Source organism: Bombyx mori, chromosome 14, assembly GCF_030269925.1.
Source record: "Bombyx mori chromosome 14, ASM3026992v2".
Classification (NCBI taxonomy): domain Eukaryota; kingdom Metazoa; phylum Arthropoda; class Insecta; order Lepidoptera; family Bombycidae; genus Bombyx; species Bombyx mori.
Window position 1 is genome coordinate 298,460 of NC_085120.1, and position 110,889 is coordinate 409,348.

General features: G+C 40.4%; 6 protein-coding genes and 1 non-coding gene across 11 annotated transcripts; 4 read left to right on the forward strand and 3 right to left on the reverse strand.

Moving 5' to 3' along the window:
- Window positions 1–5,830: 5,830 nt before the first annotated feature.
- Window positions 5,831–40,926, reverse strand: LOC101736666 (protein cramped). 4 transcript variants are annotated; one of them, XM_038015309.2, is made up of 25 exons: window positions 40,087–40,926; window positions 35,764–35,867; window positions 22,006–22,189; window positions 20,939–21,226; window positions 17,637–17,840; window positions 16,962–17,140; window positions 16,453–16,627; window positions 16,202–16,369; window positions 15,461–15,819; window positions 14,953–15,183; window positions 13,617–13,869; window positions 13,382–13,505; window positions 12,610–12,694; window positions 11,497–11,683; window positions 10,939–11,029; window positions 9,894–9,997; window positions 8,979–9,122; window positions 8,579–8,721; window positions 8,302–8,361; window positions 7,632–7,752; window positions 7,293–7,380; window positions 7,098–7,204; window positions 6,876–7,013; window positions 6,272–6,414; window positions 5,831–6,163 (listed from the first exon to the last, which is right to left on the reverse strand). In XM_038015309.2, the coding sequence occupies exons 1-25, from the start codon at window positions 40,106–40,108 to the stop codon at window positions 6,023–6,025; spliced, it is 3,843 nt and encodes a 1,280-aa protein (XP_037871237.1). In that variant the 5' UTR covers window positions 40,109–40,926; the 3' UTR covers window positions 5,831–6,022. The 4 variants fall into 4 exon arrangements, with proteins under 4 accessions (XP_037871237.1, XP_062527974.1, XP_062527973.1 ...); XM_062671990.1 differs by lacking the exon at window positions 40,087–40,926 and adding an exon at window positions 36,297–36,321; XM_062671989.1 differs by lacking the exon at window positions 40,087–40,926 and adding an exon at window positions 36,244–36,271.
- On the forward strand, window positions 26,795–35,405 carry LOC101735748 (lipase 3). The gene is made up of 8 exons (XM_004927261.5): window positions 26,795–27,213; window positions 29,718–29,934; window positions 31,344–31,455; window positions 31,813–32,053; window positions 32,463–32,618; window positions 33,880–33,961; window positions 34,261–34,379; window positions 35,226–35,405. Exons 1-8 carry the CDS (start codon window positions 27,109–27,111, stop codon window positions 35,400–35,402), a joined length of 1,209 nt encoding a protein of 402 aa, XP_004927318.1. The 5' UTR covers window positions 26,795–27,108; the 3' UTR covers window positions 35,403–35,405.
- Window positions 40,927–42,627: 1,701 nt separating the features above from the next.
- On the forward strand, window positions 42,628–49,967 carry LOC101735881 (E3 ubiquitin ligase Rnf121). Its single transcript, XM_004927262.5, has 8 exons — window positions 42,628–42,824; window positions 42,895–42,929; window positions 43,400–43,541; window positions 44,585–44,739; window positions 45,821–46,049; window positions 46,911–47,013; window positions 47,624–47,756; window positions 48,106–49,967. The coding sequence occupies exons 1-8, from the start codon at window positions 42,792–42,794 to the stop codon at window positions 48,224–48,226; spliced, it is 951 nt and encodes a 316-aa protein (XP_004927319.1). The 5' UTR covers window positions 42,628–42,791; the 3' UTR covers window positions 48,227–49,967.
- A 259-nt stretch (window positions 49,968–50,226) lies between these two features.
- Window positions 50,227–64,238, forward strand: aif (apoptosis-inducing factor). 2 transcript variants are annotated; one of them, XM_038015182.2, is made up of 16 exons: window positions 50,227–50,511; window positions 51,143–51,354; window positions 53,406–53,549; window positions 53,990–54,050; window positions 54,666–54,802; window positions 55,320–55,447; window positions 55,546–55,733; window positions 56,205–56,390; window positions 57,053–57,205; window positions 58,336–58,418; window positions 60,028–60,153; window positions 61,121–61,297; window positions 61,653–61,774; window positions 61,987–62,110; window positions 62,394–62,518; window positions 64,128–64,238. In XM_038015182.2, exons 1-16 carry the CDS (start codon window positions 50,406–50,408, stop codon window positions 64,141–64,143), a joined length of 2,088 nt encoding a protein of 695 aa, XP_037871110.1. In that variant the 5' UTR covers window positions 50,227–50,405; the 3' UTR covers window positions 64,144–64,238.
- A 16,270-nt stretch (window positions 64,239–80,508) lies between these two features.
- LOC134200064 (uncharacterized) lies at window positions 80,509–100,482 on the reverse strand. Its single transcript, XM_062671992.1, has 2 exons — window positions 83,536–100,482; window positions 80,509–82,399 (listed from the first exon to the last, which is right to left on the reverse strand). Exon 1 carries the CDS (start codon window positions 100,480–100,482, stop codon window positions 99,466–99,468), a length of 1,017 nt encoding a protein of 338 aa, XP_062527976.1. The 3' UTR covers window positions 80,509–82,399; window positions 83,536–99,465.
- Mir3339 (microRNA mir-3339) lies at window positions 83,802–83,888 on the forward strand. Its single transcript, NR_107618.1, has one exon. It is a non-coding gene; the product is annotated as a microRNA mir-3339 (primary transcript).
- Window positions 90,315–95,054, reverse strand: LOC105842629 (uncharacterized). The gene is made up of 3 exons (XM_012696738.1): window positions 94,913–95,054; window positions 92,719–93,849; window positions 90,315–90,460 (listed from the first exon to the last, which is right to left on the reverse strand). The coding sequence occupies exons 1-3, from the start codon at window positions 95,052–95,054 to the stop codon at window positions 90,315–90,317; spliced, it is 1,419 nt and encodes a 472-aa protein (XP_012552192.1).
- Window positions 100,483–110,889: the final 10,407 nt, after the last annotated feature.

A 110,889-nucleotide genomic window follows, 5' to 3' on the forward strand; every position in this document is an offset into this window, starting at 1 on the left:
CTCTCGCGCGGTTTAGCTTATGAGTGTGAAGGGGACAGTTAAGGTTTTGCCTTTAATAAGGTTTAATATAGCGTGGTCTTGTTTTATTATTGTTTTAATATTAAATTATCATTGTCTAATTATAATGTCATAAGTTGATAAAAAATGCTATGCAATAGCTTTACCGCCGCAGTTCCCGAGAGCCACACTTTTTTTTTTGTCAGGTGGAAATCGCCGGACTTCCGTCCTTCACTGGGGATGGAGGGCGGGGCATGTCGGAATCGTACCGACTAAAACCTCCTGTCGCTCAACAACCAGCGTCCAAACCTCGCATGAGACAGCTCATGAAAAGGCAAAGGGGGGAAAGTGAAGTGCTTAGTCCGGAGCACATCTCTCCCATCACCCTCCCCCTCGGGATGCCGGACTGCCGGTCGTCGGCGCCACGACCACCAGCCCTCTCGGCCGGCAGGCTGTCCGAAGCCCGCCTAGATGGCGCGGGTTCAAATGGTCTATCCTACGGAATACCCCGCTGGGTCAGAACCAGGGTGGGTCGGGGATAGCCGGCCTTCCATCACCCGGATGCTCATACGTAAAACGTATGCACAGCAGCTTGCACGTCGTTTTCTTAGGCCCCCTTCGCCGGTCCCCAGGCCGACATGTGAGGGAGACCCGAAACACTTAGAGGGCCAGGGCTTGGGCGAGATCCGCCTCCCTGGACCCCGCTCGACGGGGGCGGGCCTGTGCATCTCTCACGCGCCCCACCGCCTCCTTCTGCGAGATGGTGCACTCGCAGAAGTCGAGCATCGCCTTCTCGCGAGCACAATGGTGGCAATCTGCCGTCGGCTCGGCTCCGATCCGGTGTAGGAACTCACCGAAGAAACCATGCCCAGTGAGTACCTGCGTGAGCCGGAAAGTGAGGCGTCCTCTGTCACGATTCACCCAATTCACAAGAACCGCGCGAATCGCCTCGACGGTCCTACCATGACTCCAGCACGGACTGCCGAGATTGGGCCCTCCGCGCTCTGACTACACTGGGGCTGAGAAGTGCTACGCCCCGGGCACGAACGTTAGCCCGCTACTGATAGTCAGCGGCGAGCGCCTCTGCCTCCAGGACCCAAGGCGGCGTCCCAGCCAGTACACACGCCGCCTCGAAAGAGATGGTGCGATAAACACAGATGATCCTGACCGCGATGGTGCGTTGCGGCCGTTGCAGCAACTTCGCTACCCCCACGGCCAGTGACTGACCCCATGCGGGCGCCTCGTATAAGGCCATTGACCGCACCACCCCCGTATAGAGACGGCGTGTCACCTGGTCAGGCCCCCCGATGTTGGGAAGATGCCGGCTTAACGCGCCGGCCACCCCCAACAAACGAGGGACCAGGTTCTGAAAGTAAACGCGGAAGGTCCAACGACTGTCCAGAATGAGGCCGAGGTACTTCAACTACACCCCGACCCGATACGGACGCCTCCAACCACGATATGGGCATCGACAGGTAGCACTCTCCGGGGCCTGTGGAACCACATGGCCTCGGATTTACTGAGTGTCACGTCGAGGACCAATCTCCTGATTTTGCCGACGACCACCACCAACGGTGGCAAGATGAGCAAACTCAGCAAAACCCCCCCCGGGACATGACCAGCGTGTCGTTTGCGTAACAGATTACGCTTAGGCCCGGGAGGAGGGCACCTCTCAGTACCCAGTCATACCCGATATTCCACAAAAGGGGGCCGAGCACCGACCCCTGTGGAACATCGCGCACGACCGGGAGCCTGTGTACGATCCCACCGTGTCCACCGGCGAAGGTAGGGGGCACTCCGTGTCTTACCAGGGGCATTTTTATAAATAAAAGAACACTTATTGCGGCATAACTATAATAGTTAGACATATGCTGTCGCGACACTTTTTGTAAATAATAATGTTTTCTACAAAGTCGTAGTACATTATTTTATTCTATCATCAATAGTTTTCGTAGGTACGCGACGTAAAGAATATTTTAGGAAATTTTTTTTACACCTTGTGTTAAATTATTGGGATTGTAGTAAGGATACCTAATTTTTTTCAAAAAAGATTGTAGCCTGATGAGATTGTAGCATGTCACTCAGGAATAGTGAAGCTTCCAAACAGTGAAAGAATTTTTCAAATCGGCTTAGTAGTTTCGGAGCCTATTGAATACAAACAAACAAACAAATCTTTCTTCTTTATAATATTAGTATAGATATTAATTATTACAAATAATAAAAACGTTGACTTAGGCGGCGGTTTTTATTTGAACCAGTTCTAAATTATAAACTAAAATTCTATGAAAAATTACCCATATTTGTCTATAATACGAAATGATATTAATTTATTTTTCGTAGTTTCCTTCCTTCTTCCTTATAGGAAGGATTTGTCTATAATACGAAATGATATTAATTTATTTTTCGTAGTTTCCTTCCTTCGATAATCCTCAGTGCATCATCTTGCGCCATTCCTGCCTGTCCTCGGCTGTGTGGATAGCAACGTGGACTGAGATATTGAGAGTGGAGCGTATTTGGTCCGACCAGCGCATTGGATTTCTGCTTCTGTGCCTTCTCCCGCATACCTTGCCTGTTACCAGCAGCTTTTCCAGATTGTCACCTCTCTTTCTGGCAATATCTCCAAAGATCTCGAAACTTCTCCGTGCGCATGTACTGCTGAGGCGCATTGGAATCTTGAGCTCGGTAAGAATGGATTCGTTGGTTCTGTGTTCTGTCCAACGAATCCCGAGCATTTTCCTCCAGCACCACATGTCAAACGCGTCGATGCGTTGGCGATCGGCTTTCTTGAGGGTCCAAGTCTCTGCGCCGTAGAGAAAAATGGAAAAGACGAGGGAGGTGACGAGCTGCTTTTTGGTATTCCTCGAGATGTTTCTGTCCGCCCAAACACGGTCCATTTGGGACATAGTTCTCTTTGCCATACTGATTCGCCTTCTGAGGTCCTTTTCGGAGGATCCATTTCTAGCCAATAAATTTTTAATTATCTTATGATGAGAATCTTATATTAATGAGAAAGATATTCAACAAAAATAGTGTCGTTCTAATAATTAGCATAGTAATAGTACAGTGAACTAGCAATTTATTTTGGTGATTCTGAATTTAAACAAACATATTGATGAGAAGAATTCATTTTTACTTTGCAAATTTGTAAATACACGCTCTGTAGCAATGTATGGACATATAATAATATGAAGAAACAATAATAGCATCTACAAATACATAATAATGTACTACGTGGTACTACATTTACTAAAATCAATACAACATTTATTAATTAAATTAATGAAATTGTGGTTTTAAAGTTTTAGGGGTGTATAAAAAATGGGGGGCGCTGAAAAATAATTGATTTTCAAAGGGGGCGGTAGAAGAAATAAGTTTGATAATCACTGATCTAGGGTAATATTGTACGCATACTTTTGAGTAATAAAGTCATATAACTATCAAAGGAACGACTACACTTGCCAATAAATATAAATTGAATAACTTTCCATTCAGAGGATCTAAGTCTATGCGGAGGATTTCGTTAGTAATAATATATCAGATAACAGCTAGAAAAAAAACATTTATTATTGGACACATACAACTATTACAAATCATGGAACTTAAGCATCAACTACTGTATTTATTTTCACTGTCGAATTTCGGTCTCCAGTCTGCTCCGACTGTCTCGTGAGGAATACCACGTGCTACACATGTGCTAGATACCTTCACTGGAGTGTCTACGATAACTGTACCAAGTTTCATCACAATTGGACGAACGGCCTGGAAATCCATAGAGAACAAACAAACACACATTCTTGAGGGTAGTGAGTTTATTTCTATACACACATTGAAGTATATATAATAAAAGAACAATTTAAGATGATTATTCCATCCGTAGTACAGTCGGTGATCTAGTGCCGCCGTGGGTACTTGATGGCGGCGCGTGGCGCGGGGGGCGTCGGCGGTCGGACTTGTTGTGCGTTCTGCGCATTACTCTCTTCTGGTTTTTATTGTCTACTTAACTATTGTCTTCGCGAAGCACAGCCTGAGAGGATTTGCTAACGCTTTCCCTAACAAGAGCACAAGGTCCGGTGAGATACTTAGTGGGTTAAGTTGCACGTCGAACGCACTCGGAGTGCCTAATAGCGCCGAGATCGAGTCGAGAGGATCCGAAATGTCGTGTTTAGGGCGACGGCGCCGCGGTCCCGGCCACGATAAGGCAGCTAGCGCCGTGTCGTGCCGCCTTCTTGATAAAACATCCTGGCGCTGTCTTCAGATACTTAAAGTAACGTACGGATAGCGCGTACATTAGGCACGCGTAGTCAGTTACGGCGGTTACGTGTGTCCTGGAACATCATGTCCATACTTGCAGCTGCGCGCACACGCGAACCGCCGTCACTCGGTATTTAGTCGCGCGTCAAAGAGGAAGCGCACGACCGGGTCCGCCACATTGGGACCGCTAAATGGACAAACACGCGTTTTCATCGAGTTTTAATAATGAAAATATTATAAAGTTGACTGGTATAATATATATTGATTGCACGCAACCGCTATGTTTCTCGGAGTCATGGCGAATGACTGGAGCTCGCGTAGTAGTTCTCTGGATCGATTGGCTTCGCGTTCAGGTTCGCGGCGATCCGCACAGGAGCTGTACCTGTATCCAATGTACGCGTGGACTGCGTAACCCAACTACGTGTGAAACAGGAACGCGCTGTCCGTACGCAGCTTAACGGTTCTAATTGAGGCCCAGCGTGAAGATCTACGTCGGTCTCGGATCGCGACGCCCACCGGTTGTCCCCCAGGACGGGTCCCGGGAGGTGTCGGGGGCACGCTGCACCTGCATGGGTCACGATCGTACGTGCAAGTATGGTTGGTAGTTTCTTCTCGTGCTCCAATTATGTGTTCCAGTTTTTACAATTATAAGGGATAACAGAATGTGGCAAGGAATCATAGCCAGTGTTTCTTGAATTAGATTCTCACACCACTGAGTACATCTGGTGCTGGGGGCGTCGTGGTTGTCGGCACATTTTTAGTAGCCTCTAACCATCTTACGAAAAAAGTTTTTTTTTTTACTAATATATGACCCAACTGCCTTTTTTTCGGGCCGGGTCCGAGCCTCCTGCGGGGTCATCGCGTCTAGGAGGTGCGCGGGGTGCATGGGACTGGTCCGCGACTGCAGACCGCGTGTCCAAAGACATTTCTAGGGCCCTACTGCATTAAATGGCTCTCCTACACTCTCACTCCCGGAGACCGATCTCGGTCCCGGGTCAGGACCCGGTCAGAGTAACGGGGAAATGGCCCACCAGATAGTTTCAGATTGAGGGCTTTTCTACAAAAAATTTTTTGTTGTTGCTTAGATTTGTGGATGAACTCACGACCCACCTGGTTTTAAGTGGTTACCGGAGCCCATAGACATTTACAACGTAAATGCTCCATCCACCTTGAGATATAAGTTCTAAGGTCTCAAGTAGTTACAAAGGCTACCCCATCATTCAAACCGAAACGCATTACTGCTTCACGGCAGAAATAGGCAGGGTGGTGATACCTACCCGTGCGGATTCACAAGAGGTCCTACCACCAGTAATTACGCAAATTATAATTTTGCGGGTTTGATTTTTATTACACGATGTTATTCCTTCACCGTGGAAGTCAATCGTGAACATTTGTTGAGTACGTATTTCATTAGAACAGTTGGTACCCGCCTGCGGGATTCGAACACCGGTGCATCGCTCGATGTACTTACTGTATGCAGTTGTAAGAGGGTCTTTCACCCCGAGCGTCCGGTCCCCGCGCAGCGCCGGCCTGTCGTTACTAGGGGGAGTCGTCGGAATTAATTATTTCTTTCAACTTGTGCTCTTTGTTGTTTGATATTTAATTAAAATTGCGCACCTCAGAGTTACGTACACAATTAAAATATTTGTTGCGATTTAATACATCAATATTTACACTATTTCAAAAGTCATTTTAAAATTAAATTCTTGTTTCTCGTCCCTGCAGCGGCGAGCGGGGGACCCATGTGAGGTCCGGGGCGCCGAACGGGGGGGCCTCACTTGAGGTCGGCGGGGCGCGGCGCGTCGCGGCCGTCGAGTCCAGGGGCGAGAGCGTTGACCTCTGCGGCGAGATCGGCGAACTTGGCCACGTAGTCCACGCTGGACTCCGCCATCAGGGAGTGCAGCTGGGAGTCCACCTGCGCACAGAGAGAACAGCGTACAGGCGCTCAGGGACCCCACTGGACCCCGAGGGACGTGCCCTAGTGGACGTGACATTCATTGTAAAATAGTGTCTGCGCACAAACCGCTAGTTCCGGTGGTCTGTTCCCGTCGAGGTGCCCGAGGAAGCTGCTGAGTGAGAAGTCGTGGACGGAGCCCTCCAGCCAGCCCTCCGCCTCCCGCAGCAGCCGGGACGGGGAGAGGGACATCGACTCCGACGGAAGGAAGCCTGCGTCCATATTGTTCACAATAAGTCAGTGATTTGGTGAACTTCGAAATTTTTTATTGTATTACAAGAGTAGATAAACTGTTGTTGTGGTTAATTGTTTTTTTCTCCACCCTGAGTGCGCGGTGTCCGGGGGTCTACGCGAATAGCGACTCAAAAAACCTTGTCCGGGAGGCGAACAAGTTTGGGTGACCATACTATGATAACCAGCCTCCACACTTGGACCGCTAGCTGGCCCTCAGTGGTCTCAACTATTTCGGCCAAATGGTGATGTTTTCTCATTAGTTAAACTGATGTTTTTAAACAAGAACAAAAGGTTGTCGGGCGAGTGCAGCACTATGGTCGGGACGTTTGTGGAGCTGGACGGCGGCAGCTGTGATGATGGAAACTTTGTTCAATCTGTAATGAAGGAACTGCACAAAACTGAGCAGTTGCGCCCCGAGCACGTGACGTCAGCAACTCACTTCCGAGGTCGGCGTCACGCTTCTGGTCGGCGCCGGCGGGCTGCCCCTCGTCCTCGCCAGGGGACTGCTCCGGGGGGCAGGTCGAGGGTTCACTGACGCTTTCAGTTTCCTCTTTCTTCACGTTAACTTCGTCAGATTCTGAAAGTAAAAATTGTAAAAAAAAATAGCATTTGAAAAATCGATCAGCCATCAGATGCGGCGACGTGCAATGAGCAGCAGTACCGTCCCTGCGCTCGGCGGAGGTGGTGGTGGTGAGGGGGATCCTGCGGCCGCCGTCGTGCACGTAGAACTGCCCCTCCAACTCGCTCAGCACGTAGAACTGCGGCCCGCTGCAACAGAGCTCGCAGTTACAATACGATCTGCCCTCTATCAACCCTCAAACTTCTACTAATGAATGTCAAATTGAAGAACACGTACTCCCGCGCGGTGTCGGCGGCGGGGGGCCGCGGGAGCAGCTTGGGGGGCGCCGGGGCCGGGCTCGGGGACACTTTCGCCGGGTTCAGATCTGTGTACAAAATAGTTTCCGCGTGAGAATGATACCACGACGCGCCGGCCACCCTGCCGAGCGCTGCTGGCGTGGCGGCGACCGTGACGTCACGTGCGTGTAGCACCCTTGTGTCAATGGGTTCGCAGAGAACATAAAATTTATTATTTATTAGAAGGAGCCTGTGTAAAGAAATGGTTCAGGTCACTTCAAGCACGGTGGTAGTCGCGCGGTGCTAGTCACACAGTGGCCCAGTGCAGAGCAGTACTTACCTGTGTGCGACGGCAGCTTCGGCAGCAACGGTAGGAGCCGCTGCACCACGACCCGCTTGTTGGGGGCAGGAGTGCGGCGCCGCCAGGGGGGCAGGCCCTCCAGTGACAACGGAGGAGGAGCCTACATTTAATATTATACTTGTAAATTTTGTCCCGTACACAGCTTGGTCTGTGTTTGCAAAACTGGACGGCGTTCGTCTCGTGGTGGCGTGACACTCGAGGGGAAGCACCCCCCTGTTCGCCTCGGGGCACCCACGATTGTTAGGGGTGAGCGCCAGCCTACGTTCCCGGTGCTGGCATTTACGCATTAGAGGCACATAGGGATAGACCAGGTCGATTCAGTAGGTTTAATAACGATTACGTAACAAACAAATAGTTACTACTTTTGTTTTATAGCGTGAGATAATTAAATGAAATAATGAGAAGGTGATGTACAGAGCAGTCCCGGGCTGCGAGGCGCTCCCTCCCCGCCCGGGGACGCACCCAGGGTCCGCCTCGAGCGTCGCCCACACATCGACAGCCGCGCGCCGCTCGTGTTTATTTCAAAATAAATATAACGTCACTTTTGTCGCGAACATCGGACAGCAGCTAGTGAATGTGATGAAGTGTTTATTGGACAGCTCCAGCAGCGCGGGGGGGCGGTGGAAGGGTGTAGTGAAGGGACAGTTACCTCGGAGTCCGGCCGCGGCGCGATGGGCACGGGGCGGCGCGGGCTCGCGGGGGGGGCCGGCTGAAACAGCAGCGGGCACGCGTTACTGCACGCACTCGCGGGTACTCGGCGCCCGGTCCCGCGGGTGATGCGAGTTACGCTAAGCTGATTCTTTCACGGACATATCAGTATAAAAAAAAAATATCTATTGAGAATTTAAGATAACAATAAATTTGAAAGGTTTGCGTGGGGGGTCGCTCTCGGGACGGAGCCGTGGACCTGGTGAGAGACTACAAACCGCTAATTCCGGTGGTCTATTCCCTTCGAGGTGCCCGAGGAAGCTGCTGAGCGAGAAGTCGTGGACGGAACCCTCCAGCCAGCCCTCCGCCTCCCGCAGCAGCCGGGACGGGGAGAGGGACATCGACTCCGACGGGAGCAAACCTGCATCACATCACAGTTCAGTCCGGAGCGGGGCGGCGCGTGCTAAGTCGCTAGAACATATGTATCTAATTACATACAAATAGGTACATATTTCCATATCTTAAAACACTAATAGGTTATCTTAGATGTTCAACAATCAAGCGTCTAGTTGTGACGGACCTTCGTACTCTCTACATATCTACAAAACAATATCCAAGAATCCTATTCCAAGAGTCTCTGTGTCCGGGCGGCGTGCTGCGGTCCGTTAGTCCACTCACTCTCCATACTGGCTTCAAGTTTCTGGTCCCCGGCGCCGGGGTCCCGTTCGTCTTCAGCGGCGCTCTTCTCCTGAGGGCACGCAGAAGGCTCCGTAGCTTCCTCAGAATTTATTGACTCAGTGCTTAAGCCATTTTCATCATATTCTGAAAATTAAAACACATGTCTGATTGGACAGACCCGCTAGAGACAGAGGAAGGGCGGTGCTTATTGCTTGAGAATGCGAGTTGTTGGCCCTCGCGGACCGTTACTCTGGTCCTCGTTGTTGCACCAAGGTAAGGTTAGGTATAAGTCGTCGTGGCCTAATGGATAAGACGTCCGGTGCATTCGTGTTGAAGCGATGCACCGATGTTCGAATCTCAGGCGGGTACCAATTTTTCTAATGAAATACGTACTCAACAAATGTTCACGATAGATTTCCACGGTGAAGGAATAACATCGTGTAATAAAAATCAAACCCGCAAAAATTATAATTTGCGTAATTACTGGTGGTAGGACCTCTTGTGAGTCCGCGCGGGTGGGTACCACCACCCCGCCTATTTCTGCCGTGAAGCAGTAATGCGTTTCGGTTTGAAGGGTGGGGCAGCTGCTGTAACTTACTTGAGACCTTAGAACTTATATCTCAAGGTGGGTGGCGCATTTACGTTGTAGATGTCTATGGGCTCCAGTAACCACTTAACACCCGGTGGGCTGTGAGCTCGTCCACCCATCAAAGCAACAAAAAAAAAAAAAAACCAAGGTAAGGAAGCCGTCATCTCGGTGCTAATGAAACTTCAGCCTCAAGTTGCCTTTTCAAGCTCCTCGTTAGAAGGGAAGTACCCAGTGTGAAGCAAAGAACTCCAAGGCTGGACATTATTCGGTGAGTTGCCGCGCGACCGGGGGCACTCATCCGGCTACCACAGGGGAGTCGTATCTACCATCTTTGTTGTTGCAGTCGGCGGCGGTGAGGGGGATCCTGCGGCCGCCGTCGTGCACGTAGAACTGTCCCTCCGACTCGCTCAGCACGTAGAACTGCGGCCCGCTGCAACAGAAGGACTGGGCTACTCTCTGGGAGGCTGCAGTTGGACGTACTAAAGACAGAGGGGGGGCGGTCCCTGATAATGCTGGAGGCGTGTCGAAAACAGGGCAGGGCGGCAGAAATAACGTGAGGGAGAGAGACCGCGTGGCGTGCTACCTGTGCTCTAGTGCGCTGCATAGTAGCAGTTCCACGGAACTGTTGTGTGTGGGAGCAACCGGTCGGCGGTGTATCGCGTTCCGACCTGGCAGGCTGGTTCTAGTCCAGCGGGGTATTCCGGAACATCAGCGGCACCGCCTGGGGCGGCCTGTCGGGCTGCCGTACCGAGAAAATCGACGTAGAGTCCTCGACTATCGCCTCGACGACCCGTCGGTCGGGCGTCCTCGGGGTGGCGCCGCGAGTCCGGTTGCAGTGTTGACCGCGGGAACCTCCCTACTCTGACTGGGTTCTGACCCCAGGTGGAGATCGGACGTCGGGTGAGAGAGTGCAAGGGGAGTCGTTTGGTGGGTAGGACCTTTAAACATTCTTGGACCCGCGGTCTGTTCTGAACATCTGCAAACCGTCAAGTCCTACATAACCCGCGCGCCCCCTAGGCGCGGAAGCCTCACATGAGGTTCGGCGCCCTACCGTGTTAAAAAAAGGGTGGCGGAAATGATAACTCGAGATTAAATTGTAACAGTAGTTTTGTGTGTTCACTCGGCCCCTGGCTCGTGCCGCTGAACCTTCAGAAAATGACTTGCTGTAGCCCAGCCACCAGCACGCCGCGACGGGTACCGATCGTTCAGGTATAATACATACTTAGCTCATGCTCACGAATGATATCGTGTTTTAAAGATCGAATCCGCAAAAAATATGTATTTACGTAACAACCGGCAATAAGCCGTGTTGTGGGTCTCCTGGTCTGATCCCCCCGCGCACACACATATGCACCTACAAGTAATTCTTACTTAGTTTTTTGTTCGGTGAGGACGGGAGGCTTCGGCAGGATCTTGGGGGCCGCCGCGGCGGGGCCCGGCACCATCTCCACCGGGATCAGATCTGTGCGCAAAGCGTGTTTGTACTTAGAGGGAAGGGCCTTTACATTTACTTACTATAATCAATCAATTACTCCATCCGACTGACAGGCGGGAGGTCGCTCGGCAGTGCGGGCAGTATAAGTGCTGCTGCTCACAAATCCACTGTTCATAGTTTAACGAAATATAGTCCAATAATTCACTCTGGTGCTCATGTAACAAATAGAGGAACAAGGAACATGCGCGTCTCCACATCCTCTCGACGTATGAGAAGTGTGGGCGAAAGACTCCAAAGTTCGCCTGGTTGGTGTCGGATGGCCGGGAACAGCCGGGGACCGCAGGGTTCCGCGGGGTCCCGAGGCTACAGAAACTCCAGTCAGATCATATTTCACTTAAAACACCACAATATTCTTCGTCAATAGTCCTTCCCGCTTTCGTTTAACCCTTGTGGTTTGATGTTGGATGCTAAAATAAAAGTATTTCGGTAGTTACCGGTATGCTGCGGCAGTTTAGGCAGTAGTGGCAGGAGCCGCTGCACCACGACCCGCTTGTTGGCGGCAGGGGGGCGGCGCCGCCACAGGGGCACGCCCTCCTGCGACGCGGGGCGGGCGGGGGGCGGGACGGGAGAGGGAGCGGGGGGGCGGAACACGGGGCCGGGGGGCGCGCGGGGTGGAGGTTTCTGTAATTACAACGCAACACTTCACATCATTAGTCCAGGGGACTTTGAGAACAAAAACAAACGTTTGTCTTAGCTTTAACTGTAGCTTTAGGAAATATGAATACTGTTATTTAATTAAATCATGAATTCAATGTTCAGTTTTTTTCAATCAAACGATCACGTCTACTGGCAGAGCAGTCGACGGCCCCCTGCACGAGGGGATACAAAGCGCTCAAATCTGACGGGCCGTGAGTGCGGCTGCTCACACGACATACCAGAAGGCTAACTCCTCACAACAAATGACAATAAACAATCATATCAATAATATGGATTTTTTTTGTCTTATGAAATAATATGTACAGAATAGTAGGGCATGAAGTATATCCACATTTGATATAGTTTAATTACCGTAGATTGGGGAGAATCGGGACCCTTCTCAAATCCAACACAAATTCTCAATGGTTTTTCTTAGGGTAATATTAATACCAATAAAATTGAGATTAAAATTGTTCCGGAGGCTTAAATTTTTATATACGATGCGCTATTATATATTGTTTATTACAAAATATGCACAAAAACTGAGAAAACTAGGTTGGCCTGATTCACCTTGGCTTTGAGGTGAATCAGGTTACATATGGGGACAATTGAATTTTTCGATAGGGCTGGCACTGTTTAGTTTTTAGGTAGGTATTTAACTTTAGGGGATAAACTTTTTAATAACTAACGAGTTACAAAACTTTGATGACTAAATTAAACTATTTAATATTCTTAAACACTAAATAAAAGTTATTTTCAGTTCGACAAAGTTAAATCTAACAACTCAACAAAAGTATTGTGACATCCCTGATTTGTCCCTATTCTAACTCTAGTCTCTATTCCCCCCAATCCGCTGTAATGTGTTTACAGAATGAAGTAGTTGTAAGCGACAGAGCAAGCGGCGGCAGTACCGGCGCGGGGGGGCGGCAGCGGCAGGCGGCGGCGGGCGGGGGCGGCACGGCGGGATTGCCGGCCATCGACAGCAGACGCTTCAGCCTGCGCACAACAACACCCAGCGTGAACAGCACGCTCGGCGGTACTACACTCTACTAGACCATACATGTTGTCAAACATGTCTTTTTAAAATATCATAATTTTATTTAGTTAAACAAACTATATTAATAGTCTACGAACTTAAAACACGTCAAGATGGTGACTTTTTGGCGCGAACGCGAGTTGTGAAGTTGTGTGATTTGTTTTATTTTGTCTACTTAGTGTTTCTTCAGATTTAAATGTGTAACAAGGGTGGTTTATTAACTGTTTAGTATCTGTGAAAGTGCACAAATGTGGGAAAATGAAACAAAGCCACTGAACGTAACTTTTCGGGATCCTCCAAAAATTCCACTGAAAAAGTCTCAGTAAATGACCACCATTGTACTGAGATTATACTTCATCTCATATCATCTCATCTCATTTCATTTTGTTTTCATTTCACTTCATACCATGTTTCATATTCAACAATCAACTTCATTTCATTTCATAATATCATTTTCATATAAAAAAGTTACGTATCTTTAAAATTAAAATAAGACTTGACCTAAAGGTCTTAGTTACCTGGTCATAAAATGCCTTAAAAAAACCTCAAGGTGGAAAAGCTTAGTCTGTGTAAAGAGGATATGAGAGCTAACGTAAAGGTCTAGCGCCTCAGTCCCAAGGAGGATGAGGAGGAGGATGGATGCAAACCTCTCGCTGAGCAGCGCAAACCCATTCTGAGAAACGGAGGCGGCCGGCGTCGGGCGGTTGAGAAGCTTGGAGACCAGTTTCAAAGATCCGCTCCACTTGTGCTCCGGGGATAAGGTCTGCTCACCTGGGGAGTGAACACTCCCTTCAATATTCTTAACACTAATTTAATTTTTTTTTTGCTAGAGGAGCACACAGCACAGCAGCACGGCACCTGGCTCTCTGCGCCCGAACGTACCTTTTCTCTCGTCTCCAGAAGCGCCGTCGTTGCTGTCTTGACTATACGTGTTCTTTGGTGAAAATATATCATTGTCACTCTCTCTTTTCCCTTCATCTTCCACAGAGCTGTCGCCTTTGTCCGGTGTCCTGTCCTTCCTGTCCGCGCACGGCGCTTCAGGCTTGTCTTTCTTCTCTATGCTGGGGGGCCCGGGCAGGGGCGGAGTGGGCACCGCCCACCAGTAGTCCAGCTCTATTTTCGATCGGGAACCGAACTGGAAGTTGTTAATTAATATTAATGGCCAGACATTGCTCACTCTACTTAACGGGAACATGTCGATTCCACCACCACATTTCGTACGCTTAGGATACTATACCAGAAGCCTTCCTCTCGCAGCGTTAACAACAGCGGTATTGACTCGATCAGACAAATGACTTGCGAACAAATAGAAGATCAAACAAATTATTTCATTTGATCTTAAGTGATATTGCATATTATATTAAATTACTAATACAGAAGTTAGTGTGTCACGAGAGCGCGGTCGTGCTCCTCGGGTGTCGGGGGGCGGCGGATGGTAGCTCGGTTACATTAGAGATATACTGATTGTTGACGAACATACTGTCTAGCACAGTGGCAGTGCGTCGGTACACTGCACCCTGCGTATTGCCGTAGCTAACTAATCCGTTATAGGTCGAGCTTTGGCCTCGGCGGGGTGCTGTCCGGGGGCCCCGCTGAGCAGAGGACAGCGGCTGCTAGTGAGGTTACCGGCCCTTGTGATCGATTTTTAATAACGGTACTCAATCAATCGACTATTTTTGGCCCCTTATGATTATCAAATGTCCTACAGGTACATTGTGCTTTAATTATTAAATCTACTCTATTGTGACCAAGATGGCTGCCGAGCTGGCCGGTGAGCACATCGTGCTGGAGTCCGCCCCGCAAGCGCAGCATGTTTTGACCACTGTAGTGACGTGATGAGTGGCGATGATTGCTTTTTTTTTTCTTTTTTTATTCCTTAGATGGGTGGACGAGCTCACAGCCCACTTGGTGTTAAGTGGTTACTGGAGCCCATAGACATATACAACATAAATGCGCCACCCACCTTGAGATATAAGTTCTAAGGTCTCAGTATTGTTACAAAGGCTGCTCCACCCTTCAAACCGAAACGCATTACTGCTTCACGGCAGAAATAGGTAGGGCGGACTCTCTAGAGGTCCTACCACCAGCTTAGGTCTGTTTCAAGTTATAAATCAATGAACTGTGGCGGCTGGGACATGGACTGCACTAAGGATAACTTACGACGTTTCTGTAGGATAATAAAAGGGCCTTTCAGGAGTCTTTGTTAAACTCAACTTACCATTAAATAAAGATCCCCTATGGTCAAATCTCCGGCGTCGTGGATGCTCCAGCCCCTCCGGATCTGCTTGAGGGCTGTGTCCACGTCTATCTGGGGCTTGATCTCTTCGTCTACCTTCATACCGTCGTCTACCTTCAAAGTATCGTCCTTGAGTCCGGGGTCGTCATCCTTATCCATGACCAGCGTGTATATCGAGCCGCCTCGTTTCTTTTGTCTTATGCGGAATTTTACCTACATTTATTTTGAAACATATTTAGTCTAGAATAATTTGAATTAGTTCACTAGCAAACCTTCTACCGTGAGCACCCGTGAACTCAATTCATGTTAAGTACATACAACTTTCACAAAACAAGGCAGTACTCGGTCGCTCTGGCTCTGGACTGGACCAGACCAGTCCAGGGTGACCTTTTAACGAGATCTGAGAAGTCTACAGCTGAAGTCAGTGACCTGACGCCAACCCTGAGACTGCTGACATCCAGGGCCGGCGTGGAGGGCGCTGAGGGCTCACCTTGAGGTTGTTCAGCTTCTGCTCCTTCCTGTCGGCTCTCCCCGGGTCGCTGTCGTTGTCCGTGTCGCTCTTGTTGTACTTGTCGTCGTCCTCCAGCTCGGACAGGCTGTCCTTCTCCCTCTCGGACATGTCCTTCTCCCGGTCGGCGTACTCCTCCGGCGCCTCTTTCTCGTCCTCGGTGCTGGGTTTCTCCTCGTCGTCGAGGTGGTGCCTGTAGGAGGCCATGAGCTCCACGCCGTCGATGGCGGTCTCGTCGATGTTGATCAGCTTCTCGTTGTCGTCCGTTTTGTATTTCTTGGTGTCGAGCTCCCTCTCCGTGGCGCTGTCCTTGCGCAGCCGCTTCGGCGTGCGGATCTTCGCTGTTAAACGTCAGCCAGGCTTTGCTAATTGTCTTACAGGTACGACACATGTACACACGGATATCGGTTGTCCTAAATAAATGAACGAGTAGTGTATGTAGTAGTTAGATGCAAAGTTGTTGACTCAAACCTAATGATGCCCTGGTGAGTGCAACGACCGTGGTTAGTGACGTCACGGGTCATCAGGTTTGAGCCCCGTGAGCTCACCTACAAAAGTTAGGGTTACGCTGAAATAGCCCCTAAGGCTATCGTGACGTCACGGGGCGCGTACTGATGTAAATGATTACGTAACCTATTTCTTTTGTGTGTTCATTGAATTCTATAATAATATATTCCCTGAAAATAAAATAATACGAATCTCTAAGGAGTCGTTCGCACAGACCTCCGACCCCGTCCTTGTCCCGACGGAGTTTCCCCATCCTCTCCAGGTACGAAGAGAAGCAGATCTTCTGGCTGGACAGCTGTTCGCTGGGACTGACCACCGGGATGTGGATCTCCGCGTCAGGCCTGGGGCCCAGGTGCAGAGCCAGTTTTTTGACTTGTCGCTGTTCTGTAGTAAAGAGTGATTTATTTGAATGAACAGACCAGTGAGAAATCGTGTTTTGAGCGCAGCTGATGAGTACAACATCTCACCGTGAACTATGACCCGATCCGTTTCCAAGCCGAGGTGGTGTCCGTCCTCCTCCTTCTCGTCGTCTTTGTCCTCGGGGCAGCCCTGTGTCAGGGCGGGGTACTCGTCTGTATCTCTGCACAGCTCCTCTGAACCTTTCGTGTCCGCGCTCTCGGAGACCCTGTGTTTGTAGCTGGTCTATCGGTCGCGTCAAGGATACGGAGGAATTATTTGAGGTGTCTTTGATTTGATCATCTCGCCGATCTCGTGGTTACTGACCCTCAACATTGCACCCCGGATGAGAGTTTAATGTCCTGTCATAATAGTTGTTTAGACAGTTAGGGCGGGATGAAAACTCGTCTAATATATTACCAGTTCTCTAGTCTGTACAAAAACTAAAGTAATAAAGGTAGGTACGAGTATTAGTCCGTCTACTATTAATAGTACATCAATGAGGCCACGGACCCATGCGTGTGCTTCTGGTCCGACAACTGTAGAGTTGAGTGTACGTGTAGGTTCGGTTAAAGGATACGGTTCCCTTCCAGCGCGCGTGCAGGGCCCGCAGCAGCGCGCGCAGGGAGACGCGCGGCGGCAGTGCCAGCGCCAGGCGCGGGTTGTGCGCGGCGGCCTGCACGCGCCCCCACGCGCCCGCGTCGCGCGCCCGCAGCGACACGCACGCGCGGCTGCACACGCGCGAACTGCACGAGCGCTCTGCACACGGGCTCAGGGCTCACACGTCGCACACATCGCTCCAACCAACTCGCACGTGTTCACGTATGTATGTATGTATGTATGGATGTACATAATATGTATATACACAAGAGGTGAATTTCGATTTTCGATGTCCGCTGACTTAAGCGGTTACTGAGGCTCGTAGGTGCCAAAAGCGAGTGCTTTTTTCCCCCCATTAAACATTGGTAGCCTGAAGGCCTATTCTAACTTCGCGCGGACCGGTAGGTGTGCTCACGGGCTCAACCTGAGAGAATTGCTAACACTAGCCCTAGCAAAGAGCAGTGATTCGCTAAATTTACTACCGGATCGAAATCGTGACCCACTGAGAAGATCCGGCAAGAAACTTAGTGAGTAGGCGAGTGCCAAGATGGGACATGAAGTCGAAGGCTCGGTTGCATCAGAGTCGCAAGGTTTGCCGACCTTGAAGTCGCTGCGCACAAATATGACTTGTTCTGCCAGGTTCCTCGTGGCTCACCGGTGATGTGATTGAGCGCGCGCAGTGCTGGGCACATGGGCGTGCGCACGCGCAGGGTGCGTCCGCGCGCGCGCACCGCCAGCCCGCCGCGCCGCACCAGCTCGTCCAGCCGCCCGCACGTCTTCTCGCTCACCGACACCAGCTTCTTGCGGAGCTCGCCGTAGTTGATCAACGCGTATAGCTCTTGCGCTACCTTCTTTACGTCTGAAAATTGTACGAGCACAACCTAAATGCCGATGTCCTGAAACTTAACTTTTTTTATTTATCGCTTAGGTGGGTGGACGAGCTCACAGCCCACCTAGTGTTAAGTGGTTACTGGAGCCCATAGACATCTACAACGTAAATGCACCACCCACCTTGAGATATAAGTTCTAAGATCTCAGTATAGTTACAACGGCTGCACTACCCTTCAATAATAATAAGTAAGACGTAAGAAATAAGTAAGGCGGTACCTACCCGCGTGGACTAACAAGAGGTCCTACCACCAGTGATTACGCAAATTATAATTTTGCAGGTTTGATTTTTATGACACGATGTTATTCCTTCACCGTGGAAGTCAATCGTGAACATTTGTGGAGATTTCATTAGAAAAATTGGTACCCGCCTGGGATTAGAACACCGGTGCATCGCTCAACGCGAATGCACTGGACGTCTTATCCTTTAGGCCACGACGACTTGTGAAGAATCAATTGTAAACTGTGAAGAATCAATTGCATCGGTAGTAAGTCGCCCTCCCCTCGACTCTGCAACGGGTTCTACAGCAAAAACACTTAAGACGCCGGTGCCCATCTTAGTAATTTTCAAGAGCATATTATGTACATAAACAAGGAAATCAGAAAAGAGAATAGCTATTGCTTATTTAATTAATTGATGTAAATAAATTCGGCCCGGGGCGTCCGTTGTTGTGTTGTTTCGTTTATCTTAATCTGCACCCGGACAAATATAAAGTATCGACGTAAGAATGAAATAAACCGTGAGACATGGCCGTCAGAATGTTTAGAGCATTAAATAAAATGACACACCAGCATGACTGTTTCAAAGTTAATTGTTATAATAAGTTGTTATTAATTTATTATAGCAATCAAAACGGACATTATAATAAATATTATGAATTTATTTATATTCCTACGTTATAGTGTCCTTCGGAACGACGCGACGTAGCACACGGCCGGTTTATGCGCAGCTTACTAACTTCCGCACGTTTGGTGTTATTTTCATATTTAATGACCGAGAAGCGGACCACCCACCAAAGGGTAAGCAACGATTACTGATGCCCAGCTGCAAACTACCGCAATCTGCTCCTGATCAATTTTTTATTTATTGCATAGATGGCCGAGCTTACGGCCCACCTGATGTTAAGTGGTTACCTAAACCAATAAAACACGCCGTGAATTTCGCCGCCCACCTTAAAATCAAGATCAAAGTCTCCGTTTTTTTTTATTGCTCTTGTAGGCAGACGAACATACGGCCCACATGATGGTGAGTGGTTACCGTTGCCCATGGACTTCAGCAATGCCAGGGGCAGTGTCAAGCCGTTGCCTACCAAACAGTTATATTAAACGATGGTATCGAACTAAATTTGAACCCTAAATTCCGCGTAAACAGCTAGGTTAGAATAATCTAAATACATACATATATTATATACTCGTATGTATACGCAGTGTTGCTCTAATATGTACATTTTCGATATTTACAACTACCGTTTTTGTATTCTGTTAAGTTTCTACATGCAACTGACTAGTCTATCACTTATTATTATATAATAGATGGGTTTTTTTTACAGGAGAAAATCGCCGGATCTCCACCCGCGCGGCAGGTGGGGTATGTGGGAGTTGAACCTCACTAAAAACTCCTGCCGCTCACAACCGGCGCCCTACCCCGGACCGGGCCGGAGTCCAATCGGGGCCGGTGAGACGGCAGAGCATATTACATCCATGCCGTCGGACCCATATAAGTTTTTTTTATTGCTTAGATTGGTGGACAAGCTCACAGCCCACCTGGTGTTAAGTGGTTACTGGAGCCTATAGACATCTACCACGTAAATGCGCCACCCTCCTTGAGATATAAGTTCTAAGGTCTCAGTATAGTTTCAACGACTGCCCCACCTTTCAAACCGAAACGCATTACTGCTTCACGGCAAAAATAGGCAGGGCGGTGGTACCTACCCGCGTGGACTCACAAGAGGTCCTACCACCAGTAATATGTAGATGTATGCTGTGTTTGTGCCGTTGGACCTAAACTAGCTCGACTCCCGGCGGTCATGACAACGCGGGACGACACCATCAGTTGACGCACGATGATCGATCACCGACCGACTAACACGCTCCCACCTCAACTCAGCATGACCCTAACTACTGACTTCCTCTTGAATTTAAAAGTTTTTTGCCTAATGGTGCCTAACATACCCAAGCATGAGCGGATAAGTCCCAACCAGCGGCTCTGGTAAGCACGGAGGCGGCAGGTGCCACGATCAAGTGACGTGCGTCAACTCGACTCGAGGTCAGGCTCTGACTCCTGCTGACAGGCGTCGCGTCATCGGCACAGGCGTTACGCCATTACATTAATTACATTGTCCACTTAATTCAATGTAATCGGAGTGTTTTCCGTCTTACACGTTTTATATCTTGGATGCGTAGTTTTAGCGAGATAGTTGCAATATAACGTGTTTTACTAAGTTTATAATTGTTTTGCCGCTAAAATAGATTAAGCCGTCGTGCTGATCTGTAAATATCTGCCGCAGACGGTTGTCAAAGATATTTTAGATAATTAAAAAAGAATAGTATCAGTATACAGTATTTTCTATTAAATTACGCACAATTAGTTTTACGGTCAAAGTAAGAGTCGAAAGTAAAAGTCAACATATTTTTTATAGAAAATTAGAGTAGTAAATTAGGTAATTGTCGTAATATTCAAATGTCGATGTATAGCAACAGTCGTCCGCGACCGAGGGACTTGTGTAGTATCCGAAACGTCAGGAATAATAACAAGAAAATATTAAAAACTAGATTAAACTATAAAGGCATATAGTTGTATGAACATCAGTGTATCATCCACATAGTAGCGGACAGAAGCGGGTTGCCAACGGTACGGATTAATAGTTTTTACTGTGGAAGATTAAAACCATAACAAAATACACAATACACACATTATGTTAACAGAGCCGCCGCTTTGCATCATGACAGCTAATGGCCAGTCCGAGGAAAATCCACAATGTTGCTGTTTAAATTAGAATTTCGATTGGTGTTCAAAAAAAAAATTTCAGTAAAAACCTGAAATATAGAAAATTGCTCATAAAAACTTACTTTCATCAAAACGTACGTGCTTAGATAGTTTATGCCAGGTCCTGTAGTAGAAATGGCTGACTTGGGTCTTCGTCTTCATATTGGCTTCAGGCATTCCTTTCTTCTTTATTTTACCGCGGATGTACGCCGTGATCGCATCGAAGTCCTTCCCGTACTCATTGAGGGCCTCGAAGAATAGATTCTTTTCGTCCGTGGACCACAGAGCCTTGGGCATGCGCTGTTTGACCGTCGGGAACTTTAAAGCGTCCTTATCGTCAATTTTGTTTGGAGTCTCGCATTCTGTTATGTCTGTGAGAAAAACAACAAAACAAACAAAAATATGAAAGAAGTAAAGAAGAAAATAAATAAAAACAAATTTTCTAATGAAATATGTACTCGACAATTGTTCACGGTTGACTTCCACGGTGAAGGAATAACATCGTGTAATAAAAATCAAACCCGCAAAATTATAATTTGCGTAATCACTGGTGGTAGGGCCTCTTGTGAGTCCGCACGGATTGGTACTACCACCCTGCCGTGAAGTAGTAATGCGTTTCGGTTTAAAGAGTGGAGTAGCCGTTGTAACTATACTTGAGACCTTAGAACTTTATTACTCAAGGTGGGTGGAGCATTTACGATGTAGATGTCTATGGGCTCCAGTAACCACTTAACGCCAGTTGGGCTGTGATCTCGTCCACCCATCTAAGCAATAAAAATAAATAAATGAAAAGTACATACAAAGTAACTTTGTGAGTTGGTACAGACCAATGTAATTGTGCAGAGCAGAGGGCAGTGACCGGGTTCCTCCGGACTCATATATTAATATATACCTAATCACAGAAATCGTTTGGAATAGCTTTCAACTTTCTTGGCTGTCTAATTTATTAAATACTGAAATACTATTATTTAACGTCCTTACCGCCGAATTGTCGGAAACTCAATATTACTGTATTATAATGGTATCATAGTAGTTATTGATCAAGTTTCTTTGTTATTTATTTGTAACAGCCCTTAGGACAGTAAATAAAAATCACAGGCAGCGATAATACTAGGAGTGGTGGCTATAGTTATTTAGCAATGGCACATACCATCGGAAGCGCCTTCCGATCTCTTGGCGACCCTCTTGTCTCCTTGGGGCTCGAGTTTTAGCTTCTTGATGACCCTTGCGCTGGTCCTCTGCTGCTGCTGTGTGGTCAACGACCCCAGCAGCTCCGTGCGCTCCGTGTCGGCTGGGCTCATCGACGGCGGAGACATGGGTGTCTCTTTCATCGCCTGCGACAACGTTATTTGATAATATGATTTTTAGATTATCTCATCAATGTCTTATCTATACTAATATATAAATCTACAGTGGTTTTTACGGATGTTCCATTATAACTACTAAACCATGCATCCGATTGACTTGAAACTTGGTATCCATGTAGAAAATACATGTACTTAATGGATAGGCTAATATTTATATGAGTGTTGGACTCCCTACACCAGTTGCGGGGGCGTTAATGATGAGAATCTTTGTGGGGGTGAGAAATAATAATGTTCATTTTAAATGCCCAGCGAAGCAGACGGGTACAGCTAGTGTGATTCTAATAATCATTGTTGTTCTCGCGACTTAGGAACATGACCGAAAACCCACTGAACATCAATTGGAGCTGAGTTTCAATAGCAGTAGCTCTCGGTATTAGTATTCCTGGCTGTCTATAAGGATTTAATACCTCCTACTAGAAGCGATTTCATTTAGATCACTGTTTTATCAACATAGGTAGTAGTTAAATGAGCAAACGGTCCAGCTGATGATAAGCAACCACCAGCCAGCAAGCAATGTCAAGGGTACAACCAAGCCCCTATATAATTGCGAAAAAAACACCACAAGTAAACTTTCAGATACTGTGCACTATAAAGATCTAATCACTAGACCGAGTGCATAGTTACTGTGTAATTTACTTGTACAATTTTAATAGTGTCGTGTAAAATAAGTAAATGTAGTAAGCTGAACTAAAATTAAAATAATTATTTTTTATACAAGTGCTTCTGGTCAGAAGTGTATGTTAGCGCGAAGTAATCAAGTTTATTGTATTGCCATTGTATATACATATGTACACACGTCGGTCTTGTCGCGTGCACATTTTCAAGTTAATCGGATATCTTGGAATCGGTGAAAATTACGATTAAAGTTTCGGTCGCATAGATGAATACAAGTCAAGTTAATAAAATCATATTCATATTTATTTAATGAAGACGTTATATTGGATTTAGAGCAATTATGCGTATTCATTTTCATATAAAGTATATCATTAGGAGCATTATTTTAATGAAATACTTCTGTTTCTCTCTGTGCTGGATTGATTTTCGTCTTATCAACTGCACTTGTTCAGAGTTGGGTTACGTAGATTTTAACCCATAGACACAGCCCAGTGAGTTTCTCACCGGATCTTCTCAGTGGGTCGCGATTCCGATCCGGTGGTAGATTCTGTGAAGCACTGCTCTTGCTAGGGCTAATGTTAGGAAATTCTCTCTGTTTGAACCCGTGAGCTCACCTACCCGTCCGCATGTAGCGAAAGATAGGGTCGAGAATTATCAAGAGACAATTCCTACACAATCGACATCTAAACGTGACTCCAGTGTGCTTAGTGCGAGTTTTTTAACGTTCTCGATAGCGTAAAAGTTAACCCGATTTTGTATGCAGTTGGAACAGCGCCCCTAACGGCAAACGATCCCATTCCATACAAATATAAGCTAACTTTTACGCTGTCGAGAATGTAAAAAAACTCGCACTAAGCACACTGATCACTAGAGCATTTAAACCTTAACGTTTTCTGAACAAGTGTTAGATTATAATTCATGCCCATTTAATATACTCGTAAACATAACTAAGTTGTATAATAAAATCTGAGTTTCGATATTTAGTTGCATTGTTACCGCTCAGTAAGATTATCGTTATAACTAGTAATGAGCCTTATTGCTTAATACACAGAATGTTCAAATATCTTGATAAGAACGCGATGATGCCACTCGATTCTTCGGAAACGATCAAAATACAATTAATTAGTGATTAATAATTTAAAGGATAATTGAGTTTAGGAAAAATACTCGTACATAAATCATTCTAGAACATCAACAGCGATCTTTGTATTAGCCATGAGATATCTTCGGAAGAGCATTGCCAACGAAAGCAGCAGTTCCAAAGATGACTTTGTCTGCGAGCTCCGATAATCATTTAACATCAGATGGAGTTTGAGCTCATTTGTTCAGCTTAGTCAGTAAAAAAAGTACTGAACATTATCCAGACGACAAAATGCATATCAAGTATCAAACCCGCGACACGTTCATATCAAGTCGCACGTAATCCGACTTTATTACGAGCGCATTAATAAAATCCTATTTATTGTTATTCACCGATGTGTCTGTTAGCAATAAGCCACAACTGGCCCGCCACTGCAAGCGAAACTATGGCTTAACAGCAAGAGCGAGGTGTCGAACTACTGTAAATAAGAATTATGCAAGCTGTATCTGAACCGTTGCGAAAAACATTACTTGAGTTTTTTTTATTTATTGCTTAGATGGGTGGACGAGCTCACAGCCGACCTGATGTTAAGTGGTTACTGGAGCCCATGGACATCTACAATGTAAATGCGCCACCCACCTTGAGATATAAGTTCTAAGGTCTCAAGTATAGTTACAACGGCTGCCCCACCCTTCAAACCGAAACGCATTACTGCTTCACGGCAGAAATAGGCAGGGCGGTCGTACCTACCCGCGTGGACTCACAAGAGGTCCTACCACCAGTAAAGAGGTCCTACCACCAGTAAAAAGTTACTAGTGATTCTTTATATTCCGAGAGATGAGTGAGCTAGCACATAGAGTTAACGGTTAAGCTACTATCGAAGCCCATAGATATCACGCCGAGAATGCCGCCACCCACCATGAAACACGTATACCCCACTCTTCACGAAAGAGCACGTGTTTGCTTCATATGTAAGCATAGCAACAAAAAATTCGTGACTATTACGACACACATAATAATATACACGCAATGACAATAAGAATTTTTAACAAATTAGAATTTATTAGGAAAAAAATACATTTTACTTGCAAGTCTGGAAAAAAATAGTAATACCTCATTACAATATTAAAGAATCTCTTCTTTTTTTGTTATGCGCACTTTGTAAAATTCAAATTGCATTTAATCTTTTGCTCTTTTGCCTCTCTCTATCTTTTTTGTTGCAATTTTTCTGTTGCTTTAGTTCCTGCACCGCTTTCGGAAATGATCTATCGGAGGGTACAAATGTGCCCATCACAGTCATAATCAATATATGGTACAATGTCACCACTGATTTTCATCCACTTAAAGGCAACTTAAAGGCTTCAAATCATATGCATTTTCGGAAGTTTAATTTTTATATAAACTCTGAGTCTCTGAAAGACTGCAAGTGGATCGCTAGCTTTTTGGATGGGCGGAGCATCACTGTAGTTGAAGACGGTTGCTGCTCCGATATCATGACCATTAACGCTTGCGTTCTACCAGGTTCGGTGCTCTCCCCCACGATCCTCATCCGGTATATCAATGGTATGCTACCTGTTGATGGCATGCATTGCTATGGGGATGACAACACGGGGGATGCATGATATATCGGTCGTCAAAGTCATTCTCGGAGCGTGGTGCAGGAGAGACGATCTAAACTTGTGTCTGAAGTGGAGAGCTCTCTGGGGCGAGTCTCCGAGTGGGGTGAATCGAACTAAGTTCAATTCACTGCGAAGAAGGACCCCTTTGTCATGGTGGCGCAATTCCAAGGAGTATCCTGCAACCTTCCAAGAGTATTAGGATACTTGAGATCGATATTTCGAGCGGTGTCCTATTTCGGAGTCATTTGACGGGTAAAGCCAAGCTGTCGTCAAAAATGCTGGGAGTCCTCAACAGAGCGAAGCGGTACTTCACGCCTGGACAAAGATTTTTGCTTTATAAAGCACGGGTCCAGCCTCGCGTGGAGTACTGCTCCCATCTCTGCGCTGGGGCTTCCAAATACCAGCTACTTCCACTCCATTTAACTCCATGCAAAAGAGAGCCGTTGGGATTTTCGATAATTCCATTCTCTCGGGTCGTTCGGAACCTCTGGGTCTACGGAGGGACTTCAATTCCTTCTGTATTTTGTACCGTGTGTTCCATAGGGAGTACTCTGAGGAATTGTTTGAGATGATACCATCATCTCGTTTTTACCATCGCACCGCCCGGAGTAGAGTTCATCCATACTACCTGTAGCCACTGCGTTCATCCAGTGTGTTTCCAGAGATCTTTTTTGCCACGTACATCTGGCTTTGGAATGAAATACCCTCCAGGGCGTTTCCCGAGCGCCATGACATGCCCTTCTTCAAACGAGGCTTGTGGAGAGTATTAAACAGTAAGCAGCGGCTTGGCTCTGCCCCTGGCATTGCTGACGTCCATGAGCGACGGTAACCACTTACCATCAGGTGGGCTGTATGTTCGTCTGCCTACAGGGGCAATAAATAAAATCGTACATTTTTTATAGGTCTCCGTTTTATCTTCCTACTGGCACTCCGAGATTAACAGAATGGTCACGCAAACTGTCTTAACATTCATTTCCAGTTCCGATCGACTAATCTGTGGCAGTCCCTCCAAAATTAATAATAACTTTATTCATTTTTATCAGCGTTATCATTTTTTTATTAGCTATTTAATATATTAAATTTATTAACATTATTATTTAATTTATTATATTATATATCCTCCATCCCCAACTTTAGGAACTATGAGAGAACAAGGAACAGCTACACATAAAACTATACACACAAAAGATAAAAATATATACCTTATATAGGCTAGGTTCCAAAAAACAAGCTATCAAAATCGATCAAGTACTTTTAGCATGATATTCGTACCAAACAATTTGTATTCATTTTTAAATACATTCCATGCATAAAATTTATTGCAAAAAATAGAAGACTCGAGTATATAAAGCTAATATATAAACAGCAGTATATAAAGCAATGCACTGGAGCGATATCTTTATTAACCCGTATCGTTCGCAAGAGGGACGACACTAACGCCGTAGACAATCAACACGATCCTTCCAAGAGTATTAACAACTTGACATTGAGCACACGCGATCACATAAATCATTAAACCGATATCCAAAATTTCTTGATTTTACACGTTTTATGAAAAAGTACCGAGATTCATGACAATAATGTGTAATAAAATATTATCAGTGTCGTTAGTATTATTGTTTATCGTGATGAGAAGTGAATCTCAGATCAGCAAAAATGAAATGTTCATGTCCACGGTAAGTCTTTTTTATTGTTTCTGATACAGAGACCGTGGGGGTGGTAGGCCGCACTGTGACCCTGAACGGAAGGTGCCACCGTCTTGTCTAATTTCTGCCGCAATGGCACTCATACCATCTGAAGGGTGAGCCATTGTTCAATACAATGGATACTGGGACCTCATTCTCAGGAAGGTTAATGGCGTTCACGTTGTGATGTCTAGATGTACACACACAGCACCAGGGGGTCGTAAGTTCGTGCATCCATTGCCGGAATTAAATAAAAACCGGTACATACAACTATTTTGGAAATAAAATAGATCAATAAAAAAAGAATACATTATTAAGTGACGACATAAGAATACTAATTAAATGTATGGTATACAAGTTTACTATGTGTTCGGAATGACGGAAGCCTTTTTTATTATTTTCTATTTTAAGCCTTAATTCATTTATTATTTTGAATATATTTAAAAATGAATTACTGTTCGTCAGTCTCGCTAAAACTCGAGAACGGCTGGACCGATTGGGCTAATTTTGGTCTTGAATTATTTGTGGAAATCCAGGAAAGGTTTAAAAGGTAGATAAATATGAAAATGCTCGGAATTAAACAAAAATAACAATTTCGGTTTTCCTTTGGATGTATTGGACGGATTCCTTTTGTTTGTTTTAAGTTTATTTTATACAAAAGTTTAGGTCTTTTAGTTTTCGATTGAGGCACTACGAAGTCTGCCAGGTCAGCTAGTTTTGAATATAAAAAAGGCGCAACATAGCCCGCGTTCGTAACTATGGTTGTATGGTATGGTATCGAAACACGCACGAGTTGAAGGTATTTCTGGATTCGCGATCACCGGAACCCAGAGCCTATATGACCACCCTGAGAAATGAGATGTTTCAGTACTTAGGTAATACGATGGCCCAATCGGGTGGGACAGTTAAGATACGTTCTTTTACCAGTAAACAGACTAACATAGTAGTTATAGTGGGAGCTTCAGAAAATGGTAACCGTTTTCCTTAAAACATTTTTCGTAAAATAATTGCTTCGTACTACCACCAAGAATGAAGTCGCAGGCACAAGATACTGAAGTTCTCTACTAAGTTATTTAATGGCACAGAGCAAACTGACAAACAAACAAACAGCATTCTTCTGTTTACGTGTATTTCGATTGTCACGAAGCAATGCCCCAATCTCGTTCATCTCGACAAAGAAGAAGGAAGCATCACAAAGGCATGCGAATATACGTGACACACGTAAGACGTGAGCCACATTCATATATTCCCCAATTCGTTAGCGGCCCGTGGCACCTGACGATCAGACGTGTCTCGACTCGAACGTCAAAATAATAGGTGACCCTGACGAGTTTTGTAAATATTATAGGTTGTTGTATAACAGAAAAAGAAACACGATTTTATTTTTGCACAAGTCTATGACGTATACTAGAAAAACTAGTAGACAACGTGATGTGTGGAGGTTACCAGAACCAGTACACATCATAGCCGGAGTGCCGCCGTCTGTATTCGGACGTAAAATCCAAATACCTGCATCAAAGCACCTAAAGAGTTAATTAGAATAATAACTACCCCGCCCTTCAGACTAGGACTTTGACAGCTTTATGGCGAGAACATAATGATCGGGGAATTTATCTCTCGCTCGGGACGTATTTCGAAGGGGGGGAATTTGATACGCTCATAGCTCAAGGCATCCGCCATGCGGCGTTCAAAACGGGGTGTCTGTGCGATCCGAAACCACTTAACACCAAACGGGCTTTGAGTTCATCTACCCAAAGAGAGCAATACATCGCGTGCCGTGTAAGGTTTGGTTTAAAAACGATGGTCGTTAATCTGACTCGTGACCTGTGATAAACATTAAACTGTTTCTTTGTTGTTTTCATAATGAACCTGAATTTAATGAGGGGTCTAGCGTTCAAAGGTCTGTACGTGTTCATATCTCGAATGTATTCCGGCACACAGGACAAAGAAAAGTAAAACTAAAGGCAGCGAACATACATACATTTCACACTACGTCCATGTAACTGATGGAAATACTAAAACTGATGTTACGTGCCGAAACTCGATCCTGAACCATCCCAATCGAAATGCATGCGCGATACGACCACGAGCACGATATGAATGTCGAATTACCATTTACATAACAGAATTATTTAATTTTCAATTAAGATATAATCTAAGGAAACTCGTTTGGTTTTAGGAAGCCTTGGCGAACAGAACTAGTAGTCGTACGCGGAATGCGTGTTTGTTTATATTTTATATGCCGTTAAGTCAAAAAAGCTTTCAAAACTATATTGAAATGAATTTCCTTTTTGATTTGACTAATTTCGAAGAAAAAAACAAGTTGAACTGGACGGCAGTATCAGATTAATTCATTGAGTTATATCATCACTAATTACACAAGCCTAATGGCTATCAGTATACGACACTATTTTATTACGAGTTATTCCTCCATCGAATGTGTCCCTTATGACAATTTGAAGCCAAATTCTAATCATAACAATTCCTTTCCGCAGCCAAAACTGATAGCATCCAACGACTATCCGGTCGAGCGACACCAGGTGACGACTCGTGACGACTATATTCTACAGATGCACAGGATCCCGGCCGGTAGACGGTCGCCTAGAAAAACTGCTGATCAGCAAAGTAAAGGCAAAAATGCATTGTTATTAATCCATGGACTTTTTGGTAGCAGTGGAGATTTCATTACGATGGGTAGAAAAAAAAGTTTAGGTTCGTATTCAGTACAAAGCATACGGACTTCCTTTTTATTTTATTTTATTTTATGTGTGACAATCGGACACCTAGTGGATTTGCTCATAACTACTGGAGCAAAAAGAAAAAGAAAAATCTCAATATTTTTATGAAATTACAAAAATAGCTTGAGATCCTTTGAAAATGGACACCTCTTAAGCTATTTTAAACTATCATGGATCACAGTTTTTCAAATATTTCTATCTTTTTTTTTATTAGTAACTTAAGCAACTCTGCTATCCACCAAAATACTTACCAACTTACTTAAATTCACGCTACTATCCAAGATTCCAAAATGGAATAATACTTTAGGAAAACTAACCACAAAAAATAATACGTACTATTTCTAAACAAGAATCAAATGTTATAACTTGTTTTGTGTAAATATTAATCACTTTTATTATGTGCCCAAAACAGATTATTTATTCTTGAAGACTGTTGAATGAATGAAAGCAAATGACACAATTTTAAAATCATTTTATTAATTTATTGCATCATTAAGATTATAGTAATTATTAAAAAAAATTGTCACCGAATTATAATGATACAGGCGTGTGTGTCAATATTCGAGGCATCTCAAGTTTTTTTTGTAACAAAAAAAATTGAGATATGTATATTTCTTTTTTTCTTGAGTAATTATAATTTGGCCCGTCCTCTGATGCCCACTTTTTGTTGAGCTCTGTATGTGTGATGCTTAGATGCGTGAACGAGTTCAATTTCATTGTGCAACGTCTGTGCTATCCGGAACGCATGACTGCTTCGCAGCAACAACAGTCCGGATAGTGACACCCACCCATGCGGTCTGACAATACGCCGTTCCTTCAGTAAATGCCTGAGGATGAGTACCTACTCTGGTAAAATGCTCAGACAACGCTGTTGATCATTCTTCGGTCAATCTCTTAATCACCCGTGGTAATTACTGTACACTGTACTGTACTGTACTGTACACGGTCGAAATATGACTGAGTGGCAGCATTTCTTTTTGTTTTGGGCTGTTGGTTGAACCTTATTCGAGGTGACCGCGCCTCGGCGACGCGCGGAGTATGTGGGACGACGGTCTATAGACTTTGGGAGCAGAACGCAGGCCCAAAGTGTTTTAGGACCCTACCCGATTCCCCTTGCACTCTCTCACCCTATGTCCGATCTCTGCGCGAGATCAGAATCTGGTAAAGAGTAAATAGGCTCTCGTGGTCCACATTACAACCAAACTCGCGCCACCACCCCTAGGACGCCCGAAACACGTCTCCTCTTCGTACTCCTCGTCCCAACGCGCTAGAATGTCTATGCGTACGGCGCAGCGTCAACCATCCCAGGTCGCCTCCCTAACCCATTGTACTTTTTACACGCAAATTTAAATCCTAAAAGTGTTACATTAACTTTATTTACAGGTTATATGTTGGCTGATGCCGGTTTCGACGTGTGGCTGGGTAATCTGAGAGGGAACTACTACACAGGTCACAGAACACTGAATAGAAGCGATCCAAGATTTTGGGAATTTAGGTAAGCTTTCAAGATTTACTTCTGGCGAAGAAAGCATCAAAGCAAATTAGTCAATTTTCGATATCTATCCACAGATTGTGAAAATAACTATTATGCCTTCGGAAATTCGTATGTCTCGGGGTAAAATGCGAATTTTACATCGTGCGCGTAGGCTACGACATTCGTTACGTGTGACTTACCTTTGTCTAATGAATTATAGAAATACTTCACAGTTCACTTAGTATTATGTGGGTACTGGAGACCACAGACCATAGCGTTGAGAGCTCCAACTTTTACAAAGAATGAGAGTTAAGACTGTGAATAAAAACTATTGCATTTCGGACTATAACATGACTATATTACATAACGATATTTTAGCTTCGAAGAGCATGGTAAATACGACGCACCAGCCATGATAGACAAAGTCCTCAACGTGACAGGCCACCAGAAGATAATATACATAGGATATTCTATGGGAACAACCACCTTCTTCACGTTCATGTCCTCACATCCAGAATACAAAAGCAAAATCGTATCTTTCATTGCTCTGGCCCCTGCCGTATATCTGGACAACGTCAAACCACTGGCGACTATGTTTTTGAAGAATATGAACATACCCGTAAGTATTCTATCATAATTAATTTAAAAAGATATTAAGGAAAGCACCGATATCCGGTAGCGGATCCATGGAGTAAACAATTGGTATTCTGCCGTGCCTTCGGGACGTTCTCAAGAGCGATCGAGTGCCCCTGGACTGCTGTAACGGCCAACACTGAAAAGCCCCTTAAAATTTTCACAGCACGCTTTTTAGTAACTAAGATTTCTTCCAAACACGGAAACTCTATTGCACATCGCATATTGTTTGTTTTTTTCCCAGTAAGAGAATGCATCTTTAACGAATTTTCCTCAAGTGAACATTCTGATTAAATTCAACCCCGTCCATTCCTTTATTAAAATATACTCAACTATACAATATTAATAGATAACATATAGCTAGTTTTTAGTGTAATAGCGTTTTCAAATTCCAGGACATAATGCGATCGAGAGGATTTATATCAGCAACATTCGAACCAGAATTCAAAAAGTTCTTAGGAACTTTATGCAACTTTAGGAACCCAAAGACTGATGTATGCTCGTCCCTTATAAACCTTGTAGTCGGAGAAGACAATGAACAGACCGATCCGGTGAGTTTTTTTTATTCTTTACAAAATTAGACTTACGATCTACTGAATGATGTGATGATCTGCGGTTCCTCGTGGAACCTTCGAAGTGATCACTGCAGTCTTAAAGTCAGCGCCGCTGTTTGTTCGAAGTTACGGAAATCTTATATCTTGAGTATGTCACAGTTAGATTAAGAGACATTTACTTGGTAAGACCGTCGTCATCATTCATCACAGCTATTGAAGTACATGTAATCTGTAGTCTTTTTTTGCTAGTTTACTGCTAGTAACCTCATGGAGTCTAGATAGCTTCTTCGAATGTATAGGCTAGGATGTATAGGATAGGAATATAGAGGGTCAATCTGAGAGACTTGCGTGCTAACATCTGCCCTAGCAAGCCCTAGCTCGCATTATCTATCCGATCTAATTCACGATCTACTGGGAAGATCCGGCCAGAAACTGAGTGGGCTGCGTGTGTAGATTAAGTTGTACGTTGAAACCTTTCGCGAGATCCGTCGCATTCGACGAGTTCGACGATGACAGTGAGGGGTTCTTGGAATGCTTAAAAGCATCGAGAGTGGATGGGGAGGATTCGAAATGACGTGTTTAGAGCGACGGCGACTGTGTGTCGTTCGTTCGTTCGTTCGTCTGAATCGTGTATGTAATTTGCGGCGGCCACGATACGAGACTTCGACTGTCGCGCCGCTTTTTTGAAGAAAGAAAGAAATCATTTATTCGCCAAGCATAATGAAAATGAGTTATTACGTAAGTTAAAAACAGCGTGTATGCTTTGTCATGCGAATTTTAGTGCAGTGCAAGATATTATAATATTATATAATTTACCATTCATTCATTCATAATTCAACAAATGATTAAAAAAATCAATTTATTTTCAATGTCGTCCCTAAGAAAATCATTTATGTGATAATAATTTTCACTAATAAGATTATCTTTTAGCTTTTTCTTAAAATGAAAATCGTCTAGGTCTCTTTAAATTCATTGGTATTTATTAAATTAATATCCTAACGCTCATACCTAGTCTTGTCTCATACGAGTCTTGTCTACCAAAGAATCGGTAGACAAGACTCATACATAAATAAATATGCATGCATAAATAAAACAAAACCGAAAATAAAGAACGGAATGTTGTATAGGGCGGTGTATTGTTTTATCCGTAGTTTGTCAATCGAATAAGTAATAAAGTAATCTTAAAGATTTTGAAAGTTATTGGCCCTTTAATGTCTAAGCTTGTCGATTATGTTATAAATATTCAATATCTTGACAGGACGTAAGGTATATGTTGGTGGCAAGAATGGAGCCGGCCTCTTGGAGACAGATCGAGCATTATGGGAAAATAGCTTTGACAGGTAAGTCAAAATGAAAATTAATGTTCTGAGTTTAAATTTGAAATTGATATCATTGTTTAGTTGAACATTTTTCTCAATTTATTTATTTTAATAAGCCCTAATAAACTTTTGTTTAACATTGTGTAGGCCACACACAATTAAGCCTTATTTTTATTTGCATAGGTTGACACTAGCGTACAGCCCATCTGATGGCGAGTGGTCACTTTCGCGCAAGGACGCCATAGACGCCACGGGCGCAGCTTCACTCTGTATATGCTAATTTAAATATGTATGAGTAGTAATAAAAAAAATTTTTATAGGAGAATTTACGTCATGGGAAGATGGTCTGTGGGGAGCGGTGAAGCCATACAATCTATCAAACGTGCAAGTACCAGTAACACTAATATTAGGTGAAAATGATCAGCTAACTGAACGAGCTGTAAGTACTTGTTTTTTTACATAGCTTGTAAGATGCATCCACAGACCAGGTGCTGAAAAATAATATTACCCACACACAGTTGATCACTACTGAAGTGAGACATGCTGTATGAGGTCTCTGTGCCATTGGAATTAGAACTATTCGATCCTTCAAATCGTAGCTCAAGCTATAATTTAAATGTCAGGTTGTTATAAATAAGACACAAGACAAACAAAATATAGCAATTGCTACTATTTCCCACACCCTTGATGGCCACAACTGTGGCGATATGACTATGAACACATCATACAAGCCCACTGAGTTTGTAGCTGAATCTTCTCAGTAGGTCGCGACTCTGCGACTAGTGGTAGATTCTGCGAAGCATTGCTCTTGCTAGAACTAATGTTTTTTTTTATTGCTTAGATGGGTGGACGAGCTCACAGCACACCTGGTGTTAAGTGGTTACTGGAGCCTCTACAACGTAAATGCGCCACCCACCTTGAGATATAAGTTCTAAGGTGTCAGTATAGTTACAAGGGCTGCCCCACCCTTCAAACCAAAATGCATTACTGCTTCACAGCAGAAATAGGCAGGGTGGTGGTAACCCCTGCAGACTCACAAGAGGTCCTACCACCAGTAGAATGTTGGCAAATTCTCTCAGGTTGAGCCCGTGAACTCACCCACCTATCCAGGCGTAGCTGGAATAGCCTCTTAGGCTAGGTACTAGCAAATAGGTAGAAAAAAGAAATACACAATCTTATAGTGTCTTAGGTTTGGATCTAGAAAGCATCATGCACAGGAAGCATGAGGGAGGAAATTTGTTTGTGAACTTAATGTATTTGTAATTAAAATTTGTATTGTTTACAGCAAATAATGCGTTTGGCTGAGAAACTCAACAGAACAACATCAGTACATCTTAAAAGCTGTATATGGCCTAAATTTAATCACCTCGATTTTAACTTTGCCATTGATGTTGATAAACTAGTCAACAAGCCATTAATAAAACATATCAATGTCTTATTTAATAAATATGCTTATAATTAATAATGTGACTTTTACTGTGCTCTTTGAATGACTCATTAACTGAATCTTTATATTATTAACAAATAAAAAATAATCTTAGCTTATTATTTACCGATTTGCATTATAAATCTAATATAATCTAATAAATCAAGGTGCGTTCTGCTGCACACTCCCATTAAATTTTATCTATTAATGGTTTCACTAAATTACTACAAGAGCTTTAGGATATGTTAAACCTCATTTTTCTAATGCAGGCAGCTAACAGTCATTATTGTGAATCTTAACAGAGACATAAATTCAGCAGTGGACATATGTGGATTCATAATGAACTGTCATTCCCTTGAATAGCTTCTGATAAACTAAAGTAACAACTAATACTGACCTTAGGTACAACTTTGATTGGTACCATTGTACTTTTAGCTGTTACTACTTGTAGCACTGGATTGATTGAAGGTTTAACCTCAGTTGTTGGTGTACGGATATTATCTGAAATTAAATTACTAATATTGATTTTTAATTTTTTTTAAATTAATCAATGTTATTTATGTCCCAACTAGAAATTACAGTGAGAGTCTTATCAAGAGATGATCATTTTTGTTTTACTGCATAGTTTTCCAGCTTATCAAAACTGTTGTTAGAGGATTCTAAAATTTATCACAGAACAGAAAAACTTAAGCAACCTGATATATATCTTAACTTTAGTAAAAAAACACAGTAGCAAAGCAGCAGTAGTAAAACGCACAACCATATTATTATATATTATTTTTAATATTAAAAAAGATACTGATATTTAATATTAAAAATAATATATATGTCAATTTAAGTCAATACCTGTAGGACTAATTTGTAAATCAAAACTAACCATTATCAAAATCTAACAAGTCTTAGTCATACCAAAAACTCTCATACACTTACTTCAAAATGTTACAAACACAAAAATAAAATATACTATAGTAATCGGCAAACTTCTTGAGCAAATGACCTTGACTGCGCAGAATGCGCAGAATGCGAATTTTAGATCACTTTGGTGGTGAGGGTGAGGCGCGACGGCAGGGGAAATCGTATCGAGCGCGTTATTGGTAGATCAGTGGAACCTTGCGTCCCGCACCGCGCCTTCATTCCGCTTGCTCCCAAAAGTACGCTTGCGTACAGTGGAAAGTCTATCGTTATTAATCGTTAAGTTATTTGTTATAATTGCTTGTGGACTTTGTTGCCATTGCTATTTGTTGAGTGTTTGTTGATTTTTTATAAAACATACACTATGCCGTGACAAACTGGTGTAGTACTTAAAAGAAAGGGTAGAAAATTTGTGTACGACGTATATTGCTTCATTATAAAACAGGGGAAGAATGATATGGAAAAATTAAAACAGACTTCGGAAGCAACAAAAACATCAGTGAGCACTGTTAGGTGCATTATTAACGAAGCTAAAGGCTCTGGCTTGCTCGCCGTGTTTCGGACTCCGGGTAAGAAAAGATCAGGGAAGAAGAAAGTTACCGGAATGGATAGTTTCGTTCAATCTGTAATAAAAAGATGTAATCATAATAACTACATAACAAGCAGCGAAACTCCGTACCGTAGAAAGGCTTCGAAAAATTTAAAGAAGATATAAATTTTAATGGCTCGGAATGAAGCTTACGACGAATTATGAAAGAGCTAGGCTTCAGATGGAAAAAAAGAACAGAAAATAATCGGAAGCTGGTAAATGAAAAAAGTAACATTCGATTACTACGAATCGAATATCTTCAAAAAATAATTAATTATAGACAAAAAAGAAGACCGAATCGACCGAGTTGTAAACTACGCCGATGAGCCCTATGTCGACTCATCACGATGATAGCGACTCGGGTGATGAAAACAGTGATGATGATGATGGTCAAGATTATGATAACGAAAAAAAAATTACAAATACCAGCTTCGCTTTAACTGAACCAAGACCTGGCAACAGCTCTAGTTTTGACTTAATAGAAGGAATATCTATTTTACCCCAAGATTAAATTATTACAATTATTAACCTATATGTTTTGTTGATGTTCTAATAAATATATAAATAAATACATATGTTGATTTTAATAATTTAATAGCATTATGACGCAGAGTAAGTAATGTTTTTGCACGTGAGTGTACCATGCGCAAACTTACCCCCACTACGTCAACAAATGCTCAAGAAGTTTGCCGGTTATTATACAATCAAACAACAAGCGTCATTTCTCGAAGGTCCTGGCCACTACAGCACATGCATGAAAATGTAATGCACAGTTTTGTTTAAAATATGATACTTGAGTACATATACATTACCAAAAATACTATACAAATATTTTAACAATTTCGATATATTTATTTACACCTCAACCGATTGTACTTACAGTTGTAATAAAAATCATACAAGTTCATCGATTACAACACAAGACCGAGGTCTACGACTAGGGTCTTATGGCCATTTTCACCGACATTTAGGGATCCCTTAACTGTATTTAAGGAGCCCCTTATTAAAAATTCGTTTTCACCAACCTTTAGGTATCTCCTAAGTTCTTAAAAGGCTCCCTAAATTTAGGAACCCGATTTTTCGTTCCTTAACTGTCTCCTAACACTAGAAGACAGTTTTATGTCTACTGTCATCTATTTCAATACATAACATTCAAAAGGTTTGAAAACCATTTTTACAATGGATGATGATTTAACTCTATTTTTAGAAAATTTGGAAGCAGTTGAGTCTTTACAGTTAGTTTCTAGTCATTCTGTACTTAAAAGGCCACGCTTGTATCGTCAGAGAACTGAAGATTTCGGAAAATACGATGACAAAGACTTTGTCTTTAGGTATAGGCTATCAAAAGAAACTGTGCTATTTTTATTAGAAAAATATTTTTTTACCCTAAAAATGAAAAGTAAGGTTTTTGGAGTGAACGAGTGTTTGAGTAAATTTTAATTATAGCTCTATGGGTATAAAATAAAAACTAATAAATAGCCAATTCCAAATTAATGTTCATTATAGCTCTTGCTACTATTTTAATACCAACTGAAAGAAAAGAAAGTTAATATTTGCAGTCAGGTTTTTTTTTATTACTCATTTACCTGTAATCTTTAGTTAAGTAAAAATAAATTATTATTTTAAATTACATTTTAATTATTGATGTAAGACTTCATTCTTAATTTCGACTTCCTTTGCTGCTGCCTCTAATGAGTACTTGTAAAACTTTCTTTTTTAATCTAATTCTTCCTGAAGAAGTTGTCTTTTTATGTCTTCTATATCCTCTTTCTTTTTGTTCACATTTTGAAAACTTGTACAAAGCGAGGACATAGCCCCTGTCCTCTCATTACTGAGTGATAATCGTGGTCGTCTCCTTGACCATAGTGGTGTATTATTTGTACTATAATTCTGGAACAATAATAGTAGGTCTTACTATTATTCATACTTAGAATTTTACAGAACATTTGGTGATGAAGGCACAAAAAAATTATTAATGATTCATACTTCAACTGGAATTTGATTTTCTTTTCTGCAACAAACTCCTCTACTGTCGCAGTATTTTCTGTGCACATCTCTCTTTTATTGGTGATTCATTTTCAACCACATTCAAAACATTAGCAGTACAGTCATGTACACCTATTATGCCTGTGCAAACTCGGCCGAGAAGTGTACTGTAGACTTGCTCCAGAATAGGATCAATTTTCACTTCTCCAGGACCACCACCAGTTTTAGTTACGCTCAGCTTAGCGGATTGATAGTATAATTTGCTCTCAGTTTTTAGTTTATCCCACACTTTCATCAATGATTCCTTAGTCCTGAAATTATTTTTATTATTTCAACTTTTATATTCGTAGTTATTAATACGATACGGTTTTTTTAGTATTCTGATTATAGCGTTATATCATTAAATACAAAAACTTTGTTGAAAATTTTTATTTATTTACCTGTAAACAGTCGTAGACGCATTAAATTCGTCGGTCACATTTAACCAGGCCCTATTTTTGGCCTCATTGGTACAGCCATCTGTTTTTTTTTATTTAATATAATTTCTTTGTTGGAAGCCAATAACTTCACAAGTTTATCTTTTTCTTCGGCCGTAAAGTTTTGGCCACGTTTTCTTTTCTCCGCCATAATTTGGTTTCAAAATGATAATAAAGAATAACGAATTTATTATTATTATTTGCCAGATATGCCGGCAATCTGCCGATACTTTCAGCAATTTCAATGAATTAAATTCACAAATTTATTTTGGTCACTTTTGTTTGAAGTTTTTAGTTTGACATTAACTTTTTAATTTAAACTGAAAATTGAATTATTGACATTCACGACTAAAGTGCGTTATTCAATTTCATATTTATATAACAGATTGGGTTTTTTTTAAATAAATTATATACCAGAGACGTATAATTATGATTTATTGTCATTAATATTTATTATTCTTTTATTTGATGGATATTTTAAAGGTAAACGCGGATCACATATTTTTATCGATAAAACAGCACTCAAATCAAAACATTAAAACGTCACCTAACTAAGAAACTCCTTAAAACTTGGCACAAAGCATGGTGAAAATGAATTTAGGTAGGTGGTTGATTTAGGTAATCTCCTGTCTAAAGTGTTTCCTACGTAGGACCACTTTGGGAACTTGTCGGTGAAAACGGGCATAAGACTAGGGATATTAAATAAATAAGTGTATCATACAGAATGCGAAGCTGCTTAGATTTTTTGAATACAAACCTTTATTCGGCATTGTTGACATTGGAGGCGTTTTAAAGGCAATAATTTATTTAAAGCTTTGAATGAAAGCAAGTCAATATCGTGCGATAAATAACATATTTTCACTTCTTAAAGAATGTTGAATATCTTAGAAAAAACATTATGCATTAATTTTAAAAAGGCAGTTTTATCTTCTGCGAATTTATCACTGCGAGTTTGACATGGTTGAATCTTGACTTTGACATATGACATAGTGAGTTTTCCAATGCCAGGAACTATTATACCAAACGGCCCAAAAAATTTTTGTTGCCTTTGTAGGCAGACGAGCGTACGGCCCACCTAATGGTAAGTGGTTACTGTCGCCCATGGACTTCAGCAATGCCAGGAGCAGAGCCAAGCCGCTGCCTACCGCTAAGCAAATAGCTCGAGCTCCGAGCGACCGCAGTTGCTATAAAGAAAATAAGGCATACTTTTTTAAAGGGATTTTACGACCTGGTAACTGATACCTTTAAGTCATGTCTTATTTTAATTTATATTCATATTTTTATGAAAAATGATATTATGGAGTGAAATGAAATGAAGATAATTAATTTAAAACATTAATCAACTGGGATGAAATTAAATGAAATGAAATGGGATGAAATATAATCTCAGTAAAATGGTGGTCGTTTACTAAGATTTTTTCAGTGGACTTTTTGGAGGAGCCCGAGAAGCTACGTCCAGCGATATTGTTTCATTTTCCCACATTTGTGCACTTTCACAGATATTAAACAGTTAATAAACCACCATTATTACACATTTAAGCCCGAAGAAACACTAAATAGACCAAATAAAACAAATCACACAACTTCACTCCTCGCGTTCCCGCCAAAAAGTCGAATATGGCATACAGTCATTTAATAGCATAGATAATACTCTATTAAATAAACGTATGAATCCTACATATATGTACTATACATATGATTTACCGTACAATGGGGTAAATAGGGACAAAATCGACCTTCAGATTGAATTTTAAAATAGTTCCAATTAAATAGTCACTGCTCAACCAAAGAAATAAGTTGAGTCTTGAACGTACCTAGGTGATAAAAACCGTTACATTATTTTAATTATTCATTTTAAAGAAATAATCGGTAAAATAATGGCCGTCCCAATTTACCCAGCGTCCGGGGTAAATTGACACGGTTAAGGGTTAAATTGGGATATTTGTAAGGGTTGTCGGCTCGCAGTACTGCGATATATAGGTAGGTGCCATATAATTATTGATATGGACCGAAATGATGAATACAATCCATAATTTAAGCACAATACACAACATAGTGTAAATTAAGCTGGTTTCTATTCCGAAGCGATGTGACGTGAATGATAATCAACAATACAATGATCAAAAAAAGTATGTGCAAGTTGTATTTTAGAAAATTATTATTTAATTTCCTTAAAAATCACAACTCTGAAACAAAATCATAAAATAGAATAAAAAATAGAAAACAAAAGGACTGGAAATGCATTAATACAATTTTATTTAATCAACATTTTCAAAATGATCTTTGAGCAAGAGTAAGATATCAGGTGAATAAGATAAAAAAACAGCTTTATCTGATTACTGCCAATAATAACAAAAATAAAAGAAATTCTTTCTAAGCTAAATAACTAAACTCAATTAATTCACTCACTCATAATTGGATATCTCGGATATTTAATTAATGTTACATTTAAAATCTGAGGCCTGTTTTTATTTGTGTGTGTTCGTTGTGAATGTTAACAAAATCATGATTCGACGCGTGAATAGATTATGAAACCACAAAAGTTTTGATTCGCTTGAGTTCTTTTAACTTTTAATTTTTTTTATTGCTATAAAGAACATACGACCGGGCAGATATTACAAGGTAAATGTCGCAAAAAAAAGTAATTATATATATACTTTTCTTTTACCTATAATACTTACATAAACTAACTGATAAACACATTAACCTTCTTTACATCACGCAATTAAGTGATAGTATAGGCTAAAAAATCTATTATAAGATATCAGTGACAACCCTAACAAGCCATCCCTATTTTGTCTTTTGGCGTTCCAATTTTGTGTTTTCTCGTCCCTAATTTTTCCAGTCTCGTTCCAAATTATCCTACAAACGTCCCAATTTTCCCCAAAAAGAAAGGAAAAAATATAAATTTTTTATTTTGTCGAAATATTGTATTTAAAATAAGAATATTGCAACTTACCGTTTGTTGTGGTATTTCCAGGTGTATTAAAAACTTATATAAACTGTGATCTTATTGAAAAAACAACGATAATATTACTTTTTTTAAAAGTTTTTTAAGCTGTTTTAAAATGCACTTTTCGACCACTATTTTCAATTTAATTTGACGAATTTTTGGGACCAACTTAACTCATATGTAGTACTTCCATAGTTAACTTGGTTTTTCTTCTATACATTGATAAATATTAACATAAACAAAATTAGATAGATTCCGTGCTACAGGTACTTTGAGAATCTTCCGCAGGTTTGTCCCAATTTACCCCAGGATCCCAATTTACCCCATGTCATGGTATGTCATAGATTATACACTTAATATATTTATGTATTCTATTCGTCTAGTATAGACATATATTTTGTAATATTTAGTATTTGTCGTGTTGGATTTTAATCTAAATATTAATTAAATTAATGTAATTGTACAACCTAAGTTCATTTAGTGTTAAGAATCATATTTAAGTAACAAACATGGACCTTCACCGACCGGTGGATCCTAACAAGGTAACATATTTAATTTTTGGTTATCAATTCCTTTTTTATTTTCGAATTAAAGCAAAATTTTCTTGTTCAGACATACCAGGAGCTGACGTCTGAGGAGAGATTGAGGTAAGCAAAGTGTTTATAGATTAAGCACTAAGCACCCAATAAAAGGAACTGCTATAACTATGCAAATGAATGGAAATAAAATATTTAACTTTAATTATTTCCTTACTTACACCAAGATACATACAAGTGTCAATATATATACAACAATGAATCAAACATCATAGCAATCTATATAAATTGAATTATCACACAACTTTAATTAAAAATTCAGTATGTATGTATTACATTTAAAAATAGTATACATTTTTTTTATGGATTATAGCACAGTTAAAATTTATTGTTAGTAATTATCAAATTATAGAATTCATTATTTATGATCTACATCTTTTTTATATATATTTACTTATTTCTACAAAAGTATTGGACAGTAAAACTGTTGTAGATGTTCATAAATTTTGCTTGTATCTTCCATTGCTGACTTTAAAAACAATTTTCAATAAAAGGGCTTAAACTTAACATTTGATCCACAGATATGATCACCAGAAATTGCATGAACTCCACAAAGGCCATGAATCAATGCATACAACTATGGTCTTAATATTAATAGGAGCACTTGTAATTTCACAAGTTGTCATTGTCCAATGGAAGAAACGACATTATAGGTCATATGCTGTGAGTGTTTGTACCAAATCTTTTAAAAAACCTGTATTTATAGTTTATTTTTAAAACACATAAACCCATTCTTCTCAGTACATTAGGATTGTGATTGGTAGAATTCCTGCCCTTCAAGGCTGAGAATCCTCAATAAATACATAGATAATATGCTAGCAAGAAACCTTGCAGACTCAAAACACACCGAATTGAGTAGTGTTTGGTAGAGAACATAGGAGTACTGTAAAGCCTAGAATGGAGCATGTGGAGGTAATAGTTTTATCTGGATATACCTTTCTATCAATGACTAGCTTTTTCCCTACTGATTTGTCAGCACAAACCTCTCTTCATATACTGAGTGTGTAGACTGGTGCACAGCAGTGAAATGAAAGGTACTATATATTATTCCCAGGGTTTAAACTATTTCCATACTGAATTTCATAAAAATCAATTAAATTTAGTAGATTTGAGTGTGAAAACTTAACAGACAGAAATGTTTAACTTTCTATTATTAACAATCTAAATCACTATTTAATTACTTATGTCTTACAGTATGTTCTAAAAAACTTTCAATTATGATAACTACAAATTTTCATTCTAAAAGTCATTTTAAAAAAACCTGCTCACAACACGAACTGAGTTAAATTTTAACTCACTAAATTTTTTTTATTTTTTTATTGCTTAGATGGGTGGACGAGCTCACAGCCCACCTGGTGTTAAGTGGTTACTGGAGCCCATAGACATCCACAACGTAAATGCGCCACCCACCTTGAGATATGAGTTCTAAAGTCTAGTATAGTTACAACGGCTGCCCCACCCTTCAAACCGAAACGCATTACTGCTTTGCAGCAGAAATAGGCAGGGCGGTGGTACCCGCCCGCGCGGACTCACAAGAGGTCCTACCACCAGTAAAATATACCATTGAAACATTAAAGTTTTGTTAAAACATAATATTTTTAAGGGTAAAAGAAATAATTATAATATGTGAACAAGCAAGTCCTAAAAGATGACAAAAAGTGTATGTTTCATTCAGTCTTCATTTATTCTCCTTTTCCCTGTTACAGTTCTTCACAATGATCGCCATGTGGTCCATCCCAGTCATGATAAGCTTTAAAAACGGTTGGTGGAGATTTGTTTCAATTTGGAGTGTATTCACACTCCTTACAGCTCTAGTCATTAGAAAAAGTTCAATTAAGCCAATGTCTGCTACTACGCCTAGGTGAGTTTTGTTTGGTGGGTACCCAAAGTAGTAGCTTGAGTGCCTCAGAAGTTTCCAAGTATATTTGCTCTTCAATAAAAATGTAATTTTCTGTTTCATATTTGTTATAATACCAGCTATTACCTGCAGCTTCTCCCACTTGGTCAAGGAAAAGTGTCTGTGATTTCTCATGAGAATGAGAGGTTTTATCCAGATAAAAAGTAGTCCATATCCTCACTTCCCTGATCTAAAACAATAACTCTAAAAAAATAACACCAACTAATTGGTTTGTTTCAAAGCATACAGACAAACTTCTCAATTTATAATATCACAGGTAGGTACCACCGCCCTGCCTATTTCTGCTGCAAAGCAGTAATGCGTTTCGGTTTGAAGGGTGGGGCAGCCGTTGTAACTATACTAGACTTTAGAACTCATATCTCGAGGTGCGGGGTGGCATTAACTTATAGATACCTATGGGCTCAGGTAACCACTTAACACCATGCGGGCTGTGAGCTTGTCCACCCATTTATGCAATAAAAAAACGCTACGGCAATCGTTACCATTTTTTTAAATTACTTTTGAAGAATTGTGATCAAGGCATCTGGGGTATTGTGAAAAATATTCATAAGGGTATGCACAATGTCCGTTGACATGTCAATCAATAATAGATTTTGTGGGACTCTGTTTCTAAGTCTTTTGTTGGTCACTTGGTTGTGGTCCATTAGATGTTTAGCAAGGCTATTTGGAGGATTCCAATCACTCATAGTAGGTTATCATTATATAAATGAATCTTTAACCTTATCCCTCTAATTTTCTTATAATGGCTCTTCTGAATATTTGGTGAAGGCTTGTCATAGTCATTTTGAAAATCTTAGCCTTTCATTTTTTTACACAGTGATGCACTGACAAACTACAAATTCGCAATACCTTTAAAAATTACCTACGCAAAAATTTCGATAGTGGAAATGATGGTAGACGTATGTAAGCTTATTAAATCATTAAATGTAGTTGGCACAGTCACATCTAATGAGCAGTTGCATATCTGCCCCATATGTATGCAGAGATGCAAATCCCTTGGAAATAACAGCATACTTCTTTTCAGATTAGTGTACAAATGGTTTTATTTAATATATAAAGTTTGCTGTTTTGTTGGTGTGTTTGGTTACATACTGATGATGCTTACAATGCTCGGCGTCAACTTGATGTTCGGACAGAAGCCCCAAGTCTGGATGGACATAGCTATATTATTTTTGTTTAACGGCTTGTACTTCGGAGTACTAGGGAGGGATGTTGCTGAATATTGCACCGATCAAATGGCAGCATCCATCGGGGTGAGTGATTGATATTTATATTATTTTTGATGTTTGATGATTGCAATTGACCTGGTGCTTGAGTGAAGGTCTCTGCTATGTACGAATGATCAGTATTCTACCCATAACAATAAAATTGAGTTTTTGTGCTTGGTCAAGGGCAGTTTTATATATCTTGTGATATCAATAAACTCCAAGTGGTAATTTCAATATCTATAAAACAACATGAGGACTGTGATCCCATGATTCCAAATACTGTAATATTTAAAATACACATATACACATTGCTTCACAGCACACGAAGGGTTACCAGTTAAATAATTTATTGTTTAACAAGATACAGCTTAAGAAGCTTTAGTGCAGATAACTGATAATATTAATTTGTTACTGATATCTGAATATTTCAAAGATCTGCTTATCATCTTTTGTAACTATAATCGTCCTTTAGCCTGTCAAGACTTGGCCACACGCTCATTTGCGATAAGGAAAAAATAATATTATACATTAAGTCTATTCTTGAAAAAAATACTAAATCTTGAAACTTTGATCATCATCATCATTATCCTGCCCTTCTCCCAGTCACCTGCGGTCGGCGCAACATGTTTTCTTCTTCCATACTCTTTTATCATATACCATTTCTTCGCTCACTCCCCTCTTACCCATATCGGCTTTCACGCAATCCATCCATATCTTCTTAGGTCTACCTCTTCCTCTATACCCTTCCACATTTATAGTTAACATTCTCTTACCATCCTTATTCATTTCGTCTCATCACACATCGATACCATCCCAAACGCGCACTTCTCAGCTTCTCTCTCAGCTCTTCTCTTAGCTCGTTCTTGAAACTTTGATATGTGTATTAAATGAATAATAATATTTTAGTACTACACGAAGGAGGGCATACCGACTCGGCAGCTGGAGAGCGACGTGTGCGCCGTGTGCGGGGCCGCGCTGTTGGTGCCGGTGCACGAGGAGGGCGTGCTGGGTACACACAATGTTTATGTGACACACTAACTCCGTCTAGGAGTCTATCGCTGACAGAATACGAGAACGTTAAGTCTATAAAAAAAAGGATTGTGTGGTTTTATGAAACCACGGTAAAAGTGAAACTTTTTTTTCACATTATAGACATTTAACTCTGACAAACAACATTTACATTAAACACTGATAAAGAACAAACAAAATAGCGTGGAGCACTGGCACAAATGATCTGTACTGATACTGATGAACTGGTCTATACACTACGCGGTCAGCTGCTGCGAACTATAGGCGCCGCCATATTGGCCTGGGCTGCTCTGACGGGCGCCTTTCATTTTATCCCTACTCCGCGGCCGACCGTCACGCGACATGCAACACACAGACAAATTTATTGCGTGAACGGTAGCTTTCAAACTATCAACATAGTTAAAGGTTAGTCATGAAGCCGGTCGGACACCTCGCTTTTTCGAAATCATCTCACGGTTCGTCTAATATATTTTATATAGGTATATTCTTGGTAATAAATGCTCAAAATGCCACCACCCACCATCAGGACGCGGCGGCTGTATTGGCGAAATCAAGCACATTAAACGTTTCCGTCTTGTCTGAACTCGCAGAAAACACATACAAGCTGCCGTGCGGACATGTCTTCCACGAGTTCTGCATCCGGGGCTGGTGCATAGTCGGCAAGAAGCAGACGTGTCCGTATTGCAAAGAGAAGGTGGACCTCAAGCTGATGTTCACGAACCCGTATCCTTTGTACAAATATCAGACGCTCAGCGACGTCTATTTGTTGTAATGGAAACCAACGTTATGACTTCACCGGACCCAGTGGCGGGGCGTCGTGAGGCCGGTAACCACTTGTATCAGTGATCAGTGATCGCCGCCGCCTGACAGACAAACCGGGCGGAACCTCAGGACTCCAAGCACTTTTTTCAAACCTAGTTTGAAGAAGAACGTGTTCAAAGCTCGGGACAGTGTGGCCCTCCAGGTACCCTCGCTCAACGGCGTCGCACGCGGCCAAGGTGATCGCTGGCAATGTGACGTAATAATAATTCGAAGACTGATGCTAACTCACAATATCCTTAACGAAGTCCAGTTGGGACCGTCCGCACATCATGTACGGCCAGCTGCTGGACTGGATCCGCTGGCTGGTGGCGTGGCAGCCGCTCGTCATGTTCCTCGTGCAGGGAGTCAACTGGTTGTTTGGACTTGAATGAAATCGATGAGAAATGTTTAATACTGATCGATACGATTTGTCGTTGAATTAAAAAAAAAAATTTTCTTTATCCAGGGTATGCAAAACTAAAACAAAAATAGATGGCAATGCTGGAGAGTCCTAACGTGATTACACGAAAAAAAAACATAACTGCAGATTACAATAATAATTTCGTAGTGTGTTATTTCATAATAAACAAATACATAACAAATAAATAAATAAGTGGCACCCAAGATTTGATAGGAGCATCCGCGAGCCGCCTGCTCAAAGCGCGTGCGGACAATGTAAATTCATGAAATGGATTTTTTTAAAAAGAATATCAAGTTTTTATGAATGAAATGAAATGCGTTTATTTCAGGCAACTTAATCCCATAAATTTTCACATACAATGACATAAATATACAATAAAATTAAAATTTATCAGAATGACCAAAAACAAAAAAAAAACAAAAATGAAACCGAATCAAAATTAATAAATTAAAATTAATTAATAATTAATAAGCAATGCATTTTATGCTTTGCTGAACAAATGTTGTGTACCGCCACGTCAGGGTAGTGGTGGTCTGCCCTTTCGACACTGGGGGCAGACCATAACCTCCTGCATATTGCTCATCTGCTAGTCATCATTTAACGACGTCGAAGATTCGATTGACGTTTGCTAAACAAATACAATTCGTTCTATTAGCTCTTTATTTGTTGAAATAGAATAGTTCGACAATTCATTCGGTAGGAAATGCTTATCGCTTCAAATGTGTGGTCCGTGAATGTTCTTGATTAGTTCGGTGCGACCGCCGCCTCTAGAGTGTAGGTGTGTGTCGACTGCGTGATGTTGGCGCATCAGTTAGCTTAGTGCGAGTTTTGTAACGTTTTCGATAGTGTAAAAGGAACAGCGCCCCTAGCGGCAAACGTAAGCAAACGTTCCAACTCCATGCAAATTTGAGTTAACTTTTACGCAATCGAGAACGTTAAAATACTCGCACTGAGCACAGACTACGTGGCGAGCCAACTTACTCGAGATCACCTTGTAGACCTCGGGAACTGTAACCGACAAATCGTATCGTGTGTACATCATGCGGACTGGTTTATTGTTAAGTTAAGAAATCGTTTTTTTTTAAATGTTGTTTCAATTTCAGTACAATTAATTATTCGACGGGAGAAATCAGTATTTTTTGCAATAAAATCTTTATTACTTATTTATAATATAATTTGATATAATTTAAACATTTATAGCTCGTAGGCTAAATTCAAATTCTGTTGTACTCTATGGGCTGTGACGTCACTAGACTGACAGCGGTGCGGCCGTCACTGTCAGTCGACGCACTGCAATACAGGCTTCCGTTCCGTTAACCCGCCTCAACCCTGTCTACTGGCGTTTAGAAACTTACGCTTATGTCTGGTATTTGCGTAGACAGACCAGCCTAGACCTACCTGACGTTAAGCACTTACCGGTACCAGTAGACATCCAGCCATCGATAGCCGGACCCGTCAGCATAACAACCCTCTCGCCCAGCGCAAAGGTCCACCGCCACCTCTCGAAGCACAGCCTGTTGTCCGCAAGTGACCACTTAGTGGGAGGGCGAGACCGGTGCGCGACTTAACCCATTCCTTTGTAAAACCAGTAGTTCATTCTGTTCATTCTGTATGAACATTAAAACATTAGTTAAGAAATATTATTTTTATATAAAATCGTGTTGTCGGTTTGATACTGTTGATATTACATACGAATAAATCAAATCTGAACATTTGTTTTGTTTTATTGGGCAACACGAGGTCTGGGCGTTTCGATGGTGAGGGCTTCACGGCAGTACGTCAGCCGCTATTAGGATTTTCCGAAACAAAGCCGCCGCCCTCCTCCATCGGCTACTCCCGTTAAACTATAGAACTCAACCAGATAGGGTTTTAACTAATATAAAAAAAATATTGAAGGGAAAGGTTTGAGTAGTCACGCCGGAGGTTACCTAAAATATAGTAAATTACTATCAGATTGTGATCTCTTTGGCTATTCTTTAAATTGTTTTCAATAACACAATGAATAGTGTGAATTAAATCGTTCCAATTTCTAACACACGTCTAATTTCATTTATTCTATCAAAAACAAACTGTCATCAACATGCCAAGAATAATGTAGCATTCAAAACAGGAAAAAATATGTGATAAATTTATAGTGTTTTATAGAAAAAATGTTTGTTAACTCTTTAAAATTATGTTCGCCATTGAAAATCGTGAACGGCGGATTTTTAGCTGCTGGAAATAACGCAGCCGTGGGTCATGGAGCTTTACGTGTTGGTAAGTGTGCTCAATGAAAACCGGCTGTCGCCAGTTACCTATCTGAGATGATGACCAGACCAAATGACTGAGCAACGCAAAGCTGCCCTCACCCGAAACATGTCTTTCGGATCCTTCAGCTCCACCGTCGGTGCTTTTAGGCTCCTCAAGCACCGGTCAACGTTTTCGTCGACTTCGACGAGCGAACTAAGCCATAGAAACAGCCCACTTAGTTTCTCGCCGGATCTTCTCAGTTGCTCGGCTTTCCGATCCGGTGGTAGATTCTACGAGTCACTGCTTTTGCTAAGGCTGGTCTTAGCAAATTCTGTCAGATAGAGCCCGTGAGCTTCCCTACCCGTTCGCGTGAAGTTGAATAGCCCCTTAGGCTACCAGCGAATAGGGGAAAAAACCTGATCACTGACTGATCATTCTCTTGGCTTTGTCAATTGTTAGCAGAACCCTTACCAGCTCCTTCAAACCGGTATATAAATCCAGTTACTTAAAAAGCCACAATGCAAGACCAAATGATTTTAAATTTGTGTATATATCTATATAACGAAGTCTCTTAATCAAATTCATCAAAACCATAATTGACACCTGACATCTTTACTAAAGCACAGCACACTTATTACTCATATTTATTGTGTTGTAGGTCAGAACAACTATTCTAAAGTTAAAGGCTCCTGCTGCAAAGAAGTTGCGCAAACTGAAGGCAAAAAAGTGGAGGTCTGGCCGAGACCTGACCCTCCTCCTCCGGCCTGGCGTGCGGAATGTCCCTGCGAACCCCAACCACCCAACTACGACCCCTACAAAATAAAGGTTCCGGATATAGTCGTACCTCCAATGCCTCCGAGCAACGCTAAGGTAAGAACCAACGTGTTTGAGCACAAGCGAGTATGGTTATGTAGAAAGGGAACAAAGTCGGGGATATTTGACTGTCAGGTCTGGCTACGGGTCAGGTTAATGTGTCTCCGGGACGCCAGCATCGGCAGAGACACAACCAAACGACAACTCACCGACATGAACTCATCACGCTACACTAAACATTATTCTGTTAAAATTCGACTGTTTTATTGTAATAGCTTGATTGCTATTATGTAATCAAGTATTTGCAAAAAAGGGGCTAGGCAACATAACGATCATTTTTATATCAAAGTGCGTTTGACGAAACTGGTTTTCTTTTAAATCAATCGCGAAACCGAATGAAATCCAGCTTGTGCTTTCTTCGTCAGTTCGCCGGGCTCGTCCTAGTTACGGAGTCTTCAGATCAAAATCAAAGCAATCAAGAACAGGACAGTTCTCTTCAAGAGAAGCAGTCATTGAATGAGGAATCAAAGGATGAAGGTTTAATGGGCGTGTTGAAGGGATTCTTTGACAAAATCCGAGGGAAAGGGAAGGGGGCTGATGATACGACCAACTTTAACCAAGCACCGGTCTGGAGGTAGCGGTAAGGAGACAGAGGGCCACACGCAGATTTATAAATTTATAACTGATTTTCGTCCAACGCACTGGCTCGCTTTACCTACCCTCTGTGTGTTCTCACAACTATCCTATTCAACAGGAAATATCAAATGAAGACGGCAGAGAATTGTTTACCAATCCCGAGATCAATCATAACCACACCGCGACTCCAAACATACAAGACCTGTTCCGAAACTCTGCCATAGTTCACCCTGACTACTGGAGAGGAAAGCCCGAGAGAATGTTGCCAAACATCGAATCAAGTAAAGAAGCTTTACCAAAACTTGGGTACCACGGGAGAATTAAGTACAAGTTTGCCTTCCACGAACCCTGGAAGCCATTGGATAGGATGTTGCTGTTGGAGAAAGCTGAAAAACTTGAGGCGGAATCTAGTAGTGGTGCGATCTTAAATAAACCGGATTTAATGTCGTGATTTAGGATTTTCTTTACAAATACGATGAATCGATTCATTTTTAATAAAATCTTTTCATAATGAAGTTGAAATTCTTGTTTTGTATTTAACACCCACAAAGTAATTGTCGCTCAATTGTGGCAGATTGCTATTTCCTACTTTAAGTATAGTGTACCTACAGCCATTAGGAAGCCTGCGCAGCCGGCTAGACTAAACAGAACTGGCTCTTTTTGACGCTCGGTAATAATGCGTTAAGCGACGTATCAATATGTCATCAGTATCAGTTTTTAGAAAATTTTGTAAATACGGTGTCTGAAGGTTTCAATAGCTGCTTGACGTTGAGAGCGCCAGGAAATTCGTCTGTAGACCTTGCCTCTTAAATTTAAATGTTGAAGAAAAAATGTTATCAGTCAGCAACTGCTTACTTATGCGTTTTATAATGTTTGCTTAATTTATGAGACTTGACGAACTTTTGTATGTTTTAAAAATTGATATTCGCTCGTAACCTATTTCTGCCGTGAAGCAGTAATGCGTTTCGGTTTGAATGGTGGGGCAGCCGTTGTACCTATACGGCTGCCCCACCTTAGACCTTAGAACTTATATCTCAAGGTGGGAGGCGCATTTACGTTGTGGATGTCTATGGGCTCCAGTAACCACTTAACACCAGGTGGGCTGTGAGCTCGTCCACCCATCTAAGCAATAAAAAAAAAAACTTCCATGGATGATCAAATTGAGTTTATAATTTGCACGAAACTTTGATCGAAGCTTGACTAAGTTGTGTAAAGTGTGAGAGTTAATGTGCACGTGCAGGCCATTCCCGAGGTTGCCCGATTTCAGTAACTGACATCAATTTGTCACGCGGACTGCCTCCAACTTGAAGCTCGCAAGTCTCGTGAATATTGTGGTCTACACTATGCTCTATACTTTCTGCTACCAATCCGGGTTCCGTTTTTCTTGCACTATTTCTGAGCGTTTGTAGACAAATTACACGTGCTTAATTGGTTGATATATAAACTGTATGGTATTGCATTACGTCGTGCAGCCGATGTTGGATTGCAGCCTCACCCGGGGCCCGTGCTCGGCAAAGCCGGCTCCCTCTCCTCCCGAGTGCCCACCGCCGCCACCTAAACCCTTCCCCTGGATATACGTGTGGACGGTCGCCGGCTTCTTCGGTACCATGGGTGTTGTAAGTTGACATCTACGTATATTTTATGTAGTAACACCTTGTGATCTTTAAATATTGATATATTTTTTATTATTTACTCGGGCTTACTTTAGCAAAAATATTGTGTTTAAAAAAGCTTTTAATCAGAAGAGATACTTACATGTAACCGTCGAGATAACTTGCATTAGCATCGTCGTGGCATCAGAGCATCTCACACTAGACTGTTTTGGTGTTCATTTATTCTGAAGGGTACGATACCTAGATCACCTACCTCCTATACCTCTTGAGACGGCAGCATCCAGTTTATGATGTCTATAAGCTCGTAACCATTTACCACTATATATGCGTTTAGAAATGCCCTGCCTATCAAAAGAAATATTAAACACCGGATAAGTTCGAGACTGGTCGGTGGAGACTAGACTGTCAAGTCAGTGTTGGAAGTGCTTTGTATTACTTTTCAGATTTACAAACTGTACTTGTGGAAAGAACAACAAGAAAGATTAGGAGAAAACAAACCTATATGTAAGACTCCACTAATGTTGTTTCTCTATTCTTCCGAATGTACTTCTTTCTTTCAATTTAATTGAAAAATGAGTGTGCAATGTGCTGATACAATGACACAGGCTTATTGCGGCAAGCGCAAACATAAAACAGCCCATAAATACTTGATAACGGATATGAGAACGACAAAGCATGATGTTACATTATACATATTATAAGCAATGGTAGCCACTTAACAGTAGAGTGATACCGAAACCTGCAAGTTAAATGTAACATCACTACATAGTATAAAACAAAGTCGCTTTCTCTGTCCCTATTTCCCTATGTATGCTATCTTTAAAACTACGCAACGGATTTTGATGCGGTTTTTTTTTAATAGATAGTGATTGAAGAGGAAGGTTTATATGTATAATAACATCCATTAAATAGTGGAGAAATCAATAATAAATTACAGCTTCCGAAACGAAACGAGGGCGGGTCGCTAGTCAATAATAATCTCATTTATTGATTAGCAATCATTGGCTTGACTTCTATTTGGGCCTCAAATGACGTCCATTCCTGCTATTCCTAAACGAGTATTAAGTACTTTTACGTGCGCAATGAAAAGGTACTTAAAAATTGATACATAATGCTTAGGGCGGCCGCGGCCGAGGCTCAAAAGTCCATACCACGACCGAGACCTGCCCGCCTGTGTGCAGTACCTGATTGTGGGCGCCGGGGCGGCCGGCTGGGCGGCTTACAGGGCCATTATGGAACACGATAAGAAAGCAAAGGTTAAAGAGTAGAATTTGATCAGTTTTTTTTTATTGCTTAGATGAGGGGTTGAGCTCGCAGCCCACCTAGTGTTAAGTGGTTACTGGAGCCCATAGACATTACGACGTAAATGCGCCACCCACCTTGAGATATAAGCTCTAAGGTCTCAGGTATAGTTACAACGGCTGCCGCACCCTTCAAACCGAAACGCGTTATTGCTTCACGGCAGAAATAAGATAAACCTACCCGCGCGGACTCACAAGAGGTCCTACCACCAGTCAAAAGTTTTAATATAAACCACAGCACGAGAGTGTTAATCCACACTCCGGAGATAAGAGGAAACGTTATATAGGAATAAGAATAATTAAACAAACAAATAGATTTTATGATTGTGCATCCCATTTGTACATATGCATTTCGTAATCTTTCTTTGTGCAATCTTCAATAAGGCGACACTGTGGCCACACTACCTGTTTCACTTGTCCTTGTGTGCCAAACAGCCTTCTATAGTCAAATGATTGAAGTTCTCCGGTCCAGGTGTTCTTCATAAGCAAGGAAGACTGTCTACCGTACATTAGACTTCCAATGTCGAAGCAAATGTGGTGGAACCCCGATCCGCCTGACATCAAATCCCTCAACTATTTAGAAGACGGAAAGAGACGCACGTATGTTATGTGAAATAGTTCTCAACTAATCATTATCCAGGACGGTAGATTAACTACGAGGTTTATAATAAAATATAAAACTCTAAAATCGCTCACAGCATGTACCTAGCGGATTGTTCGAAGTTCATGGATCCGGTGAAGTTTTACCGGACTAAGACCGGACCGGCCGTGTCCGTGGCGACCGGATGGTGCGTGCTGAGGGTGGACGCAGACGAGCACGTTGTCTACGTGAAGACAATGTGCGGCGAGCAGCCTATATACTACGAGAGGTGCTTACTGGCTCCTGGTTCGTATAGTCTTATAACTTACAACGGACAGCGTCTTTAAGAATAGCTATTATTCCTACTGGCAATGAAACTTCAGTATCACTTAACCCACAGAAACAGCCCACTGAGTTTCTCGCCGGATCTTCTCAGTGGGTCGCGTTTCCGATCCGGTGGTAGATTCTGCGAAGCACTGCTCTTGCTAGGGTCAGTGTTAGCATCACTTCGATTTGAGCCCCGTGAGCTCACCTAGTTAAGGTTACGCTGAAATAGCCTCTTAAGGCTGTCAGCTTAGGTAGGAGAAAAAAAAGTATCACTGTAATCTCCGAAATGCCTCATACTGATTTTGTGGTGGCGGGGTGTAATGTGTGCCAACCAAGAGTTTATTTCTGCAAGGCAGTCATCCATTATTAATCAATAATATGGCATTGTCCACGAAGCTTTAATTTTCCTATCAGCTTAAAATGATTAGTTGGTGTATTTAAAAATTCGAGGTTCCAAACCGAAGAGTTTGAGCGTGTTCAAGTCGGCGCCCAAAGCGGTCCGGCAGAAGGTGTGCGCGCTGCGGACCGTGCGCGACCTGGAGCTGGCGCAGCGCGGGGTGCGGCGCGCGCGACACGTGGTCGTGCTGGGCGGCGGCTGTCTGGGCACCGAGCTGGCCTGGCATCTGGGGAGGATGAGTGAGTGCCCTCCTTGACAACGCCATCAATATTACTTGTTCTTTTGGGACGTGGTCTGCAAGCTCGTCGTCTTGGCTAAAGGATAAGACCTCCGGTGTATTCGCGTTGAGCGATGCACCGATGTTCGAATCCCGCAGGCGGGTACCAATTGTTCTAATGAAATACGTACATAACAAATGTTCACGATTGACTTCCACGGTGAAGGAATAACATCGTGTAATAAAAAAGACACCCGCAAAATTATAATTTGAGTAATTAGTGGTGGTATGACCTCTTGTGCGTCCGCGTGGGTAGGTACCACCACCCTGCCTATTTCTGCCGTGAAGCAGTAATGCGTTTCGGTTTGAAGGGTGGGCCAGCCGTCGTAACTATATTTGAGACCTTAGAACTTATATCTCAAGATGAGTGGCGCATTTACGTTGTAGATGTCTGTGGGCTCCAGTAACCACTTAACACCAGGTAGGCTGTGGGCTCGTCCACTCATCTAAGCAATAAAAAAAGCTCCTCGTATTCATTTATAACATCCAATATCTAATATTAGAATCGAAGTTGGTGCGACCACGCCTGGATACGCTCTAGTTGTGCGCCGGAACTGCAAAACCCTTTGTTTCATTGGCGAGGTTAGAGCGATAGAATAATTGAGTTCTCCACGCGCCCTGCAGATCAGCTCATCGAACGTAAGCCCGATGAGGAGCCGCTGCAGATAGTCCACGTCTTCAAAGACAAAGGCATCATGGCTGGAGTCATACCAGACTATCTCGGCGAGTGGGCCACTGAGAAGATCAAATGCGAAGGCGTCACCGTAATGCCTAAAAGTAAGTTTTATTTTCTCGAAGCTAATCAAGCCTGCTTGGAGGAGTTCTCCCTCGCCCATGGACATCAGCAGAGCCAGGAGTGTTGCCGAGCGACACATATCTATATATAAACGTATCTGAAGTAAATAAACTAGTATGTATTGATTATATTATCAGTGCGTAAAGTACTTTAATTGGACGTAGACTAGGTATGCAGTATTAAAATTAGTTGCTATAATAAATTGTGGCATCGGTTTGCTATGAATGAAATTTAATCACGTTTATATAGTTTTTAATAATTCTTCGTCAAATTCCTGACCAGAATAGCTATTCAGACGATTTTCGTAACGACATTGGCGAAAGATCCTTTCTAGCCAGAACACAATATATAGATAATGCGCTCGGCCACTTTTCGATGTTACTACCCTACCGTACAAGCACGCACGCGATTCTGATCCGATAGTAGATTCATTCGCGAAGCAGTTACTCTTGAGTTGTTAGGTCTCCTTCGGAGGCGCTCGGGCAGCTGTTAGCAAATCCCACCCCTCCTAGCTGAGCCCTTGCTCGCCCACCTGCCCTGGTAAAACTGAAAAGGCCTCCGCCACCAGTAATCTCTCAAACATAAAAAAACAAGCACCCAGTGTAATAAATTAAAATGTCTAACGCTCGGGTCAGCCTTGAGGTTTCATCTACATTAATATTATAAAGCTGAAGAGTTTGTTTGTTTGAACGCACTAATCTCAGGAACTACTGGTCCGATTTGAATTGAATTCTTTCAGTGTTAGATAGCCCATTTATCGAGGAAGGCTATAGGCTATATAACATCACGCTAAGACCAATGCAAGCGGAGCACCAATAAAGCATGTTTAAAAATCGAGGTTTTAATCCCTTTTGAGAGCTTCCTCTGCGTGCGCTGCGGAAACAATAAAAGTTTCGCTAAAATAATGTGTGGCAGAATTGTTCCCCTATAAAAGATCTAAAAAAAAGTCCGCCACAGCATATGTCTATATGTTAAGGTTGGCTCACTATAACGTTTTTTATGTTAAACAAATTTGTTCTAAAATAAGCGGGCAAAAGCTAGTGTTTGTATAAGATCGAAGTATCAGTACGCGCCACTGTGCGGCGGCGCGTGACGTCACGTTCCGTTGCAGCGCAAGTGTACGACGCGTTCGAGACGCCCGACGGGAGGGTCCAGTTGACGCTGTCTAACGGAACTTCCCTGGTCACGGACTACGTGAGTATATACCCTGTACCTACTTGATTACACTCGTTAGTGAAGTCGAATTGTGTAGTCAGCTGCCTCTACAACCTAAACGTTTGTCGAAATGCAACATGAGAGCCAAGATATATTTAGGTTCGTCTCAGCTGTAGGAGTGACATAGAGTATACTATTATAATATTACTGTGGTGTTCAGGACAAGAAAAGAAAAAAAAATCATTAATTTTATCATTTAATTAAGTTGTCATAAAGTATTAATTTTTGATTTATTGCTTAGATGGGTGGAAGAGCTCACAGCCCACCTAGTGTTAAGTGGTTACTAGAGCAAATAGACATCTACGACATAAATGCGCCACCCATCTTGAGATATAAGTTTTAAGGTCTCAAGTCGTCGTGACATAAAGGATAAAACGTCCGGTGCGTTCGTGTTGAGCGATGCACCGGTGTACGAATCTCGCAGGCGGGTACCAATTTTTGTAATGAAATATGTACTTAACAAATGTTCACGATTGACTTCCACGGTGAAGGAATAACATCGTGTAGTAAAAATCAAACCCGCATAATTATAATTTGCGTAATTACTGGTGGTAGGACCTCTTGTGAGTCCGCACGGGTAGGTACCACCGCCCTGCCTATTTCTGCCGTGAAGCAATAATGCGTTTCGGTTTGAAGGGTGGGGCAGCCGTTATAACTATACTTTTTTTTTTATTGCTTAGATGGGTGGACGTGCTCACAGTCCACCTGGTGTTAAGTGGTTACTCGAGCCCATAGACATCTACAACGTAAATGCGCCACCCACCTTGAGATATAAGTTCTAAGGTCTCAAGAACTTACATCCTAAATTTCGATGCAATTATAAATTAAAATATACAGTAGAATGTCGTTTTAATACGTAATTTAGTAAATTAATGATAAACAAAATAGATTAAAGTAATCATTTATTATGAAGAGAATTAGCGAAGAGAATTTTTTCAACGCGGGTTGAAGAAGAAGGGGCAGAATAATTTGTTTGTTTTATTGTCAAAGCGAATAAATAAAATCTAACTTTTGTTAATTAATAATCAAGTTATATTTTATTAAAGAAAATTAGACGAATATTTGCGAACTTGTTTTTGTCAATTAATCAATCAATTTTCATTTTGCGCAAGTGTGACGTCGTGTAAGTTACCGCGGGGAAATACCACGCGAGTTTACGCCATACCATGTTATGGATTTGAATACAATGCCATTGATATGTCGACTCCATGTTTTGATCTGGTTGATTTGACGTCGTGCGTGATGCTCATAGACCCATAGTCATTCCTCACCTACGGCAACACTAGTCCATAAACATGGCTTCTAGAAAATGACCAGACTTAAGGCGTGGCCTAGATTGTTTTTGTCTGCCTCACCCTTTCTATCGGAATACAATAATGCTTCGTGATGAACATTAGCAAGATGGCGGTACCTACCTGCTCGCGACTCACACAAGCCACAGTACCTTCAAAGTAATCAAAGATTTTTTGTGACTTTAGTGAAGATGATATGATACGGTAGAAACGTACCCAGAGAAGTAGGTACCTTCCAGATGATCTGTACGTACTACAGACATTACACTCATTTTAATTAAACGATATCGGCTCAGGTGCTAGTGGCGGTGGGAGCCGAACCGCGAATGGAACTGGCCGAACCCTCGTTTCTGGAGCAGGACCCGGTCAACGGCGGATTCCTGGTCAACACAGAACTGGAAGCTAGAACACATCTATACGTTGTAAGTGTTTAATTGCTGTTTTAGTATTGGACTCCATCAAGTTTCCTGTCGTGAAAAGTAAAGCCGTTGTGAATTCTTTCATTTAGTAGTAATCTAGTGCATCACAAGATAACGGTCTAGTATCTGCCAAAACACACGTATGTGGTTCCAAACAGCAAGAAGTAGCCGTAGTAGTAGTGGTAGTAGTATAAAATATCTTCAGTAAATTCTAGTGGTTACACGAACTTATTTGTTTTACTGGTGCTAGGACCTCTTGTGAGTTCGCACGGGTAGATACCACCAGCCTGCCTATTTCTGCCGTGGAGCAGTAATGCGTTTCGGTTTGAAGGATGGGGCAGCCGTTGTAATTATACTTGAGACCTTAGAACTTATATCTCAAGGTGGGTGGCGCATTTGCGTGATGTCTATGGGCTCCAGTAAACACTTAACACCAGGTGGGCTGTGAACTCGTCCATCTAAGCAATAAAAAAAAAACGAAGAAGTATTATTGAACATTATTAATTACTACTACACGGCATTCGTTTCAAACCTCGTTTAACGTGTTGCAGCGCTCATATTTATATAATACCTATATAAGTCGTTATTAGTAGGGATGAACTCTACTCCGATGATGGACGGTCCGAACGTGAAGCTGAGGTAATGACATCATCTCGAGCAATTATTCGCGACAGTACCAGAGCATCTTAGAAGACCCAAATTTAGACAGATTGAAATCCCTTAGGAAATCAAACCCGCAAATATTATAATTTGCGTTATTACTGGTGGTAGGACCTCTTGTGGGTGAAGCAGTAATGCGTTTCGGTTTGAAGGGTGGGGCAGCCGTTGTAACTATACTGAGACTTAGAACTTATATCTCTAGGTGGGTGGCTCATTAACTGGCGGAGGAGAGCGCTATATTCCTGTTGAGCGATACGTTTTAGACTCGACTGGTTACAATATTTACATAGAAGTACAACTGTGGTCTCAGGCCGGAGACGCGGCCAGTGTGTACTCGCAGTGGCGCGACGTCCGCTTCCGGGACGAGCACTACGACACGGCCGAGCGGCTCGGTCTCATCGCCGGCGCCAACATGACGGGCCACTGGCTCGCCTGCAACCTCGAGCCGCACTACTGGCTCCGGCTCGGAGACGCGCTGCAGATGGAGGTCGGTCCAGTACACAACTACATGCTCACGGGCATGAGGCGTGTCTACACGCACGGCCGGCCGGTATGGGTAGACACCACCATCCTGTCTCTTCTTGGCACCAAGCAGCCATGCGTTCAGCGTGAGGGTGGGGGAACTGTCATAACACAAAATTGAGACTTCAACTTCATGTCTTAGTCCCGGTACTGACGCTGGGATGTCTAGGATTGCCGATGACCAATTAACCAGGTTGACCGCGAGTTGGGGTAGTCTGCGTAATAAAAAGATGTCACCTCATTGCCCATTTTGGCTTATCTAATCTCTTATCAACTTATAGTGTGCACCAAACTTGGACGATTTCTCTATGGTTATCCAGGTGGTGGGTGAAGTGGGGGCTTGTCTCCCGACGATCGCGTTGTTCAAGCAATGCGCTCCTGAAGAGGTCCCCAAAAAGACGGAGACCCCCGCGGGTGATGGCGAAAAACCTTGCTACAAAAAGTAAGCTTAGTTTTAAATTATATACGGTGCTCCTACAGTGTTCTTTAGCGCTGGAATAAAGCGTTAAGTTTTCAAATGGCTTAATTAATTTGGGTTTAGCAGTGAGTGGGATCCCGCGGTAACGCCCTGCGTCAGGATCATTTGGAAGTAGCGGAGCACAACTTTAGTAGAAAAATTTAACGTTTCTGCATTGAGTACTCATCCGTTTCCAGGTCGGAGGAGTACCAGAACCGATACAAGCGAGGCATCGTGTTCTACCTGCGCGACGAGACCGTGGTGGGGCTGGTCTTCTGGAACATGCCGCCCATCGACGACAGGAGGGACGTGGCCACCGAGGTGAGCAGACCACGCCGCGGCCTGTCTGTGTACCCAATAGCCGGCATCGATAAACTTACATTCTATAACATAACTCTTCAAAATTAATTCGGGTACCTGTGCGATCTTACCAGATATGTCTGCTCTAATGATAGTCCTACTCGGAGCCTGTCCTACAAATTATTATTAATGAAGGCATGCTCAAGCTGACTTAGTTCATTCGTCTGTGCAATAAAGAAAAAGGAGAGTCCGTGGGCTCACGTCTGGTTGACGTCTGTCCGTACCGATTGAACGTTTGTTGCAGATCCTTCGCGCTCGACCCTCGTACAAAGATATAAACCTGCTAGCTGAACTCCTGGGCTTCGCAGAGACGCAGTGCGTTTACAAAACGCACGAGCAACTCAAGGAACCTGGTCCTTGCATTCGAAAGTAATTATTGTTATTGGATATCTTTCCTAGTGATAGGGTGTCGGGTGGTGCTCACCCGATATGATACTACTTCCGCATTGCTGAAGTCCATGGGCGACGGTAACCACTCACCATCAGGTGGGCCGTATGCACGTCTGCCTACAAAGGCAATAAAAAAAAATACTAACCAAAGCTACTATCATTTCCCCATTGTCCTCAGTAGGAGTAAGATTTTGATCATATTTTTCCTGGCTGATTTCCTTCTATATTACATTCGTACTAGCCGTAGTCTAAACCTAATTTTTTATCTTTAAAGCAGTCTAATAAATTTGTTTGTGTTGTTCTTAAAATCACAGATTCGCTTATGGAAAAACTGACCAAAGGACAATGCCCATTTTCTATGGGCGTTTGAACCCCTAAAAAAAGGTGTCCTGTCATGATGGGTTTAACTTAATTTGATAGACAAAGAAATATCGTTTCATATTCAGAGAACGATTTTTATATTCTCACCCAGGTTTAAGAGAAATCTGTTTTTTTCTGCAGCTAAAATTAAGTTGTTAATTGTTTTCTTCGAAATCAATAATCGCTCTCATAATTATTTACAGTATTAAATAAGTTAATTGTGGTTAATGTTGCTAGAAATAAGCCCTTACGTACATTTTATTATTATTATATCCTCATAATAATAATAAAATGAAATGAAAATCCGGAAGCCGGCAACGATATTGTTGTTCTTGTTTTCAAATTCACCAATAAGCAGGCAAAGAGCGTAGCCTATACAGCCTAGTCTGTCGAAGTTATATATTTTTTATGTCAATAAAAAGCTGGTGTATCTCTTTTTATTGCTTTTTGGGAGTTTTGACGTCAACTCGACGAATACCACATTGACTGAGCATGAGCTTACGCAGACCTTTTATACACAATATTACAAATACAAATAATACAAATTACACAATAAACTATTAAAAAAACATTTAAAAAAAAATTCAAGTGACGCTTCACTCGGGTTGCTGCCAAAACTAATCATATATAATAAGAATAGAGTAATGGTAGGCCATTGATATTTTTACTAATGGAATCATTAATATCTAAAAATATTAAATAATTCATGGTTTTAAGTAATAATTATTATTACAATAAATATTGAATTGAACAAAAATAAACTAAGAAGCCTGTGAATTATAAGCATTAGCTATTTTTTTTTTATTTGTTGTTCAAGTCACAAACAACTCTTTCGTTTGACAGCATATAGGTTTGCTACAAGGCTGTATGGGCTAAGCCGTTTGCCTATTGGCGAATTTAAAAACTATGGCATGGATAGTTTTGGGATGTTATCAATTAAGTAATTTATTTTTTTGGAAAACAATGCCAGGTTGAAAGAAATGTTGATACATAAACAACGTGAAAAAATAAGGCATAGTTTTTCAAGTACAAATAGTTTTGACATAAATTTGGCCCACTTTTGGGCATTGTCCTTTATTTGTATTTAGTTTTTTCTTTTCTCTCTTTAAGCACCTGTCATTTTTTGCATATTGTGACATTAGCGAAATCAATGCCTAAGGCATATTGGAGCCAAAACTTTTTATAAAAAAAAACCTAATTTATTTTAACATATTATTTTCTATTGCAGCTGGAGAGAATTTTGAGGAGATTTTCAATTTAAATAATATTTTGAAATAGTAATGTTACTGGAAGTATCTACCTATATTTTGTGAAACTTAATAAATGCTCTTGAATCATCTTGCCTTTTTTTTATTTATTTTTTATTCATTTTGCTTTCAAATCTCGCAATATGCTTAACATAGAATTCGCATTAATTTTATAAAATACTAGCCGTACTCGCCCGCTTCGCTGGGCATTTAAAATTAACATTATTAGGATTAAAACTTGATGCCTTTCTTTTTAAAAGTATTTTCACTCGCCTTCAAAGACGTTCTTCTCAATTTATTTGTTGTTATATTACTAAACTAGCCGTACTCGCCCGCTTCGCTGGGCATTTAAAATTAACATTATTATTTATTGTCATTATTATTAGGGAGACCAACACTCATATAAATATTAGCCTATTCATTAAGTACATGTATTTTCTACGTGGATACCAAGTTTCAAGTCAATCGGATGCGTGGTTCAGTTATAACGTCATCATCATTTTAATCTGAAGGGTAACTCGGCCGTCGGACTCGTGTTGAGCGATGCGACTGTGCAGGTGTTACAATTATCAGATACCAATTATTCTAATGAAATATGTACTTGACTCATGTTCAAGAATTACACCCACGATGGTTATTCCTTCACAAAAGTGATTGCACCCTATAATAAAAATCAAACCGTGAAAATATTAATATTATTGTTATTGTAGATTAGCGATTTATTTAAGATTGTTTGAGACAGGCACAACATCCTATCAACAAGGCAGTCTCGTGATTTTTGCAATTCAAGATAAATAATATTATATCCACTATTTTCCAATTTAGATTCAAACTAGAATTTTAAGAAAAAATGAATTAAAATAATAAAGTCGATTCTTCAAGTTACTATGTACCGTAAAATGGGGTAAATAGGGACAAAATCGACCTTCAGATTGAATTTTAAAATAGTACCAATTAAATAGTCACTGCTCAACCAAAGAAATAAGTTGAGTCTTAAACGTACCTAGGTGATAAAAACCGTTACATTATTTTAATTATTCATTTTAAAGAAATATTCGGTAAAATAATGGCCGTCAAATTCAAATTCAAATTCAAAATCATTTATTTCAACTTAGATGTCAGTATGACACACTTGTTGAATGTCAAAATACAAATAACAATGTTAACTCTACCACCGGTTCCAAAAAAAGCCACAGTCCTGAGAAGAACCGGCGAAACAAACTCAGCGGGCTTTTTTTTTTTTTTTGTTTTTTCTCAAATATTTTCTTTTTTTTTAAATAAATAGAAATATTCACAATAAAAGAAAAAACAAGTCAAAAAAATACAATTAAAAATAATAATAATAATAATGAAAAATGAAAAGGCCAGGAGCGAGCGCCTCATTCCCACGTAGTGCCATCTAGTAAATAATCCTTAACTTTATAATATGCCTTGTTGCACAAACGTTCCTTAACAGTTTTCTTAACTCTATGAACAGGTAGTAGTTGAACGTTTAGTGGGATCTTGTTGAAAAGCTGTACACCCAGCCCCCTAAAAGAGTTGCTTATTTTCTTAATTCGAGCCGCCGGCAACGCAAGCCTATGTTTGTTCCTAGTGTTCACATTGTGCAAATCGCAGACTCTGGGGAATTCTTCAATGTTTTTACGCACGTACAATAAATTTTCAAAAATGTATTGGGACGCTAAAGTTAGAATTTTGATTTCCTTAAACTTGTCCCTCAAGGATTCCCTCGGGTGCATATTATAAATAGCACGAATAGCCCTCTTCTGCAGGATGAAAATCGTTTCGACATCGGCAGCATTGCCCCATAGCAAAATGCCATAGGACATAACACTATGAAAATAACTAAAATAAACCAGGCGTGCCGTATCTTCATTAATATACATTCGTATTTTTTTTACCGCAAACGCTGCAGAACTAAGCCTACTCGCTAACTTGCATATGTGAGGACCCCACTGCAGCTTGGAATCAACTGTTATACCAAGAAAAACTGTCGAATCCACAAGCTCCAGTGTCTCTCCACTTACAGTAATATTAGTGTCAACTTGTTTAACATTAGGTGTGGTAAATTTTATACATTTTGTTTTTTTGTTATTTAATAACAGATTATTAACACTAAACCAATGTACCACGCGCGAGATAGCATCATTCACATCGTCATAATCTTCCAAATGTCGTTTAATTTTAAACAATAATGATGTATCATCAGCGAATAATACGACCTCGTGACGGGTTTCAATAAACTTAGGTAAATCATTGATATATACAAGAAATAGGAAGGGACCCAATATGGAACCCTGAGGAACACCCATATTAAGTAAGACACCGGAAGATCTGGTTCCTTTAACGTCTACTTTTTGGATTCTTCCGGATAAATAAGATTTAATAAGTTCTAATGAAACGCCCCTAATACCATAATGGTGTAATTTCCTCAACAATGTATTATGCTCAACACAATCAAAAGCTTTAGATAAGTCGCAGAAAACCCCAAGGGCATTATGCGACTCTTCCCAAGCCTGAAAAATATTTTTAATGAGATCTACACCTGCATCAATAGTTGACCGACCTCTAGTGAATCCATATTGTTTGTTATGAAGCAGGTTATTGGAATTGAAGTGGTTCAAAAGTTGTTCCAGAATAATTTTTTCAAAAATTTTACTCAATGTAGGTAGTACTGAAATGGGCCTAAAGTTAGAGGGGTCAAAAGTACTACCAGATTTAAATAAAGGTATTATTTTACTATATTTCATTAGATCAGGAAACACACCACCATCAATACAGTCATTAAATATTGTAGCAAGGTAAGGTGCAATTATATCAATAATGGATTTTATAACATTAATTGAAATTCCCCATAAATCACCAGTTTTCTTAATATTAATGAGCTTGAAAGTATCAATTATGTCCTTTATATCAATATTTGTGAACTTAAAGTTAACACTGCATTTATCAACATGATTTTGCAGTAATGATTCGGCGACGGTAGGAGATGAAATTAAAGATTTTGTGGTAGAAGCTGGGATATCAGCAAAGTAGTGCTCAAAGGCACTGGCCACTTCTTGATGAGAAGTTATTATTCGATTATTGATTTTTAAAGTTAATTCAGCATTGCTGTTTCTGACATTCCCAGTCTCCCTATTAATGATATTCCAAGTCATTTTAATTTTGTCAGGTGCATTTTTTATAAGATTGCCTAAGTGCAATGACTTGGCCAATGTACAGACTTTTTTAAACAGCTTGGAATATTTAGAGACATACTCATGAAATGACTTATTATGATTATATGATTTTTCATGATAGAGATCGTATAATCTCTGCCTACTTTTGTGAATTCCAACAGTCGCCCATTCATTGAATGATCTTTTATTATGTAAGATCAGAGTTTTAGAAGTAAAGATGGCACTAAATTCAGAATTAATAACATTAAATAAATCCATGTAATGAACATTAGGATCTTCACTATAACAAACATTCGGAATTTTTGCCAAAACTTTACCTCTAAGCTTCTCCAAACGTCTAATATTAATAGGAACAAACGGTAGCTTTCTTGTACTATTAACATCTGAAACAGATTTAATTTTAAAAGATAAGAATTGTCCACTGTGGTCTGAACTTAAATGATTAATAATGCATTTATGTAAAGGTTTTACATTTGTGAAAATATTATCTATACAGGTTGCCGATGTGCTAGTTATTCTTGTGGGCTCTGAAAATAGATTGCTAAGGTTATATGATTTTAACAATGTTCTGAGTCTAATAGTGGCATTTGTATTTTCTAATAAATTTATATTAAAATCACCACAAATAAAAACATGTTTATTAGAAACAGAAAGCTTTAATAAAACACGTTCCATTATATTTTCAAAAAAATCATATAACGAATTCGGGGGCCTGTACACACTTACAACACTGAATCGCTCAAGCTCTACACATGCCATTTCAATAATCCGTTCCACAGAGAGGCTCACAATGTCTCTACGTTCCTTACATTTATAATCTTTATTAACAAAGATCAGTGAGCCACCTCGTATAGCATTCTCTCTGCAGAAGGAACTTACAACCTGGTGATTTTTAAAATTACAATTTAATTCATATTTTTTAAGCCAATGTTCAGTAACACATAGAACATTGACTTTATTATAATCTAGGAACAAATCAATTTCAAGTTCTTTACCCATCAAACCTTGTAAGTTCTGATGCACCAGGTTGATCACAGTTGTTTTCAAAGAAATATTATTTGTTGATGGGCTGTGTCCAAATAAATCATATTTACTGCAAGAGGTAAACTCTGTTGTCTTAGTAATTAATTTAAATTACTTGGAACGGATTCCAAATTAATAGATGTCATATTTTTTTTCTGCTCAAAAGAAGCAGTAGGTTGATTAGCCAAATTCATGGCTAGATAAATGTGTAAAAAATAATGTAGCGAGTTTGCTACTTGTCTAAAATTGTAGCTACCTAAATAGAATTTGTTAGGTTTTGTCATAATAATACATTTATTCTTTATCATGCAATTAATGTCAATAGTATAAAATATATTTTCTGATTGTGTCATGACATAATAATTATTAACATTAGAAATTGTCTGCATGAAATCATTAATGCAATGTCTGATTTTATTTTCTGCTGGCATACTCTGAATAAATGGAAATGCAAACATGATGATCTTTTTCACCTGTAGTGTTAATAATTGATTTATTTGATATTTTATATCTCTTATATCTGCATTTCCCCTTCTCCCAATCATTATGATTATTGTTGTGTTAGGGCAATGAGTCACATTTAAAATTTTATTGAGTATGTGGGTACATGAAGCCCCAGGCATACAATAATTTATGACAGATTGTCCCAAACACAGATCATTCAGCGCTACACCCATATTTTTCCCTAGTTCATCACTGAATATTTTAATAATGTTTTTAGTAAGCGCAGGTTTCATTATATTGTTTACAACGGGCTTAGAGGTAGAACTAGAAAATTGACTTTGACTATTGGAACAGTCTGGTACTGGAGAACCCGATATAGAGCAGTGGCATTTACAATTAGCATATTGTAATGTCAGAGATTCAAATCGCTCTTTATTATTATTACACAAATCTAGCAGGTTATCCATCACCGATATATGTTCACATATGTCTTTTTGAGCATATTCATAATTTTTAGTTACATTGTCCAAATCAGTTTTCAACGAATTTATTTGTGAAGTTAACTTTTCTATTTCTAACTCATGATTGTGATGAACATGTTGTAATTCTTCAAGTGAAGTATTTAGTTTTGTACACAGTGCATTTCGGTCTTTGCATCTAGTTTTTATACAATTAATAGATTTTCTAGTTTTTAAAAGTTGCTCCGTTTTATTTATAAACTTATTTAACTTAGAATATCTCTTATACTTTTTCTTACTAAGAACTAATCGAGAGGAATGTGTACTATCGGAGTCACCACCAGTCAAATCTATTGTAGGTATGTCACACTGAGAAGTGGTGATCACTGTTCCCGAAGCTGGTTCACTCTCGATCAGTTCCGAGTACAGGCTCTGTGTTTTTTGGGCTTTTAGATTTATTATCTCTAACTGTAAATTAGAGATACAATCATGTGCCTCAGAAAGTTTGACTTTCAGTTCAGCTGAGAGTTGGAGCGACTCAACATACTCACCGCTGCACTGATCGAAGCCGTCTACAACAGTTTGTAATTTCTTGTTAGTCTCAAGAACTTCATTGTATTCAATGAAGAGCTGAGACAACTGTCCTTTCAACATGGTATTTTTCTTTATTACCTGGAGTGTTTCGACTTCGTTGTCTTCTCTCTCTTTTAGTAGTTGTTGACACTGTTCCCGTGATGTTTTTAGTTGCTGAAGAGCCACTTGAAGTTGGTCATCAACTTGACGAGCTTTGGTACCTCTGGTCATCATTTTGGATTTGTAGAAAAAATTTATAGTACCCTCGTAAAATAAAGAAAATTTGTACAATTATGCAGTAAAATGCACTAATTGAACGTTTTACGTAACAATAAACTTATATTATCACTTAGATATACGTTTTATATAATATTAAGTACAATACAGAACTTAAAACGATTTTAATTTAAATAATAATTGGGAGAGCACAATAATAATGACAAGTAGCGGTCAGTGTTGCCAGCAAAAAAAAAAAAAGTCCCAATTTACCCCGCGTCCGGGGTAAATTAAAATAGCCCGGGACACGGGTAAGGGTTAAATTGGGATATTTGTAAGGGTTGTCAGCTCGCAGTACTGCGATTATATTAGGTAGGTAGGTAGATGCCATACAATTATTTATATGGACCGAGATGATGAAAACAATCCATAATTTAAGCACAATACAAAACATAGTGTAAATTAAGCTGGTTTCTATTCCGAAGCGATGTGACGTGAATGATAATCAACAATACAATGATCAAAAAAAGTATGTGCATGTTATATTTTAGAAAATTATTATTTAATTTCCTTAAAAATCACAACTCTGAAACAAAATCATAAAATAGAAAACAAAAGGACTGGAAATGCAATAATACAATTTTATTTAATCAACAACGACGCGTGAATAGATTCTGAAATAACAAAAGTTTTGATTCATTTGAGTTCTTTTTAATTTAATTTCTTTTTATTGCTGTAAAGGACATACGACCGGGCAGATATTACAAGGTAAATGTCGCGAAAAAAAAGTAATTATATATATAATTTTCTTTTACCTATAATACTTACATAAACTAACTGATAAACACATTAACCTTCTTTACATCACGCAATTGAGTGATAGTATAGGCTAAAAAATATATTATAAGATATCAGTGACAACCCTAACAAGCCATCCCTATTTTGTCTTTTGGCGTTCCAAGTTTGTGTTTTCTCGTCCCTAATGTTTCCAGTCTCGTTCCAAATTACCCCACATACGTCCCAATTTTCCCCAAAAAGCAGGGAAAAAATATACATTTTTTATTTTGTCGAAATATTGTATTTAAAATAAGAATATTGCAACTTACTGTTTGTTTTGGTATTTTCAGCTGTATTAAAAACTTAAACTGTGATCTTATTGAAAAAACAACGATAATATTACTTTTTTTAAAAGTTCTTTAAGCTGTTTTAAAACGCACTTTTCAACCACTATTTTCAATTTAATTTGATGAATTTTTGGGACCAACTTAACTCATATTTAGTACTTCCATAGTTAACTTGGTTTTTCTTCTATACATTGATAAATATTACCTTAAAGAAAATTAGGTAGATTCCGTGCTACAGGTACTTTGAGAATCTTCCGCAGGTTGGTCCCAATTTACCCCAGAATCCCAATTTACCCCATGTCATGGTACCTACTTAAGTTCGTATCTAAACTATCCTTTTGATATAGTCGTGGCCTAAAGGATAAGACGTCCGGTGCATTCGTATGTAGCGATGCATCGGTGTTTGAATTCCGTAGGCGGGTACCAATTTTTCTAATGAAATACGTACTTAATGTTCACGATTGACTTCCACGGTGAAGGAATAACATCGTGTCAAAAAAAGAAAACCAAAATTATAATTATAATTTGCGTAATTACTGGTGGCAAGACCTCTTGTAAGTCCGCGCGGGTAGGTACCGCCTTACTTATTTCTGCTGTGAAGCAGTAATGCGTTTCGGTTTGAAGGGTGGGGCAGCCGTTATAATTATACTTGAGATCTTAGAACTTATATCTCAAGGTGGATGGCGCATTTACGTTGTAGATGTCTATGGGCTCCAGTAACCACTTAACACAAGGTGGGTTGTGAGTTCGTCCACCCAACTAAGCAATAAAAAAAAACATGTCGCGTACTAAGCGAAATGTCGCAGATACACTTTCACTCTTCGTTAAATATAAAGGCTTCGCAGTATACTAAACTGACGTTACAGTGCTCACAGTGCTTAACGGAACATAGCCGAAGTGCGGTAGTTTAATGCCGGCCACATGCGCGCGAACATTCGTGCAATGTACGAATGTTTGCGCGCATGTGAAGGGCCGTCAAACATTCATTCGCAAACTTAGCGGCTGTGCAAATTCGCGGGTTCGGTACTCAATTTTCGAACCCGTTTGCGCTTCCTCCTACACTTGTTTACGAATGTCTCACGAGTTTCTCTTCTTTTTTAATTGGCCAATAGAACTTAAAGAGAAAGAGAGTTTTTAATTCTTACCCAGGCGTCCCTTGGCCGTTAGTCACTCTGTTTTTATGGGATTTCATTTGAGGGTCCCATATGGTCGATTCATTTTGCAAAAGTTCAATGAACTCCATCACCTTGGTGTTGTTCCAGTCCGTGATGAAGGTACGCTACATAGTAGACGTCACGAACTATGAAAATGGCGAAACGTTCGTTACCTTCGCAATCGTGGGCGCAACTGGTCACACGAATGTGTGGGAGACTACACGAATAATCGTGGTTCGCGTGCTTTGATGTCCGTTAAAAAACCGACACAGCTTAGAAAGCTGCGAATGCAGCGAAAACTTTGCATAATCATTTGCAAATGTCGTCCTACACTTGCGGGTTTACGTATTCGTGTGAATGTGAGTGACCGGTATAAAAATCTTGAATTCTTATTCAATTTATGAATTTTATTAAAAATTCTAAATAAGAATAATAGGGCAGAAATAATAAATTTTATATGTTTCATATTGTAATCAATTGCGATGAAACGCTATGAATATTTTCTCTTAGTTACATTAGTGGGCTTTATAAAAGAACACGAGAAGCCTTATCTGGCGAAATAGTTTCAGTTTCCCATCCTTGCGCGCTCTTATAGATGTTAAACAATTCATAAGTCACCATTATTACGTGCTTAAATCTGACGAAATATTAAATTAACAAAATCAATCGAACAAAACAAAATAAGAGTATAAATTAAAATAAGGCAAGGTCTTAGTTACCAGGTCATAAAATCCCTTAAAAAAAAGACTAATGCCATATTTGACACTTTTGACCATAGATTATACGTTTGAGACAATTTTATTGCTGATTGCACCTTTACAGTAGGTTGGTTGTAATTTGTAACAACTATTTATTTTATTTTACTGGCCCTTCCATGTAATGAACTGCAGAGATGTGTTAAAATGCTGAATTTCAATGACTTAGCTTTCGGTAACCCTAACTATATAACGTCATTTATAGAAAGGTAAGCATATTTGGCATAGATACCAGTCTTGCGTCTAATAGACTTGTTAATTCTGGTCTAAACTCTCAAGCTTTCAATCAAAAGAAGGATATTTTTTTTCTTCAGTAATTATAAAATAGTAACTATGCCACTTTTATATTTGCATCTCATCGCATTTAATGATAATAATTAATAGCACAAGACTCAGCTTCTAAATTGCTACATTAATCGTTTTGTAATCAAAATCAATTTTTATGTAAAATATATACTGTGTAAACTATATAATATATGTATAAATATGTTTAACTATGTATACTGTGTAAACTATATAATGATACTGAAAGGACTGAGGAAAAAAATCAGAATTATATGAGTATGAAGAAAAAATTTAGTTCAGACTAGTGTAAATAGCGATGTACATAAAAACAATCTTATTTGAATGCTATTCCGTATGGTACCTACACAGTCTGTTATTTTTATCTGACGTCTTTTGCTGCACCAGTATTTTTATACATATCTTGGAATATTGAGGCATCTTCGTGATAATGGAAGTACTTGTCCAATAATTTAGCTGCTTCCAGGGCTTTTAATGCTCGCTGGAGGCTGAGGCTCATCGGTGTTCTCTAAATCTCCATGTTCTTGATCTTCAGTTTTCCACAACATCCCATATCTTCTCTCCCGTTTCTATTGTGGAGTATCAGTCAAAAGTTTTGTGCCAATACCGTGATTTTCTTTTACTAGCAATGTTTACCTACAAAAACCTGAAAAAAATACACTTAGGGACCACTTACAAACATCTCAAATATAGATAACCATAGGCAATGACCAGGTGTTCACAGCAGTGCTGATAGTGAATACAATCTCTAAGTGAACTTAGGGACATCTTGAAATTGGCCATTTCATTAGGCTTATACAGTAATATCAAATAAGAAAATAAATGAAATTTTTTAAACTGTAAATTTTAGTGGTTATACCTATATTTTAATTAGTTTACAATAATTATAGGAATATGGCACGTCATGGCAAAATCAACCTGATAGGACAGACATTAAAAATTAATCAAAAATTTACTTTTATAAATAATTGACAATTATGATTACAAACAAAAAATAGAATCAAACAAAATAAATATAATCCTCATATTACACTAAAACATATTCCTCAGGATTTTTTGTCCTTGCTTTTACCAGTTGTTTTGTACTAGGTAATTGAGTAACTTCGTGAGTTACAATCTTTATTTTTGATCACTCCTATGTAGTATTACCACTATTATATAAGTATAGTATCTTGTTAAGAATGTATTTCCTACATTGAACTGTTTCTTATAATCATGTAATTCTTTTTCAGTGCTATTGTCACTCATAGTTTGTGAAATTTTGACTAAATTATTAATGATCTTCTTATAGATGTTCTCCTATTTTAATGTTGCATAATTTGAGGTTTACAAATGTAGTTTGTTACATCACCAATTATCGGACCACTGGGGACATGAATCGTCATGCTCTGTAGTCACTGAACTATTTAAAGCTCTAGCACATTTTATGATTCTTTTAGATTTTTCTTTTTCAACAGTTTTCTTTCGAAAATAGATGAGACCTTTTGGAGTTCATAGACCTTTTGGAGTTCATACTTTTACTAAAAAGTTTATTTCAGTCAAATTTAAGAGAATCTTTTTTTAATCCATAAGATGCAAAGTTTTCTTTGGAAAATCTGACATCTGACAGGATACTTTTCTTAGTAGTTTTGTCATGATTTGGTATTTTGGACATTGGAGATAAATCTTTGTTACTTTTGTGAATATGTATTTACATATCTAATATATAAAATTCTCGTGTCACGGTGTGCGTGATTGAACTCCTTCGAAACGGCTCGACCGATTTTCGTGAATCTCAGCGTGCATATCGGCCAGGATGGAGACTCGGACATCTATTTTTCATCCCCCTAAATGTTAAGGGCGGTCCACCCCTAAATTTAATTTTTTATTTTTAAGAACAAAAATTTTGTTTTTACTTTTTTATGATACAGCATACCTACAACATACATACAACCTTACATACAACCCTAAAATTTCACCCCTAAAGTAGGCCCTGATCGCTGTTTACATGTAAAATGGTTTATTAGACCTCGTGCTACATGTTGGCGATACTCGAGGCTGCTCAATAGCGGACCTTCTACTCTGTGTTTTTCGTGCAACTTTACGTACACTAAACACGAGTTATTCATAGCGATATCTAAGATGTCAAAAAAGAGGCGCAGGTAATATTTGATTTTGGCCTTGCGATCAACCTCATAACATGCTTTGCGCTGGTCCATAAGGTCCACACGGCCCATATATTTATTATAGCACATCACTACTTCTGGACATGTAACATTTATTTTTTGAGCAGTTCCTGCCTGCCTCCTCTTTACTGTGCTAGTTGACACCGGAGATATGAAATTGGTCAACATATGGACTGCTTTAGTATCCATCCATTTTACGAATGTTATACCGTTTGTACTTACGGCATGGATGTCGCCTCTTTTCATGCTTTTATCTGATGGTAATGACTTTGGCACATTTTTTCTATTCGTGCGAACAGTGCCGCAGGCTTTGGTGGTCTGCATCATAAGCTTATATTGCAAAGTAGGCAAGTTGAAAAAATTTACAAAGTAAACTTCACAACCAAGACCCTTTACGGCCTGGCCACGGGGATCGGCGGTGCGAACAGCGAAGCGGTGGACGAGGCGACCATTCGCGCAGCACCGTTTGCAGGCCACGGGTACTCACGTTCGCCGCCGCGACTAGTAAGGAAGTCCGACAGCGAAATGTCTATATCGAAATTATCTCGATATTGCTTACAAATTAATAGTTTTTTGGTTCAGGACCTATTATTTGGAAAAGATCGTGAAGTACATGATTTGAATAAGAATCGGAGTATACCTATAGATGGAGAATTCCACAAGAAGTACGAGCAATACTTTGGGTGACTAGACTTCCAAATAGCTGGTCTAGCTAGTAAATACTGTAAATACTGAAATCAGCTAAAAATTTTTTATTGCTTTGATGGGTGGACGAGCTCACAGCCCACCTTGTGTTAAGTGGTTACTGGAGCCCATAGACATCTACAACGTAAATGCGCCACCCACCTTGAGATATAAGTTCTAAGGTCTCAAGTTCATCAGCTCATCGTTTCAATATTTGTTATTATTATTAAAATTGTATGTCTTTGTAATAAATAAATAAATAAATAAAAATAAAATAAAAAATAAAAAAGTATAGTTATAATGGCTGCCTCACCCTTCAAACCGAAACGCATTACTACTTCACGGCAGAAATAGGCAGGGTGGTAGTACCCACCCGTGTGGACTCACAAGAGGTCCTACCACCAGTAATTACGCAAATTATAATTTTGAGGATTTCATTTTTATTACACGATGTTATTCCTTCACCGTGGAAATCAATCGTGAACATTTGTTGAGTACGTATTTCATTACAAAAATTGCTACCCGCCTGATATTCGAACACCGGTGCATCGCTCAACACGATTGCACCGAACGTCCGTTAGGCCACGACGACTTTAAAAATATAAAATAAAAAATAAATAAAAAATATAAAAATTTCGGCGTTAATTTTTCGCGGCGAAAACAACTAAACTCATTTAATCACTGTACTATTCGCCGCGACTACCGCTCGACTCCGTGGCTCGCGCCGTCCGTATTCATGCATTTGTTTTGCTCGCCCGCCGCATCGCGCGATTCGCTCGGTACATTTCGCCGGTCGCTTCGCCGGTCGCCGGTGTGCGTGGCTTGTTAGGTACATTTCTATGCTCTTATTTTAGTCGCTAGACGCTTCGCCGTTCGCACCGCGCGAATATTCGTATCGGCGAATGTCCCGTGGCCAGGCTGTTAGTTGTTACGTGAGACAGAGTACTACTGATTCACGTAAACCAATTTCTGTATTAGTTTTCTTTCCTGTATATAACAGCCTGGCCACGGGACATTCGCCGATGCGAATATTCGCGCGGTGCGAACGGCGAAGCGTCTAGCGACTAAAACAAGCGCATAGAAATGTACCTAACAAGCCACGCGCACCGGCGACCGGCGAAGCGACCGGCGAAATGTACCGAGCGAATCGCGCGATGCGGCGGGCGAGCAAAACAAATGCATGAATACGGACGGCGCGAGCCACGGAGTCGAGCGGTAGTCGCGGCGAATAGTGCAGTGATTAAATGAGTTTAGTTGTTTTCGCCGCGAAAAATTAACGCCGAAATTTTTATATTTTTTATTTATTTTTTATTTTATATTTTTAAAGTCGTCGTGGCCTAACGGACGTCCGGTGCAATCGTGTTGAGCGATGCACCGGTGTTCGAATATCAGGCGGGTACCAATTTTTGTAATGAAATACGTACTCAACAACACTCAACGTTCACGATTGATTTCCACGGTGAAGGAATAACATCGTGTGATAAAAATGAAATCTTCAAAATAATAATTTGCGTAATTACTGGTGGTAGGACCTCTTGTGAGTCTACACGGGTGGGTACTACCACCCTGCCTATTTCTGCCGTGAAGTAGTAATGCGTTTCGGTTTGAAGGGTGAGGCAGCCATTATAACTATACTTGAGACCTTAGAACTTATATCTCAAGGTGGGTGGCGCATTTACGTTGTGGATGTCTATGGGCTCCAGTAAGCACTTAACACAAGGTGGGCTGTGAGCTCGTCCACCCATCTAAGCAATAAAAAAATAAAATAGCTGAAATACTAGCTAGACCAGCTATTTGGAAGTCTAGCCACCCAAAGTATTTCTCGTACTTCTTGTGGAATTCTCCATCTATAGGTATACTCCGATTCTTATTCAAATCATGTACTTCACGATCTTTTCCAAATAATAGGTCCTGAACCAAAAAACTATTAATTTGTAAGCAATATCGAGATAATTTCGATATAGACATTTCGCTGTCGGACTTCCTTACTAGTCGCGGCGGCGAACGTGAGTACCCGTGGCCTGCAAACGGTGCTGCGCGAATGGTCGCCTCGCCCACCGCTTCGCTGTTCGCACCGCCGATCCCCGTGGCCAGGCCGTAAATCAAACTGGTATAAGTATCCTGTTGAAGACTCACATCTACACCACATCTTGAATCAACATTTTATAGGTTTATTTTTGATGTACTGCTTCATAATGTTGTGCCCTTTGAATTTGATCATATTGTGTTCATCAATGGATTGCCTTAGTGAGTTATTCATTGCTGCTTGAAAACACAAATTGAAATGTTGCATAACAGATCTTATTTTGTACGCTCGATCACTCGATTGTGAGTGATTGTTATTGTACAATCACTCACAATATTGTTTGTTGTTGCAGAGAAGTGTACATTTTGTCGAATCTGCTCAAATCTAGTTCTTGCCATAACATTAGCAATGAAAGGTACACCCATATCTTCATCAGTTGACAAGTAATTCCTAAAAGTTGGTAAAACATGATAACTCATTACAAAATTCATGCCCAAAAATGCCTTAATTTCATCCAAACTGACTGTCAAAGGTCTTCCATTTTGATGTGCGTATTTAACATTTTCTTTTATTATGATATTAGACACTAACTGATCCATTTGTGTCACCTCCATGAAAATGTCCATTGGCAACAACATGCCATGCCGGTCAGATAATGTATTTACGCGCCCAAATTCATATTCACTTTCATTGAATGTGTGAGGAGCGTATGAGTTGTTTTTCCAGTTGAAAATAGGAATAGTCTCTGAAGTATCTGAACAGGTGGGTACTGGGGGTTGATTTATCGGTTCTTGGATAGAATCTTCAATTTCAACAACATCGGTTCCATTTTCTACATCTTGAGCTATGAACTGCTGGTCTTCTTCGTCTTAACTGTAAGTCATCTTCTTCGTCAATATTATCTGCCATAAGTAGCTGCAATATTTCTTCATCTCGGATATGAAATTTTCTGCACCTTCTTTTAGCCATTTGATACAGCATTTCTACAACATACATACAACCCTAAATTTTCACCCCTAAAGTGGGCCTTGATCGCTGTTTAGCTAAAATTTGTTCTGTTGATTTTATACTGCTTTGGCCAATACCAGTTAACGAAACAATATTACAACTACGTTTTCCGCTAAACTTCGTAGCCAAACTTTCCTTTATTAATGAACACTCAGCACCAAAATCATAGTGAAAAACATAAGTCTCACCGCGATGTTGAAGGTATCCAGTAGGAGGTTCTACTACGCACAGGTCGACACGACGCTCGGCCGATGTACTAGCGCTGGTGTTGCCACCGCGGGAGCCAGTTCCTGCAGTACAGTGGCTTGCCACATGTCCCAATACTCCACACTTGAAACATCTAATGGTCGTTGATTTTTCTACACGATGAGAAGTGGAAGCCACGTCAGTCTTCACAAGAGATTTTGGCTTATAGTTTTTGGGCTTTGATCTACACTCAGCCTGCCGGTGACCCAATTTCCCACAGCCAAAACACTTTAATGTAGGCTGCTTGTAAAATTTTTCTCGCTTGCTATCAGCTGTTGACAACGCCTCTGCTGCAGGAGCTTTTCGCTTTTGATACGAGAAAGCCTGCAATTCTTTTTGTAGTTGCTGGCGGGAAGTAATTTCCGTTGTAAAAGCAAGACGTTGTAATCGTGAGTCGTGTTGAGAAATGTGCGCTAGGGCGGTTGCTACGGCGATCTGTTCTTCGGTGCAATCTTTCCAACGGCTCATCAATGAGGTAATAATTCGACTCGCGCATGCAGCTAACGACTCGTTGTCTTTTAATTTTTCACTATGTAAGTTAATGAGGGTACCTGCACATGTGTCTTTAGATATGAATCTTGCAGTGAATAGGTCCTTAAATTCCGGCCACGATATCCCAGGGTATGATATCTGTGACAACCATGATGATGCGGTACCTTTCAGAGCCTTGCTAATGACAACAATGAGTTGACCGCCACGTGGTGGGTTGTCTTCGAAACAAATATCCGCTGTTGCACACCAAGATCTTGCGTCACTTTCTTCTTTATCAGGGTTGAATTCCGGTAGAGTGAAGTGACGGCTTGATTCATGCGGTCGTAGCGTAGAGATCAGCGCCATCATATTTTGGTTCTGTTTTTCAATAAGTTGTCGCCATAATTCTTCATGATTTAGCGGTTTCTCAGCCTGTCGAGATCCCACTTCTGATATCGGAGACTCGTTATATTCACGGTCGCTCATTTGTGGGCATCAGTAGGGATCCGGGCGAGAAATAAATACTTCGTATGTTCCAAATACTAATTTTTATTACACAGTGTAGGTAAATCACAATACAGCTTGACTCTAAATACTTTTCAATATACACAGTACAGTTCCTAGGCTGGTGTTGCTTATTCAACCGATAGTACCGTAATAATAATCATCGAATACAGAGTGCACGTTCTTTTATTAACGTTTACCCTCTCCAATCTAGGCTCTGTACACGTCACTTTGACGTTTGTGTATCGTTGATGTTCCGAACTATTGACCCGGATGCGACATATATATATATATATATATATATATATAAACAAAATAATAAACAAAAATAAATACATTCACTCAACCTGCCGGTGTCTGATGCAAAGAGAAAACTTAAAAATTAAAACAGATAAGACTAAAGAAACAAATGTTACCCATACAACATGAAATGCAATTGTAAATTACGAACTGATGTAGAAAAAGAAAAATACTATTAATAAATAAAAATAAATCAAAAACAAAAAAAAAAAACATAATCATTAAAAATAACTAATTATAATACTAATAGGTAATTAAAATAAAATTAATCTTAAAAAGTTGTTAAAACATTAATAGAATGTAAGAATAATGTGATAGAAAAAACCAAACGTAACATATAGACAAAGTGGCTGTATGGCGGTTTCCATAGCCTTATACAAAAACAACAACTATTAATGTCAACTGTCAAAAAGATAATATCTTTGAGTATCTACCTACCTACCTACCTACTTACTAAAAATAATATTAAAACTAAATTCTAAACTACATTCTACACCAGTTAATACTAAATTTGGACAATAACAACAAAGGACAGACAATTGCAATGGGTAACAAATATAGAAGCAGTGAACTACACCAAGAAAGAACACTACTTCTTGTCTACGTCAAGATTATTTGTATTTGACTCATGCCAATGTCTAAAGTTGCCTGAATTTCGCGGTATGTCACATGTCGATCTTCCTCAATCAGCTTACGCACAGCATCAACGTTTTCTTGGGTGACTACAGTTTTTGGACGACCTTGACGGGAATCATCACTGAGCTTGACACGTCCACGTTGAAACTCAGCAAACCAGCGATAAATTGTGGTTTTGGATGGGGCTTCATCACCAAATGCAGAAATCATCCGGTCAACACACTGTTTTTGTGTTAAACCTATTCGAAAGTCATAATAAATCATCGCTCTTGAATTTTTTCGAGTCAATTCCATTTTCTCAACGACTAAACAAGTTTGACAAAATCTCGTGACAAGACCGAGAATCTTTTTTTAAATAAATAAATGGTATTCGATTTTTAAAACCAAGGAGTTTTCAATTAAAAAGATTTTAATCATTCCCGATACTTTTAGTGCAGCCCTCGTACCCCTGTCCATATTCACTGTAACTATCATTACGTGTAGTTGTAGGTGTGTGATATTTTTGAATTACATTAAATATTTCTATCTGAGCATTCAACTTCCAATCATCGCGAATGGTCTTAAATCTATCGTAAGATAGCAAAAAATGCATATCACTGTCACAGGACTTGTCAGGTTCCTGTGTACGAGTATGTGCAGTTACTTGATCGCTCAAATGACTTGTTATTTTTTTTATTAACCCATATTCTGCATAATCTTTTTTTCTTTGGATATTTTTTGGTCTCTTCCAAACTTCAGAGTCACTCGTTTCAGTAGTATTATCGTCTTCATTACTGATTTGTTCGATGTCATCGTCTTTGTTTTGTACTGGTAGAGACGATGTTGTATTGCGATTTTCAGACAATGGCTTTAAAAATAATCATTGACTAAAGTAGTAGTATCTCTTTGAACTACCTGCTGAACCGTTTCTCTGTGAATTTTGTTTTTTAAGGTCTCTGTTGAAAGAGTCTCTTAACCTTTTCCATTTTCTTTGTAAGTTGGCAGCTGAAAAATCAATTGTTAAAATGAAATTTGTAGAAAAGTAAGTTGGTAGTTAAATTTGAAAATAACATATAAAATAATAATAATAATATTTTACAATATGGAAATTACAGTGATCAGATCATATAATGCACTCAGTATTGAAGATAATTTCTGTATATTTAAATATCCATGTTAATAGTTTCAAGTTATTCTTAAATTTATGACAGCCAAGCATCTTTATATGGTTTGATAAATTATTAGTTTTTCTTATACCGGTGGCATAAGCGCTTTTTGAAAGCGTAATATAATTACTTAATGTTCTCGCTTTCCACCCGCGTGGAGTACACGTTATGTAATATATAAATAAGTAGTATTTAATATTTTACATTTTATTTTATTTTACCATATTAAAATTAACTGGATTTATTTTATATTAGTCCAGTATAATGTAAGATCGCTCATTTCCCAAAATGTCGTCAGCCTATTGAATGGTGTTAAAAAAGGTTGAAATACCTAATACTTTAAGGGGTCGTTGTACTCTTCAACACGAGCTACTTTTACTATTAGGACACATATAATACCTACATGACCTAAATGTATGAAACACCTGATTTTTTACGATTTCGTATGCGTCCCCATAGTAAAAGTTGTTCATATTCATTCAAACTGAAATTGATATGTCCAAGTGCATCATATGCTGTGAAGGAAAACAGTCAAGATTGCCATTTTCACATAAAGGTACGAGAAGTGAAAATGTGGTTGAACTTGTCCATGCAGATGTCTGTGGACGTAGTCATTTGTTTATTAATTGAAGTGTCATCACCTGCTAGTGACGTGTACACTTTTTCGACAATCTCAGGTAATCGCGCATATAATGGCGTGATTTCTGATTGACATTCACTTCTCTGACGGCAACGTCGATACCAAAGATAGAATTTGCCCACATGGGTGTGTGTGTTCTTCGGTGATGCCGGGTTTGCTGCTTTGTCAAAAACATGGGGTGACTGTAGCTGTTGCTGGCCCTCCCGTTTTCTTTCCAACTTTAGTTAGGTCAAATTTCTCAGGTTTTCCTCGATAGTATGAGTGTACTTTATGTAATCTTAAGTGTACTTTAAAAATCAAACACATAAAACTTTTAAGTATTTATAAACACTTACCCAAAAATTTTAGTTCAAGGTTTTGACTTTTTGGTAACACCAGACATCTGAATATCTGGCAAGTTTTTAATGCCGGTCATAGTTTCTAAATTATTTGCTTCCGCGTTATCAATATCGTCAGCGGTGGGGTCGATAGCTATTATCTCCATATTAACACGCTCGAATTTCACAAAGGTAGCTTTCAGGCGCTCCTCCCTTACAAGTATGGCAGATTTCGACAACGGCTGCTTTTAATTTCGTTATTGTAATGGCACGTTTCCGCATCATGGTTTTTAGACTTTTTAGATGTTGGTCAAGCTCGTGATCTGTGTCCGATCATTCCGACATGTTGACCGATTAATTAGAAATTGTCCATTCTTCTATGGACCACCGTTGCGCTTTTTTTTTTAAGCATAAATTTTATATAAGAGAAGAGAGATTTTCAAAGACTTTCAAAGAAGAGACTTTCAAAGAAAATAAAATTTATCCATTTATTTTGTAGGGTTTTTGTTGTTCTTTGACTTTTTGTTCAGTTTTGAGGTTAGTTTTGTAACAAACCAGTCCTTACAACGATTATGATTGAATTCTCATACGACAACAGAAAATAGTTCCAAGAAACCAATGAATGATTCCAAGTAAATAATATTAGAAATAATGGTAGGTCATGCTAAATGTAGGTGGTTCGTAGGTAGGTACCTATAGGGAGTAGAAAATAATAATGCTTGAATATAAGAATGAAATAGTTTTATTGGTCCATATGATGATAATGTTCATAAAATATGTCGTCTAAAAACGGAACCGGCGGTTCAACAGGTCTAGAAACCACAAAATGGTCATGACGTGCTCACAGCATCCCACATATATCAGCTTACTGAGTTACATGCTAACATGTCGTAACTTAATTCTTCCCCTTACTAAATACTTGTCCGTTCCCAGTACCAATGGCAAGTCGTCCTCAATGTCGTTTGCTAATTCTATTTCGCATTTTCCATTCCTACGGACATGCTCCCCATAATACGACCGAACTTCTTTAATCTGATAGGAACCTAGAGCTACTGTCACCAGATCATGTAATGACAGTCTTGGAAATGTGTCCAAATGTGGATGTTCAGCATCTATGGTTAAGAAAATCGCTCTCCTTCTATTAATATTTTCATTTTGTATGTACTCTCCCAAATAATTTTGTAATCTAGCTTTAGCTATTTCCAAGAACTCTTGAGCATCAGGTCGGCCATAATAGATGCATGATACTTATTTAAAAGTGCACATGCAATATTAAAATCTAACATAAGGTGTGACGATGCACGATTGAAGTATTCTTGACAAAATAATTAAAAATCGCATTTTATCCGCCCATTTACAACTTTAACCACCCAGCGACACATTATAACACATCTTGATCGATTTGCCAGTTCTGCGGTTAACTGATTTTCACCTTCCAAGAGAGACTGAGGTATATACGCTTTATAGCCATAGCTGTGCAATTTACTAATTACACCTCTGAAGCCCCTATATAAAATGGAAACATCTCCAGGCCTGAAATAATTTCTTAATATACTTGTTTCATTTCAAAATTCAGTGGACATAATATCCGAATCGCTTCTAGTTGCTGGCAATGGGCCAAGTGATTGCAAAATGAACCCATCACAGCAGACAAACGAAAATGGTTTTACTAATTTGACATATTTATGTAAGCTATAAGTTTGTTTTTGGTACAAATAATTACTACTGCTTTGCACATAGACACAAGTAGAGCGCGCGTCACGTAAAAAGAACGCTGGAAGAAAGTGGAGGGAGTGTGTTTGCGCATGGATACACTCGCGCACGAAAATACGAAGTATTTTTTATTTATTTTTGAAGTAATCTTTCGCTCGCGGCTTCGTATATTGGTTATTGGTATGTACAGTTTAGTAGTTCTGTACTCTTGTATACAGTTACATGTTACAGGAGAGCGTAGAAAAATATCATAAGTTTGAAGTTAAAGTAGTTTATGAAAGTTAAAATTTAGGTAAAGTTATAAAGATGATAATTTCTCTTGATGTCAGTTGTACGATAGTTAGTGATGCACTCTCTTGACTGTAATTAAATTCATATTACGAGGGCTGCACTAAAAGTATCGGGAATGGAATATTTCCACTGTTCCTGTCATATTAAAATCTTTTTAATTGAAAACTCCTTGGTTTTAAAAATCGAATACCATTTATTTATTTAAAAAAAGATTCTCGGTCTTGTCACGAGGTTTTGTCAAACTTGTTTAGTCGTTGAGAAAATGGAATTGACTCGAGAAAATTCAAGAGCGATGATTTATTATGACTTTCGAAGTGGTTTAACACAAAAACAGTGTGTTGACCGGATGATTTCTGCATTTGGTGATGAAGCCCCATCCAAAACCACAATTTATCGCTGGTTTGCTGAGTTTCAACGTGGACGTGTCAAGCTCAGTGATGATCCCCGTCAAGGTCGTCCAAAAACTGCAGTCACCAAAGAAAACGTTGATGCTGTGCGTAAGCTGATTGAGGAAGATCGACATGTGACATACCGCGAAATTCAGGCAACTTTAGACATTGGCATGAGTCAAATACAAATAATCTTGCATGAACAATTAGGTGTAAAAAAGTTGTTTTCCCGATGGATACCGCATTCGCTCTGTGAAGAGCAAAAAGCGGCTCGCGTTACTTGGTGCGTCAGAACTCTCGAAAGATTCCACGCAGGATCCTCAAATGCTGTATACAACATTGTATCAGGTGACGAATCCTGGATATACGCGTACGAACCCGAAACAAAAAACCAGTCTCGAGTTTGGGTGTTCGAAAATGAGTTAAAGCCAACAAAAATTGTTCGTTCACGGAGTGTTGCAAAAAAAATGGTGGCCACGTTTGTCTCCAAAACCGGCCATGTTACGACTATTCCTCTTGAGGGACAAAGAACGGTTAATGCAGAATGGTATGCTAGCATTTGTTTGCCACGGGTCATTTCTGAACTCCGTAAAGAGAACTGCAACCGCCGCATCATCCTCCATCACGACAATGCGAGTTCTCACACCGCGCTCAGAACAAAAGAGTTTTTAGAGCAAGAAAACATAGAATTATTAGACCATCCGCCGTACAGCCCCGACCTAAGCTCTAATGATTTCTATACTTTCCCTAAAATAAAAAATAAATTGAGTGGACAGAGATTTTCATCACCTGAAGAAGCTGTGGACGCCTACAAAACGGCCATTTTGGAGACCCCAACTTCCGAATGGAATAGTTGCTTCAATGATTGGTTCCATCGTATGGAAAAATGTGTCAAATTTCGCGGAGAATACTTCGAAAAGCAATAAATACGTTGTACAACTGCGGCTCGTGGATTCTTCAAATTCAATTCCTTTTTCACGGAGCCAGGTTTGCATGTCTCCTTTATTTGTACTGGACGTTGGTGCAGCATCGAGTTGTTTGTTATGGTACGATGCATTGTCGACTACTACGACTGATATGGTAGGTAATTCTTTTTCAGTGACGTGGAAATTGTGGATGATTCTTTTTATAACACGCTGATCAAAGCTGTCAATGTCTATTATTGGTGATTGTTTAACTCTTTTATTTTTGCCTGGAGTTCGGAAGATAGTAAGAAATTCTGAATGTTTTGAACCTTTTACAATTCGTCTCACTGTAGACGCGGAACATTTTGTTGCCTCTGCGGTCCGTTTCATGCATTGTTTCAAATTATCAACTGCATTATTATCAGCCTCTCTCTTCATAAAACAATATACGTCATAAATCATTTTTCTCATTTTTCTATGTAAAAGCATTTTGTTATTAAAACTTTTGTGCGCGATAGTATTTTGAGAACGAACGTAACGTGAACCCAGCGCGGATAGGAGAGGTCGACTGACGAACCAATAACACACCGGCAAGCATGCGACAGGTGACCCGCCCGCCCCACGCCGCCCCTCATACCACCAAATACATCGATAAATAGCCTAGTGCGCAGCTTGACCGCCAGCGTTCTTTTTAAGTGACGCGTACTATACCATCACAGATAACAATCGCACTGGCATATCTGGATTTCCAAATAAACCCTCTGGAATGATCTTATTTCTTGCTGCCGCATCTTGTATTGAAATGGCCAAATCCTAAATATAAGGGTACGAATGTATTACCCAAACAATCTCTTGCTTTAGACATGTATCTTTCTAAAGTGCTTCTAGGAAGTTGAAACAATGTAGATAATCGCTCATTACTGTCACCGGTTCTAAGTTTAACCCTGTTACCGGTTCTAAGTTTAACCAGCATAATACTTAAAGCCACACTAGAACAAGCAGTTTCCTGTGAAAGCTGTGATATGTGTGATAAAAATTGATAAAACTCTTCAGGTTTGATCCATAACCAATAATGACAGAGACGGGGATTAATTTCTCTAATATTAGAAAAGTTATACTGTCTGCGAGTACCTCTATCCATAATTGACATCATGTCATCCATTTGGTACCCAGTAAAATCATTATTTATTTATTTATTTATTTATTTATTAATTTAAGGATTACCGACAGGGTTGGGTTTACAGTAAGACATAAAATAACATTGACATGTATAGAGCAATTGATAACTGCAACTCTAATTAGAGGCAATCACAGCATGCATTACATTAATATATCAATAGAGATTTAACAATACTATTAATAATAATAAAAAATAAATACAAAAGAAAGACAACAAGGACAGTAATACCCGAGGACTCAGACCAAGGCTGAGGCTGAGGTTCAACAACAACTTTTTATAATTTTGTTCTTGAATATTGGAAGGGAATCACCAAATATGTCAAGGTTTTCAACTTTTCAGACTAGATTATTATAAAGGTTAGTTAGACGAGGAGTAGGTGAGTGCTTGCCTAGATTGGTTCTGCTAAAGCGGGTGCTGAAAAGAGCAACGGGGCGACGAGGTAACCTGGATGGCACCTTCAAAGAGAATTTATTGAGGATGGATTGGGAGTCGACAGTACCGCTCATAACTTGATGTAAAAAACATAAGCCTAACATATCGCGGCGATCACTCAATGTTTGCATTTTAAAATATTTAGCCCTATCAACATAACATTCAACATAATTAGGCGGCCTAAAACGGTACGACATGTGGCGAAGTAACTTTTTTTGAATTCTCTCAATCCTGTCAATATGGGTTTTGTATGTAGGACACCACACAGTGCTGCAGTAATCAAGTTTGCTTCTAACATAACTGTTGTAAAGCATTAGCGTAGTGGAAACCTTCTTAAACTCCCTACCATTCCTAAGTACAAAACCCAGTGATTTGTTCGCGGCATCTATAATTTTGTCAATGTGCTTAGTGAAATTCAGCTTGGTATCAAGCTCCACCCCTTGATCACGAGTCTGAGAAACTTCACTCAAGCATTCCCCTGAAATATGATATTGTGTTGGTATTATATTGCGTTTTAATGTAAATTTTATATGTAGACATTTCGAAATATTCAAATACATTTTATTAATTTGGCACCAATCAACCAATTTATCAATATCACTCTGTAATAGTTCAGCATCATTCACATCATTTATAACACGCATTATTTTAAGATCGTCAGCAAATAGGTAACAGGTAGAATATTTAAAAAGATTTGTAATTTCGTTGATAAAGATGTTAAAAAATTGTGGACCCAACATGGAACCCTGAGGTACACCCGAAGAAGCTATGAATGGACTGGAACTGTGCCCGTCAATAACAACCTGTGATGGCCGTTGGTTTAGATACGAAGAACACCATCTAAGCAGAGGAACTTCAATACCAAATTGATGTAGTTTTTCTAGTAAAATGCTGTGATTAACTTTATCAAAAGCCTTAGAAAAATCAGTATATATTGCGTCAACTTGCCCAGAGTTGTCAACGATGACCGCAACATCATTTACGTATTGAAATAAATTCGTATTTGTGGACCGCTTCGTCATGAAGCCATGCTGAAATGGGGACAGCTGGTTTCTTACACGATTGTAAATATGAGTATAAACTAAACTTTCAAAGACTTTAGCAAATGTACAAAGGATGGAGATGGGCCGATAATTAGTTATTAGATCTTTTTTCCCGTTCTTATGTATGGGAACTATTAGGGCTTCCTTCCACTTTTCAGGGAAAATCCCTGATAATAATGAATGATTGAATATTAAAAACAATTATAATGAAACTGTAATTCATCCCAAGGACCAATATTGAGATGATGACTGCATATTCGGGCACTAGCTGGTTCATACAATTTATGCTTTAACAATAACATTATTCCTTTATAACAGACGGTACCAACAAACGTTCTGTATTCCTACAATCACCAAAAATACAATGCCGTGATGATGCAGCAACTCTTTTATAAATACATGAGATTATATCCTGATGCAATTGCTCAATGGGTTGTGGTGGTGGTGTAGGTATTGTGAAACTGTCCACTTCATGTCTTGACGTAGGAACATCCATATTCTCTTGTGCTGCTATAACTTCTTTATGAACAATCTGCTGCTGCCTTTTCTGATCATACTGATTCTGTCTCCTAACACTTTTATAGGCATTAGTCCATTGAAGTCTGTGTACCTAAAAACATTTAAAAAAAAGCTTAAACCCATACATTATAAAGGTTTTGGTAGAATAACATTTATATACCTAAGGAGGGTGTAAAACAATTGTGGTATGTGGAATAAAGGACAAATACAAATGACCAACTTTCATGAGTTTTTTGTGTACAATCCGAGAACTATTTCAATGCAGCAAGTGTATTATGCCTGCTGAATAGGTATGCACGACATAATGAGATTTCCTTCAGGGCTATCAATTGATACTTTGTGTGTCTTGGCTCTCAACATGGAAGACCATATGTCCATTAGCTCGTTCAACTGTTGATCCCTTGACAAGTTTAGAGATGCTCTTTCTATTATTGCATAACATTCTTGACAAAGGATAGCCTCCACTGATACCTAAAAGTAAATATAATAAATATATAATATATTCTGTTAGATAATGTAGGATTGGTAAGAACGGTAGGTATGGAACGGAGCGCTATAATGTGAGTGAAAGAAAACGGAAGGAAAGGGAAAAGAGAATGACAGACAGAAAAAAGGGAGATGACGAAGGCCGTTGAAAAATGAGCAAGACGTAATAAAAGTGTTATTTATTAATTATTATTATAACAGAAGGTTTTGCAACAGTGGATGATTTATTTTATGCGCTGCGATCCCTATTCTACATTTAAAAATAAATATTCGTCCGGAATAAAAAAAACAAATATCCCTCCGGGATAAAAGACAAATATTCGTGCGGGATGGACGCCATAAAAATTTCAAAATTTTAACGAAAGACGCTGCAAGGAGATAAGACGAAAATACGACGATGACGAATAAACGACGATTATTAAGAAGACGAATTATAAAAACGATTATAAGCACGAAGATTTGAAGACGGATTACGCTCACGTTGTTTAAACGGTGTTAAACGTATGCAGGAGGAATAATGTACGCCATATTTTGTGAAGTGATTAGGGCGTTCGATTATTTATCTAATTCTGGGACTAAATTGGAATCTTTGAAAATAAATTGTTTACCAATAAGTTACAGTTAAGTTACAGTAGGCAGCGGCTTGGCTCTGCCCATGGCATTGCTGAAGTCCATAGGCGACGGTAACTACTCTCACCATGGTGGGCCTTATGCTCGTCTGCCTACAAGGACAGTAAAAAAAAAGTAAGTTAAGGTCGAGTCTGTTTAGTTTAATGCGGGGTTATTCTCAGCTTCTTTTAATAGCGAAATTACAACAAGAATCGTTTAGTATATACAAATCTAGCTTAATAATAGTATAGCTTATGTTAAGGACGTTAGAATCAGGGAATAATTGAGTATCCTGGCAGAAGCCCTTATATGTGGTCTGAATAGTTACAATTCCCGTGCCTGATATAGTATAATCTCTTATTTCTAAGTTTTTACAGTCAATTGATATGGACATACATATATAACTCCGTGGATGAATTTGATCGTACATAAAGTTGGCAAGGTGTTATAGGCCTTACAAACTAGTTCGAGACTCATGGCTAGTTCTAAGTCGTTCGATAAATATTGATGATTTTCGACATGTTCTTGATGCAATTGAGTTGGTATTAGAATAGACGAATGTTTAATACTCGTATTTAATTTGCTAAAGAGAACAGAATTTGTTATATCTTCTAATTGCCAGGACAAACATAAGAGGGCCGTTCCCAAGTTGCTAAAAACAGTGTTGAATTGGGAACTGATTATGATCATGATATGATTATGAGCATGATCCGAGTCACACTCCATATGGCTATGTCCGCTGATAAGGAACTTGTAATTAATAGTTTCTAGCGCTGGATGCACATGAAATAAGTACATGAACATTATAGCAACCGTATTGTTTTTGTTGGGACCTCCACATGTATCTGAATAAAATGTGACCCTGTTTAACTTCTGAAGGCAAATTCTGAAGAAAATGCCACAGACACGACGCGATTTGACGAGCACCGATGATTGCGTCCCACATGTAACATGTAGCCTTATCAGTTGCTAAATCATGAATTGTGAGATTTTTTTATTTTTTTTTACAGGCAAAACGGGAGGGAAACCCATCATGGATACCCAGCACCACGGGCAGCGATGGACTCCAATCAGCTAAAACCTCCAATCAAAATTTTTTTCCCATGTTAACATGGCTCTTAATATTACGTTTGAATTTATTAATTTATTTTTATTTTTACCTAAAGTAAGGGCTATGGTAAGGGATCGGGAGTTTTTACTTAATTTTTGCGTAGTCTTACAATCCTAAAGCTTACACATCTATTTTTATAAATCGTTTCAATTTTTGCATAATGGTCTTTTTTTTTTCAGGTTATATTTCTTAGGCTAACACAATTTGTCTAACTATCTGATACAATTTTTATGATATACAATTTATACTTACTATATATTGCTTTCACTTATTTCTATTTAATATTCTATTTGCTATTTTTAAACGATACTTATAAACAATTCATTATCTTTTCTCTTAGTCAACTCCGGTAAATTTTTAGCAACCATTGTCGTATTTAATATTTGCTCGATCTCAAATCGGTTTCTTGCAAAAACAGGACATTCCAAGAGGAGATGCGGAACCGTTTCACCTACCCCAGGCTCACATAAACACGATGGATTTTCCTTACACTTGAAGCGGTTCAAGTATGCGGAAAACCCACCATGGCCCGTGAAGATTTGCGCCATGACGCTTGTAGTTTCCATTTTTCTGACGATTCTGTACGCCGCCACCGCATTGGGAAATAACATTTTTGTTACGGAGGCTGTCTCACCAGACTTGTATCTCCTGTTCCATTCCACGAGCGTAGCCATGCGGATACTACGCTTGACGAAAGAGACCAGACATTGGTCAGAGACCAGACATTGGTCATAGTCCGGCTTTTTCTTTAACTTTAGGGCCGCTTCTTTTGCGAGACGATCAGCTCTCTCGTTTCCCTCCAAGCCTGCGTGGGCCTTGATCCAGAAAAAATTAACGCTTTTGTTCTGGAGTCGACATCGCCTCAGCATGTCTCTGGTTTGCACAGCTAGGGGGTGGGGGGAACCGAGGTTGGTGATCGTTTGCAGAGCGGCAATAGAGTCGCTGTAGATATCGAAAGAGGTCTCGCGGTTCTTCGCCACTTTTTCCGTCGCCCTCCATAGAGCTACGAGTTCTGCCTGATAGACGGTGCAATAGGACGGCTCTGCCTGATAGACGGTGCAATAGGACGGCAACGCGAGCTTGATGGCTTTAGTTTCGGTGGTTCTATTCCACAAGGATAGCGCCGCTCCAACTTTACCCTCAATCTTGCTGCCGTCCGTAAAGATTCGCACAGCAAAATTGCTGTGGGCATTGTACTGTTCCTCGTCTATCAGGGTATCGAACTCTAGTCTGGTTTGCTCTGCAGGGTGTGGGGCCTCTATCGTTGGAGACATCTGTTCTACCTCCCTGTCGCCCAGCGATGGCTGGGGTATCCCCCTCTTGGCTTCATATAGTGAAGCCACCTCGCGAATGCGTAGGTCGAGAGGGAGCAACCCAGCTAGTATAAGCGCTGAGTTCAGGGAGACTGTACGATAGGCTTTGCACAGTTTTTGGGCGAAACCTCTCTGCACGACATTTTGTACCCCTAATTTATTTGCTGTTGGTGCCCATGCACTAGCAGCGTACAGTATCGTTGGTTCAACGGCAGCGGTATAAATGGTCCTCACGACCTCCGGATGCAACCCCGAACTAACACGGGCTGATCTAGCAAGCTTTTTGTAAATATCTAATGCTTTTTTGCAAACATTGGCTACGTGCTGTCTGAAGGTCAGCCCTTGCGGCGATAGTGAGTCCTAATATTTTTACTTGCTTTGACATTTCAATGTCGATTCCCCTCATGCTCATGTCGATTCCCCTCATCCTCAAACGCGGTGCATCATACTTTAGCCTTTGCGTGATTACCATCGCACAGGTTTTGTGCGGTGCATTATAAGTGAAAGAGCAGCGTGTTCTAGTAGTTATGAATTAGCGATAACATTTTATAAGTGTGGATAACAATTTATTTAGTGTGTCGCAAGGTGGCAACTGTGTGTCCTTTTCCTTGTTGGGTTGCAAAGCGCTACCTACTTTAGCTGGAGTCTCATCCAATAAAATGGTGCTTTAGGCTTCTTTATAACAGTTTTTTTTGTAAGAGAAAGAATTTGGATTATCTATATCATTTAAACTTTGGGCAGATAGTGGAATAGATGATGTTATTTGTGAATATGATTTCTCTACAATAGGAAACAATTTAGAGGTTTTTTGGTATGAAATGGGGTTTTGAGATATATGTTTTTTAATATTTGTTAGCCTAGTAAACTCAGGGCAAGATTCGTTTATATATTCACCTCTACAGTTATCACAAGAAAAAGTCTCAGTATAGCAAGCTAGTCTGTTTATTACATCTAGGTTTGCTCCTGCATTGAACATGAGTGTATCCAAAGCGACAACAATCAAAACATTGTACCATTGGATAAATATACTCTTCAACTGGAACATTTGAAAAAAAGGAATACACTGTAAAACGGAGAAACTGTCCATCAAAAGTCAAGACCACATTTTGAGTAGGAATCCATGAAGTTTCATCCGAGTTGACAGACTTCCTATTTAATCTACGGAATTTGATAATTTCTGCATAGCCTTCTGAGATCTGCAGATTGTCTATAATGTCCTCATGAGTCTACTCCAGGGGAATGTCCTTTATCAAACCCATTTTACATATATTATACGTTGGAATCACTTCATTATACAAAGGATTTATAGACATGTTAGACATGAAAATATTGGCATCACGATGTGTTTTAAAAGTTATTGCAAGGCGATTATAACTCGCTTAATTCCATCCTGTAAGATATTACCGGGATTGCTTTTCTTTAGATGATTTCCAAATTTTATGTGCAATGATGCAATACTATTTGAATCTGAGATCAATCTAACATGGACCATATGTGGGCCAAGATCCTCTTCAGTGTATTTTTTTCTATAAACAGAGTTAGCCATTGGGGTCCCAGGTGGTGTCATAGAAGGACTCTCTGAAGTAGACTCTGGTGAGGTCTGTACAATTTGGCGAGGAGGCACTACAAGCTTATTTACTTTATTTGCAAGATTATCCGCCAAAGCCTGCTGCAGCGGGCGCAACGAACGTTGTCTGTCCGAGATCTTTGGTTTAAAACAATTTACAAGTTTTTTCTTTTTTTGGGATTTCTTCGATTTAATAGTGATAAATTCAGATACATTGGAAAGGTCGAACTCATCACAGAAAAATATTGCTTGGCTAAACCTTGAGTTATAAGCCCCGCACGTTGATATTGCGATTGGCGGCCATCTTGGTGATGTAGTCGAACTGTCAGTACCGTTCGCAACGTTGGCCAGCGCCTACGCGTATTGAATACCTCTACTTTCTTACCACGTATTTGTAATAGCTTTTTGTTTTCATTCTCCTGTTTTATTATTTTTGTTATTGTTATTTTACTTATTCTGTTAAAATGATTAAGAAAGTAATTAAAAACCGTGATCGTGAAATGATAATTAAAGCGGATAATTACTTTGTTAAAGAGAAAGAGGACGCTAAGGAGGAAGTTATTGATTCAAAATATGAAGTGTGTCCTTAAAATGCTTCGGACACAGCTGAGGACATATTAATTTCGAACCAACTTGTGACGGACATATTAAATCTTTTACAAAATTCTACTAAAGTGACGGAACGTGTGGCGAGTGCTACAGGCATTGCAAAAAATACAGTGACAAAATTACATCGATGCAGCATGAATCTTGTAACACCGTATTGCTAATTTGCATATTTGTTGTAAGTCAATCTGGCGCGTGCTCCCTCCATCGGATCAGCCTTTGTTCCGATTTTATTTATATAGGCATGCATGCGCTCGGAGCGACTCATTCAGAAGCCGCGCCAAATAGTTAAAGGAAAGGTCAAGACAGTACACATCCTTATTTAACTGTATAAGAATATTTCACATTCAAGTTAATTATTTATGCCCGATTTGATTAACGGTAAGTGTTTAATTATTCATATGTGTAATTTGTAACATAACATGAAACTTATTGTGTATAATTAATACTTTATAGGGTTCCAATAGTCCCGTAAATCGTGACTTATAAATTGGAATACGCTCCGTGGTACGTAACGTCCCGGAATTTTCTCCTGATCTAAGTACTTTCTGACTGACGCGAGGGAACTGGTGTAACATCAATAAATCCAGGATCCTAACTGCTGAATCACCGTATTTTACCAAAAAGATACGTATAATTTTAAAATTTAATATTTCATCGCAGAACATACATGTTAATTACCCTCCGTTAATTTTATATGCCTAATGTTGTAACAATCTAGTTTAAGTAGCTTTAGTTTTTTTTTTATATGGTTATTCCTTTAATTTTATTGTATACGTGTGTATTTTAATTTAATATACCTATGTCTTTGTGTGTGACTGCATTTCATTCTTTTATTTTAAAAGGCGCCCTGAGTAAATTTGTTAAGATCTCATTCTCTCCACTGCGGCTGCCGGTGGGTGTAACAATTACCGTTACAATCTGTAGATGTGAATGCGTGATGTGAGAATGAATCACAGGAAGTGGCAATAAAATTAAAACTCCTACGAAAGCAACGAGACGTAGAAAGGAATATTTCGACGGATTTTATTTAACAGCATTAAGAAATATAATTCACTATATGTATACGGTGAGAAAAAAAAAACCTAAAATGCGCTAAATCATAGCAGCTGCAAAGGCAGACCTTAATTATACAGGTAGCGAAAAAAGGTTGAGAAAAATAATCAAAAGTTATTTAGGATATCAATTTAAAAGACCAGAAAAGGCTGGCTCTAATAGAAATACCCCAAATTCAAGCGTGGAGGGCTAAATATTTACGCCGCATGACTTGCTAGGTACAAATAAAAAACTAGTTATTTATTTCGATGAAACATGGATACACGCATACTACACGGTAAAAAAATGTTGGCAAACACTAACCGATACTGGAGTGAGAAGGAACGATAGCCCTGGTCGCCGATGGATTAAAGTTCACGCGGGAAGTGAAATCGGTTTTGTGAATGGAACCGTAATGCACTTCTAATGTTTAAGGCGGACACTAAAACCGAGGACTATCACGATCAAGTGAACGCTGAGAATTTTACAAAGTGGCTGAATGATGACAAACTGATACCCATTATACTATCTAATTCGAGTATTGTAATAGACAACGCCCCTAATCAGTAGGAAGAAAATAAACCTCTTAACATGAACTCTTTAAAACAAGTGATGGTTGAGTGGTTCCAAGCTCTAGTAGGAGAGGACCTCTCGCTGCCGCGCGTCGTGGCTATGACGCTCGGCAGCGACGCGTCCTGGAGGGCGATGCTCGACTTCTGCGAGTCCACCGTATCGCAGAAGGAGGCGGCGGAACGAGAGAGAGAGAGCTCTTCCCTTTCCGCACCGATCCGTTGCCGTCAAGCCGGGGGTCGGAGGAGGGAAAACGCCCGTACGTCCCGACTCCTGTAGGTGGCGGCTTCCCCCCGGTGAAGGTCAAGGGGCGACCTGAGGGGGTAGAGTCCGCGCGGCGCGCTACCAGCACTCAGCGCGCTGCCAAGGAGATTCTAAAGAGCAACCGGTTGGCGGTGTATCACCTCCCGATCCGGCAAGGTGGTTCTGGTCCAGGAGGGTATTCCGGGACACCAGCGGCACCGTGTGAACAGCCTGACGAATGCCGTACCGAGACGGCTGACGTTTCAGAGCCTTCGATTCGCCTCGAAGGCTCCGTCGGCTGGGCGTTTTTGGGGTGAGCCGCGCTGTCTGGTTGCCGTGTTGACCGCGGTGACCCCCCTACCTCATCCAGGTTCTGACCTCGGAGGGGATCGGACGCTTGGGCGAAGAGTGCAGGGGAGTCGTTTAGTGGGTGGGCCCTAAAATTCCTTGGGCCCGCGGTCTACTCCCAACACTTTGCAGAGCGTCAAGTCCCACAACCCCGCGCGCCCCCTAGGCGCGGGGACCTCGTACGAGGATCGGCCCACGGTCCGAAAAAAAAAAAACCTGGTAAGCTCACAACATTGAATTTTCAAATAATTCCACGAAACCGGAGTTACACTTGTAGCGATTACTCAATACATTAAATACTGCACTTTATTATATAAGTGTGACATCGTGCATTGGAAACATACGACTCGGCGCGTATTACGAACGACGCGCGCGCAAGAACTGTGAAGGCTTCCTGTCGCCAAGTTCTTCATGAATGAGCAATTGTCTGACTCTTTTCTCGTGTGATGCGGAAAGACGCTTTATCAGCTCAGATTTAATTTTGTCGTAACGGTTCTTTGCCGGTCAGTTCAGATTTAATTTTGTCGTAACGGTTCTTTGCCGGAGGATTGATAATAATATCTTTCACGGCCTTTGCGTACTGCAGGTCTAAATTATTGGTGACGTTATTAAATTTTAGGACGTCATCAGTGATGTTATGACTGTCGAATTGACCTTCCAGCAAGGCGAAACACAATTCTGGATACTCGGGTGAAAACGGAGGAACTTTAATTTTTAAAATTTGCACCTCCGTATCTCTGTGGTCAGTGGAAACGCGCACTCGACGTTTTCGCCGTGTGGTCACGTTGTTTTTTTTTATTGCTTACCTGAGTAGACGAGCTCACAGCCCACCTGGTGTTAAGTGGTTACTGGAGCCCATAGACATCTACAACGTAAATGCGCCACGCACCTTGAGATATAAGTTTTAAGATTTCAGTATAATATGTCTATGGACTCCAGTAACCACTTAACATCAGGTGGACTGTGAGCTCGTCCACCCAACTAAGCAATAAAAAAAATTAAAAACCATTTTTGCCTTTATTATGTGAATGCACAGACTTGTTACCATGATATTGCATAGTCCTTCTGACACTTCTAAATTACGCAACAACATTATAAACGCTTTTTTTTTTCAATTTTAGTTCGTGTGCTGGCAATTCTTAATGTTGACACTTATGAGAAATTCTGTTAGATAATTGACAGATGCCTGAATCTCGCTTACGACATTTTCAAGATAAAGCGCATATATACAAGTTCCGAATAACAACATTTGGACCGTCGGTCTACCGAGCAATATCACCCGCTCGGTGGAAGATCTTCCCGTTGTCGTATATCTCCCCAAACTGGTGACCCCGACGTGATAATCGCAACCTTCTGATTCATCATCAGCGCATCAAGAACTTCGGCTACCACAATCCCCGCATTCTCGCAGATAAAAGCAAGTCATCGACAGTCGTCCCATAGCAAGCCAGCATCGCAGCCTCAACAGGACCATCGCAGCCGACTCACCGCGCTTCCTGGCCCTACGGCACGCACCTACACTGCCTCATCGCGCAGCATTCAAGCTCAGTCTCGACTCACCGCAGACTTCGAGCAGCACTGGCGACAATCACGCAGTATTCAAGCTCAGTTTCGACTCACCGCAAACTTCGAGCAGCACTGGCACTTGCAAGCTAATCTCAGCACGGACAACGCTAACTAGAAATGACACGACCTCCAGTCTCGGAGGGGAGTGATGTGGCGGGTAGCCATCATACAACGCAAGATAATTGACAGATGCCTGAATCTCGCTTACGACATTTTCAAGATAAAGCGCATATATACAAGTTCCGAATAACAACATTTGGACCGTAACCCAAGTCTCATCCATACTGTCGAGTGAAAACACGTTTATCCCCGTCCCGATCCCGGGGAAAGGAGTGTTAAAGTTGAGAAACGCATACTCGGTGAACATATCGTGTGGGACCGCAATAACAGAGCCCCCCACAGGCTGCCCCCGAAGATTCTCCAGTTGAACCGGTCCCACCGGCACAAAGTTGCGCATCCATTTGTATACTATCGGGTCCGGGGGGCTACCGGTGGCGGCTGTGGCGTTCAGCATGTTGTATGCGCGTACTAGTGGTGCCTCATCGCGGTACGACCCGTTTCCCCGCTGCATATGTTTGACCATGGTAATGACGCTAGCCGAGTCTTTCATAGTCGAGCCCTTCACCAGCGCGCCCAGGGCTCCCGTCGCGTTTGGATCAGTAATACGCTCAGCTATATGGTTGTACAGCGCACTAAAGGGCACAACCTCGTCCTCATTTGCCCAGGTGTTTACACCGACGCTGTAGACGGGAACTGTATCACTGTAGGTGTTCCAATTATTGTTGTCCACACCAGCCGCCCTAGCGCGTCGAACACCCCCCGTGGACAACTCCGGAGCTGGCATCACCTCCCCCCGGACCCCATCCTGCCCCGTAACAACAGCGCCATCATGGTCGGCGCTCGCTCCGAGGAGTGGGTGCAGCCGCGCCGCCCGGACCAGCTCAGCCACCTGATCCTCTTCCCTGCGCTGCTGCTCTCCCTCAACTCCACTACGGGCACGATTCTCCGCTATCCGCCTTTGATAACGATCGTTCCTCATCTGTTTTGATGATAGGAACCCGATCCCCCAAAAGAAGCGTAGCAGTCCCTTTGCGTACAACGCTCTCTGTGACGGTAGAGCCGCGGTTAGTTCTTCCGACAGTACAGTCACGCAGGAATACGTGACTGCAAGTGGCCAAATCTTTGAAAACGAACGTGGTCTTTTTCTGATTGCTATGGCGAGACGCAGGCGTTGGCTTCAAATTTTGAACAATACCACGTAGCTTTGACGCAAATTCTGTCAAAACTGGTGTACCGCCAAAATCTGGTTCTGTGTTAAAAAATTCACCTGGCAAACGAAGTGGCTCACCATAGAGTAGTTCAGCGGAGGTGGTTTGAAGGTCTTCTTTGAAAGCGCTGCGGATGCCCAGTAAGACCAGAGGAAGGGAGTCGACCCAATTTGCACTCTCGTGGCAGATTATGGCAGCTTTAAGCTGCCTGTGGAATCTTTCCACGATTCCATTGCACGATGGATGGTATGCAGTTGTCCGTCGATGCTGAAAACCTATGAATTGTGCAAGACTTCTGAATAGGGCTGACTCGAACTGTGCCCCACTGCTCCTTCAGGTTGATCTTTCATTGAGTCATGGCTATAGTAGATTTTGTACTCTCAGGGAAGTTTTGCAACTATATCATCATTAATTTTTTCAACATCTTTGTTAAGAGGCGCGAGTATCTCTCTATCTTTCATCTTCTCATAATTTTCATTGGCTAAGCAGTTACCAAATACATCAATCAATAAGATTGTTGTTTGAAATGATATTCTGTGGCAATTCAATTTCTTCCAATAGCATTTAGAACCAGTTGCTTAATTTAGTAAATTATCAGCAAATTGTCGTTACTCTATATCAATGCGCATATTTTATTCTAGTTTAAAAGTCTTAAAAACGCACCATAAGGGGCATCGTTTGATAGAAAGATCTAATAACTCAGTTTTATTCGCACGTGGCTGTACAAGCAGACATTGATTACTTTTCCACCGAAAGGGAGATCCGAATTTCCAATCAAATCAAAAAAAAAATATTCAACATAAATGTAAGTACATACTTGTTGAACGTCAAAAGAACTACCGCCAATTCACAAGAACTAGCCTCCGTCCTGAGAAGAATTGGCAAGAAACTCAGCGGGAATGTCTTTTTTTTTCTAAATATATATATATTTTTTTTTAATTTTAGATAATTTTTTTAATATGAAATTTTTACAATGAGTATTATAACGTTACAATTACTACAATATTGAAATGCCCGGAGCGAGCAACTCGTTCCCACTTTGTGCAATCTTCTAGATAATCATTGACAAATTCGTGCCATCTGCAAACTTTCAACACAAAGATACAGATAAATTTATGAGCTCTGAGGAAGATTTTTCACCATCAGATGAAGAATATATATACCAGACACCGATGAAGGCGCTACAGAGTGCGAATTTGTTGGAAAAAGGCAGGTAACTATACCAGAAACAAGTAACACGTCCATCGAAGATGTAGAAAACATGATAGACAACAGAGAAATCCAATTACTCAATCAATCAATCTGCGCTATACGCTAAAATAATTTGACAAGTTGAAGCGATAGAAAGCCATGGTGCCAAAAAAATCTAACTGTAAATCTCCAAAGATGTTAACCAATACCCTATTTGACTAATAGCCAAAGTTTCTATCACAGAAAGCTGTAGACTTTTAACTTTACGATTATGGACTCAGTTCCAAAAGAAAGCTGGTGTTTCACGCGGGACGAAACCGTGACGGGTCGAGGTGGAAATGAAATGGCATCAGGAGTAGTTAAATTTTTTGAACAGACATTGCATTGAAAGAAGTAACCCTATGGAGTGACAATTGTGCGGGGCAGAATAAGAATGTCTACTTGATGGTAGCTTACTTCTGGATATTAACTCAAAAAGAGCATTTGTAAAAAAAAAACCGCAAGTATTTACTAAAAGGGTACACTCATATGGAAGTGGATGTGATCCATAATAGAACGAAAAAAAGAAAAAGATCCAGGAGTTTCCCATTGTTACTCCCTGGCATTGGCAGCAGTTTATTAATAGCTCTTTGAGAAATAATAAAATTAAAGTGATTAATATGGAAATCGATCACTTTAAGGATTTTTCTGCTTTTTGTGAAGGATCATGAACTCCTTTTGTTCACAGAAAAAAATCTAATGCAGGAGAAACTGTACCTTATTCGGCTATAGTGTGGAGGCAATTCCGAAAAATTTAGATGGGTTCAATGTTCTACAAAATTTCATTTGACCAGGAAACATTCGAACAAGTCAGTTTTATTAGAAACAAACGAAGAGCATGTTCGATGCCCACGCAGAAATCTATTCGATTATCACGTCGGGGTCACCCAAACTGGTGACCCCGACGTGATAATCGCAACCTTCTGATTCATCATCAGCGCATCAAGAACTTCGGCTACCACAATCCCCGCATTCTCGCAGATAAAAGCAAGTCATCGACAGTCGTCCCATAGCAAGCCAGCATCGCAGCCTCAACAGGACCATCGCAGCCGACTCACCGCGCTTCCTGGCCCTACGGCACGCACCTACACTGCCTCATCGCGCAGCATTCAAGCTCAGTCTCGACTCACCGCAGACTTCGAGCAGCACTGGCGACAATCACGCAGTATTCAAGCTCAGTTTCGACTCACCGCAAACTTCGAGCAGCACTGGCACTTGCAAGCTAATCTCAGCACGGACAACGCTAACTAGAAATGACACGACCTCCAGTCTCGGAGGGGAGTGATGTGGCGGGTAGCCATCATACAACGCAAGATAATTGACAGATGCCTGAATCTCGCTTACGACATTTTCAAGATAAAGCGCATATATACAAGTTCCGAATAACAACATTTGGACCGTAACCCAAGTCTCATCCATACTGTCGAGTGAAAACACGTTTATCCCCGTCCCGATCCCGGGGAAAGGAGTGTTAAAGTTGAGAAACGCATACTCGGTGAACATATCGTGTGGGACCGCAATAACAGAGCCCCCCACAGGCTGCCCCCGAAGATTCTCCAGTTGAACCGGTCCCACCGGCACAAAGTTGCGCATCCATTTGTATACTATCGGGTCCGGGGGGCTACCGGTGGCGGCTGTGGCGTTCAGCATGTTGTATGCGCGTACTAGTGGTGCCTCATCGCGGTACGACCCGTTTCCCCGCTGCATATGTTTGACCATGGTAATGACGCTAGCCGAGTCTTTCATAGTCGAGCCCTTCACCAGCGCGCCCAGGGCTCCCGTCGCGTTTGGATCAGTAATACGCTCAGCTATATGGTTGTACAGCGCACTAAAGGGCACAACCTCGTCCTCATTTGCCCAGGTGTTTACACCGACGCTGTAGACGGGAACTGTATCACTGTAGGTGTTCCAATTATTGTTGTCCACACCAGCCGCCCTAGCGCGTCGAACACCCCCCGTGGACAACTCCGGAGCTGGCATCACCTCCCCCCGGACCCCATCCTGCCCCGTAACAACAGCGCCATCATGGTCGGCGCTCGCTCCGAGGAGTGGGTGCAGCCGCGCCGCCCGGACCAGCTCAGCCACCTGATCCTCTTCCCTGCGCTGCTGCTCTCCCTCAACTCCACTACGGGCACGATTCTCCGCTATCCGCCTTTGATAACGATCGTTCCTCATCTGTTTTGATGATAGGAACCCGATCCCCCGAAAGAAGCGTAGCAGTCCCTTTGCGTACAACGCTCTCTGTGACGGTAGAGCCGCGGTTAGTTCTTCCGACAGTACAGTCACGCAGGAATACGTGACTGCAAGTGGCCAAATCTTTGAAAACGAACGTGGTCTTTTTCTGATTGCTATGGCGAGACGCAGGCGTTGGCTTCAAATTTTGAACAATACCACGTAGCTTTGACGCAAATTCTGTCAAAACTGGTGTACCGCCAAAATCTGGTTCTGTGTTAAAAAATTCACCTGGCAAACGAAGTGGCTCACCATAGAGTAGTTCAGCGGAGGTGGTTTGAAGGTCTTCTTTGAAAGCGCTGCGGATGCCCAGTAAGACCAGAGGAAGGGAGTCGACCCAATTTGCACTCTCGTGGCAGATTATGGCAGCTTTAAGCTGCCTGTGGAATCTTTCCACGATTCCATTGCACGATGGATGGTATGCAGTTGTCCGTCGATGCTGAAAACCTATGAATTGTGCAAGACTTCTGAATAGGGCTGACTCGAACTGTGCCCCACTGCTCCTTCAGGTTGATCTTTCATTGAGTCATGGCTATAGTAGATTTTGTACTCTCAGGGAAGTTTTGCAACTATATCATCATTAATTTTTTCAACATCTTTGTTAAGAGGCGCGAGTATCTCTCTATCTTTCATCTTCTCATAATTTTCATTGGCTAAGCAGTTACCAAATACATCAATCAATAAGATTGTTGTTTGAAATGATATTCTGTGGCAATTCAATTTCTTCCAATAGCATTTAGAACCAGTTGCTTAATTTAGTAAATTATCAGCAAATTGTCGTTACTCTATATCAATGCGCATATTTTATTCTAGTTTAAAAGTCTTAAAAACGCACCATAAGGGGCATCGTTTGATAGAAAGATCTAATAACTCAGTTTTATTCGCACGTGGCTGTACAAGCAGACATTGATTACTTTTCCACCGAAAGGGAGATCCGAATTTCCAATCAAATCAAAAAAAAAATATTCAACATAAATGTAAGTACATACTTGTTGAACGTCAAAAGAACTACCGCCAATTCACAAGAACTAGCCTCCGTCCTGAGAAGAATTGGCAAGAAACTCAGCGGGAATGTCTTTTTTTTTCTAAATATATATATATTTTTTTTTAATTTTAGATAATTTTTTTAATATGAAATTTTTACAATGAGTATTATAACGTTACAATTACTACAATATTGAAATGCCCGGAGCGAGCAACTCGTTCCCACTTTGTGCAATCTTCTAGATAATCATTGACAAATTCGTGCCATCTGCAAACTTTCAACACAAAGATACAGATAAATTTATGAGCTCTGAGGAAGATTTTTCACCATCAGATGAAGAATATATATACCAGACACCGATGAAGGCGCTACAGAGTGCGAATTTGTTGGAAAAAGGCAGGTAACTATACCAGAAACAAGTAACACGTCCATCGAAGATGTAGAAAACATGATAGACAACAGAGAAATCCAATTACTCAATCAATCAATCTGCGCTATACGCTAAAATAATTTGACAAGTTGAAGCGATAGAAAGCCATGGTGCCAAAAAAATCTAACTGTAAATCTCCAAAGATGTTAACCAATACCCTATTTGACTAATAGCCAAAGTTTCTATCACAGAAAGCTGTAGACTTTTAACTTTACGATTATGGACTCAGTTCCAAAAGAAAGCTGGTGTTTCACGCGGGACGAAACCGTGACGGGTCGAGGTGGAAATGAAATGGCATCAGGAGTAGTTAAATTTTTTGAACAGACATTGCATTGAAAGAAGTAACCCTATGGAGTGACAATTGTGCGGGGCAGAATAAGAATGTCTACTTGATGGTAGCTTACTTCTGGATATTAACTCAAAAAGAGCATTTGTAAAAAAAAAACCGCAAGTATTTACTAAAAGGGTACACTCATATGGAAGTGGATGTGATCCATAATAGAACGAAAAAAAGAAAAAGATCCAGGAGTTTCCCATTGTTACTCCCTGGCATTGGCAGCAGTTTATTAATAGCTCTTTGAGAAATAATAAAATTAAAGTGATTAATATGGAAATCGATCACTTTAAGGATTTTTCTGCTTTTTGTGAAGGATCATGAACTCCTTTTGTTCACAGAAAAAAATCTAATGCAGGAGAAACTGTACCTTATTCGGCTATAGTGTGGAGGCAATTCCGAAAAATTTAGATGGGTTCAATGTTCTACAAAATTTCATTTGACCAGGAAACATTCGAACAAGTCAGTTTTATTAGAAACAAACGAAGAGCATGTTCGATGCCCACGCAGAAATCTATTCGAGAAACTCGAATACAACGACTTACAAAAACCGTTGGGGTGGATTCCATCATTGTTTCATGAATATTATAAGAATCTTCCATGTGCGGAAGTTTCTGACTTGCCTGAAGTCTATGAGTGAGCTGTGAGTCTCCTACAAATAATCAGATGAATAAATATTTCAATTTCTTAGCACAGACTTATTATTACTATTTAAAATAAATCCTCCTGCCTCCCTCGCCCCCTTCAAAATTATTTCCAGGTGTATTTGTATTTATCTCATAATATTGTATACCTATGAGAAATACATTTTTTTTTAAAGGTATATAGTTTCGAGTCCATAAAATTAGATAATAGATAGAGATATATATGCCATCCTTCTCTGTTCTGAGCTATGTCAAGCCAACTTCGACCCGCGCACGCTACAATTTCGTCTGCCCATCAGGCCCTTGGTCGACATTTTGATCTGGTGCCTTTTGGCCCAGATCACTTTATTGACCGTAGAGTCCATTTATCGTCCTTGTAACGGGCTACGTGGTCCGCCCACCTCCACCTTCATTGGAAAGGTTCAGGCATCGCATACTTTTGTCTTCTTTCGAATGTCAACATTTTTTACCTTATCCTTCAGGTTTATACCTAGGCAACTTCTTTCCGTTCTTCTCTGGGTAGTCTGAATTTTGTTCCTGGTTTTGAGATCGTGATGTGTTTTATGGATTTTCAATTAAATAAAAGGATAGTATTAACATTGGTTTAATTCAGAGATTAACACACTGAGAACACACTTATAGCGACGACCAACAGAGTACTTTTTGTATAGACACAGAGTAGTTAATGTGACAGTTCACATTACAAGAAATGCACAGACTATGTATAAAGGCTCATATTTAAATACAACACTGTCACCAAATTTGAACCTTTCTCCTAAGTTTTACAACAAACAGTTACATTTATTAAAACATTACTTACTAAAACTCATATGAACTGTACACACAACATATTCTTGAAGAACTTGTCCTTTTATATTAATAATGTGTCGTTTCTCGACGATTCTGCATGCCAGTGATGTGCAAAGTTTGTCGTCGAATAATAGACAAAATCGCACAGTCACGACATACAGTGTCAAGCAACCGAACTTATTAAAAAAGTTATCGAATTCTCCACACTGTGCCAGGTACAAACGCTAGATGGCGTTAAATAAAAAAAAAAAAGGTTTAAATTAATTGAAAGGAAATTTTCTGTGTTACAAGCCTTTGGTACCAGAACGGTTGGTGCAGACCAGGCAGACTCGCACTCTTCAATGATTCCCTCTTTTAACATCTGATCGAGTTCTGTGCGAATAATCTCCTTCTTCGCGGGCGTGACTCGGTAGGGTGGTACAGCAATATGGACGTGGTCACCCGTATCGATATGATGTTCAGCAAAGGGCGTTGGCTCTCCGACTTTGTCAAAAATATCAGAATACTCACCAAGAAGATTTTCTAAGCTGGAGCGCCCCTCCTGTGTAAACAAAGTGCCCTTATCATGCCTCGATAGGTTGACAGAGGCGCACTGAACCATCCCGCGTGTGCTCTCCGTTAGCAGAGGGTGAATGGCCCGAGGTCGATCAGCTGTCCACCATGTCATAGTAGAAAAATTCAAGACCAGCTTAAAATTTGTGATAAAATAGATGCTTAAAAGTGTATCATTATTTGTGGCGTTAGGGAATACAATGAATTCAACAGGTATACACGTAGACATATACTTGACATTTACACACGTTAACATAACAATATCAGTATGTATGCTACCATCAGCAAGATTAACTGACATTTCTTGTGAATTAAATTTAAAACTCAAACGTAACAAAAGTGAGTACAAGGTTGGACCCGCGATACTACGCCGAGCGGCAGTATCAATAAGCGCCGTACCGGGGTAGCCACAAATCTCGATATTTAAAATAGGTCTACCCTAAGCAACAATAACATTGGTATCATTACATTGAACATTACAAATGGTATCAAGTGAATGGAATACATTATGTTGTGATTGTGACGTATTTGAGTAAATAACATCGCATGTCGAAACACTTTACATTTTGGACAATTTGATCGAATATAACCCTTTTCACCACAGCCATAGCAAAACAAGCTAGAATTATTACTATCATTTGACTTTCTAGAGTTCTTAGGGCACGAATCACGTGTATGACCACGACACTTACAATAAACACAAAATAACTTTTTATCATTGACCATCAGGTGGGCCGTATGATCGTTTGCATACAAAGGCAATAAAACATAATATCAGTGCATGTACGTCAATTCTCTAGTGATTGAATGTTATAGTTTTGTAATCTTTGCTCATATTTAGGTTCAGAACGGCCTGGCTGTATGCGATAACTTAATAATCTTAAACACTTCATTTGCACACGCTCCATAGTGTTAATGTGCACTCTATAATTAGGGGACCATTATTGGACTGCCGTATTCCAATACACTTCTCACTAAGCTGAAGTATAGATATTTAAAAACACTCTGAAGATTCTTAAAATATTTTGATGATCTCAATATAAACCCCAATAACTTATTTGCCCTAGAAACAATCTGTTGATAGTGTTCCCTAAATGAAAGTTTTTCATTGAAGTGGATACCCAAATCTTTAACTATGAATAATATTTTTAGTATCTCGCCCTCGATTGAGTATGTATGAATAATTCTATGTTCTTTTTAGTGAACGTAATTATGGAACATTTATTTATGTTTACATGCATGTGATTGACCTTGCACCATTCCGATACAATTTCGAAATCTTTTTGTATGGCGAGACAATCGGATGTCTGGGCGATAACATTAGAGATCTTTAGATCGTCGGCATACAAATGACAACTGCAAGATAATTTCTGAATCAAATCATTAATAAAAATAATAAAAATAAGGTGTCCTAAATGTCAAAACTCCCAAAAAGCAATAAAAGTCGGTGTATCTCACACCGACTTTTTATTGACATGAAAATAATATAACTACGACAGACTACATTTCGAGCGATGCGCTTGCGCTTTGAACTTTACAATCTGTTCCTGCTTTGTAGTGCATTCATATGAATACTCGCTTATGCATCATACCTGTTTTTTTTACTACTACCGACTAGATAGACCGATAGATAAAGGTAAAACATTGAATTATGCAGTGCCACGGATGTCTTATGGTACTAATAGAGTCTAATTGTTTGAAATGTTACAATTGTTCTTCCGAGTATTGCTATAAATGCTTGAATATTACCGTGGAATCTGCCAAGGATCTGAGTCCCGCGCAACTTGCTTCACTGCGTTGCCCATACTGCCTGAATGTAACTCGACGTAAGATCATAAATAAAAACAATCAGTGCATCTCCAAAACCAAAATACAAAGCTTTATTAATGTTATCTTCAATTTCCTGTAATGCCTGTTTTGTCTTTGGGTTGTTTTCACGGAATGTATCCTGTCGACGCTGATCACGCTTTCTTTGGCTAGGCGGACGGGGTTTTGGACCCTGCCTTTGCTGGGGCGCCAATTCTTCGTCTAGAGGTGGGGGCTCACGCCAATTAGAAAGACAATACTCCCTGCCGGCGTTCCCTTGTGCAAGATTGTTCGCTGGATGAAACCATGAACGCTTCTTTTAGCATTGTTTCTAATGAGACACTCCAACAATCTGACAGTTTTATTCATGGAATTTCGAGCTTAAATACTGAACCCGTTACAATGGAAAGCATTAGTAAACTTTTAGATTCCAAATTATCTCTAAATTCAGCTTTTGTCTCAAATCTGCGTTCAGCGCTAAGAAAGGATATTGAAGATATAGTAGCTGTCGAAGTAGACCATGCGTTGCAGCATTTTAAAAACGAATTAACGGCCACTACTGACTTCATTACTGCTGAGCAAAGGGACTTTAAATTGGCTAGACAAAGACAAAGATAAGCGTATTAAGTCTTTAGAAGCAGCACTTCTTAAAACTCAAACTGACCTTTCCAAGCTGCAGAGTCGCACAAAGAATTTCAATAGGAAAAAATTCAAGAGATTTAAATATTGAAATTCATGAAATACCTTGAAAGTAGAAACGAAAATGTTTGGATTTGTTTAAGAGACTGTGTGAATGTCTAAAAGTTGTTATTTACGATAATGACATTCGCGCCTGCCGCAGAGTAGCCAAGATGAATACTACCTCGATTCGGCTACGAAATATCTTGGTAACGCTGTCTTCGCCGCGACTTCGTGATCAACTACTCTCAGCTGCTACGCGGCTTAATAAGTCTTCCACCAATGAAAAATTAAGTACTACTCATCTGGGTACAAATGGTGAGCGCCGTAGAATTAATTTATGTGAACATTTATCACCAGATGCGAAATAACTAGTCAGGTCATAAGTATTGTCACATAGTAAAAACTTTTCTTTTAGAATGCTGGCACCAAAAAAGTTTATTGAATTCGAATTTCGAATTGATCATGAAAATAAAA

Coding starts and splice junctions, on each gene's coding strand:
- LOC101736666 (XM_038015309.2), bottom strand. CDS start 40,108: ATGTCAACAATGCCGAATAAAG. Junction 13,870..14,952: donor TAGGGGATCTTTATTTAATG/GTAAGTTGAGTT, acceptor AACAACTTCCAG/TTCGGTTCCCGATCGAAAAT. Junction 12,695..13,381: donor TTTGCGCTGCTCAGCGAGAG/GTTTGCATCCAT, acceptor TGTTGTGCGCAG/GCTGAAGCGTCTGCTGTCGA.
- aif (XM_038015182.2), top strand. CDS start 50,406: ATGTTTGTTAACTCTTTAAAATTATGTTCGCCATTGAAAATCGTGAAC. Junction 50,512..51,142: donor TCATGGAGCTTTACGTGTTG/GTAAGTGTGCTC, acceptor ATTGTGTTGTAG/GTCAGAACAACTATTCTAAA. Junction 62,111..62,393: donor GGAGGGACGTGGCCACCGAG/GTGAGCAGACCA, acceptor CGTTTGTTGCAG/ATCCTTCGCGCTCGACCCTC.
- LOC101735748 (XM_004927261.5), top strand. CDS start 27,109: ATGACAATAATGTGTAATAAAATATTATCAGTGTCGTTAGTATTATTG. Junction 29,935..31,343: donor GGGTAGAAAAAAAAGTTTAG/GTTCGTATTCAG, acceptor CTTTATTTACAG/GTTATATGTTGGCTGATGCC. Junction 31,456..31,812: donor CCAAGATTTTGGGAATTTAG/GTAAGCTTTCAA, acceptor ACGATATTTTAG/CTTCGAAGAGCATGGTAAAT.
- LOC134200064 (XM_062671992.1), bottom strand. CDS start 100,482: ATGAGGAACGATCGTTATCAAAGGCGGATAGCGGAGAATCGTGCCCGT.
- LOC101735881 (XM_004927262.5), top strand. CDS start 42,792: ATGGACCTTCACCGACCGGTGGATCCTAACAAG. Junction 42,825..42,894: donor GACCGGTGGATCCTAACAAG/GTAACATATTTA, acceptor TTTCTTGTTCAG/ACATACCAGGAGCTGACGTC. Junction 42,930..43,399: donor ACGTCTGAGGAGAGATTGAG/GTAAGCAAAGTG, acceptor TTTGATCCACAG/ATATGATCACCAGAAATTGC.
- LOC105842629 (XM_012696738.1), bottom strand. CDS start 95,054: ATGGCTAACTCTGTTTATAGAAAAAAATACACTGAAGAGGATCTTGGC. Junction 93,850..94,912: donor TCTAAAGAAAAGCAATCCCG/GTAATATCTTAC, acceptor TATCGCCGCAAG/GGCTGACCTTCAGACAGCAC. Junction 90,461..92,718: donor GCAAATCTTCACGGGCCATG/GTGGGTTTTCCG, acceptor ATTTACTTTTAG/GTATCAGTGGAGGCTATCCT.